Source organism: Garra rufa, chromosome 17 (genome assembly GCF_049309525.1).
Source record: "Garra rufa chromosome 17, GarRuf1.0, whole genome shotgun sequence".
Classification (NCBI taxonomy): domain Eukaryota; kingdom Metazoa; phylum Chordata; class Actinopteri; order Cypriniformes; family Cyprinidae; genus Garra; species Garra rufa.
The window spans coordinates 32,354,209-32,482,426 of record NC_133377.1 but is presented as its reverse complement, the minus strand read 5'-3'; the positions used below and the strand labels follow the sequence as shown (position 1 = coordinate 32,482,426).

At 35.9% G+C, this 128,218-nt stretch overlaps 4 protein-coding genes and 1 non-coding gene across 7 annotated transcripts; 4 read left to right on the top strand and 1 right to left on the bottom strand.

The window, feature by feature from the left end:
- The first annotated feature begins 1,862 nt into the window (after positions 1 to 1,862).
- On the top strand, positions 1,863 to 4,789 carry ndufv1 (NADH:ubiquinone oxidoreductase core subunit V1). Its single transcript, XM_073821412.1, has 6 exons — positions 1,863 to 2,085; positions 2,217 to 2,429; positions 2,510 to 2,676; positions 3,433 to 3,514; positions 3,623 to 3,768; positions 4,461 to 4,789. Exons 1-6 carry the CDS (start codon positions 1,878 to 1,880, stop codon positions 4,536 to 4,538), a joined length of 894 nt encoding a protein of 297 aa, XP_073677513.1. The 5' UTR covers positions 1,863 to 1,877; the 3' UTR covers positions 4,539 to 4,789.
- Positions 4,790 to 8,500: 3,711 nt separating this feature from the next.
- Positions 8,501 to 8,573, bottom strand: trnam-cau (transfer RNA methionine (anticodon CAU)). The gene has a single exon. It is a non-coding gene; the product is annotated as a tRNA-Met (tRNA).
- Positions 8,574 to 10,411: 1,838 nt separating this feature from the next.
- kmt2ba (lysine (K)-specific methyltransferase 2Ba) lies at positions 10,412 to 45,973 on the top strand. The gene is made up of 37 exons (XM_073821406.1): positions 10,412 to 10,938; positions 18,120 to 18,189; positions 19,069 to 20,556; positions 21,268 to 21,455; positions 22,565 to 22,672; positions 22,752 to 22,908; positions 24,278 to 24,488; positions 24,601 to 24,653; positions 24,884 to 25,132; positions 26,904 to 26,998; positions 28,816 to 29,184; positions 29,665 to 29,778; positions 29,913 to 30,059; positions 30,281 to 30,373; positions 30,569 to 30,686; positions 31,515 to 31,628; positions 31,714 to 31,901; positions 32,002 to 32,100; positions 32,529 to 32,639; positions 32,801 to 32,877; positions 33,071 to 33,151; positions 33,259 to 33,343; positions 33,420 to 33,554; positions 33,697 to 33,855; positions 33,944 to 34,061; positions 34,146 to 34,224; positions 34,766 to 34,926; positions 35,064 to 35,219; positions 36,996 to 39,381; positions 41,007 to 41,126; positions 41,206 to 41,321; positions 41,436 to 41,564; positions 41,658 to 41,910; positions 42,019 to 42,126; positions 43,816 to 43,899; positions 44,031 to 44,160; positions 44,258 to 45,973. Exons 1-37 carry the CDS (start codon positions 10,648 to 10,650, stop codon positions 44,531 to 44,533), a joined length of 8,916 nt encoding a protein of 2,971 aa, XP_073677507.1. The 5' UTR covers positions 10,412 to 10,647; the 3' UTR covers positions 44,534 to 45,973.
- A 2,697-nt stretch (positions 45,974 to 48,670) lies between these two features.
- Positions 48,671 to 55,909, top strand: LOC141289283 (uncharacterized). Of its 2 annotated transcripts, none has more exons than XM_073821409.1 (18): positions 48,671 to 48,796; positions 48,921 to 48,986; positions 49,109 to 49,250; positions 49,337 to 49,441; positions 51,078 to 51,152; positions 51,256 to 51,312; positions 51,468 to 51,551; positions 51,687 to 51,779; positions 52,443 to 52,538; positions 52,631 to 52,723; positions 52,808 to 52,894; positions 53,127 to 53,231; positions 54,173 to 54,322; positions 54,418 to 54,525; positions 54,688 to 54,780; positions 54,953 to 55,039; positions 55,224 to 55,319; positions 55,474 to 55,909. In XM_073821409.1, exons 2-18 carry the CDS (start codon positions 48,935 to 48,937, stop codon positions 55,541 to 55,543), a joined length of 1,593 nt encoding a protein of 530 aa, XP_073677510.1. In that variant the 5' UTR covers positions 48,671 to 48,796; positions 48,921 to 48,934; the 3' UTR covers positions 55,544 to 55,909. The 2 variants fall into 2 exon arrangements, with proteins under 2 accessions (XP_073677510.1, XP_073677509.1); XM_073821408.1 differs by having other exon boundaries at positions 48,673 to 48,796; positions 54,415 to 54,525.
- Positions 55,910 to 72,729: 16,820 nt separating this feature from the next.
- LOC141289284 (uncharacterized) lies at positions 72,730 to 83,330 on the top strand. Of its 2 annotated transcripts, none has more exons than XM_073821411.1 (18): positions 72,730 to 72,919; positions 73,110 to 73,248; positions 73,468 to 73,569; positions 73,731 to 73,808; positions 73,905 to 73,964; positions 74,134 to 74,217; positions 75,212 to 75,292; positions 75,482 to 75,577; positions 75,682 to 75,774; positions 75,898 to 75,981; positions 76,980 to 77,084; positions 77,380 to 77,532; positions 77,702 to 77,818; positions 78,145 to 78,237; positions 78,495 to 78,581; positions 81,158 to 81,244; positions 81,338 to 81,433; positions 81,583 to 83,330. In XM_073821411.1, exons 1-17 carry the CDS (start codon positions 72,871 to 72,873, stop codon positions 81,420 to 81,422), a joined length of 1,593 nt encoding a protein of 530 aa, XP_073677512.1. In that variant the 5' UTR covers positions 72,730 to 72,870; the 3' UTR covers positions 81,423 to 81,433; positions 81,583 to 83,330. The 2 variants fall into 2 exon arrangements, with proteins under 2 accessions (XP_073677512.1, XP_073677511.1); XM_073821410.1 differs by having other exon boundaries at positions 72,731 to 72,919; positions 81,338 to 81,465.
- Positions 83,331 to 128,218: the final 44,888 nt, after the last annotated feature.

Here is a 128,218-nt window from a genome sequence, read left to right as displayed (position 1 = left end):
CAGTTAGCCGATGCTCACGACAGGTTGTCAATGAGAGTCAACAGGGCATCGGAATAGCCATGTAAATAAATCACTGTTTTACGCCATTTACGAGGCATAAAGTAGCTCCACACTTCATTGGTAGACTTCCAAGGGCCCTGACATTTAAAACGAGACATTGAGAACTCAGAAAAAGCACCGGTAGTTTATTTACAAGAAGATTTATACAGACAGTACCTGGAAGATAAAATCCGGTCGCCGCCATCTTGAACTTAGTCACGATAAGTCGAGTGTCGAGCACCAAGGAATTCATCAGGTTATCAACGTATCAGGTTGTAGTTTCCTTCGTGCTCGACACTCGACTTATCGTGACTACATTTAAGATGGCGGCGACCGGTCTGTTCCTGGTGGAAGATGTCTGTATAAATCTTCTTGTAAATAAACTACCGGTGCTTTTTCTGAGTTCTCAATGTCTCGTTTTAAATGTCAGGGCCCTTGGAAGTCTACCAATGAAGTGTGGAGCTACTTTGTGCCTCGTAAATGGCGTAAAACAGTGATTTATTTTTACATGGCTATTCCGATGCCCTGTTGACTCTCACTGACAACCTGTTGTGAGCATCGGCTAACTGACCCCAGATTTCGGACAGCAGGACACAAACCGAGATGAGATATACAAGGTATGTTCACACTCGGTATCATGATTCAATACACTTTAGGTCAATATCACACCGGAGTTCTCCTTTAAGGCAGTGTTTCTGAACCCTGGTCCTGGGCGCCCCCCAACACTGCACATTTTGTGTGTCTCCCTAATCAAGCACAGCTGATTGCACTCATCAGCTCATTAGAAAACATCTCCAGGACCTAAAATGGGTGTGTCAGATAAGGAACACATACAAAATGTGCAGTGTTGGGGGGCGCCCAGGACCAGGGTTGAGAAACACTGCTTTAAGGCATCATAGGCTCTTTCAAAATGCAAAATTAATAAATAAAATGCTAATTAATAAATAAAAACAGTGTATCAATAATTAAATAGTAGTATTATCCTTTTGTTATATTTAACTTTTTTTTTTTATATTTCACGGTTTGTTTTTGAAAGAAATGCATACGTTTATTCAGTAAGTGATGTATTTATCTTGTCAAAAGTGACATTGTGACATGTTACAAATGATTTCTTTTTCAAATAAATGCTGTTCTTATTAACACTATTTTCTTTAAAGAATCCTAAAAAACATGTACAGTAGTTTCCACAGAAATATTGAGCAGCACAACTGCTTTCATCATTGATAATAATAACAAATGTTAACTGAGTGCCAAATATGCATATTACTTACTTATCTGGACTCCAAACTTTTGAATAGTAGTATGTTACTATTATTACACTATATATTATAAATTATTATAAATTATATATTATAAATATTTTGAAAAAAATGTATGAATCTACATTTGTTTTTATACTTTTAGTTTAGTAATAAAAATATTGTATTTAAATATTTTTTTTTATTATGTAATCGTAATTTTTTGCCATATTAGTGTTGTCAAACATTAAAGGATTGATTGTATGTCAAATCTTCCATGCAAAGTGGTAAAAAGTATAGTTTACCCAAAAATGAAAACTCTGTCATTAATTACTCACCCTCATGTTGTTCCAAACGTGTAAAACCTTCGTTCATTTTCTGAACACTTAAGATATTTTTGATGAAATCCATGGGCTTAATGACCCTGCAAGGACAGCAATGCAACTGACACATTCACAGTCCAGAAAGGTAGTAAGAACATCATGTGACATCTGTAGTTCAACTGTAATGTTATGAAGTGACGAGAATACTTTTTGTGTGCAAAGAAAACAAAAATAATGATTTATTCCAAAAAATAATTAATATTGACCTAATGTGTTTATGTGTGGTTTCCCTCAGGTGGCCATTAACGAGGCCTATGCAGCTGGGCTGATTGGCAAGAATGCATGCGGCTCGGGTTATGACTTTGACGTGTTTGTGATGCGCGGTGCGGGAGCGTACATCTGCGGTGAGGAGACTGCTCTGATTGAGTCCATCGAGGGCAAACAGGGAAAACCCCGCCTGAAACCCCCTTTTCCTGCTGACGTTGGTAAGTCAAAAATTATAATTGTGTTTCTGATGTACTGTTGATTTTCATTATAAGTAACTTTTTACAAATGTGATGTGTTTTTAATTTAATTTATTTTACTTAAAGTGACTAGCTATGTGTTCTTGTTGCAGGTGTGTTTGGCTGTCCAACAACCGTCGCCAACGTTGAGACAGTAGCTGTGGCACCAACCATTTGCCGTCGTGGCGGCACATGGTTTCTGAGTTTCGGCCGAGAGAGAAACTCTGGCACCAAGCTCTTCAACATTTCAGGCCATGTCAACAACCCCTGCACGGTGGAAGAAGAGATGTCCATTCCTCTGAAGGAGCTGATTGAAAGACATGCTGGTACACCTAATTTCATCCGTACTTGGAAATGTTTGTTCATGGTCAAGATTATTGAGCCTTAATTGATATGATCTCTGTAGGTGGTGTTCGGGGTGGCTGGGATAATCTCCTGTGTGTTATTCCTGGTGGCTCTTCCACACCGCTAATCCCACGTCATGTGTGCGACACCGTTCTCATGGATTTTGATGCCCTCATTCAGGCTCAGACTGGTCTGGGCACAGCTGCACTTATTGTCATGGATAAATCAGTAAGTTGATTTGTAAAATAACTAGGTCAGGCCATTTAAAAAGTTAAATTGGTAAACATACCCCCGGTTTCACAGACAAGGCTTAAGCCTAGTCCTAAACTAAAATGCAAGTCTGAGCTGTTTCAGCTGAAAGAAACTTGCACTGACTGATCTTGTAATATATCAGTGCCTTTGTTTTGTCTCAAGATGCACACCAGTAATGTTTTTCTAAGGCACCTTTATAAAAACTACTTAAATGTCTTAATCGAACTATGGCTTAATCCTGGCTTAGGCTAAGCCCTGTCTATGAAACCGGGCCATAATGTGTTAAAATTAGTAAACCAGGCCAGGTATGTCATTTTAAAGTGATATTATACCCAAAAATGAAAATTCTGTCATTAATTATTCACCCACATGTCGTTCCAAACCTGTAAGACTTTAGTTCAACTTTGAAACACAAATAATTTTTTTTTGATGATATCCAAGAGCTTTCTGACCCTGCATAGACAGCACCACACTACCACATTCAAGGCCCAGAAAGGTAGTAAGGACATTGTTAAAATAGTGGCATGTCAGTGGTAATTTCTCAACCAAATTGATTGTGATTCATTTAACTAATTAATCGGCACATCATGTAACCATATGGACCACTTTGAAACTATTCTTCTCCACTTTTCTTTTACTTCAAACTCCTTAGCATTTTTTAATATAGAAATATATCCGTCTGATAATTTGAGTGTTTGGCCATTTGATCACCCAAATTTTTGCCCTTCACAGACTGATGTTATCCGAGCTATTGCCCGCTTGATTGAATTCTACAAGCACGAGAGCTGTGGGCAGTGCACTCCTTGCAGAGAGGGTAAGAATTACTGCAAATTTATATGAATATATGCATTTCTCAGTATTTACATTTACAATGTTACATTACAGTGAATATTTACCAGTCTGTCTTTTGTGTGCCTCTCAGGAGTGGACTGGATGAATAAGATGATGTGGCGCTTTGTGAAAGGCGATGCACAGTCAGCAGAGATTGACATGATCTGGGAGATCAGCAAGCAGATTGAGGGCCACACCATCTGCGCTTTGGGAGACGGAGCCGCATGGCCAGTTCAGGTAAAGAATATCATTTTATGTTATTTTGAACAATTTCATTGTTTTTGTAGGTGTTTTGATTTAAAGGATTATTTTACTTCTAGAATGAAAATTCCCTGATAAGGCTGATACTCAGCCAAATGTTCAAGATGTTCATGTCTTACTTTTTTCAGTCGAAAAGAAATTAAGGTTTTTGAGGAAATCATTCCAGGACCAGTACACAGACAGTACAAGTACACAGATGAAGAACCAACCGTGTGTGACCTTTTCAACGTGATTACGTAATGTTTGATGTCAAGCTAGTGCAAGACAAGCATTTGTGCCTAAAAAGTATAGACATTTTAATTTGATTAGATAATGACCAATCGTTATGCTAGATAAGACTTTTATTTCTCGGCTGGGATAGTGTAGAGCCCTTTGAGGCTGCATTGAAACTGCAGTTTGGACCTTCAACCCGTTGGCTCCCATTGAAGTCCACTATTTTGAGAAAAATCCGGAATGTTTTCCTCAGAAACCTTCATTTCTTTTCATCTGAAGAAAGAAAGATATGAACATCTTGGATGACAAGGGGTGAGTCATTTATCAGGTAATTTTCATAGAAGTGAACTAATCCGTTAAATAGATAAATTATTTTAAAATGTATCTCCATTATTAATCTAAACAGCTGTAGATGTTTTGTCTGAAGCTTACATTTATATATTTTTTGTTTTTAGGGATTGATTCGCCACTTCCGTCCTTTAATGGAAGGCAGAATTGCAGACTTCAAACAGAAACAGCAGGCACATGCTTGAAAGCTTCATATCTGTGTCCATTCTCGGTCATTCTGTCAATTATAGTTATTTAAGCAAAACCAACCTGGTCTCGCTCACTCATGTGTAAACTGCTGGCATACTCCTTTTGTTTCTCTTACATATTTCAGGGACATTAAATAAAAGTTCTTTAAACCTTAAAATAGTATCTGTCCCACCATGGTGAGAGATTTAGCATCATACTTCTGATTGTGGATGACTTGTGACGCATTAAAAAAAGGGTGGAAACTGTTTGACTCATCACTCATTTATAATGTAGTGAGTAATGGTTATGGTTGATGTAATTATGTTAAATCCCATTACGTTTTTCTTGATAAGAAAATCTTACGACTGTATAAACCCTTATTTGTGGAAATAAAGAGCCTAGAACTGAAACAGTGATCATTAAATGTCCGAATTGTGAGAAGCAATATTTGGGCAAAAGTGAGTCTTGGTGCATCCTGGTATTCTAAAAAAACAAAACAAAAGGCAATTTAAAGTTCTGTTTTAAAACCATTGTGTTTAATCCCATATTATAATATTAATGGCATAATTATTTTTAAGCAAATCTTTCTCTATATATATCATTCACACTTTTTGACAAATGAATTTCTATTTGTTTTCCACTTATAACTATTTTATTGAGATTTTTGTGGAGGATTTCTATGCAGTCCTTGAAATTAATATATCCAAACAATTATGCTTGAGTACAAAAGTCTTGAGTACAAAATGTTTTCTAGTAGCGTTTGAACGTAGATTTTCCTGACTTTCTAAGCTAAAAATCATAGGTACTCTGAAGGGAGAAAAAGTAGAAATGATGAACCAATCAGATTGGAAAGATTAGAAAGCCATACCAAAAATCAGCCAATCAACGCCGCCGATAGCCATCGACCAACCCGCTGTTTTAGAAACATCAGATAAACGCTTTAGCTTTAGCACAACCGCAAGTTTGTTCCTTTTGATGTGTTGTCAACGGTGAGACGGTCTGTTTTTCATTATGGACATGCTATAGTATTGAATAAGTTTAGTGGGTTTGCAACGCAATTGTTCGTCCCCGCTAATATAAATAATTAGTATAATTGTTTAATGCAGCGATTTAAAGCAACGTAACGTTACTTCAAGTGAGACGTGGGTTCGAGTCTGGCAGCCGAATTTGTTAGACCCTTTTTACTGAATGTCACAAAGCCTGTCAAAAAAATAAGTTTACACAAAATTTAAGAAAAATAAACTGCGTATTAAGCCTGTTAAGCTTTTGTTTTCAGCACAATAATAAAAAAAAAAAAATCCCCCAGTGCAATATCTGGAATTTTTTTTACTTTTATTATTCTCAGAGTTTTAAATGAGGTCATTACAGAAAAGTAGTTTTTAACTGTAAATCAATAAAACAATGCTAATTACAGGCCGTTCAACAAATAGAGGGTTTGCACTTAGGTCACGATTTGGTCAGTTACCCGGATACATGGCTAAATTGGAGATACTCATATGTAAACAACAGCATTGATTGCCCTTTTACAAGTCACCCTTTTACGTAGGATTTCATTATTATTTAGTTAATAGTTATTTCTATAAAATAACAAAATCCCACAAATCAGTTTTAATTTATAGAATGTGCTTTAAACGTTAAGCTGTCTGAAAAAAAATGTGTGCTCAACTTCCATATCAATTAGGTACAGGTCCTTCTCAAAAAATTAGCATATTGTGATAAAGTTCATTATTTTCTGTAATGTACTGATAAACATTAGACTTTCATATATTTTAGATTCATTACACACAACTGAAGTAGTTCAAGCCTTTTATTGTTTTAATATTGATGATTTTGGCATACAGCTCATGAAAACCCAAAATTCCTATCTCAAAAAATTAGCATATCATGAAAAGATTCTCTAAACGAGCTATTAACCTAATCATCTGAATCAACTAATTAACTCTAAACACCTGCAAAAGATTCCTGAGGCTCTTAAAAACTCCCAGCCTGGTTCATTACTCAAAACCGCAATCATGGGTAAGACTGCCGACCTGACTGCTGTCCAGAAGGCCATCTTTGACACCCTCAAGCAAGAGGGTAAGACACAGAAAGAAATTTCTGAACGAATAGGCTGTTCCCAGAGTGCTGTATCAAGGCACCTCAGTGGGAAGTCTGTGGGAAGGAAAAAGTGTGGCGGAAAAGGCTGTACAACGAGAAGAGGTGACCGGACCCTGAGGAAGATTGTGGAGAAGGACCAATTCCAGACCTTGGGGGACCTGCGGAAGCAGTGGACTGAGTCTGGAGTAGAAACATCCAGAGCCACCGTGTACAGGCGCCAGGTCAAGCCACTTTTGAACCAGAAACAGCGGCAGAAGCGCCTGACCTGGGCTACAGAGAAGCAGCACTGGACTGTTGCTCAGTGGTCCAAAGTACTTTTTTCGGATGAAAGCAAATTTTGCATGTCATTCGAAAATCAAGGTGCCAGAGTCTGGAGGAAGACTGGGGAGAGGGAAATGCCAAAATGCCTGAAGTCCAGTGTCAAGTACCCACAGTCAGTGATGGTCTGGGGTGCCATGTCAGCTGCTGGTGTTGGTCCACTGTGTTTTATCAAGGGCAGGGTCAATGCAGCTAGCTAGCAGGAGATTTTGGAGCACTTCATGCTTCCATCTGCTGAAAAGCTTTATGGAGATGAAGATTTCATTTTTCAGCACGACCTGGCACCTACTCACAGAGCCAAAACCACTGGTAAATGGTTTACTGACCATGGTTTTACTGTGCTCAATTGGCCTGCCAACTCTCCTGACCCGAACCCCATAGAGAATCTGTGGGATAGACCCAACACTCTGGATGAGCTTAAGGCCGCTATCGAAGCATCCTGGGCCTCCATAACACCTCAGCAGTGCCACAGGCTGATTGCCTCCATGCCACGCCGCATTGAAGCAGTCATTTCTGCAAAAGGATTCCCGACCAAGTATTGAGTGCATAACTGAACATAATTATTTGAAGGTTGACTTTTTTTGTATTAAAAACACTTTTCTTTTATTGGTCGGATGAAATATGCTAATTTTTTGAGATAGGAATTTTGGGTTTTCATGAGCTGTAAGCCAAAATCATCAATATTAAAACAATAAAAGGCTTGAACTACTTCAGTTGTGTGTAATGAATCTAAAATATATGAAAGTCTAATGTTTATCAGTACATTACAGAAAATAATGAACTTTATCACAATATGCTAATTTTTTGAGAAGGACCTGTATATGAGGTTCCATTAACAATGTGAGACTGTTGTTTTTCGTTAAATGATTTAAATTTGTTGTTATCTTAACAACAGAACTATGAATTACCACCAGTATCAACACCCTGATTCCAGAGGTCACATGAGTATGTGTTTCTAAGACTGGCAATATTTTTCTTATAAAAGTGGTTTCTTTTTCATGAAGTCATGAAGCTGAGCAGATCAAATAAGAGACAAAGCAATTCTGTATGGTTTGTTAAGATAGGGCAGTATTTGGCCGAGATACAACTACTTGAAAATCTGAGGGTGCAAAAAAATCTAAATATTTAGAAAATCGTCCTTTAAACTTTTCCAAATGAAGTTCTTAGTAATGCATATTACTAATCGAAAATATATATTTTGATATATTTACGGTAGGAAATGTCCAAAATATCTTCATGGAACATGATCTTTACTTAATATCCTATTGATTTTTGGCATAAAAGAAAAAATTATCATTTTGCCCCATACAATGTATTTTTGGCTGTTTCTACAAATATACCCATGCTACTTCAGACTGGTTTTGTGGTTCAGGTTCACATGTAAAATTGGATACTTTTGGGACAGATTTAGAGTAAAAGTTTATATTCCCTGCTGTAGCTATAAATACAATATAGTGAATATATGACACACTTCAGATGTTTTCTTAACGAGTCCTGTGTCGCTGTCTTCTAATTAAGTACAGATACGCTTTGTAATTCCTTATTTGGAGTTAAAACATTGCCTTGCCCCGTGTGAGGCTCGAACTCACGACCTTCAGATTATGAGACTGACGCGCTGCCTACTGCGCCAACGAGGCTGTGACGCTGACTGGCTAAAAAACGGCTGTGAAAACAGACGTGGACCAATTAATTTTTCAAAATGTATTAATATTTCACTTCGCTGAAACGCGGTAAATGCCTGATTTGGATGACCTTGTATATGTTTTACAATAATTATTTTTTAAACTAGTGATTTGTAGTTGACGCACAAGATGCCAAATAACCGTGCAAGGTGCGGATAATTATGCTGTGGCGACCCCTAGCGGAAGCAGCCGAAACAGGGACATGTATTTTTTTGTTCATTCCTTTAATTTTACTCTACTGTTTAGCTGCTAGTGCAAATGACAAATATTTATTTAGACTTAATATTGTTCACACTCACATATAATAATATCATTCTAAAATCAAGAAAATTAAATGATTCTAGAGGTTATAATTGAATGATAACATGTCAGTAGTCAAAGAACTACAAAACAAACAATCATATTAAGCCTGCTTTATCATATACATTACTAGTCAAACGTTTTTGAACTTTTAAATGTTATTTTAAAGAAGTCTCTTCTGCTCACCAAGCCTGCATTTATTTGATCCAAAGTACAGCAAAAACAGTCCAATTTTGAAATATTTTACTATTTAAAATAACTGTTTTCTATCTGAATATATTAGATTAGATTAGATTAGATTCAATTTTATTGTCATTACACATGTACAAGTACAAGGCAACGAAATGCAGTTAGGTCTAACCAGGAGTGCAATAAGCAGCAAGTGCAGGACAAAGGTATAATTTATAGTGCACTTATAGGGAATATGTACAGGGAGAAACTATGAATAATATTTACAGATTAAGTACTGTGAGCATAATTTACAGATGATAATTAACTACAATTAGAATGTACAAATAGATTAACACAATATACATTTTGCTATTAACTATAATATAAATTGCAGGTAGATACGAACATAATATACAGGTTACTGTTTACTGAAGCTCAAATTGAATTGTTCAAATTGAATTTATTCCTGTGATTTCAAAGCTGAATTTTTAGCATCATTACTCCAGTCATGTGATTCTTCAGAAATCATTCTAATATACTGATTTTCTGCTCAAAAACATTTACTATTATTAGGCTATAATTATGTCGAAAATAACTGAGTATAATTTTTTCGGGTTTCTTTGATGTATAGAAAGTTCAGAAGAACAGCATTTATCTGAAATAGAAATCTTTTGTAACATTATGTAACATTGTAACATTAAATGTCTTTATCATCACTTTTAATAAATTTAAAGCATCCTTGCAAAATAAAAGTGTTCATTTCTAAAACTAACATATATATATATATATATATATATATATATATATATAGAGAGAGAGAGAGAGAGAGAGAGAGAGAGAGAGAGAGATCTTTGAATGTTTCTACTGATCAATAATAATAATAACAAGAGCAAATCAGCATATTACAATGATGTCTGAAGGATCATGTGACTGAAGTAATGATGCTAAAAATTCAGCTTTGAAATCACAGGAATAAATTAAATTTTAATATAATTTTTATAATATATTTAAATAGAAAACAGTTATTTTAATGAGTAAAAATATTTCAAAATTTGACTGTTTTTGCTGTACTTTGGATCAAATAAATGCAGGCTTGATGAGCAGAAATTACTTTTTAAAAAACAAATACAAATCTTACTGTTCAAAAACTTACATGTGTACATGTAAAAAACAAAAACAAATACTGTTATATATACACAAAAAACATTAGCACCAACTAGCAGCATATTTTGGTCAAATTGGGCCTCTGAATACATTGATGAGCTTCATATCTCCTTTATTATTAGCCATAAAAGGAATCAAATATGATACAAAATATAAAATATATTATGCAAACATCTAGATAACTATTATTTAATACGTCAGACTTTACAGGCATTAAACTGTTGGGTATGTATTATTTTTTAAGTATTTACAGAATGACGGCTCAATGGCACAAGGCCAACAGCAAGAAAACTCAATCTCCCATGATGCCTTGCGTTTCCTCCGCTATCTCGCGCCTTTCCATCTTGTTCCTCTCTAGAGCTCAGCGCCGTAGTTGTTGTTGTGGTATGTAATAATGGCGGCAGCAGGAGGCGGATTACCAGCCTCGGCTGTTGTAGCGACCGTAAACACCTCCGCCACCGTTCGCTGCCGTTTCCCAGGTCGGCCATGGACGTCTCGGAGCCTGCTGAAGACGGAGAAACGCTCTCATGTCGGTCGGGTGAGGGCTGAAGACAGAAAAGGGCCGAGGCCCGTCGACGTTACAACTACGCTGAGAGAGGATCCGTCACTGTCGCGCTTGCTCGGGCTGGCGGAGAAACACAGGCGCCAACGCGAGGCGGGATTCTGCTCGAGCGGGAGCGATGAGGTGAGTGAAATACAGTAACCTTACTAATTAATGCGCAGCAAGTGCATCACCAGCATGTCGCTGAGTTGCTGGTGTCAGTTCCTGCAGAGATGCAGCCACCTGATCATAGTTGCACGGTCGTGAGCTTTGCAGATTACAAAGATGGAGCATCTCTAAAGCATTTAAAGAGACGCCAGTCTTATCGTGGGCTTTTGCCGGGCTGTCGAGCTCTCATGGCGTGTGTTTAATTCGATGTTGCCGTGGCTACTAGGATTGTTTGCGGGTCAGTGACAGCGTGGTGTCCGCTGAATAGTTTTAAGCGAGTTTGAGTGAAGTTATCGTCTTTGGTTTGCTGACAGGTCTGTTTTTCGTAATAGAAAATATTGGTTGGATATCTAGTTCAAATGTTTGGGAGGCGTGGCGTACATCCGGAATATGATACAGTTATTGCTTATACATTCTGTCAGGAATCGCCTTTGTATGATTAAAACATGTCATGTTTCCAAAAAATCCTATGTACGTTTGTGCAACATCAGCTAGAAGTGTTTACACTAGTTCGTTACTTAATAGTATTCTTGTTAATCAGTTACGATGTGTTAGAAGTGTTGTTCAAGTTCATTTTAATTGTGTATAACTTTATTTTTTGAAGTGTGTCTGAGTGCTTCTGTCCACTTTTAAGTGGAGCATTTCACTTTCAGAACAAAAAATTAGAGATAATGTACTCACCCCCTTGTCATCCAAGATGTTCATGTCTTTCTTCAGTCGTAAGGAAATTATGTTTTTGAGTAAAACTATTCAGGATTTCTCTATATATAACTGACTTCTATGGTGCCCCCGAGATTGAATTTCCAAAATGCAGCTTCAAAGGGCTCTAAACGATGGCAGCCGAGGAAAGAAGGGTCTTATCTAGCAAAACAATGGGTCATTTTCTTAAAAAAAAAATTACCATTTATATACTTTTTAACCTCAAATGCTCATCTTGTCTAGCTCAGCATATAAGTTGTAAATGTTTTTAGAAAATAACCATCATTTTGCTAGATAAGACCCTTCTTCCTCAGCTGGGATTGTTTATAGCCATTTGAACCTGCATTTAAACTGCAATTTGGAGGTTCAAACTCGGGCACCATAGAAGTCCATTATATGATTCCTCAAAAAAACATAATTTCTTTACAACTGAAGAAAGACATGCACATCTTGGATGACAAGGGGGTGAGTACATTATCTGTTAATTTTTGTTCTGAAAGTGAACTACTCCTTTAATTCTCTTCATTAAGCGATTAAACCAGCAAAGCCTGACAAGAAATGGTAGTAAGAAATCTAAGAAAGTTAGCATATGTGTTTTGTATAATATTTAATACTTCAGGCTTTTATGGCTCATAGTAGAGGAGGAAAAACAAACTGAGCAAAATTAGAAATTTGGTGCAGATGTTATTTACATAGCAAAAAGTTAGATGGAATTCCGATAGCTTGGAATTTAAAGGGATAGTTCACCCAAAAATGAAAATTCTGTCATTAAGTAATCACTCTTGTGTCGTTCCAAACCTGTAAGACCTCCTTTCATCTTCGGAACACAAATTAAGATCATATTTATTGAAATATGAGAGCTTTCTGACCCTGCATAGACGGCAACAGAATGCTGTGTCGTGGTACTCTCGTGAACGCACTGACACGAAAGAGAAGGAATTGTTGTTGGAATTGTTGTTGAACGAAGGTCTTACTGGTTTGGAACGACATGAGAGTGAGTAATTAATGACAGAATTTTCATTTTTTGGGTAAACTATCCCTTTAAATTAACTTGATTTTCATAACAGTATAACTTGACAATCTCAGTATAATATATCTTAGTTAGGTGATATTCAAATGCTTATAGTTTTATGATCAAAGCTGTGTAGTTTTAATTGTAGGAGACCAAACATACACTGCAATACAGTGATAGTTTAGAGATGTACAAATGAACATTGTTTAAAAGGCAGCCTGATTTATCATATTTAATGCTTATGTCTTAACGGATTTTTTCTGAAAAATGGTCTGTGGATAGTAAAGTAAAAGTTGCTTCAGTCCAGTAAATGTTAATCTTGACATATTACTGACAGTGTATACAAATACACCATGAACTAAAGCTGGATTTGTAGTTATACTTGAAAAACTGTTTAATTAGTAAAAATGTATGAAATACCAATTAGGAGGCTGAATGCCTACTAATGTAGAAGATTGAGTACAGATTATGTTCTTTTTTGGTAATGGGCACCATCCATGCTAGATCTTTCTATATTAGAGGGTACATTTTCAGAAATTCCCTTAGCTAATACAGTGAAACTAATGCACTAAAAGCTAGAATGCAGTCTGATTCAAAGCTGAAGCAGCACAAAGCTCATGTTGATATTTGACATCACCCCTTAAAGACTGATGCAATCCGAATCTGTGGTTTGAAATTCTGAGCTGTCTGCAATCAGAGGACTATCCAGCATCATCCTTTCATGAAAGGACAGATGCACTTTATAGGGATATGAAAAACTGAACTTGATTTCGGAAGTCTGAATGCTTTTGACACATGGACAGTTGCATGTAAGTCACATTAAATGGTTTATAGCAGGAGATGCTGACATGCATTGATTTTACTCAGAGTGGACATTTATTTTTATTTTAGGTGTCTGAAAAAGGCTGATGGATCAGATTTTGGAAAAATTCTGCTCTTTCCAGTATTGCTGAGTTTACTGATGTTCTGAAGCTGTTACTACTAGAGATCGACTGATATGGGTTTTTCCCATATCCGATATATCGGTCGACCTCTAGTTACTACTTATGTGAAGTTGATGCTCTGTTGCAATCTTTCGTAAAATTAAACTATACATTTTAAAATTGTTGGCCTTGCGATTTGCTCAGTGTCCTTGTTTTCAATTTTTAAAAGCAGCATTGATAAGGAATCAGTTTCCTCCTTCTTTTGAGTTAAGAGTTCATTGTATTCTGATAAAACTGTAAGTTTCAAAACTCAAAACCTACTTCTCAGTGGTAACAAGAGCATTTATTGGTCATATGGACTATTGACATCTTTTGAATAAGTTTGAAAAGTTTTACGACAACAATGCCTTTTGCCTTTATTAGTGTTGCACCTACTGCTCTGCACATTTCTGAAAAGTCCTAGCATAAGACATGAGCATGTGGTTGTATCACTTTGTAAGGGCACATACTGAGTTAAAGGATTAGTTCATTTACATTTAGACAATTAGTAGACGCTTGTATCCAAACTAGGGGTGGGACGATACAGGTAACTCACGATTCAATTCTGTGGCGATATGTGGCCTACGATAATGATAATATCACGATTCGCAATATCTACGGTATTCAATATATTGGAAGAAATTTCATCAACGATATATCACGATATATGTGACTGAAAAAGAAAAAAATACCCATAATAAGGAAATCTTATGCATTTATTAATGCCAACATTGTGCAAAGAAATATGCATTTGCATAACTCACTGCCTCCTGGTCTTAAATGTAAACACGGTACAGCTAGACAGATAAAAGTGCATGAACATTAAAAAACAAGGTAACACTTTACAATAAGGTTCTTTACTTAACATTAGTTAACCACATTAGTTAACATGAACTTATAATGAACTGCACTTATACAGCATTTATTAATCTTTGTTAATTTCAATATTTACTAATACATTATTAAAATCTTGTTAACGTTAGTTAATGCAATGTGAACTAACATGAACTAACAATGAACAACTGTATTTTCGTTAACTAACGATAATGAACATTAGTAAATACAGTAACAAATGTATTGCTCATGGTTATTTCATGTTAGTTAGTGCATTAACTTATGTTTAATGAATGAACTTTATTGTAAAATGTTACCAAAAACAACATGAACATTAACATGTGTAAACCATAATACTGAAAGGTCAGTAGTAAGTTACTTTAAAGTGCTTTTCATTATATTCCGCCATTCTTCTCGCTTCTCTTTTTTCTGTGCTTCTCTGTTGTTAGTTAACTTGTGTTCTCCACTGGCCGCTGCTTCCGCCACTTTACCCCTATTTACTTGAACAGCGCCCCCCGCAAACAGAATGGTAGATATTGGGTAGTGACAGTGACACTGACGACAGGTAAATTAATCATTTTGTGTTGTAATTAGGGATGCTCATATTGACCGTTTAACCGTTAACCGACAGTAAGAATTTTAACCGATTATTACTATCAGTTAAACGGTTTAAAAGGGTTTTTTTCTATTTTTTTTTTTTTTTACGTTTGCTGCATGGTGAAAGAAATAATGCTATTTGTAAGTTATCTGTTTACTCACGCGCGTGTCGACACGTGCAGTGTGGCTGTACAGACATATTTCGCTTCACCTTTACTTAGTTAACAGATGTAGTATATGCAACTCAGTGGCAAGTGGCGTTATTGGGTTATCAGAGAGTGAATCCGTGAGTGAATGTATTCAAATTCTGAATGAATTATAGTCTAGAAAGTGCGCAATAGGCGCTGCCGTTACAATCACTGGAAAGCTATCACTCATCCTAGAGTAGTTCATCGCAATCTCATAAAGTTATTAAAAAGTAATAAAATAACCTTTACACTGCACAATTAATCTCTTATTTATATAATGCCAACACTTTCTTTGTTTTAATAAAAGAGTTCGCGAAAGTTTAGAAATCAGCAAAACTGAAACCGGCACTTTGGTTGGTGAGTGGATTGTAACATAGCCTCCTCTGATTGGCCACAGCGATAATCAAATCAACATACATGTCTGTGATTTGCTATTGCTGAACGCTGTAAAACACGCGCACACGCATATGACAGTGGATGGAAGTCCCGAACCGCAAATTGAAAGGGTTTTTGTGATGGTGTTTTTTTCGCGGATCTAAGAGTTAACAGGCAGCGGTCCTGCCTATCCGTACAGCATGAGGACATGTTAAAAACTAGGCACACTGAGGTATTGGCTGGCCTGCTATATTTTTATGTCCGACGAGAAGAATAAGACCGGTACAGTTCTTCAAAGCGCATAAAAGGATTTAGTGTGTTTTAGTTTTGTCATCTTAATTAGGTAGTTATTTAATTTATACATATTTAGTGTAGGCCTATTTATATTATTCTTTTTTTTTTTCATTCAGATTTTCTCTGTTCTCAGAACCGCTGCTGATGCGTGATAATTTAAGTATATGTCAATACAGTTTTTGTTGTTGCTCTGTATGCTGCTGTTTGCACGTTAAAATAAAACATTTGCTTGTATTTTTAATGTATCATCACAGATACTCGTGCATTCTATTTTTATTTTAAACTAATTTATTATTCTAATTTTATCAGTTAACGGTTAATGTTCGGATAACGAGCAGCGGTTGTCGGTCAGGAAAATTAACCGAAATGAGCATCCCTAGTTGTAATAAAATATCGTTATTGGCCATTAGTGTATCGATTATTTATTGCGACAGAGAGCACAACAATATATTGCAATATCGATTTTTTTTCCCACCCCTAATCCAAACTGACTTATATTGTTGTATTTTGTAAGCAATCAAAAACAACAAAAGAGCAATAACATGCAAGTACTATGGCAAGTCTCATTTAGCCTAATGCAGTACACATATTAAGTTCACTTCCAGAATGAAGATTTCCTGATAATTTACTCACCTCCATGTCATCCAAAGTGTTCATGTCTTTCAGTCACAAAGAAATTAGGTTTTAAGGAAATTAAGGAAAACATCCCAGGATTTTTCCTCCATATCTTCAATAGGAGCCAACAGGTTGAACATCCAAATTGCAAGTTTCAATGCAGCTTCAGTTCAAAAGGCTCCCAGCCAAGGAAGAAGGGTCTTGTCTAGCAAAATCTGTCATTTTCTTTAAAAAAAAAAATCCATACTTTTTTCTTTTCTTTTTTTAACCACAAATGCTCATCTTGCACTAGCTCTGTGATGTGCATGTGGGTCTTCATATAATACTGCAAGAAGGCCTATGCACTTTCAAATGACAAACTTTTAAATCTTAAGAATATTTAGATCATGGAAATTAAGTATCAAAATGTTAGATACCTTAAATGACTTGAATAGGAATTAACATTTCCTAACAAAAAAGTGCAAAGTAACAAGTAGCACTACTTAGCAGTCAGATGCCCGTATGCACAAGGCCATATCTGCAGATGAAACTTTTTGTAGAAGTATTTTTTAAATTTGAACTAGCACCTCATGACTACACCACATTATGTACAAGAAGCTGCAAAAGACACATGCGCTAGTGTAATGCAAAAAATTTGGTGACATTTAATTTTTATGTAAATATAGTGGGCAATATATTGCATCACCAAAAATTATGGAGGCCATGTACATATATTGTGCGATAAGTCAATATAATCGGTACGCCTACATCAGGTATGTGTTATTTCGTAATGCGTGATGTTGAGCTAGTGCAAGACTAGCATTTGTGGTTAAGTATATACATTTTTATTTTTCTTAAATGACCGATTGTTGCTCTAGCTTTATAGCTTTATTCCTCGTCTGGGATCGTGTATAGCCCTTTGAAACTACATTAAAAAAAACCTTCAACCCGTTGGCCACCATTGAAGTCCCCTATATGGGGGAAAAAAACTGGAATGCTGTCAAAAACCTTAATTTCTAAGTATCTTGGATGACATAGGAGTAAATTATCAGGAAATTTAATTCTGGAAGTAAACTTTTCCTTTAACACTGGTTAAATACAAATAAAATTGTCTTTTGCAAAAAAAAAAAAATGCAAAAGAGTTTCATGGCCTCATGGAGTTTCATTAGCACCCTAAATTATCATAGGTCAGTATAATAGCTGTATATCACAGCTGTCATTAAATCTACAGTTCACAAATGACTGTATCATTTCAGATGTATTTAAATGGAAGATTTTAATAGTTAACGCTCACACCCATGCTCACACCTATAAGCCAAGTGAGAAAAATAAGTGCTTGTGCTGTGCACAGAACTTCTAATGTAATGCATTGTCTTATATTTTAATTTAGTACAGTGATGTGCACTGTACTCTTCTGTAACAGCATTTCTCACTAAGTTACTTAGAGATGAAGCAGGGATTCTGTGTTACCTGTTTTGTTTTATGTGAAGCCTGAACTATAATATTCAAGTTCTCATGGTACCTGTTGTCTTTGGTGAATATTTGTTCTGAATAATATCAGTTTTGTGGTGTTATATTTTATCCGTCTTTCTTTCGCAGGAGGGAGACTTCACAGGCTTTAAAGTGGGTGGTCAAAGTCAATGGTCCTCACGTTCTGGACAAAGCTCCACAAGTGAGTGTTTCAGCTTTTTCCATGTCCAAGCATTTTGAAAACTGTAACAGTAATTTGGGCTTAGATATTCCCTGTGTTAGTTTTTATATTAAACAGTCTTTCAAGCCAAAACACCATTTAAGATATTTTTTGATGAAATTCAAGAGCTTTCAGTTATTCACTGGTATTTGTGGGTTAAATCATTTCTTGGTATTTGATGCTTAGCTATATAATTATGCATACATTTATGCATATTTGTACATTAAGATGTTTATCTTTAATAAAGGAATGCATTTAAAAAACACTATTAAATATGATCTTTAGCAGATGTTAAAGAGAAAACTCGTCATTTATTGTTGATCTGTTTTAATTTAATTTTTTGCAGTTTTATTTAAAGTATAATTGATTAAAAAAATAAATCTACAATAAAATTAGTGCTGGGCAATGATTAATCGCACCCAACATAAAAGTTTTTGTGTACATGATATGTGTATTTATGTGTATATGTCTTTATATAAACATAATAAATACGCACAATATATATACAACAAAAACTTATTTTGGATGCGATTAATCACAATTAATCGTTGTCTAGCACTAAATAAAATACTTTCAACACAGAGAAGGGTAAAATTTTAATTGAAATATTTTAATATCAAAGTAATTGTTTTTATCATAATTCACTAAAAGTAAAAGTGATATCAATGCATCCCTAATTAAGAATAATTAATTCAGTAAATACCAACTTGTATCCCTGTGCTGACCTTTGATGTTTTTGGTTAAAGGGATAGCCCTGATTGATTACATGCTTGACACTCTCCTACCTGTATTTCTAAGCTTATTTTGCATATTAAAATATTATGTTTATTAATATTTGTTTTATTTATCTCTTTTATAAAGGCAGTCCCCATAAACTGGCATCCACACAGGTGAAGCCACCTTTGGCACAAGATCTAAAATCATCACTATTGGAAAAACCTGATATGAAAGGCAAAAGATTTTCCAGAACTGACCAAAAATCTGTAAGGCCCAAAATGGTTATTAAAATGGCAGCCAAAAAGGTGACCAAAAAAGGAGCGGAACAGACACAAAGGCCATCTGTGGATAAAGATGGACAATTGAAACACGGCAGCTCAAGTAAGAGAAATGGCAGGGTACTCAAAAACCAGAAAGAGGGAACATGTGTCTCGTCAAAGACAGAAAATGATGAAAATGTCGATGGGGCTTTTGAAGAGGAGAAGATCACTGGAAGGTCAAAGAAGCACGGTACTGGTGCAGTAGATAGACGGACGAAGCAGGGCAAATTAGTGTGGACTTTAACACTGGTTAAAGGTAAAGAGCGAGCCTCCAGAGTTAGAGACACTCAAAATAAAAGAGCTTCAACAGAACATGCTAAGACCCACAGGAACAAGACAGAGGAATTGGCTGTTAGTGATCAAGCAGGTGCTGTATCTACAAAACCAATGGCCAAACAGAGACGGGGCAGAAGGACAGTAGTAAAAGAGGAGCCTCTTGAATCTCCTGATGCTAGTGTGTCTTTTAGCGACAGTTTGTTAAGTTCTTCCCAAAAGAAGCCTTTTGTAAGGCGACGAAGAAGCTTACTGCAAAAGGAGGTGTGCCACAAAGTACCTAAAAGACAAGGACAGGCCTCTAGCATTCCAAGAAAGAGAAAGCGACTTTCTCTAGAGACAGACTCTACCAATGTGCTGCAACCAGTGGAAGGACAGGAACAGATGCTTGGACAGATTGAGAAACCCAAGTCTGGAGGCCGAGCTGAACAGCCTAAACACTCCACCAGACCAGTTATTAGTGCTCGATCTTCTCGAGTCATCAAGATCCCGAAGAGGTTCATGGATGATGAGCGCATGTCTGCGCTCCCAGAACGAGGGTCCCCGAAGAAACCAGCTCTTATTGAGATCTCCATGGATCTCGACAAACCGAATATCGACCTCCAAACCTTTGATTCCGCAAGTAAGCTGAGGACTGCACAAGAACCTCTGATCCTAAACAACGATGAAAAAGGTGTTTCGGAAAAGGTGCAATCTCAAGGCGTCAAACCCGTGAGTTCCTCAAGGCCGTCTGGTGGTCCTCGAGGGAGGGGTAGGAGACCCGGCCAAACAGCGGATCATTATAAGATATACTGGAAGTTGAAGAAGCTCACAGCATGCCTAACAAAACGTAGGATGGAGCGGATTGCCAGTGCAAGCTCCAAGCTAACAGAAGTCGGTGCTGAGGGAGGGACCCTTGATGTGGAAGAAAAAAAGTCTGACCTCAAATTGGAGGACCTGTATTCTCCAGGAGTGGTGCCAAAAGTAGCCATACATGTTGGGGACGATTCAGATCAGACACCACTTGCATCTTTGGCGGAAGGCCCTGCTAATGAGAACGGTAGGGTTTTTACTGTTTACTGTCAGACCTTACAAGGAATGCAGCTCAAAGTGCTTTACAGATAAAAAATTACAATAAACACCAAGTACTTTATACATAAGTAAAAATATCATAATTGACTGGTTTTGTGTTTTCAACACAGACTGGTGTGTATTTGACAGTTTAAGTGCAGTAAGACATGAAAAAGCACTTGGATTAATACTCCCGTGCAGTGCGACAGCCACTTTCTGTGTGCGTGCTTCGAAAGTGTGCTCTTAGAAATCCCTATATCAGAAGTTTAAACTAATATGGTGTAAAACACATGTTTTCAGTGCGATAGACATGATTATCAAAACCAAACATATGTTTTTAGCAGAGAATCTCAGGTATGAGGTGTAAAGGCACAGTCCTATTCTGGAAAAGGGGGCAGGGAGCAGCAATTCATTTGTATTGAAAGAGACATGCACAAAATCAGCGTGTTTCTGCTTCCACTCAAAATAGGCATCTTCAAAATTGTAAATGATCTGTGGGGTATTTTGAGCTGAAACTTCACATTCTGGGGACAGCTGAGACTTATATTTCACATTGTTAAAAAAGGGCATAACGGATCTCTTTAAAGATGAAATCTACTTTATAATCTTAATAAAAACCCCAAAACAAAGTGTTTTTCAAGTGTTTTGGTCTGTTCTTTTTTCCTCCTCCTCCTAATGCTGAGGTAATTTATTCCTTCAGTAGAGACTACCAACCTTGAAGGCACCACTGAGATGACTGCACAAAATACCCAGATGATGGTAGAGCAAAGTGGAAACACCCAGAGAATGAGTATTTCTGGTGCCAATAAGCGGATGTTCCACCTGCTGAAGAGAGCCAGAGTCCAACTGATTAAAATTGACCAGCAAAAACAGCTCAAATCAGCTCAGGTCAGAATACAAACAGTGCTTTTTTGCATTTGTAGTCACTATGAATCGACAAGTTCTGACAACATTCATAAACTCAGTTTTTATTTTTAAAGACATGTTCAAGGTTTTTTTTTTTTTATTGAAAACAGTTGAACTTTTTCCATCACCCTGTTTTCATGTGAATTTTGAAGTATTGCATCAAAAATGCGTGATGGGAAAAGCCCCCCCAAAAAAATCTTATTTTGATTTGTTCATTAAGTCTTATTTGATTTTTTTTTTCTTTGACTTGTTGGATGGAAATGGTGCTTTATTCGCAAATGTTTTATGCAATAATTCACTTATGCACTTGAAATTCGCAACTTTGGATGGAAACATATCTATTTATTTTACAAAAGATTTCTCTTTCAGATAAAAGCTGTTCTTTTGAACTTTCTTTTTATCAAATAATCCTGAAGAAAATGTATCACAGTATACACAACAATATTAAGTAGCAGAACTGTTTTAACACTGATGATAATGAAATTTTAACTGTGCACCAGATCAACATATTAACATAATTTCTAAACGATCATGTGACACTGAGGAATGGAGTAAGTATGCTGAAAATTAAGCCATTGAATTGTCATCATAGGAAAAAAAAATACATTTTAAAATATATTCTAAATATTTTTACTGTAACTTTACTGTAAAAAGTCATCTAAAAAATATTTTTGATCAAATTGATGCAGCCTTGTTGAGCCTAAGAGACTGCTTTCCAAAAAAAAAAAAAAAATTCTGTGAATATATGAAAATATGAATATGTGAAGAATTGTGGGTAATTGCTCACCTTCATGTCATTGTAAACCCATAAGACCTTCATGCATCTTTGGAACACAAATTAAGATATTTTTGATAATCTTTACTCACCCTCATGTCGTTTCAAACCTCTAAAGATTTCATTAAAATATCTTAATTTGTGTTCCAAAGATGTGTTACAACTACATGAAGGCGAGTAGTTAATGTCAATTTTCATTTTTGGGTGAACTATCCCTTTAATTAGATTTGGATAAACACATATGAGTCTTTTAGATCTTGGTGAATGCCACAGTACTCTGTATAATTATGCTCATGATGGGGTTTATGCTCTGCAGCTTCTCTCTGGCTCAATGAGAGTAAGAGATGGATCAGCAGCAGTCATGCAGAGAGGCAGAAAGCGGGGGAAGAGAGTAGTCCCAGCTAACCCAGAGGGCGCTCCACAGGTATGCTTCAATACAAAATACTGCTCTGCAGCTTTTTTGCTGGATTGTGAGTTACCGTTATGCCCTTTTAACTCCATAGGAGCAATTGATCGGCGGTCCACGTATAAAGCATGTGTGTCGAGCAGCAGCAGTGGCACTGGGACAACCACGCGCCATGATTCCCGACGACATTCCAAGGCTCAGCGCCCTTCCTCTGCACGAAAGAGAGGGGATCACTGCTTCGCCTGCCGAAGAGGGTACACACCTCTACTTTCCTCATTCTGTCCGCATCCATTATAAGTGACAGTTGCTCATGGAGACATCTGGGCTCTTTTGACCTGGAAATTGTATATTTTGTTCATGTTAGTTACAGTGTATTTGTAATATGTGACCCTGAACCACAAAACCAGTCATAAGTAGCAAGGGTATATTTGTAGCAATAGCCAGCAATGCATTGTATAAATTAAAATTATCAATTTTTCTTTTATGCCAAAAATCATTAGGATATTAAGTAAAGTGTTCATGTTCCATAAAGATAATTTGTCAATTTCCTACCGTAAATATATCAAAACCTAATTTTTGATTAGTAATATGCATTGCGAAGAACTTTTAAGGCGATTTTCTCAATATTTTTAATTTTTTGCATAATCCAATACCAGATTTTCAAATAGTTGTATTTAAGCCAAATGTGTCCTATCCTAACAAACCATACAACAATGGAAAGCTTATTTATTCAGCTTTCAGACGATGTATAAATCTCATTTTCAAAAAATTGACCCTTATGACTGGTTTTGTGGACCATTGTCACATATGTGTTTACCAAGTAATTTGTTTACGATGTGCTTGGAAACATAAAATGTATGATTTATATATTTAAAAATATATTTAATGATAAATATAACAAATGCAAATTTTGTAAATACAGATATTCTATTATAAATATTTATAGTATTCTAGAAAAATATTATAAAATCTAAAAAATTTATTTAATATACAATTCCTAAAAATATCTGTCTTTTTGGACCACTTTACATTATTGCATTATTATTGTTGCCCACCTGCATAGTATGTTTAGTATTAATATTATTAGTAATTTAATTTAATATAGCTGAATGCAATAATAATGTAATTCTGCATTAAACCTTTAACTTTAACTTGATATTTTGTGTGCAGAAATGTTAGATATGCTAGTATGTAATGGCCAAAAGTTTTGTAATTACGTAAATGTGAAAATAAAATTATCCTTGAGCGTGTTGCATTCATAATGCACAACATATGCAAACTGCATTGTGGACTGTGTTTAAAACACCACCTAATGCACTACATAATGCACTACTGCACAAAAACATAAAAATAGAAACACAAAAATCCACATTTTAAGATATTTCTTTTTTACTTAATTGAAAAATTAATTGCTATTTAAAGTGCACAGTTATTGGACAATCATTGTCTGTAAGAATTGCAAAATGCAAACTTGTGGTTTTGAATCTAGGTAATGTCTCAGAAGGCAGTCCTTTATTTCTTCCTAAACCAAACCTTGACATGCCCAAAATACCCTTATTCTTATGTTAGATGCTTTCTTTTGCCTCTGTCTCCCTCTTTTCAACCTGCCCCATCTGGCTCAAGATGTTGCATCTCACTCAGAACCTGAGAGCGAAGAATCCGTTGAGCCGAAGCAGACAATTAGACGCAGGTACGAAAGCACAGCTTTTGGCTATCGGCTAAAGCGCTGCATGCGCTGCAAGGGCTGTAATCGGCTGGAGGACTGCGGGAGGTGCGTGTTCTGTCTGGACAAGCCCAAATTTGGAGGACCCAACAAGAAACGGCAGAGCTGTGTGTAAGTGACCGAGTAGCCAATGGAGTAAATCTTTCACAGCGTTTAAAGGGGTGTTTTCCTTTTTTAAAACTGTTTTAAGTATTTGATCCTATTTGTGGATTTTTTTTAACAGCCTAAAGAAGTGTGTGCTGATTGAGCGGAACAAAATGAAACGATTTAACAAAGGTACTCTACTTGCCTATTTAAAATTTATTATTTCATTATTAACCTGTCAGTTATTTGCTACTTGGGAATGCAAAATTTCAGTAAAAATATACTTATAAAGTAATTAAAATGTATGTGATTTTCAAATAGTACAGTTAAAAATATTATTTCCCAACAACATAAAAAGTGCTTGCCTTTTAGTTACATGTGCAGATTTGATCATTTTATTTGACCACCTCTCTTTGACGCAGTCCAGATGAAGCGGCGCCGGCCATCAGCGACCGCTGTCATGAACAGCAGCGAAGAAGAAAACGAGGAGGAAGGGGGAGATGATGGAGGAGGACAGGCCCAGTTCAGCCCCACTAGGAGGCAGCCCAGACGACAGGTCACTCCTCAGTCTTACAGAAAGCTGCTGGGGTACGACGACTCTGACACCGAGACACAGAGTGTGAGCTCTGAGAAGACAAAGCCCAGTGGGACCCAAAAGACTCCGTCCAGTGGTATGAATTTTATGTCACTTTAAATTATATACAGTTGAAGTCAAAAGTTTACACACACCTTGAAGAATCTGTCAAATAAGAGGAACCAACCAAAATAAGAGGAATCATACAAAAAGCATGTTATTTTTTGATTTAGTGCTGACCTGAATAAGATATTTCCACAAAAAACCCTTCAGGTCTCACAAATTCTTGGGTTTTTCAGCATTTTTGTGAACCCTTTCCAACAATGACTGTATGATTTTGGGATCCATATTTTCACGCTGAGGACAGTTGTGGATCATTCAGGTAACAACAAAGTATTAAAGGTCCCATATTGTCAAAATCGAAATTTTTTCATGATAACTGAGGTCTAGGGGCTATGTAACTACCATATGAGTTTCAAAACAGTCAATCCACAGTAAACTGCACACAGCCTGCTTAAAGTAGCTGTTCATTTTCACGAGCTGCTGTGACTTCCGTAATGATGTGACGTCCGATCTACTTAGTCACCGCCCCGAGTGCCAACCACCGTCCCACCCTCCTTTTGTCAAACCCAGACAATATCGTGTCCATAACATTGCTAAGAAACAACAACACGAAAACAAGCCGAGAAAACCCTGTTCAGTCTGTTCATGTCGAAACTACATCATTGCACAGGCTTCAGAACAACATGAATATAAGAGACCACTGGCACGTCAACTTCAGCCTCTTTCACACAGCCATTGCGGTAAATACACGGATAATGTGTCCCATAATTTGTTCCGGAGTGGTTTAATTTGGTTCATTCACAGTTGTTTTCCGGAATCTATGCATGCTTTACACACAACCCATAAAGACATGTGACGTTTGGATGTGAGATGTAATGCGACGTGTACGTTTCACTAAACTGAAACTAACCTGAACAAACTGTGCTTCAGCGCTGATAGTGCGGAGCTGGCTCTGTCTGATCTCTGCTTCATTCCACTTTGCACGTATTTTTTCGTCGTGAAGAGTCGCATGATAACGTGCATCATCACTACAACACTGCCTTTATGGTTCTGGCTTTTGTTCACACAGCGCTCGTTCCCGTAATTTTCCAGAATCAGCGCGCATTGTGAAAGGGGCTTTACTAAAGCAACAGTTGTGTAGCTTACTGCATTCGGTGTTTGAAAAAGAAAAAACATTAATGATCATTCTGAAATATCCTGTTGAGTATCAGCAGACTAGGCTCTCTCTATGGCTCTGGGCTCGGCTAAAGCATACATAACCGTAGTTATCTGTGGTTGGCCTGGCTGTGCGTCACTCAGAAAACAACAGGCCAATCAGAAGAGAGTCTCATGAATATTAATTAGATGGGCCAAAATCGACCTGTTTTTGACAGAGCTCCTAAAAAAGGAGCTGTAAAAATATATTGAGATGGATTTTGGCACTTATACCGCAAATATATATTCTTAAGGACATCAACAACTAAAATAAACCTCCAGAAATGTGTACAATATGGGACCTTTAAGAATCAAGTGTATGTAAACTATTGAATAGGGTCATTTTTATAAATTCAACTATTTTTTCCTATTGTGGACTATAAACATATTTTATGTGAAATATCTTATTCAGGTCAGTACTAAATTTAAAATAACATGCATTTTGTGTGATCCCTATTATTTTGCTAAAATAATTAACATTTTGCAGATTCTGCAAAACTTTTGACTTCAACTGTATTCACGGGACAGCTCCTTGTTTGTCTGTAGAGTTGACTTGATCATGTAGAACCAGTGTCTTTGATACCAAACCAATGCTTTGAACTTCTTTCCAGAAGTGGCTACTGCTGTAACTGCTCCTGAAGATGCAACAAAGCAGAAACGGCAAGGCCTTTACAGAGCATTTTGGGCCCAACGCAGAAATGAAAAGGTATGGTAATTTATCTTGATTTTGATGATTTCAAAATCATCAATGTCTGACAATTAATCAACCTAGAAGATATATTTTGGTCAAGGAATGCATGAGTTTGGGGTAAAATAAGTCTAATTCTAATCATTTTTTTAAAGCTCCAGGTTGGCTGTGGTTTATTTGTAGGGCTGCAAAATTGGTCAAATGTTGTTATAATCAGCAGAGAATATAAGTGGTGCACATGTGCTACCAAAATAAAAAATGTGCTGTGTAAATAGGTTTAGACCGTTCATTTGTGTATTGACATGGTTGACAGATGTTAATCACTCTGCAGTGATTAAAAACAGATTTTAGGTTTGAAAATTATGAAAATTCTTATATATTTTTTTAATTCAGAAGAAAGAAAAGTAATGAAGAAAATGTAAATATTATCATTTTATTTTTAATTGTGTATTTATTTCTAAAAGTGTATTTTTATATTTTTATTTAATACTTTTTATTTTAAAATATAATAGTATTATCACACAATTATTTTTCTTATTATTTTATTTTTTTTAAATCCTGGTAAATAAAGTGCAATAATGTTATTACTACTATTATTGATTTATTTTTATAGGTATCATTTTTGCTTTATAATGTGTTCAATGTGAGCAAACCAAATTTCCAGGTGCTCTCATGAGAACCTTACTGAAAAACGTATGTGCACTCTTGGTTATAATATAATAAAAAGTATAATATAAAAATAAATAATTTACTATTTTACTATTTTAAATCTGTATTTTATGTTATATTGTAATTCAGAATTTCACTGTAAAATAAATACTTCACATTAGTGTCTATTTTTTACGGTACTTGACAGTATTGTAGCTCATTTTTAAATGTTAAAACAATCTAGGTTTTACTATTGCACATCTATTTTTTTATTTTTTTTATTTTTATGTTTTTTATTTTCAAAAATTGGTTTAATCATGATGCCTTATTTTGATCATTCAATTAAAGTGTAACCCAACTTCTGAATCACCTCTGAAATATCATCATTTTTAATCTGCATTTGGTAAAAAAAAAAAAAAACCTGATTCATCTCATGTCTTCATCTTTTTAAACTAAAACTACTTTTACCCTGTTCCTAGATGCGGTTCTTCCTGTCTTTCCACAGCTTCAGTATAACAGAATGTCCTAATCATGTGTTACATAATGTTTCTAGCATTAAGTCATTTTTCTTTCTTTAAAGGGTTAGTTCACCCAAAAATGGAAATTAGCCCATTATTTACTCACCCGTCAGGCATCCTAGGTGTATATGACTTCCTTCTTTCAGATGAACACAATCTGAGTTATATTAAAAATTGTTTTGGCTCTCCCAAGCTTTATTATGGCATTGGGTGGGTGTTTTTCTTAATCAGTCCAAAACAAGTCCAATAAAGTGCATTCATCCATAAAAAGTGTCTCAAACATACATTGAAAACCAATGTATGTTTACAGGAGCAAAAGACGGAAAGTTTCCTAACTTTAGCAAAGAAAAAGCAGTCTCCTTTTAGCTTATATCGAAATTAAAAAAAATAAGCATCAAAGAATTACTTATAAATTGCTTATAATATTCTACCTGGTTAGGACATTGTTGGACTAGTTTATTACTCTTACCTTTGTCGTTGTGATGGTGATGGAAATGCTTCCCTCTTCTGTCTACCTTCTCATTTCTTCTCATTCTCTGTTTGGTGACGGTCTTCCTCTCGCTCACTTTTGATTCATTCTTTTTCCTGCTTGTGTTGTGCTCCCACTATAACACTGGTCCCCTCCATATTCCCCCATTCTCTTGGTGTTTTTTGACATTCACACAGGAGCCTCTTGAACCATCATCGGACCCTCCAGCACCACCCCACTACCATCCCTTCACCCCCATAGGAAGTCCCTCCATCAAGCCTCGGCGCAGGCTGCAGTTGAGACTGGAGAGGCTTCCAGCCAGTGTTGTGCAAGCAGCCATTTTGGGTCTAAAAGTCCCGCTAACTGAATGCGACGCCACAGACTCACAGAAAGTGATGTGTGAAGTGGTGGAAGAGGAGCAAGATTTTACTCATTGCTCCTCTCTTACTCATTCTCAGAGTTCAGCGGAGCACACCCCGTCCAGTGTTCTGACTCCACTGATCAATGGCTGCACCCAGAGGGGCAAGCTGTCACAGGGGGCAATGAACAAGATCCGTGTGGACTTCAAGGTCAGAGCTGAGATGTCGATGAGTTTTCTGTAAAACCAGAAGCTTTTTTTAGGTGGTTTGGTTGAATATAGATCAGGAATATGGATTATTCATTCAGAACACATAAAATAAAATTATAATTAATATGCCCACTGCTGTTTAAAAGGTTTTTAATGTTTTTTTTTTTTTTTTTTTAACAGTCTCTTGCTTCTCTAGGCTGCATTTATTTGATTAGGATCAGTAAGATTTTTAATGTTATTTAAAGAAGAATAAGAATAATATTTTTTTTTTTTAGGATTTTTTGATAAATAAAAAGTTAAAAAGAACAGAATTTATTCAATGTAGAAATCTTTTCTAACAATGTATGTCTTTACTATCACGTTTTTATCAATTTAACATCCTTGCTGAATACAAATTACTGACCCCAAACTTTAAACAGTAATGTTTGTTACAAAAAAATTTGATTTTCTATTTCTACGACATTTTTATGACTTTATGCAGGAGGACTGTCACATCCAGAATGTATGGTTGATGGGAGGATTGAGTATTCTCACTTCGGTTCCTGTCATGCCCCAGTTTGTGTGTCTGCTCTGTGCCAGCAAAGGCCAGCATGATGTAAGATCTAGCTCTCATTACATCTCTCAATGCCACTGAATCATCACCCATGCTATTTTTGTCATAAAAGCATGTCAGTTTTTATTATTTGCTTTTGCATTATTAATTTTAAGATTAATTGTTCTCTTTCCCAGATGATCTACTGTCAGATGTGCTGTGAGCCTTTTCACCATTTCTGCCTGCCACTGGACGACCGTCCGCAAGAGGAGAACAAGGAGAACTGGTGCTGTAGACGTTGCAAGTTCTGCCATGTTTGTGGCCGCAAGAGCAAGCAAGCAAAGGTGCTTTTAAATTTAGTACTATTATAGAAGAGTTATGAGAGCAAACCTACAGTTTTCACTTTGCAGAAGAGAAATGTATTGTAAATGTACATTGAAAGAGCCATGCATCTCTCTCTCTCTCTCTCTCTCTCTCTCTCTCTCTCTCTATATATATATATATATATATATATATATATAAGCAATTATGTGACAGCAGTTATGTGTTTTTCTTCCTCATTCAGCCAGTTTTGCAGTGCAAGAGATGCATGTACTGCTACCATCCATCCTGTTTAGGACCCACATATCCCAAACCTGTCAAAATGAACACCTCATGGGTGAGTTATCTCCCTGCCACAGGGTACCACATGTCATAAAGTCCTAAAATCATCATTTTGAAATTTTACCCATTTTGTCACTCAATTCAGTTTGAATCATATGTACAGTTTAGCAAGTACAGTAAGTTTTTGTTGTTGTTGTTTTTTTATATATGTTATTGGTCTGTCAATAAAGTTCACTTTGTTTCTTTGTAGATTTGTATGCTGTGTATTAGGTGTAAGAGCTGTGGTGTAACTCCGGGGAAGTCCTCAGACACATCATGGAACCATGAGCTGGACCTCTGCCCTGACTGTACCAAACTCCATAGCAAAGGTTTGTCAATGCAAATGTCTTTTCAGATAGATAGACATTCTTTTTGCTATTATTGTAATAATCCTGTGAGATTTTTGTTTGCACAAGGAGTCTGACCACAGTCAGTGCTCTACAAGAGATCTGATCTCATCATCATCCAGTCTGTCTAGAATGACATTAAGAAACAGAACAGACTAAGACAGACTAAATCCAGAAGAAATGTGGCAACATCTCCAAGATGCTTCAAGAGACCTACCTGCAAAGCTACCTAAAATACTATGAACAAGTGCACCTAGAGCAGAAGCAGCTTTAAATGCAAAGGATGATCACATGAAGTATTGATTTAATTTAGTTTATAGTAGTTAATTGATCAAATGTATTTAAGACAGTATTTTTGATAGTATCCTCATTTTACAGCATTTTCATCATGTGCCTAAATCTTTTAACAGTACTGTAGCTTTGCAGGTAGGTTTCTTGAAGCATCTTGGAGACATTGCCACAGTTCTTCTGGATTTAGTCAGTTTGTTCTGTTTCTTCATGTCATTCCAGGCAGACTGGATGAAGATGAGATCAGATCTCTGAGTGAAGCACTGGCTGTTGTCAGACTCCTTGTGCAAACAAAAATCTCCCTTTTTTTTTTTTACAATTGCAAAATGAATGTTTGAAAATGTAAACTGATATTTCCAACTGACACACTACAACAAAGATAGAAGTAACTGACTTTAAACCATTGTTAGCTGGTGAAAATTCTGGCACAGTACTGTATATGTTAGACTGTAATGTCTTGAACTCATCTAGGACTCTTTACTTTTGAGATATCATATATTTGTTGTGTGTGTGTTTTCTTAGGGAACTTCTGCACAGTGTGTCTGAAGTGCTACGAGGAACATTTGTTTGACAGCAGTATGATGCAGTGTGCCCGATGTGCTCATTGGGTCCATCCCAAATGTGAGGGGCTCACAGGTAGGATGTGTCCATTTTCAGCACCTTACTGATTCCACGCATAGTACTGTGTCTTATATTTCCTTCCTACCTTTTACTTTTGCAGATGATCTTTATGAGATCTTGTGTCGTCTACGGGGGAAGAGTCTGGTGTTCTCCTGTGCTCCCTGCAGTAAGATATTCCGCAGCGGTTGGCAGGATGTTGTTCAAGAAGTTTTGAGAAACGGTCTACAGAAGATCATGAATGGATTGAAGAGTTCTCCAGCTATCTGCCACCTCCTCATGTGTGCACAGGTGAAGTTTTCAACAGTCTATAAGTTAAAACGATTTGTCTGTCTACACTCCTGTAGCATCTTGGTTAATCAAATGTGCTTTATGTTGTGTGCCTCCACAGTGTGAGATCTGCCCAGATTTTGAGGTTGTGAAGGAACGGTCAGGCTGTTGTCTACATCCCGTAGAGCAGAAGCTGGAGAATGGCCTGTACACTTCACTGGTGAGATCTCTTATACATGTGAAACTAATTATTGACATAAAACAAAACAACATAGAAATGTTCCATGGAAACTAACATTACTATATCCTTAAAGGGATAGTTTACCCAAAAATGAAAGTTCTGTCAATTACTCGCCCTCATGTCATTCCAAATCTGTAAGACCTTTGTTCATCTTCAGAACACAAATTACGAAATTAAGATATTTGTGAAATTTGTCAAATAAATGGTCAGAAATCTCTCAATTTCATAAACGAATCACAAAAATCTTAATTTGTGTTCTGAAGATGAACTAAGGTATAGTTTGTTTAATCAGGAGAACTTAAAATTTTCAGTGTATTTAAGTTGGAAATCTGGGAGATTTTGGAGATTTGGCATCAGTTAAATGTGTATAAAACAGTAACTAAATGCAGTTTACTCTGTTCTTTCAGAAAGCATTTCATGAGAATGTGGTGGCGGTGATGGTGGAAAGGCTCAGAAAAGAAAAATATCTTCTAGAAGAGCAAAAGCCCACTGCCCATGCCAAATTGTATTATATAAAGGTAATGTGTTTTTCTGTGGGCCTACAATAGCTGCTGGTGTTCAGTTAAGCTGTTTATGAGGATTTTAATGCAATCCATATTGTATGAGTGATGTTCGCTGGCTGTAGTTCATTTTAGTGCATATTTTGCTTCTTTTTAATGTCTATGTGTTGTCTTTGCAGCTAGTAGAACAAGTTTTTAGCTGGTTTAACAGTCAAGACCCCAAAACGTGGAACTCTAATATGCAAGAATTTCCTAGGTATGAACCTTTTTTTTTTTTTTTTTTTTTTTTTTTTTTCCAAGTGATCATTCTTCCAATTGTTAAAATCAACACGTTTTTACAGCAATCAGTCTGAGACAGCTGAATAAATTTCCTCAAGAATATGCTCTATGCATTCAGTTTTTTTTCTGTTTTTGATGTCAAGGTTTATTTTGCCCCTTTTGTTTCATAGTGGCATGCTTCCTGAGGCTGTAATTCCCCCCAGCGATGAACACCGCTATGCACAATGGCTCAAAGAAAACCCTCAATCGAAATCTCAAGGTAAACACATTATTTATCTTTATGGCACAAGCTGTCATCTTATTTGTGACTTTTGGTAACTTTTTTTGTATCTTTTGTTAATTTTCCCCCTTGAACCACAGATCTGCAGAATGTGAACTCTCAGTCTTGCTTGGATGAAAGACAGTGCTCCCTCTGCCAGCATCATGGAGATGCCAAACCGAATGTAGGTTACCAGTTCTATATTCAGAGATGAGTCTAATGTTCGGCTTGCTCAAGTTGTATTGTCTTTGTATGTGTAGGATGCTGGTAGGCTGCTGTATATTGGACAGAATGAATGGGCTCATGTGAATTGCTGCATGTGGTCGGCGGAGGTGCAGGATGTCAAAGGAGCTTTGCTGCATGTCCACAGTGCTGTGGCCAGGGGCCGCTTCATGGTTGGTATAAACTAATAATTTTATGAGCTACATATTGTTCTTTATGGGTGCAGTCTTTATACCATTTTTAATCTTAATAAATAGAATATTGTCTGCTTTAGTGAACTATTAAATCTATTTATTAATCTTCCTTTTTTGCCAGCGCTGTGAGCGTTGTGGCCAGACAGGGGCGACTGTGGGCTGCTGTCTTACCTCTTGTCAGAGCAACTACCACTTTATGTGTGCTCGTGCCAGCAACTGTGTCTTCCAGTGTGATAAGAAAGTCTACTGTTACAAACACCGTGACCTCATAAACAATAAGGTGTGTATCTCTGAGTAGAAAGCTGATGTTTTACAGTTTATTGTATAATTGAAGTGTGAAGAATGTAAACAAGCTTTTCTTTTTGTAGATTGAACAAGGCAATGGGTTTGAAATTCTCAGAAGGGTCTACGTAGATTTTGATGGAATCAGTCTGCGTAGGAAGTTTCTAACAGGCTTGGAGCCAGAGTCTGTAAATGTGATGATTGGTGAGTAAACGGGGTTTTTTTTTTTCTCTGGTGGTGCCTTAAAAATAAGCGAGAGTTTAACAACAGTTTTATTTATCCATGCAGGGTCCCTACATGTACAAAAACTTGGTGTTCTGACAGAGCTGTCTGCAAGTTCTGGAAAATTGTATCCAGTTGGTTTCCAGTGAGTAATATGAAGTTTTAAATCACTGAGCTTTCACTTTACAATTAATCGATTGATTTGGTATTGTCTTTGATCAGTTGTCAAAGAATCATCTACATTTTTTTGTGATATGTGACCCTGGACCACAAAACCAGTCATAAGGGTCCATAAGCTTTCCATTAATTTATGGATTTTAGGATGGGACAATATTTGCCAGAGATACAACTATTTGAAAATCGGGAATCAGAGGGTGTAAAATAATCAAAATATTGAGAAAATCGCCTTTTAAAGTTTTCCAAATGAAGTTCTTAGCAATGCATAATACTAATCAAAAATTAAGTTTTGATATTTACGAAATGAAATTTACAAAATGTCTTGATGGAACATGATCTTTACATAATATCCTAATGATTTTTGGCATAAAAGAAAAATTAATTTTAAAACATACAAGGTTTAGCAAAAGTGTTAACAATACACTACTATCAGTTTCAGATGATACTTTAATTCTTATTCCTATATTATGAGGAGCTATAGTTGTTCACATAATTTGATGTGGTTTCAGATGTTCTAGGTGGTACTGGAGCACTGTTGACCCTCGCAGGCGTTGCCAGTACACTTGTAGGGTGACAGAGGTGCGACCTTCAACACGATGCAAAACTCCTAGCTTCATGGTGGACCAGGGAGAAAATCACACAATTGTACACAGTCCCAAAGCTCACAATGGTGTGTATATGACTGTCTGTATTCATGCATTTTTTAATATTTAAGTTAGAGCCTGTGTAGTTTTGTGCCAATATGATGTGGAATATTTGCAGTTAATGTTATTTTTAAAAAGGTGTTTTTTTGATTAATCTTTGTAGATGAGGACGGCACAGATAGCGAGTCCTTTTCACCTGGGCTGCCCCCCAGCACCCCCTCCAAGACCAAACAAGACTCAGGGGCTGGAGGTAAGACTCCTGGCTATCCACACAGCAGAAGACCAACAGGAGGAATGTCCAGACCATTACCATCCCCAGGTAAGATTGTTACATCAGTTTGAAGTTCTGTTCTGTTTGCTAATAAATAAATCAAAATATGTTAAATTTCAATGTGATTTAAGGGATTGTTCAGCCAAAAATGAAATTGTATCATTAATTACTCACCTTCATGTCATTCCAAACCCGTAAGACTTTAATCTTTAAAAAACAGATTAAGATTGAAACCTTAGAGGTGGGTATGGGTAAAGTTCAGGGTCCGAAGTTAACACTCGCCAAATGCGAGCAAATTCTCTGTTTGGCGAGTTAAATTTAAAGCGCCATCCGCCACATGGCGAGTAAATCTTTTCACCAGTAATGTTAATCAGTATCAGTCTCGCGGATCTCTGTGATGCTCCCCCGATCGGGCCAGTGCTGCCTTGTCACTAAAGTTTAATTTGCCGTGCGCAAATACAGTCTAATGGTGCGTTCACACCGAAAGCCAAGCGAATATGCGCATCGCGTCACTCGCTGTAGTTTTTCCCGTCACTAGCGCGAATAACAAGAAGGCGCGATCAACCATGGCAGAGATAAATACGATCGCTGCTTTGTACCTGTTGTGTAAGTCCTAAATACACCAGAAAGCCATAAATTTAGTTACATCACAATTATAATTCTTTAAATTATCAATTATATTTAAAGAAAAGTTATGCTGAATAAAAAGTGTATGTATAGTTATATTTGGCTTTTGGCACATTTAAAATATGTGGCTAAGAAATAAATATTAACTTTTTTTTTCTTTTTGGTGGGGCCAGTAAAAATTTTGGCAGGGCAAGTAAAAATCTAAACCACTGGCCCGGGCCACTAGAAAAATTCCTTAGCGTTGAACCCTGCTGTGACACAAAGACTGCGTCAGAAGCAGGAGGCCAGATTTCATGGACAAAGAAAACAAGTAGTCTGACTAGATCAGATAGTTCGTTAAAAACATTTCCAAGTTATAATAAAAAATATAAAATGAACAAAAAGTTGTTTTTCTTATTGATGTTTTAATTGTCACTCCTCTCTGTCCGGAGCACACAGAATAACGTGCTTTGGATATATCTGTGTTAAATCGTTCAGAATTTTGGCAGGTAAAAAATAAGCTTGGCCGGTTGACTTTTTTTTTTTTAATCCACCGGCCAACTTAATTTCGGTCCCTGGTAAAGTTATAACATATAACATATAATAAGATTCAGCATCTTTCTTGGCCCCCCGCAAGTTATTTTCGTTTTAACAGACCCCCTAAAGTGTGCGGTGAGTTTGGTGGGGGGTAATTGAGAATAAATCAGGGAAAGTCACATGAGAGGAAGAAATGCCTCCTTTGCGATATGATATATCTGGTTATGATCAGCTATGATTGGTTTATGCGATAAATCCCACTGTGTTTTCTGCTTTTGCAAATTAGTCTGAATTAACAATATAATGGTGTTAATGGGAAGACTAATTCAAAAAAGTGAGTAAACGTCTCTCACACTTACATATAACTGCTTTGTTACGTCAAAATAAGAATTAAAATTAATGAATAGGTAAAAGTGTAGTGTTAAAAAGATAAAAATATTGATTTGTTTTACAACACCTTTGCAACCTTTTTAGATTTAGTTTTGGTTACATGAAACCTCTAAAGTTCCATTAAAAAATATATATAGATGTTTTTTGTGTTTTGGAGATTAACCAAAGTCTTTTTAGTTTGGAATGACATGCGCTTGTGTAAATAATGACAGATTTTTCATTTGGGGTAAACTATCCTTTTAAGCTCAATTAAAAAAACTCATACATTGTTATCTTTAAATGCTTTCCTAGGAAATGCTGTTTCCACATCCCATCACATTCTGACCATTAGCGACCTTGATGAGACACGACGTGCAACAAGGAGACGTAGCCGAAATGCCTCTCCTCCCCCTGTGGTACATTCAGTCCCAATGGCTTTGCGATCGGGGGGTTCGGTTCACCCTAGGTCACTTTCCTTCAGTCCCCCTGTCTCACCTCTTGGTGCAACTGAGAACCTCATGAGCTCCACCCAACCTCGTCGAAGAGGGAGGCCTTCCTCTTCATCTTCCTCTAGCATCACCTCAGGACCCTCTCCACCACAAGCAGCTCTTCGAAGTCCCTCTTCCACCTCCGTTCGCCACTCCTCAAAACATCCACAGCCTTTCAAAACCACACAGAATAAAACCAACGAGATGGTTCAGGAGTTCTTTCCCTTGTCAGAGCCGGAGGAGGCTGCAAGCCACAGAACTCCCACTGCATCCGACAAGACGAATCATGAACTGCTCTCTGCGCCCTTCGATCCAGACACAGACGTGGCTGTGGCCTCGGTATTGAATGCAAAGCTTGAATTCGATGAGGCTTTGCTCAATGAAAATGTGGCTCTTGACTGCGATCCTCCAGGTGGTGAGGGAGATGCAGAAGAAGGAGCCTGCAGATTCTCCACTGGCGGGAAGGACTTATCTCCTGTGACTTCAGAGATGCAAATGGAAACCGATGAGGATGTCGCTGACCATTATCTGAATTTCTCTCGCACAGTCGTGGTCTGTGAACCTGCCAAAGAATCTGCACAGGCAGGTCTCTCTGTCCTTCCTAACTCAGGGTCCATCTCTCAGCTGGATGGAGCTGACAATGACTCAGAGAGTGATGCAGGTGAAGCCAATGCTGATGATGATACTCAGGAAGTAGAAAGTAGTTTTTGTAGTCAGGATACTGAGCCATTAAAACACACTGGTCCAAACAAGGGCAGAACCCTTGGTGACGGGCAGCTAGTTTGCTCAAGAGCACCCGATTCTGTTGATCAGAATTCTCAGCCAGAGACTCAAATGATGGACCAGATCTGTGAAGAACAAGGAATTCAGGAAATAACTTTTCAAGATGGTGGAAACATGATTGTTGATTCTGACATATCCAACGGACACGAAGAACTAAAAGCAACAACTCCCATCATTTACAAAGGCAGTGATCTTGTTACAACCCAAGAAGAAGTCTTGCTAGAAAGTGAATCAACAGAAAGCTTGCAAGAAGTGTTCTTGGATGACACAAGTGGGAATTTCATATCTGCTGTTGATGGCAGGGTTTTGGACTTGACAGAAAATACTCCTATTCCTGAGGCAGCAACCGATTCCTCACCAGTAAACAATGATGAACCTGTTTTTAAAAGAGCTTTGTCACCTGTTGAGAAACCAGCAGCTTCTGTGCCAATGGGTAGTACAAGAACAATTCACCTTGTCGCACCAGCTATACCGGCAAAAAGACGTTTCGTGACCATACGACCCGGCACCCAACCTAGAACCCTCCAGATGCCAATGCCTGTTGCCAACTCTCTGCCGCTTTCTGTGCCTGTCAGTGTTGTCACAACTTCTCCCACCATTTCTGTTGCACCGCAAGGAACCCAGCTTGCTCCCACTTCGGTTGTAATAAATGGTTTTGGAGCTCTGCCGAAGGAAGCCACTAAGGGTCGTACGATCGCCATACGCATTGCCACCCCAAAACAAGTTACTGAACAGTCTCTGCCCCAGTGTTTGCCTGGTGCAACCCCTACACCTCAGGTTCTTTTGGTCAACCGTTCGGGACAAATTCTAGTGAAAAACCCACTGACTAATACATACCAATTACCTAGTTCTAATTCTCCCTCGTACACTCAAATCAGTCAGATTGCGAAGATAATCCACAGCAGTAATGTCCTCCAGCGACCCGTCCCTAAGGTTACAGTGATACCAGTGCAGCAGATTCAGGCTAGTCTTGGCAAAACCACACCAGCGCATATTATATCATACAGCAGCAACAACGGGGCAACACCGCCAACCCAAGTGCTAATCAGGAAGATTCCTCAGAGTTTTTCTGGAACCCAATTGCACAGCGTCAGTCCGTCAGTAGAAAAAGCTAGCTCGATTTCTGAAAGTGGGCAGAAGGAGGTGGCCCAGGCGATAATTGACAAAGCTATGGCAAGTCACCGCGAAATAGCAAGTCCCACCGGCATAAGCCCTCCTCAGCTCCACGTCGAAAAACGCCTCTCTCCTGAATCAAAGGATTCATTCCCTGGGTTTCGTATTCGGACTCAACCCAACATCTTGTCCCACTCCAGACCACAAGTCAAGATCAAGAAAGTGTCTTCAGTAACTGATCGAATTGGTGTGAAAAGATGCAGGACGGACTTCTTGGACCAGATGGATACTTGTTCCCAGGATGACCACAGCAAGTACGGACAAATATTCAGTTAAATTTAGTCAGGGTGGTCTGGTTGTTGATCATTATTGTAGATTTTTTAGGGACCCAGGTTATAAGAGAGGATTTAGTGTTTTTTTTTTTTTTAGCAAGTTAACAATCTATCATCATATTGTTTTGTGCAATGAAAGATAACAGTGCTGTAAAAAGGTATTTACCGTGTAAGCCCGTTTCCGACACTGTTTTGGACACTTAAGACAATTGCGACTTTCCATCTTACAATTGTATGTTAACATCTCGCAATTAAGGCTTTTTTTTCTCAGAGTAGCAAGAAAAATCTGAATTGTGAGATGTAAAGTCGCAGATTACAAGAAAAAGTCTGACTTTTTCTCAGATTTGCAAGTTTGTCTTGCAGTTGCAAGTTTGTCTTGCAATTCTGACTTTATAACTCGCATGTCAGAATTGCGTGATATAAACTCGCAAGTCAGACTTTTGTCTCAGAATTGAGAGTTTGTATTACCCAATTCTAATAGTCAAAATTGCAAGATATGACGTTACAACTGCAAGAAAAGTTTGACTTTTTTTCTCAGAATTACGAGTTTATATTCCAGAATAGCACGTTTCTCACAATTGCAAGTTTGTCTTGAAATTCTGACAGTTTTAATTCGCAGTTGCGAATTAACTCAGAATTGTGAGAAACTAGCAGTTCTGAGAACACTTTTTTTTCTCTCAGAATTGGACTTTATAACTTACAATTGCAAGTTTATATTTCACAATTCTCAGAAAGTCAAAATTGGGAGATATAGTCGCAATTGTGAGAAGTTTGACTTTTTTTTTTCTCAGAATTGTGAGTTTATATACCAGAATTGCAAGTTTGTTTTGCCATTCTGACTTTATAACTTCCAGTTGCAAATTAAGTCAGAATTGTGATATAAATTCGCAATTCTCAGAACATTTCAGGGTTTTTCCCCCCTTAAAATTGGACATTATAACTCGGAATTTCAAGTTTATATCTCTATTTGCAAGAAAAAGTCCGAATTGCGAGTTTTTATCTCACAATTCTGAATTTATTTCTCGCAATTGTGAGTATATATCACACAATTTTGAGGACACAAGTCAGAATTGAGTTCATCTCACAATTCTGACTTTGACTCAAAATTGCAAGTTTATATCTCACAAATAAAAAAAGGCAGAATTGTGATATACAAACTCCCATTTACTAGACAAAGTCAGAATTGCGAGTTTATCTCAATTCTCTTTCCTTCTCACAATTGTGATTATATATCATGCAATTCTGGGAAAAAAATTTGAATTGCATGAAAGTCAGAATTGAGATACATTTGTGTGAAAAATATAATGAGTTATGAGTTTTCTTACAATTCTGACTTTATTTCTCACAATTGTGAATATATATTGTGAATAGATGCAATTCTAAGAAAAAAATCTGAATTGCGAGTTTGAATATCATCAGGTCTGCAACTTTTCTTTAACAAAAATACACGCTTCATGGCAGACCTGCCCTCTAAAACAAAGCCTAGTTACGACCGACTAGTCATTAACACAACTAAAAATGTCTTTTTAAACATCCAAACTGGATGCTATTAATTTCTTTCAAATATTCTCATGTAATACCAATCATGTTGTTTTGTTAATGCTTAGATCAAACCGGGTAAGGATAAAGGCTCCAAGTGTAAAGGATGTGCTCGACTTTGACAACCCTGATGTTGGATCTCTTGACAAGCCAAAGAACGATGAATACAAGGTTGCTGAAAAAGAAAGGTAAGTGGTGATGTCTTAAAATCACATTAAGCCATGTGTTACCCCCCCAAAAAACATTTCCTCTTTTCCCTCTTTCTAGGATTACTCCCACCGTGGAGCCCACTGCAGCACAGGGAAATGACAAACAAGACAGTGTTAAATCTCCATGTATGAGCTCCAAACATGGTGATTCCTCTGACTGGGCCCCCTATGCAGGTGAATATGAGATATTGTGTTACCTTAGAAACATTAGTTGTGGTTGCTAAAGCTAAATCAATGAATTTGAACTGTAACCAAGGTTTTGAAAGTTCACTACATGTGTAATTTCAGGATGGAGTTCAGATGAGGACTCTCCATCACCAGGCAGGCAGGATAAGTGTGCCAGTCAATATCTGCCCCACCTGCGCTTCCAGATTACCAGTGAGGATGGCTTTAGCGTAGAAGCCGACAGCATGGATGGTCAGTATTGGTAAACCTTGTAGTGATGCTATGAAATGAGAATGTAAGTTTGTTCCTTTTTTATGCTGTGTTTTCTTTGCTGTGTTTCTTCAGTGGCGTGGAAGGCAGTAATGGATGGTGTCCAGGAGGCACGGGTAGGCTGTCGGCTAGAGCAGTTTCCCTTAAACAGGGTAAGCGGTGCCAGGGTGTTGGGTGTCCTCCACGATGCCGTGCTCTTTCTGCTGGAGCAGCTGCAGGGTGCTTCTCTCTGCGAGAAACACCGCTTCCGTTTCCACCAGCATGAAGTACTGGAGGAAGAGCTACCAATAAACCCTAGTGGCTGTGCCCGCGCAGAGATCTATGTGCGGTAAGTGTCTGTAAACTCATGTATGCCTTTGTCATATATGACTTTGAGTTGCTTTAATTGTTCCTTTTCAAATTTGGAAATCAAGTTTGGCTTTCTTTTACCCTTCAGAAAATCTACTTTTGATATGTTCAATTTCCTGGCGTCGCAACATCGTCAGCTTCCTGAGTCTAGGCCATGTGATGATGAAGAGGATGACATTATGCTCAAGTCCAGCAGGTTAGCCGCTCGCAATATTGTTTGTGTGTGTGTGTGTGTGTGTGTGTGTGTGCGCGCCTATCAAAAGTTTGGGATCAGTAAGTTTTCAGAAAAGTTTCTTATGCTCATCAAGGCTGCGTTTATTTGATTAAAAAAAGTGAAATATTATGATGTAGAATAACATTTTTCTATTTTAATATACATTGAAATTGCATTTATTCCTGTGATCAAAGCTGAATTTTTAGCATTTCTTCAGTCTTCAGTATCACATGATTCTTCAGAAATTATTCTAATATACTGATTTATTATCAATGTTAGAAACAGTTGTGCATTTATTTAAAATAGAAATCTTTTCTAACAGTATTCACTACCCTTCAAAGTTTGGGGTCAGTAGATTTTTATTCTTTTTTTATGAAATTAATACTTTTATTCAGCAAGTATGTGTTAAATTGATAAAAAGTGATAGTAAAAACTTATATTGTTAGAAAAGATTTATCTAAGTAAATGCTGTTTTTTTTTTTTTTTTATTCATCAAAGAATCATTAAAGTGTCCTAGGCCCCCCCCCCCCCCCCCCCAAAAAAAACTGTTGCCAACATTGATAATTCTAATAATAAGTCGGTATATTAGAATGATTTCTGAAGAATCATGTGACACTTAAGACCGGAGTAATGGCTGATGAAAGTTCAGCATTCCGTCACAGTAATAAATTGTTTTAAAGTATTAAAATAGAAACCATTATTTTATATTGTAATAACATTTTGCAATATAACACTTTTTTTCTGTATTTTTGATCAAATTAATTCATCCTTGATGAGCATAAGAGACTTCTTTAAAAAAACATTACAACAATAGAATTAGAAGTTTACAATGTTAATAACGCTAAGAATTTTATAATAACACTGTTAAATGTAGTCCTCAGCAAATCTCAAAATGAATATCCTTTTTTTTTTTCCACACTAAGCATTATTTTATATATTATTTGCCTACATTTATTTTTTGGAAAAAAAAATACAGTACAAAACTAATTTTAAATCATTAAAGAAGTTCACTTCCACAGCAAAAATTTACAGATAATGTACTCACCCCCTTGTCATCCAAGATATTCATGTCTTTCTTTCTTCAGTCGTAAAGAAATAGTTTTTTGAGGAAAACATTTCAGGATTTCTCTCCATATAATGGATTTCTATGGTGGCCGCAAGTCTGAACTTACAAAATGCAGTTAAAATGCAGCTTCAAAGCACTCTAAATGATACCAGGCGAGGAAGAAGGGTCTTATCTAGCGAAACGAACGGTTATTTTATAAAAAATAAAATAAATTATTTATACAATATTTTATTAAAAATAAAAAAAATGTATACACTTTTTTACCTCAATTGCTCATCTTGTCTAACTCTGCGTGAACTCTTGAGTATTCCAGTTCATGACAGTTAGGGTATGTTGGGTATCACTGTTTTACCTTTTTTTTTTTTGTAAAGGGCGTTTGTTCTTCTTTGTATGTTCACTTTGTAAACACTGGGTCGTTACTTCTGCAGCGATGTAGGCTGATTTTGAAATTGGAGGAGAAAATTATCTGTAAATATTTGTTCTGGAAGTGCACTTCTCCTTTAATGAGCTTTTATATGAAAATAATTCACTGTTTAGGTGTTTTAAAATCAGTGCATGCTTAGTCTTAATGTTTTTTGTGACTCACCCTCTTGTTTCGATTTTAGACGAGCCACAAGCACAGAGCTGCCAATGGCTATGAGGTTCAGGCACTTAGAGAAAACCTCGAAAGAGGCTGTGGGAGTTTACAGGTAATGCTTTCTAAGAAAATTAGCTGTGTAAAATCTCTAACAACCAATGCCATGCCAATAAAAATAAAATAAACAATCTTTAAAGAGTAGAAGTAATTGGTCCAATCATGTTTTCCTAATCTCCATGACAGATCCGCTATACATGGCCGTGGTCTTTTTTGCAAGAGGAACATCGAGGCTGGAGAGATGGTGATCGAATACGCTGGGAACGTCATCCGCGCAGTTCTCACAGACAAAAGGGAGAAATACTATGACAGCAAGGTAAAAGTGATTTTCTCCCGGTGTGATGCACAGTTTTTGCTTAAAAACACATCAGTAACATTTCCTTCCTAACCCTCTGTTGTCTCTTTCCTCAAAGGGCATCGGCTGCTACATGTTTCGCATTGACGACTTTGACGTGGTGGATGCCACCATGCACGGAAACGCGGCACGATTTATAAATCACTCCTGCGATCCTAACTGTTATTCAAGAGTCATTAACGTGGAGGGCCAGAAGCACATTGTTATATTCGCCCTGCGGAAGATTTACCGCGGAGAGGAGCTCACCTATGACTACAAGTTTCCCATTGAAGATGCAAACAACAAATTGCACTGCAACTGCGGGGCCCGGCGCTGCCGACGCTTCCTGAACTAAAATCGGCATGTTTACTCTGGCACATAGGCGTGAAAAGGAGGGACATTTTGATATGGGTGACTATTTTTGAAGGAAGACACTCATTACAGGTGCTTAATGGTGCGGAGATGAATGTATTCTGAAGGAAACAGTGCAGGGTGTGTAACGTTTTGACACCACCAGCACGTCTCGATTGGTTACCTCGTGAGTTACATTTCCTCCCCCGACGTTCAATAACCCAGAAACATCCTGCACTGGATGATTTGATTCAACAATTTAAAATCGTGACCTCAAACAAATACCCTTTACTTAGCTCTTTCACCTGTCCTTATTCTACTTTGTCCCAGCATGCCTTCCAAATCTTGCCACTGGTGGCTGGTAATGCAGTAGAACTATTCTGGAAGTGTCTAGATTAGATAATGTACAGAGGTTTTCATAGTGGAGGATACCCTGAAGTTTGAAAGGGTGTGATTATTTTTGCTACTGAATGAAGAGGAGTTCCTGTTATAGGTTGTCCTCAACAGCACCTTAATAATCTTTGCTCTTCTTTTCGGAAATGTAAGCGCTGTACATATTCTCCAGAACAGGCATACTTTTTAGTCAAACCATGAACAATCTTACCGCACAACCTAGTTTGTGCGTTTCCAGAACATTGACTTTTTTTTCTTTTTTTTTTTATGAGTGCAAATGAATGCTTACAACACGCTTTTTTAAAACCAAATTTAACACCCTTGACTGCCACGTTAATTTAAGTTAGCATACCTTTGCTCTGAATGCATATAGAGGCCGTTTAAAGCATTCTGGGTCATGAACAGAGTACCATCCTTTATGAGACTTCACCCGAAGCTTAGTTTTTGACAGATTGGTTTTAGGAACCCACTGTTTTTATGTGCTTTTATATCTTGAAGCCAGTCTTTTGGGGGTCTGTTGTACTATTCTACATATTAGGATCACTTGTGCAGTGTTAAACATTTGAAGAATCCCATTCTGATCATCAGTGCACAGATATTTAAGGAAACCATACTCATGAATGGCAGGTTCAGCTTGAAAAAGCTAACACGCAGCTTGCTAATAGCCATGTGTCTTCTTTTGATACCCTTCCTCACACAGCACGTTTAGACTGACTCTCGTCTCTGTTTGGGTTGACTACCTCAGTACATCAGTGACAGCTAGTAAGTTGCAGTACAAACCGTAGTATAAAGAATGCTGGGATAATTTGGCGCTAGCTTTGATTTTATGCAACGTGACTGTAGGGGTTGTTTGTTTTATTTGTTTTTGTTTTTTTCCAGAGAATTCCCAGATCCCTCTTCCCTCATGCTTTTGTACAGAATTGAAGTGTGCTTATTATTAAAAATGAAGACTGCGGCTTTGATTCCATCACTGAACGTGATCCCACTCAGAGTGAATCTTTGTATATAGTTGTATACAAGAATTTCTAAATCTGTTAAATTTTTCTACGCACTTTTTTTTTTATTTATGATGTTCTGTATGTAATAAAGATACAAAAATATTTGAACAAAGAACAGATCTCGAAATTTGTTTTTGTTCTAAATATTAGTGCATGTGAAATCAAAATTGACCTGTTTGCTTTATTACACTTGATCTTTAAAGGACTTGATTTGACCTTTTAAAATCTTTTTGGGTATGTTTTTGGCTTAGTATTTCTAAGATTTGATTATTCAAAGAAATGTCTATTGATCATTTTTTCATATTTTTCTATCATATTTTTTATTTTTAACAGTTAAATAAGACTCTACTTTGACATGCCTTGGTAATTTTATGTTATGTTTAATATCTTTAGGGGTTCAGGCACTTACTGCTAAAACCCTATTGTAATTGTTAGAATGGTCACAGATCAGCAATCTCCATGTGAAACTGATCGTGCAGACCAAACCGTAAGTCATAGACTTGAAACTTGGAGGGATGGTAGTACTCACACCGTCTACAACATGACCCAGGCTTGCCCCAATCGGCCTGATGGGGGCGCTACAGTGACCAAAAATCGGCATTTGCAGGCTTTAGTGTCTAATGTTGATTTTTTGAAAAACCTACTTTTGGGAACTAGTCCTAGGTTTTTCACCCAATCAGAACCAAGCCAGTGCAGAAAGATTCTCTGGAGAGTTCAAAAAGTTTAACTTTCGACTCACCATTGCAAAGAGATGTCAAAACGTTCGAAAGGGGCAGGGCCACTTTTAGTAAAATGCCTATGACTCTTGAACGGAATGAGATATCTGCACTCAATCTATTTCTAAGAGGTCCCAGGACAAAAATTGTGGAGCTTGGCCACTTGGTGTTGCTATTGGAGGGAAAAAACGCAAAAACTGCAGCCATTTGTCCTTTCAACATGAAAATCACTGTGTATGGTCTTGGCCCGAAGTGCCACAAGCGTCTATAAGGTCATTTGTGTATCTCAAAAAACATGACAGCTTTTGGCCAACAAAGCTTGAGCACTGGTTAGACAAGGTTAATGGAGGCCGATCGGCCTGAATGACTGAAACTCAGTGGGCTACTGTTCGACTCATGGCCCCAAAGGTCTGAGAGAAATTTGAAAGAAATCTATATATCGCATTTTTCAAGGGCATAAACAATTGTATGTCGCATGGTTATTCGTATCATGTGATAGTACTCCTCATTTCAGACAACTTTGCCTTTAGAACCACTGCTGTCAATCAAACCGTTTAGTAAATGATGGAGATGTCAAAAACCTACTTTTGCAAAATAGTCGTAGATTTCTTGCTCAATCTGGAAAAAAAAAAACACTGCAGTACAATTCTCTGGATTTTCTAGGTTAATAATTATCAAATAATATTGAAATGTACCCTTTGGAAAGGTTATAATGGGATAGTTTAGAAAAGGGGCCTGTTCAAATTTACCCCGAATCCTATAAAACCTAAATGAAAACTCAAAACTTAGTGAGAGATTCTAAACAAGCATGCAAAGTTTTGAGGAGATCCGACAACAGCTGGCGCTTTAACGGTCGTAAACATTTAAAAAAAAATTATATTTCTATGGTAAATTACCTGTATTTGCCAAAAATGCTTTTTTAAATCCTTGATTTAGGGTGGTTACAGGCTTGCTAAGTAATGTCTTTAATGCTTTGAAGTGCTTGAGCCCTGGTAATTGCTGTTTTGATGTAATTGATGTTTTTATATGTAATTCTGAAAAGTTAAATTTTAATGTCTTTAATAATATAATACATCATGTAACATAATCGTGTTCATGCCAGGGTCAGAAATTATCTTCTCCATTAAGGGGCTTCTTTTTTCTTCTTCTTCAGGTTTTTACATTTGTGAGACATTTTTATAATCATCTTATTATATTAAAACCCATATGTTGTATTTATATCTCAAATACTTGAATTTGCCCAGTTAATTTAATCACTATTTTACACTTGTCAATAACAATAGACTGTTCAAAATTGTATCTAAATTATACATGTAAAAAAACAGGAGCTCACAATGCAGTAATATTATGACATAAATCAGTATTGTAGATTTTTGCTCTATATATTGTAATAATGATTACCAGTATTGATATAGGTAACAATACGTTTTTGTTTCATTCTGGCTTCACAGACAAACATGTCGGTCCGTGACATTAGCCAAGTCTAGCACAAGTTATCCAAAAACGTCTGTTAAAATCACTGAAGGTACAAAGTCGATGTTTTTTTTGCATCATATCTGTACAGGTCCATCATTATTAGCACTGACTAATCTAAGCACTTCTGATTGGCCAATACATTCCTAAATTCAACAGAAATGCGTTTGCTTGGTTATAAGGCTAAACGCTGCAAAAACTGTAAAAGCAATCACATTTCATTTTAATCACAACAGCTGTAATACGTTGTTTAATCATGTGGGGGCATTTTTACCCCTTTGTCTTGAATTTATGAGATATTTTTGTTCATTTTGGTGCCATTTTTTTCACAAGCCCTAGTTAATTTTCGACCCTGGTTCATGCTAATCTCATCGAAATATGTTGTAATTGAATTAATAAAAAGGATAGGCTCCTCTCTCTGTTACAAATGCCTTTTTTTGTCCAATTTTGCCTGCGGAAAGTTGATCTGAATTGACCCCATCAGTAAGCACCAATGGACATAACACTCAAATATTAACAGATAAATGTTTGTTTAGTTTTGCAATGCTACTTATCTGCCCTTCTGCCCTGCTCACTGTTGAAATGTACACACGTTTACTCTGCTGTGAACAGGTTAACATGTAATGACCCATATTTGTAAGCAACAGTCAGACAGTGAGATATTTCATATGCACACAGAATAAAAAAGTAAGTGTTTATTGCTGCTTCTGTCAATATTCACTACAAAGTAGACATTCATTGATTTTGGTTTTCTGAATCCTTAATGGAATGTGTATGTGTGTATTTAAACCTGTGTTTTCCTCTGTTTCAGGATAAAACAGAAACATGATTAAGATTTTGTCTGTCTTAAGTTTAACTGCAATTCTCTGCTGCTTTGGTATAGTAGTTTTTTCTTTTCTTTCTGGCAGTAATTTTGAATGAATTTGCTTTGTCTTTTGTGGTAACTATTACTTGTTCTGTTTCTCTAAAGCTGTTAATGATTCTTTCATTGTTTTGAAGGTGTGCAGGGTGATGAACCTTCATATGATGACTTAAAACAACAAATTTACAACTCTGGGACTGTAGTCTTTTTAGACTTTCTGGAGAAAGTCAGAAACGTTACAGAGAAATTAGTGAGAGATGATCAGTTCAGAAAATCAAGGTAAGACCAGCTTTGGATTATGTACTGCTATTAAATTGTTGGTTTAGCTGTTGCCTGAACATAACTTTTTTTCTGTGTTTTTACAGGATTTCTATCCAAGGATACATGAAAGCCTTAAGAGAGTTTGCAAAACCACGGAAAAATACTGAGAGGGATAGAGGGAGCCAGGATGATTCAGCTATATTACCACAGTAAGTCTGTCCAGAGTAATTACACTACTGCTGTATATTCATAACATCATTTATTCTGGGCTTGTCATGAACACAAATAATAAAGGTTCAAAAGTTTATATATATAGTTTTATATATATATATATATATATATATATATATATATATATATAATTTTTTTATTTTTAATGAGTCTTTTGTACTGAGCATTTGCCTAACGAAATGCCTTCGGGTGCCTTCAAAAGTCTTCTGGGTCCTCCTTTGGTTTTTCAGCATCTTCTGCATATTTGAACTGTGACTGTATGATTTTGAGATCCATCTTTTTACACTGAGAACTTTAACAGAAGGTGCAAACATTCAAGTCAAGTCACATTTATTTATAAAGCAGTATTGACAGTAATAAACATTAAAATACCAGTATTAATAAACAAAGCAATTCAATGCAGTGTTCTTCGTTTATTAAACAAATTTCAGCTGTAAGGCAGCCATTATTCAGTCATTCAACACTTAATTTAGTTCATTGTTGTTGATTCAGTTTAGTTCAATAACAATGTGAATGTTGCAAAATGCATTAGTGAACAAGTTTAAATGAATATCAGTTAATGTTCAAACATTCAAGAGTGTTCAACTCAACGTGGGGTTGTAAACCTATTAACAGATCAGTGTGAATTGTTCTTATTTTGTGTAAAGATCAGATTTTTTGCTTTTAAGAAGCTACAGAATATGTGTTACATTTATTAAGTCACATTTATTTATATAGCACTTTATAGATTCTTCATTATTTATACATATTTATTCATTACTTACACTACCAGTCATTTCTAAGATTTTTAATGTTTTTTAAAGAAGTCTCTTCTGCTCACCAATTATGCATTTATTTGATCCAAAGCAGCAAAACAGATCAAAGTTTTAGCACCATTACTCCAGTCACATGATCTTTCAGAAATCATGCTAATATTCTGATTTGCTGTTTAAGTCATAAAGGCAAATTTTTCGAAAGCTGAAATTTATGTATGATTTCTTAGGATATTTGGCTGAGATACAACTATTTGAAAATCTAGAATCTGAGGGTGCGAAAAAATCGAAATACTGAGAAAATCGCATTTAAAGTTGTTCAAATGACGTTCAATGCATGTTACTGTTCAAAGATTAAGTTTTTATACATTCACATGATCCTTCAGAAATCATGCTAATATTCTGATTTGCTGTGTAAGTCATAAAGGCGAATTTTTTCAAAAGCTGAACAAATAAGTTTTCCATTTATGTATGATTTCTTAGGATCGCATAATATTTGGCTGAGATACAACTATTTGAAAATCTAGAATCTGAGGGTGCGAAAAAATCGAAATTTTGAGAAAACCTTTAAAGTTGTTCAAATGACATTCAATGCATGTTACTATTCAGAGATTAAGTTTTTATATATTCACAGTAGGAAATGTACAAAATATCTTAATGGAACATGATCTTTGCTTAATATCCTAATGATTTTTGGCATGACAGAACAATTGATCATTTTGACCCATGCAATGTATTTTTGACTATTGCTGATATACTGGTTTTGTGGTCCAGGGTCACATTTGTTTTTTTTTTTATGTAATGGATTTTGTTTGGTGATTTAAAAAATATATATTTACAGCTTCTGTTCTTTGCTTCACAGGAGATTTTTTGCGTTAATGGCTGCTGGTACATTTGGGGCAACGATCGGGGATGTCTTTGCCAGATTTTTCTCACCGTAAGAGCTTTACTATCTTAGTCAAGACAGTAGCAGATCTCATTTACTTCTGACCAGTTCTCTGAAACCCATCACTACCTTTGAATGGGCTTTTCTTCTACAGTTATGTGAAGATTTACCGTGAGACCTTAAAAAACGAGACCATGGCGGACATCTGGAAGTAAGTATAGACAACTCTAGTGTTGCTTTGAAAGAGTGCTGGTTAAAGATATGTTTGTGAATGGAACATCATGACCTTAAAAATCCACCATCCACAATATGCACCTCTCAGAATTGCTCATAACTTGATTTATTCAAGTCACTTGTTTATTACAGAGACGTGGAGTCAAACTATCTTCCAGGAGCTCCTCCAATCTACAGTAAACCCATGCAGTTCTTCAGTCACCTTCTGGCCAAGGCGTATGACCATCAGCAATAAACTGATCAGATTTTGGAATGATTAGCATTTATAGAAGTTTTACTTAGTAATTTTATTTGACTTTTTTAAGTGCAGTGTATTAAAAGGTGACATTTTGTATTTCTGCCATCTAACAGAGTGGTGGAGTCCCAGCTGGTGAACATGCTTGAAGCTGGGGTGGATACTGTTGTGGAAATTGGAAAAATAGATTTTAACCAACTTCATGAGGAGTAAGAGCTATTTTAAAGCCATGAGCTCAAAGCAACTACAGCTGAGGTCAAAAGTTTACATACACCTTGCAGAAACTGCCAAATGTTAATTATTTGACCAAAATAAGAGGGATCATACCAAATGCATGTTGTTTTTCTTTAGTACTGACCTGAATAAGATATTTCACATAGAAGAGGTTTACATATAGTCCACAAAAGAAAATAATAATTGAATTTATAAAAAATCCCTGTTCAAAAGTTTACATACACTTGATTCTTAATATTGTGTTGTTACCTGACGATAGTTGTTAATGAGTCCCTTGTTTGTCTTGAACAGTTAAACTGCCCGACTATAATAACTATAACTAAATGAAAAAACACACAGTAGATCATTCAGGTAACAACACAGTATTAAGAATCAAGTGTATGTACCTTTTTGAACAGATTCATTTTTATAAATTAAAGTATTATTTTCTCTTGTGGACTATATGTAAACGTCTTTTATGTGAAATATCTTATTCAGGTCAGTACTAAATAAGAAATAACATGCATTTTGTGTGATCTCTCTTATTTTCGTAAACTAATTAACATTTTGCATGTTTGACCTCAACTGTATACTGAATTATTGTGCTCCAAATTCATTTCTTAAAGTGTCATTTTAACCACTTGTTTTCTCATCCAAAGAGTGCAGATGGTTATGAATCAGATTAGACAGAAAGCCTTTGAAATTTCAAGTTTGGAAAGACAAAAAGAGAAGAATGATTACCTTATATCATTAAGGTAAAAACCTTTGTTAATTGTACAAACTTGTATGTCATCTGTTGAAACGACAATGTTCTCTAAATAACCTAAATCTTTTTTCTATTTCCTAGAACTGCATCTGGGCTGATTGTTTTTTACTGGGATAAAGTTTTGGAACACACTGAAAGCCCATCGTTCCATGCAAAATACTTGGATTCTATGAAGTAAGGCTACAGTGATGCAAAAATATATTAGAATATGAAGTAAAATGAGCAATAAAGAAAATACTTGAGTTTTGTGTGTTACAGGCAATGGGCAGAGCTGTGCGAGATCAGAAACACAAGTGAAAAATATGATGTGCTTTTACACCCGGATACAAGGCGTGATTTTTTGAAGTAAGGAAGAAAGATACTCAAAATGTGCGATACTCGAAATGTCATTTAAACTAGTATATGTTTAATCCCAGTTTTTTTTTTTTTTAAATGTCAGGCTACTAAAATGATTTATGTTAGATTCTTAAACTAAATAACAGTTGAGTTGTATTGTTCAGTGTTGTTAAAGGTTTTTTTCAAGAAGTAGAGGTTTTACTCTGCTGTCTAATGTCATTTGTGCATTTTTCTTTTCTAGTTGGACTGAACGTAATTTTGATAAATTCTTTGAGGCCGCGACCCAGGAATATTACAGTCGTGGAAATGCAGCTCTTGGTTCAGACAGATTCAATCAGTCCAACTGGTAAATCTAATTTTTAAACTTTCTTAGTAGATCAGAACTGCATGGAATGAAACATCACATTATTTATGGTAAATTAATATGTAACCACATATCTAAGATTTTATTTGCGAGGTGAATAGCAGTTTATGTTTTAAAATTTGTCATGTGTTGTTTCAGATGAACATGAACATGGAGATGTGTTTCATAAAATCTGGCCGAACATAAACTAACAGTCAAAAGTTTTTGAACAGTAAAATCTTTCGTGTTTAATATTTAAAGAAGTCCCTTCTGCTCACCAAGCCTGTATTTATTTGATCTAAAGAACAGCAAAAGCTGTAACATTTTTTAACATTTATACTATTTTAATAAATGTTTTCTATTTGAATATATTTTAAAATGTAATTTATTCCTGAGATTTCAAAGATGAATTTTTTGCATCATTATTCCAGTCGCATGATGCTTCAAAAGTCATTCTAATATTCTGTTTTGCTGCTCAAAACATTTTTTTAATTATTATTAACAGTAGATTACTTTCAGGTTTCTTTAGACATCTTTTGTAACATTATATATGTCTTTATCGTCACTTTCAATCATTTAAAGCATCCTCGCTAAATAAAAGTATACATATCTATTTTCTATCTTCAATTGTTCTATTCATCAAAGAATATAAAATGTTACATATTGATCATAATAATAATAAAAAAGGTAGTAATGATGCTGAAAATTTAGCTTTGATCACGGGAAAAAAATCCATTTTAAAATATATTCAACTATAAAAGTTATATTAAATAGTAAAAATATTTTAAAATTGTACTGTTTTTGCTGTACTTTGAAACAAATAAATACAGGCTTGGTGAGTAGAAGAGACTTCTTTAAAAAACATAAAAAATCTTACAAACTGGTACTGTAACACCTAAAACATTATTAATTATTGATTAAAGGTAAAAAAAAATGTTCCACAGGGCTGTTGTCAAAGGCGCTGTCGTTTACTCACTTCCTGTATATGAAAAACTATCTGTAGTCGGCTTTGGGATTTCTGATATCAACAGATTTCTTCACCGAGTTCAACACGCAGCCCTTATTCTTGAAGGGAACGATATATCCTCTAAAAGGTAAGAAACATACAACATCCATGAGAAGCTCATATTTGTTTACTATGTAAATATTAAAATACTAAGACTTTTTGTTCTTTTTTGTCTATTAGCAGAAAAAACTTCTTAGAGAGCTTCGTTCGTTTCATTTTTGATACACTTGAACCAGTGATTAGAAATGAGAAAACCAATAGCAAAGATAACCAACTATTACTGCCTTTGCGGTAAGACAACGGAATAAAAACCTACCTGAAAATCATTTTGAACCAGTCGATTAGTCTTTTGATTAACTTTCAGTAAGGATAAGTTCTTGATATATTTGTCTAGAAGACTAGTGCTTTGTATAATGGATATATAATCCTCTTCGTATTCATTGTTTGCCATAGAGTTATTAGGACAGTGGTCCTAGATATGTGGACCAATTGTCTCGCATTGGAGCATTTTCTTTATGGTGATACTGATCTCCAGCAATCACAGAGGTAAGACATTTTATTTTATCCTTATGTTTTATAGATCCAGTGTGGTGAGTTTGGAAGTCTAGTGAACTGCCTAGTTCTGAGACACTTAGTTGGCTACAATTTAGCATGTTGATATTTGTTCATTTATGAAGAATATCTGCAAATAATCAGTCAGGAATTTTATATTTTACAGCAAATGGAATCATGCAAGGAACATCATGATTGATGAGTTATTGAAAAGTAATGCATTTACTCGAAAGCAGGTTGAAGAAGCACCACAGTAAGAGAAAAGAGCAAGTGTTTTAAGGATAATGATTTATTTGTTAATATTTGACTCTAAATCTGACAATATAAATATGACGTATGTTTTTAATTCCCATTTTTAATGTTATTAATTCAGTTTTGATTTAAATTTATGAAGTTAACTCATATACTTCTCTTTTTTTGGTTGTTTATTCATAAAGGAACTTTGTTCAAGCCATTCACTGGGTCCTGGAGAAACTGAAGAAGTATACTGATCTTGTAGATGGCTTTGATGAAAGGATTGATCCAACTGTTTTGTAAGATTATCATTTTCTACCATATCTGCATTTAAACAGAAGCCATATCGACTGTCACTTTTTGTTTTTAAACAGCTATAAATATAAGTTTATATTGCAAGTTTATATTATCATGTACAATCAATAAGCTGATTGTTGTTAATTGTTTCCTTAGAGCCTTTGAGAGGTCAATGCATCGCACAAATCTCAAGTTTCATCAAGTCTGGGACCTGCTGTTGGAGTAAACAATCTATATTTGAAGGCAATGTATAAATATAGCATAAATACACCAGCAATGTATTAACAATACTCAACTAAGATGCTGTTATTGTCTACATGTCTCTGAAGGAAAACTAGTTTAATTGCATTAGTAAATACTGAGTAAAACAAACTTCTTAGTTTTTGTTCAACTGTAATGTTTTGTTTGCACCAAAGCATAATTTGTTGCATTGTTTTTATTTGTATTACAAGTTATCCTCCAGCATTATCCTCCAGCATCCTCCTTAACACATTAATTAAAAAGCTTAATATCTTGAACTCAAGAACATGTGGATCTATTTTCATGTGTTAATACTTAATTGCAAATTAAATAAAAATGTGTTTCTGCAATGTGTGTGTCACGATACATCGTAGGAAGGACAAAAGAGAAAAGAAGTAACATAAACAGCCTTTAATCAGAGAACCACAGGGGTAAATCCACAATTAGAACTGGGGGTAAACACACATAATCTAAACAGTAGACTTGACGGGAGAAACACACGGACAGAAACCTAAATACACAGGCTAATTGGAAGAACACAGGTAAATGATAAATCAAAGTAAAAGAGAACAGGAACAAGACCAAATTAAAGCTGCAAGCAGCGATGAACGGGCCCTCGCACCCGGGCTCACCGCCGACCGGTGGCTTTAGGAAAACAGCAAACGGTGGGCAGTATGCTTTTAATACAGTAAATATAGGAGAAATATGTCATAATCATTTAAATGTGCCAAACTTGCCACTGCCAGCTGGTGGCGCTATGCCTTTAACTGATTATTGGCATGTAGATGTGTTCAGGCCAGCACTATTATCAAACATATGAAGTTTGGTGCAGATTGACCTTGGTATGTTTGAGTTAGTGAAAGATATGATATATCCTGCTGCCAACAGGTGGCGCTATGATAATATCTGTAAAATTGGCCTTTAGGTGTCTTCAGGCCAGGACTTTTACCAAACCTGTGAAGTTTGAGGCAGATCAGACATTTTATGGCTAAGTTATAACAACTTCTATGTCCATGGCGAAACAACAAACTTTGTCAGGCCGCCACGGACACACCCTTTAACGAAAACTCAAGATCTTCACAATTTAACATCTCCAAGGCCTCTAGATCAGACTGACCAAATATAATGTTGATTTCATTAAATCTCTAGAAGGAGTTTGCTATAAACCTAACCCCCTGCAAGGACTTCAGATAATGCCAACTGTGAACCAATATGCTACATTTTCCCTATATTCTGATGATGATGATAAGAACATGTAATTCATGATGATAACAAAATGTTATTATTGCTTGCTTTATGTCCACCACTTCTGCTTAAATGTCATCGTTACCTATCTGTTCAATTTGTATGTGGATATTGCTTTGCTGGTGACTCCTGTTATAAGACATCACTCTTAAGCGCTACATAACTAAGAATCAATAAGGAAAACGGTGCCCAGTTGGCACATGCATTCACAGTAACCCTCAGCCAGTTTGGATTTAAAGTTTACAGAATTGAAAGGGTTACACTTTAAAATCAACACAGAGACACATACACACACTATATAAAATGTTGCCATCCAGTTTCATTTGTTAACATTAACTATATTAGTTAACATGAACAATAATTAAATTAATTATTAATTTATTAATGTTAATTAATATTAAGCTAAAAAAAAGTATTCATATATTGTTTAAAGGTAAATTAGTATCTTTTAACATTAGTTTATGTACTGTGAATTAACATGAACATGAACACAGTTCATGTGGGCGTACAGCAATACACAATAAAGTATGAGGGGCCGTATAGGCCATAATTATTGAAAGGCCTCTTACAAACACTAGTGAAACGAAAAACATTGATAAACCTTAGTGAAATTCATTCATATGCATTACTGAAAACCTCTTACAAACACTAGTGAAACGAAAAACATTGATAAACCTTAGTGAAATTCATTCATATGCATTACTGAAAACCTCTTACAAACACTAGTGAAAACCTTGATAAACCTTAGTGAAATTCATTTATACACATAACTGAAAAACATCTTACAAACACTAGTGAAGACATTGATAAACCTTAGTGAAATTCATTCATATGCATTACTGAAAAGCCTCTTACAAACACTAGTGAAAACATTGATAAACCTTAGTGAAATTCATTTATACACATAACTGAAAAACATCTTACAAACACTAGTGAAAACATTGATAAACCTTAGTGAAATTCATTTATACACATAACTGAAAAGCCTCTTACAAACACGAGTGAAAACATTGATCAACGTTACTGAAATTCTTTCATGTGCATAACTGAAATGAGTCGAGATTTCAGTAGATGATGAGAGCTAATAGGTGCGTTCGACTTCATGCGGCGCCGAAAGAAATCGGCTGCCGCCTTGAAAAACAATGCATTCTGGTAAGATCATTTGTCCGACTTTGACCGGCGCTGCAGCCGCCTTTCGATCACGTGTGCCATCAAAGTACCGTGAGAGCAAAACGAGACCAGCCGCAGAGGTCAGGCGCTGCAGCTGCTTAAATTCGGCTGCGAAAGCCTTGATGACGACACACTTTATTCTCATTGGTCAGATTATGTGACGACAAGCACGACGTGTGCTGCGTGTTTTTTCTTAAAAAAAGTTCCTGTATGTAATCAATCTTTATATCGAATATCTGATATTCAAACAAAACATTAATGATGAAAATGAAGATTAGGCGATATGGTACGTATATATTCTTATTGTAAAAGAGTTAAAGTTTGAAAAAAAAAAAAAAAAAAACAGAGGCCGTTTTTTAATGGATGTTGTGAGAGCTCACTACACTGAATAAACTGCTTATAAAAATTGAAAAATGTCCTAGCTAACTACAAAACCAAGATACAAATAATAAGCGTCATATTGCATTACATTAAAGTAACTCACATACTTGATATGATCAACAAAAAAAGCAAAACGATTGTAGCATATAGAATAAATGATAGGGTAACTTTTTTCTTTTATTTATTTATCTTATGTAGTTTCATTTCTTCTTTTTCTTTATTCCTTTTTTTTTGTGTATGTTTGGAATACAGTCTCATCCTTTATAAGTGTCCGACTTGACGGCCGTCTCTTCACTCCTCCCCCGACTGCAAGCGGCTGCTCTCGCCAGCCGGCGGCAGGCTAGTGTAGTGCATCTCGAACGCACCTAATTTCACTTGAAAAGGAAGCTGTGTCAACACTTCCGCTTAATTTGGCGCGTCTGCTTCATGGAGGTTAGTCCAATGTCCGAAGTTTTAAAAATTTTAAAACAACATTTTATCGTTTCAAGTACTATTTCGAATGTGGGAAGACACGCACGCACGATGTTACAGACATAGATATTTATACGTAGATACCCCATTGGACCGCTCCAAGCACGTAGATGCGTCTGCCATTTTGCAGCGATCAACTTGACGTCATTCGTACCAAAGACGTCACTTCCGCTATGCTCGCCGCCATATTTGTGTCCGATATGACAACAGACACAGCGCATCTAAATGAGATTTAATGATAAATTGAAATAATAAATTACTTTTTACTACTACTTCCCACACTGTGTATTTGACTGGATTGTATGTTTAGGTATGTATGTTTTATGTTTACACAAAAAGTGTAAATTATTGTGAACGTAGTCGCTCGTTGAAGGCTTTAAGACCTTGAAGAATCCTGGTCACTACAGGGAACGGGACTCGCGCTGACGGCACTAATTCCCTCAGTCCGCGTTTAGATTTCGGCAAATTCGTTTTGGCGAATGCAAAAAAAAATGTGCTTATTGAGCATAAGCCCAACATCCAGCAAGCCAAGAAAACATAAAATATACCTGAGGGAAGACGTCTTTCACGTCTTGTGTATTCCTTAACCTGGATCTCATTGTTGAAGCACAAATTCAAGCACCAAAAGCAAGAGATTTCTTTATTTAAAATATGCATTTGTATTCATTCAAGCTATATGGCTGCAATAACATTTTAGTTTAGTTTATTACACCACTTGTGCAGCCAGTCACAATTCACAATGGTACCATTTACTCGGGACGATGGTTTGTGTGTAACTTGTGTGCCATTTTTGTATGACAAATAATTTTTAGAGTAATTGTACCTAAATAGTTTCAGCAAAACAAATTATTTTTGAGAACCTTTTTACATGTATATACTTTACTGCAGGCGTTGCAATGACGAACGCTATGTAGTACAATAGTTTAGCGTTTATTATTTAATTTTCATAAATCACTAAACACTGCATAATCTAAAACATAATCTTGCTCTTAAGCCAAATACACACTGAAACAAATAATGTATGGCATCTGGATGAATATGAATAGGTTCGCAGACCAACAGCTGTGCAGGACTGTGGCATTTCGAATATTCAGTGATTACTATGGTCAATTACATAGATCTATGGGTGAATGACGTCGAGTTGACCGCTACAATATGGCTGGCGGCTTACGCATAACGGCCCGTAGAAACAGTCGCTAATGAGGAATCTATGTATATATACATCTATGGTTACAGAGCTCGCCCCCGGCTGATCCGTCATGGCTCTGTGACCGACCGCGCAGCGAGGACGTGTTCGCTTCGATTCGCTGACAGCGCGGGGCGAACATTTAGAGTTCATGTGTTCATTTTTTTATTTATTTTTTATTATTATCATTACTACATGTAAATAGTAGTGTTACCTGCTTTGGGCTGGAAAGCTGTAAAGCACTCGTAATTTTCTTCCAGGACATTATTCATTATTTTTTCATTGTGGAAATATGGAACATACTAAAGAGTACGTAGGTGTAAACATGTTTTTGGCAGATTAAATTAAATTAAAATAAACTAACTAAATAAAAAACAATAAAGTAGCCTACAAAAATAAACACTTGGACGTGCTAAACAATGTTGGACGCTCCTCCAGAGGACTAACTTACAGTAGCCTATTACGTCTCTGCTACGTGCAGTTCTTTGCTGTGGTAGAAAAATAATAAGTAAAAGAATTGTAACAATAAATAAATACTGATTTACAGTATGTTATGTGCAATGAAAATCACGAATTACTGTGTAGTACGAAAAGAGGCTGACGCCAGCGCTATCAACTCGGTGGCGCTAGCGAAGTGAACATGTCCTCCCCGTGTGCCTGTGCTGGGAGTCGGTCACAGTCAGAGCCGCGCTTATGACAGACCAGCGCGGTGCGAGCTCTGTAACATCGTGCGGTGTCGTCCCACTTTCGAAATTGTACCTGACGATGATAAAATGTTGTTTAAAAATATTTAAAGCTTCGGACAATTTACGATTAACCTCCACGAAGCGGATGCGCCAAATTAAGCGGAAGTGTTGACACAACTTCCGTTTCAAGTGAAATTAGCTCTCTCATCCTCTACTGAAATCTTCACTTATTTCAGTTATGTGTATAAATGAATTTCACTAAGGTTTATCAATGTTTTCACTAGTGTATGTAAGAGGTTTTTCAGCAATGCGTATAAATGAATTTCACTAGGGTTTATCAATGTTTTCACTCGTGTTTGTAAGAAGTTTTCAGTAATGCATATGAATGAATTTCACTAAGGTTTATCAATGTTTTCACTAGTGTTTGTAAGAAGTTTTCAGTAATGCATATGAATGAATTTCACTAAGGTTTATCAATGTTTTCACTAGTGTTTGTAAGAAGTTTTCAGTAATGCATATGAATGAATTTCACTAAGGTTTATCAGTGTTTTCACTAGTGTTTGTAAGAAGTTTTCAGTAATGCATATGAATGAATTTCACTAAGGTTTATCAATGTTTTCACTAGTGTTTGTAAGAAGTTTTCAGTAATGCATATGAATGAATTTCACTAAGGTTTATCAATGTTTTCACTGGTGTTTGTAAGAGGTTTTCAGTAATGCATATGAATGAATTTCACTAAGGTTTATCAATGTTTTTCGTTTCACTAGTGTTTGTAAGAGGTTTTCAGTAATGCATATGAATGAATTTCACTAAGGTTTATCAATGTTTTTCGTTTCACTAGTGTTTGTAAGAGGTTTTCAGTAATGCATATGAATGAATTTCACTAAGGTTTATCAATGTTTTTCGTTTCACTAGTGTTTGTAAGAGGCCTTTCAATAATTATGGCCTATACGGCCCCTCATAATAAAGTGCCCTATAAACGCTTCATTCTTTGAAAATATCTTTAAAAATCAAGTTGAGTATTGTAATGGGGCGATATATATATATATAACTGATCTTAAAATGGTAAAATTTTCAGATGTTTTGAACAGATAACAGCAAAGTTTGTTTTGTTGACAAAGTCTGTCTTGAAACTGTTAATTAAAATTTTATATTCAATAAATAACACTATGAAAATAAATGTCTATCAATGAAGATAAACCGCTCATGCTAAAAAGTTGTATTTTTCTTAATCTTTTGCTATGTGACTGATTAGGACAAGTTCATGGTACAGTTCAGTAAAAAATAAATAAAAAAAACAACAACTGCAAAATACAAACAATGAAAGACTTAGTGACCCTTTATATTTTCTCAAAATATCAGACTCTCAAAGATCAGACATATTTATGTAGATTAAACATCAATGTGCATTTTTTCCTCAAAGATGGTCTTAAGCAAAACAGCATGTTTCACTCTCTCTCCCTCTCTCCCTTTCACCCCTCCCCCCTTCAGTCTCTCTTCTGTCACTCTGTGGTGACTGAACACAGACACTCAGGCAGAGTGACAGCAGGTTTCTGATTTCTTTTTTAAATTTTCTTTAATTCATAGAAGCTTGTATAAATTTGATATTTACAGCACTTGCTCAGAATAATAAGATCTCTGTGTGAAAAAAGTTTTAAATAGTTTGGATGCTGCACTTTAAAGATATAAAAAAATACGGTTATCTTTTTTACTATATCGTTAAAAAATCACCACGTCAACACCGTTCAAGATATCCCAACTCCGCTCGCAATTTAGCATCTTCAGAATCTTCTCTTTATGTTAAAAAAAGTTTGGTGTGAACAGCTTGTTGTTCTTAGTAGGAGTATAAATTTGTTTACAGCCTGATTTTTCCAAAAATCCACATTCAAATCAAAATAGCCGGCTTCCTGTTGGTTTTAGCTAATGAGTTTAATTTAGAAAGTTGTCCAGATTGATGAGAACAATATATGTGCAGAGTTTGGTGACTGTACGAAAAACTAACCCCCTTACTTTTGCCAAAAGATGGCGCTATAGAGTGCCTGCTCCACGCCCATTTATGACCTTTCGCCAGTGTCTAAGTATCATTAATATTGATGTGTGTGTTGAGTTTCATGAAATTCTAAGCATGTTATCTGCCTCGAAAAGACAGGAATCTAATTTTAAAGTTTGACACGTTGCCATGGCAACAGCATTTGATTTATCATCGACCCCTTTACATATTCTCATCAGCCGTGTTTTTACATTATTCTGATGAAGTTTGAAGAAAATCGAGTAAAATTAAGAGGCTGATTTCAAAGCATTTTGAAAATGACACACTTCCTGCTGCCAGTTGGTGGCGCTATAACTTTGACTCATAATAGTCACGTTTATGTAATTGGCATCATACAACGAACAAATTGGTGAAGTTTCATCAGAATCAGGCAATGTGTGCAACAGTTATTAGACACTTCCTGTTTCTCATTTCTCGCCATAACTTTGTCGCCTTGCCACGGCCAAACCATTCGAGATATCAAAAATCCCCTTGCAATTTAGCATCCCCAATATCTTGAGATCATGCTGACCGAGTTTGGTGACAATCCCATGGAAATCCTGGGAGGAGTATATCAAATTCCAGAGCATGCACTTTTTACCCAGCCCTAAATATCTCACTTCCTGTTGGGTGGAGCCTATGACATAGAGTACAAAAGTTGTTTGGCTCAGTGAGATCTATATGTGTACCGAGTTTCATATGAATACATGCAAGTATGTGTGCGCAGTACATCAAGTTTTCAAACTGTGTTCCAGGGGGCGCTGTAGAGGCCCTGAACCACGCCCGGGTCCCAGCCTCTGTGGCGTCCAGACGACGGCAGATTCCGACATGTGTGCAAATTTTCAAGAGTTTTTGAGTATGTTAAGTCTCCCAAAATAGCCCGGAAGGTGGGGAAAAAAAAAAAAAAAAGAATCCTTAGAAGAACAATAGGGCCTTCGCCCATTCTGGGCTCGGGCCCTAATAAGGGCACACAGGAACAAAAGCAGGGGCAGAAACACAACAAAACAGGTCCAAAATCCTGACATTTCGCCCCCTGGAAGGTGTGTCCTCATGCTGTAGAACGAACAAACAAAAGAGGGGATGTATAAGAACTTTGGAGAAGGTTTGGGAGGAGAAGGGATGCCTGGGAGGGGGCAGGCAAACAGAGTCCAAGGAGGAGACAACAGAGACAGGAGCCAGGTAGACAACAGGAGGAACCAGGACAGACCAGACAGAGGGAGGAGCCAGGGAAATGACAGAAGGAACCAGGGCGGACTAGATGGAGGGACTTGGAGGAGGAGAAACCAGGTGGGATCCAGGCCATAGCCAAGATGATGAATTACGGAGGAGCCGACAGAGGGAGGAGCCATGGAGGAGGAAGGACTGACGACTCCAGAGGGCCAGCCAATGGCGGTAAAGCAGGTGGTGGAGACGGAGAGTTGATGAGCCAGGGTGACTAGGAGGATTCCTAATTGTTCTTGTTGTAGCGCATGTCTTGAGTTGAAGCTCCGTCGAGTTAAACTATTATTTTCTATTTTTAAATCTAAAAACAATTCTATACATCATCATTTTGGTTTTACATAACATGTGAATATACCCCCTGTTGTGTTTTACAACAAAAACAATCGGAACGCCTTGTTATCATTAGTTTTTATTTGCTTTCCCGAGTCTGCTATTAAGTTAGCTTATAGCCCGTTTAGCATTTGCCAGCGTGGTTGCGGCTAATCTTGAATACATTGTTTATTCTCTATTCACATACATTTCAACTGTTTACTCACTGTTACTTGCTTTAATGGCGCATTTGTGTCTACCTTTGAGTGCAAGTGAAGACACGTTCGAGCTGCACGCGGTGCGGGTCGAGCTGTAAGCCGTGGAGAAGCAGATCCAGGGGTTGCTGGCCAGGCAGATTGAGTTGCAGGAGAGGAAGACTGCACTCGAATCTGCCCGGGTAAGTATACAGCGCGATACTAACACCCTCATCACCTCTACCCCGTGTGATTCTCTGCACAGGTCCGGCGCACCCAGGACGCGATCCTCCCAGATGTCGTTCACTCCGGCGCTGGGAATCCACGGACCCTGGGTGCAGCAGCAGAGGAAGACGCGAGCCAGGCCCCGGGCGAGGACCTCTCCCCCTCCGCCGCCTCCGGTCTTCGAGATCTCCACCCGGAACTGCTTTGCTCCCCTCAGCGAGACGGACGCTGTGATCGTCGGAGACTCCATCGTCCGGTACGTTCGTCTTAACTTAGGTAACGGTAAAGTGCACACTTGCTGTTTTCCAGGTGCTCGCGTTCTCGATGTTTCTTCACAGATACCTGCCATCCTGAAAAATGCACAATAAATGAACAAAAAAACATTTTTTTAATTATTTCTCTATTTGTTTCTCTGTTTCTGCCACGGGATTTCCATCCCGTGGTAACTAGGAATTACACAAGATTCAGCCTGGATTCAGAAGAAGAGATGATGCCAACCCCTCAGAGGACCGCCGATGATGCCAGCCTTGAAACAACATACAGCACTACACCATTTTGCTACAAGTTTGATTGCAACACATAATCATTACTATTAGTGTTCATCATCTGTTTTTGATTACACCATTACTTTTTTTTTTATATTTAAACCATATGTACATCGACTTAACACACAGTAGTCACTACTAATAAGCTACTAAATATACTGTAGTAGCCTACATTTTTTGTCGTTTAAAAGTGTGGCTACGCTTTGTAAAAACCGAAGACAAAGCTACCGCTGCACGCAAACTTCATCTTAGAGATCTGCAAGGGACGGGTGTTTTAGTCCTGCGCCCGCCCGCTCCAGAAGGAATATATGTTATTTCGTCCCGCAAATGCCCACATAAAAGTAACTTATACCCCCGCGGGAAGACAGGTATCTACTTCATCTATTGGCTGCATGAAACAAACCCTCCCGCTAATGTAAAGGCAAAGATGATCGGAGTAATAGTAACAAACTCGCACATGCCTAATGTATTCATTCTTGTATATCGGAGACGTACATTAGGCACGCATAAGTCCGCTGTTGATTCACAAACTATTCATGATTTCGGAGCTCTGATCCATAGTACAATCAGACCTCTACAAATGATTCAGAATGCAGCAGCACGGCTGGTCTTCAATGAGCCCACAAAGGCCCATGTCTCACCTCTCTTTATATCCCTGCACTGGCTACCGGTTACAGCACGCATCAAATTCAAGACACTGATGCTGGCATATAGGACAGCCACCGGCTCTTCACCTGCCTACCTCCATTCACTACTACACATCTACACTCCTTCCAGAAGTCTGAGATCCTCTAGTGAAAGACGCCTCATTGTACCACCACAGAGAGGCATGAAATCACTTTCCAGAACATTCTCGGTCACTGTTCCTGCCTGGTGGAACGTTCTTCCCACACCTATCCGGAATGCTGCCTCCTTAACAGTTTTCAAACGACTGCTAAAAACCCATCTTTTTCAAATCTATCTGACCCGATAGACCCAATAAAAAAAAAAAAAAAACTTTCTTGATCTTGTCTTTATAGCATGTACTCATATAACAATGCCTGATGTATGGTATTTTCGAGCACTTCCCGCTTCGATCTGACTCTTAGGATGAATCACTTGCTGTTCTCCCCAATTGTAAGTCGCTTTGGATAAAAGCGTCAGCCAAATGAATAAATGTAATGTAAATGTTAATGTAATGTAGTATTTTTGCGTGAAATTTCTAAATATTTGCATAGTTTTCAAAATGAATGTCCTGTGAGTGTTTTATAATGAATGCTTACCCATAGAGGTGGATCTTGTAAGGGTCAGTGGTGTTTATGCACATATGAGCACCAGCATAAACAGATTTAGAATGTATTTACTGTATTTTTCATTTATATATATTTATTTTATAATAAATACAAACAGTAGATATTCAGTCACCTAAGAAAGAGTACTCTGAAGTTGTGAAGAATGTCTGAATTAAATAATTTGCTTTTAATCTGTGTATGTATATAAATGTTAAAAAGTTAGAGCAGAGGGTTTTCTTTTAAATTCAAAAGTATTGCTTTAATTTAAAGTTTGTTTGAATTTTTTTTATAACATGCAGGAGAAAAATAAAAAGGCAAAACAAATGTTTTGGTTAATAAAAAAGGTTAAAAAATAAACACCTTTAGAGGAAATGTCAGGCATAGGGGGGCCTTGCAAAATTTACCTGAAAAGAAGGGGGGGCCCTGGTATAAAAAAGGTTGAGAACCCCTGTAATAAAATAATGTTGCAAGCACTGAAAATAAACATGTGTGATGTATTAATGTCTGTAGAGATTCATTCATCCAGGTAGAAGTTTCTTCTATTTTATTTAAAAATCACTGGACTTACAAACATACTTAGAAACACAAGACCTTTCAGTGTTCATCCAAACACCTTCATCAGTTGTTTGGTGCACAGGAAGTTGCTCTGGCAATTATAGATCACATGGCAGGTGTTAGTCCAATTGTGTGCCAGAGAAGATGGTGCTCCAGCAGCTTAAACAGATGTCCCCCCCTCTGCCTGTGAGTGGGAGCCAGTTGGTTTATCTGTAAAGCACCGGGGTAATGTTCTCAAAACAGCATTATATGATGAGGACAGATGATGTCTCAGTCCCCCACCTCTGTTTAAAGAAGGTCGCTCTACTTTCACATAGATAGCCTCCTTGACGCCTCTCTCAAACCATCCATCCTCTCTGTCCAAAATATGAACATCTTGATCCTTAAAACTGTGTTGCTCTTTTTGTAGGTGGGTGAAGACAGCAGATTCTTGTCCCGAAGAATTCTCCCTCCTATGCTGAGCGGCTGTTTTGTCTCCCCAATATAGAGATCTTTGATGTTGTGCTTAGAAAAAATCCTCCGGAACTTCTCTGACAACCCGGCCACATATGGAACGACGACGTGACTTCTTCTAGGTCTTTTAATCTTAGTATTTCCTGGTTTTGGGTCATTCTGTTTATTCTTTTGTGCTTTGGGGAAAGCCCATTTAGGGTAATGACACTGAGTACGTTTACATGGACAAAAATATTCCGATTTTAACGCGATTAAGTCAATACTCTGATTAAGAAGCAACCATGTAAACTGATATTTTTGATTAATTTAATCCGACTAAAGTCATAATCTGAGTAAACACAAATCGAATTAAGACAGGTGGAGTATTCCTATTTTAGTCGCATTATGGAAGACATGTACACACCTTAATCAGACTATTCCCCTTGTGTAGGACTTTTTGCCACATTTTGTGACAGGATACACACTAATGCTGCGTTCCAGGCAGGTTTTTGAGCTCGTAAATCACGTGTTCAAACCACGACTCAGGACTTTGTAGCGTTCCAGGCAAGCCACGCCAAGCATTTATTATTTTTATAGTATTAATAATTTGATTGCAACGTTATATTGTCCTAAACTCTATTTTTCCACCGTGTGCCACTAAAAACCGCACCCCTAGAGGCTTTATTGTTGTTTCTCGGGCTATGTCACGTCAGAACTCGGAACTGGGAGTACGTCGTCGATCTAGTACGAGTTCACGGGTGGGAATTCACGGGTTTGAGTGCCGTTCCAGTGCACTTTCACGGGTAGAAGTTTGGAAAAACGGGTTGTCTGGAACGCGTGTGGACGTAATGATGTGTGTCATTAATCGATCTATGTACTATAACATGTAAAACGGGATCATGAAAGGAATATTCTAAAAGCAACTCATGTAAACAGTTTAATCATATTATTGTCTTATTCAGAATAAGGTCATTAATTAGATTACTGGTGTCCATGTAAACGTAGTCATTGTTACAATGCTTTTTCTAAATGTCTCTGTTCTTTGTTCCTTGCCCCCTGGTTGATGGGAATGGTCTCCGCTCTGTGTTGTAAAGTACGGATAACTCCCAGTTTGTGCTCCAGAGGATGGTGAGATTCGAACATCAGGTACTGGTCGGTGTGGGTGGACTTTCGATAAACCTCCACTTGCAGGTCTCCTTCATCACCTAGGCATATGCCACAGTCTAGGAACGGGAGTTGATTTTTCCTCATCTCCTCTTTAGTGAACTTAATGTAATCGTCCACAGAGTTGATGTGGTCAGTGAAGGGGCCAATTTCATTGATCTTGATCTTCAGCCATGTATCGTCCATCTAAACCAGTGAGTTGGAAGGACTCCACTGTAAGTCTCCAATGCCTTCCTCTCTACTTCCTCCATATAGAGATTGGCCACAATGGGAGACACAGGGGAGCCCATAGCACAACCATGTTTCTGTCTATAAAAGACATCTTTATATTTAAAGTAGGTGGTATTCAAATCTAGATCATGTGACTCCCTTTGTGTCTATAATTGCCAGAGCTACTTCCTGTGCACCAAACAACTGATGAAGGTGTTTGGATGAACACTGAAACGTCTTGTGTTTCTAAGTATGTTTGTAAGTCCAGTGATTTTTAAATAAAATAAAACTTTTTTTAGAAGTGATATATTAATGTTTGACTTTTGTGGTTGTTGTTGTTGTCGTTGTTTTATTAAACTGGAATCAAAACAGAATCAGAATCGATAAGTGGAATCGAAATCGATAAAATTCAAACGATACCCAACCCTAGGCTCAGGCTCTCCGTCACAAGTGGGCTCAGGCTGTTGCTCCGCACAGTGGGGAGATGGTGGGCTGGGCTGACCTCTGGTTGAGAGTGGCACTGGCGAGGTCATCCTCAGTACAGATAGTGAAAAGCGATCCATTTCTCTGCAGTGTCCACTCCACAAAAGTAGTGAAATCCTCTCGAGGACCATCTTTGTACGACAGTGTCGTCCGGGTAGCTGGTTGTGCACAAGGGGCAATCTTGTATGGTCTTTGAGAGATCTGTCCCCTTGCTCCAGCAGCAGGAGGAGGAGGTATACGGGAATGATGAAGACATCCATATAGTGAACAACGGAAACAAAAACACTGAAAGAAAAACGGAAAATAAGCTGAGGGGCAAACACACAAAAAACTGACGGTTGGTCTTCTGTCACGATGCGCTGTAGGGAGGACGAAGGAGAAGCAAAGTAACATAAATAGTCTTTAATCAGAGAATCACTGAGGTAAACACACACAATCCAAACAGTTTATCATTTGGTTTCTGCGTATACCTGCACGTTCGCCTATCTAGTAAACACTATGCGTGAATCAGTGGGCAGGGCTAAGCAGGCAGTGCTGTAGAAGCTGGCACTGATCTGCAGAGACAGTGCTTATCCACACTAGTACATAAACTTGTGCATTCCACAACCTGGGGCCGGTTGCATAAACATAGCCATTATCTTAAGACTGTGTCTAAGAATGAGGCCCAATCCCAATTCTATTTTCTACCCCTTCGCCTACCCCTTGCCCCTTCCCCTTGTCCCTTGAAACAAAGTTGAAAGGGGAATGGCTAAAATATTTCCCCTAAGAAATGGGACACCACTACAACACTATTATACGTCATCATACGTTGTCGCTAGTTCCTAATGTTACGTCAGAGGACATGCGCAGATGTTTATCACAGATTTCAAGATGTCAAAAATGTTGTCATGTTGCAAAAATACAAATGTACGATGTACGCACCATTCATTCACATGTGGCCGTAAGCAAAACAAACAACGCGTTATCACATGCGCGGCAAATTGCTAATCAGTGTAGTGGTGCCGGGAGAAGTGGGTATATGCTTCATTTGTGAATTTCGTTTTGAACTTTCTATTTGAACGCATTAGTTTACTGGATTCTTGGACTAAAATGTTTACAGGGGTTCACTGGTTTAAGAAATTTCTGATCGTAAAAATCTGCTTCTTTTTATTTGTAAGGTATCGTTTTCATTATTATGTACTGATTTAAAATTACTGGTGCGGGAGACAGGGCGGGCGCAGGTGCATTAGGCGCAATCATCAAATACATTTCAAAGCAAGCCGGCGCCACGGTCCTGACTGCATCATCACTGCCTTTATTGGGTGTTTTTAGCGAATATTTACATTTATTCACATATGACTGGATGCGGTGGACTGCCATGATTTTGGCTATGCAGGACACTACTGAATAATGAGCATCAGAGGGGATTTAAAAAGTGGAAGTGTGTATACACCGTCAAGTGTATATGACATAAAAATATATTTTGTAATATCGTGCAATCAGTGCTATCTGCTAGCACACTTTAGCGATTTTTTTGCAAACGTTTATTTACAAAACAACACCATAAACACAAACACAAGATTGAAGGTAATATACATACAATAAAACACTGTCATAAAAATCCTTATTAATGGCAAAAATTACTTATATTTATGAGTCTGCTTGCTCGAGTGAGCAGCCATGTTGGAAATTTCTCTTAGCCCTTCGTTTGAAGTGAGGTCCCGAAAAATCTTCGTTTGGAGGGCTATCTAGCCCTTCCCCTTACCCCAATCCCTCCAACCAAAAGAGAAATGAGACACCCCTACCCCTTCACGTGAACGCGCCAAATGGAGGGGTAGGGCTAAGTGTAGGGGTAATTGGGATTGAGCCTAAGCCTGACCAACTAAAGTCAGTGGGAAAAGACTGTTGCATAAAATAAGTACATGGTTGTCTTTAGTAAGACAGTCTAATTTGCACTGCATTGTGAGAAAAGTAAGACGCTGAACAGCTTAAACAAAATTGCCGACAGTGGGCACTCATCGCAGTTTTCCTTTGCTGAAAATATTTGCATATTGGAGGAATACAATGCTGCAAAATTGATTTTAATGAACAAATTTAGCGATTACAATGCAAACAATAAAAAACACAAGGCTTGGTCCCCAATAACGGATGCTACAATTTCTTGAAGTTTCAGGCCTCAGCTGCTTCTCCAAGTCAAATGCTAATTGTTGAATTGCATGTCTTGGAAATCTCAGTTTTTCAAACTGTTCCTTTTCAGAAAGAACTTCCAGTGGATTTGATCGGTCTTTGAAAAACCTTTCTCTTCTTATTGCATGTTCATAAACCCAAAGATTAAAATTTGCCATAGCACAAGACAAACAAAGTCTACGCTGTTTAAAAATCTGTCACAGCTGACATTTGGTTTCCATGGCAACATAGATTGTAAGGAAAAGTTAGCCATGGGGTAATCAGTCTAACATTTTGGTCTTAAATTAGACCAGTCTAAGATTTTATGCAACTGGCTTACAAAGTAAAGACCCGTCTTAAAGAAAAAAAATTAGATGACTAACTTGTAAGACCAGTCTAAAACAATTTTGTGCAACCGACCCCTGCTGTTGTTTTGGCAGATTGGCTTCAATAAAAGCTGTTTTTAGACTAATGAGAAGCTTTTGAGTTCTGAAACTTACAGGATGTTTTTATAGTACAATGACCTCTTATATGTCAAAAGATCAAGGGAATTTTGGTTTCTCAGTTGGTGACCTCTTTATAACTACATTTTTAGTCTGAGCAGCTTTATGCATAAGGTCCCTGATTTTCAACATTTTTTGTTCTAATGTGTTACTGGCCATAAAAAGTGATGTTGACTGAAGAAATATTGACCTGGACAAAAACATCCACACACCATGGACTTTCACACTGATCTACATTACTGCCAAAGCACATTGAACTCATGGCCTACATTCTATTTAATATTGACAGATTGCATTTCTTGCACAAAACTCACTTTAGATTTACCATTAAGTTTTACTAACCTAGGTGGTCACCTTTCTTTTGCTTTTGTGTGTTTTAAAGAAAAAACACACCAGAAACCAGACTTCTTTTGCCCAACTGGACAGCATATTTACACTGTCGGAATCATCTCCTTTATAGTGCACAGTAACATCATGCCAGTAACAGTACAGAAAATACTAATTCTGTGAGTGGCCGATTTCTGCCATAGCTTAAGCATCAATTTATTGTGTGGGGTGAGACTTTTCAGATTCTAGAGAGCATTTGATTGGATAGTAAGTTTTGATTAATCCATATTGGCGGAAGTTAATTACTGTAAATTTTGAATGCTTATATCTCGAAAATTCAAATGTTGTCATAGCTATGATTTCATGGGGACTAAGATTTCACCTATGTTGTAAGAGCAGGCAGATTGCAAGGTATATTCAGTAGGTGTGTGCACACAGATGAAAGTTCATATCAATAGAGATAAAGTTTAGTCCAGCTTTTGACTTCTGATGTTTAAGCCAACAGTGAATATATTGTGATTTCTTTACATTATTAAGTTTTTTTTCTGAGAAAGAAACAACATGATTAAGTCACTAGCTGTCTTAATCTTAGCTGCTCTGCTCTTTAAAGGTAAGCTAATGCTTATATTCTTATATACCTAGATTCATTGTTACCTGGCAGCTCTCTTAAATGAGTGATAATATTAATCTCACAATGGTTATTTAAATGTGATATTAAAATATGTACAATGGTTGGATAAGATCATTGAATATCACGCTAATTATATTTTAGTTGATTCTGATTTATTTTTTTTATACAGGCATTGACAGCGTCAGCCTAACAGAAGAAGATTATGAAATGACAGACAAGCTCTTCACATTTGGAGCTCAAGCATTTCTGAAATACTTGGACAATTTAAAAGATTTGGTTGATAAAGGAAATAACATCAAGAAAACAGGGTAAACCAGAGATATATAATGTTAACATGGACCGTGCAAATTGTAGAACAACACCAGCATGTTTTCTAAGTTAATGGACAAATTCATTTAACCCTAAAATACACAACACAATGCAATGCTTAATTCAAAATACTGGCAAAACACCTGTAAAAATATAAACTTGTGGGCCATATTTCTTTGATTTTTTTTGGAATGAGGTTTGTTTTCTGTATTGTACAGTACTGCTATGCAAGACTTGTGGATTTCTGTGAAGAAGATGATTGAGAAGATCAGTGCTGAGGAAGGAGTTAAGGGACATGATAAGTTCATTGTGGCACTGCGGTGAGTACTTCATCCACTGGATACAAAAGCTGTTCTGCACTTTATAATTATAAACTGAACCTAAATGAATATTTAAAAACTGAATAAAGCTGAACTCCTGTCATATATTTTTTCTTCTTCTGAGCAATTTCAAACCTTTTTTCCCTATGTGTGTTTAACAGCATTTTTCACAGACTGCGTGAACTTTACATAGAGGAGCTTGATCGACTGTTAGACCCACTTATCTATGACAATCTGCGGTATGAAAGAAACATCTTTATTGAAACATCTTATATGATATGATGTCTCATTCCACAAGCACATGACTGATTAATGTGTTCTCTGGTCTCTTACAGAGTATCACTTGGCTCGTATAAAGGGATCTTCAAAAACGAGACAGTGGTGGACCTCTGGAAGTAAGCTTTTTATTTTTTTACTGAATCTGCAAGGTGACTGAAAAAATTGCTTTGGAATTGTGTAAATGCACCCATTGAACAGTTCAAATCCACCACCTCAGATAATCTTCTCAAGATCTATTTGAAATAATAACTAAAACACATAGTTCATCAGTTTTGTTTAATGCAGATATGTGGAGTCACGCTACCTTCCAGGAGCTCCACCAATCGACAGCGATCCCCTGGGATTCCTTGCTCACCTTTTGTCCAAAATGTATGACTACATTGTTTCTTACAAACTGTCAAACTGTTTCTCTTCCATTGTAAAATAATGAAATAATATATATTTGAAAAAAAAAAAAAAAGCCTTACAGTTTTAAGCTGGTAATTTATAGAATGGTGTTGTAAACATATTGTTCTAATTTTTAATTGATATCCGTTTTTTGTATCAGTCAAAGTTAAGGTGAAGACATTTATAAGTCTTATATATACAATTGAAGTCAAAAGTTTACATACACCTTGCAGAATCTGCAAAATGTTAATCATTTTACCAAAATGCCAAAAATAAGAGGTTATTTTTTTTATTTAGTACTGACCTGAATAAATAAAATAAAAAGGAAATATAAAAGAGGTTTACATATAGTCCAAAAGAGAAAATAATAGCTGAGTTTATAAAAATGACCCTGTTCAAATGTTTACATACACTTGATTCTTAATGCGCAGTCCACAGTTTTTTTGTTTAGTGATAGTTGTTCATGAGTCCTCTGTTTGTCATGAAAAATTAAACTGCCCGCAGTTCTTCAGAAAAATCCAGGTTTTTAGCATTTTTGTGTATTTGAACCTTTTCCAGCAATGACTTATGATTTTGAGATCCATCTTTTCACAGTGAGGACAACTGAGGGACTCATATGCAACTATTACAGAGAGTTCAAAATAGGTTAAATTTGCCCTGATCTTCACTATCACTAAAACAAACAAACAAACAAATAAACAAACAGCCGTGGATCATTCAGGTAACAACACAATATTAAGAATCAAGTGTATGTAAACTATTTCTCTTGTGGATCATATGCAAACATCTTTAATGTGAAATATCTTATTCAGGTCAGTACTAAATTAAAAAAACATGCATTTTGTATGAGCCCTCTTATTTTGGTAAAATAATTAACATTTTGCAGATTCTGTAAGGTGTATGTAAACTTTTGACTTTAGCTGTATAAAGCAAATTAGTTTTCATGTTGACTAAAAAAAAATGTGATATACAACAGGGTGGCACAGCCACAGGTGGTTAAAGTCCTAAAAGTTGCTGCGGAAGTTGGGAAGATAGACATCGATCAACTTTTTGACGAGTAAGATCTGTTTTGTCATGCATTATTGTGATAAAGCACACCAAATCAATAACACGTATTCAATGCATTTAAGTTGATTCTTTCATGCACCTTACTAAAAAGACCCTGTTGAGTAAAATGATGATGAAAAAATAAGTGACAAATCTAGATTTTTTTACAGTCTCTCATTAAGTTCTCAATTACATTTAGAGTACAAAAGGCTGTGCATCTGGTCAGAGAGAAGGCCATGGAAATGTCTGCCTTAGAAAGGCAGAATGAGAAGGATGAGTTTCTAATAACATTGAGGTAAGGATATACACAAAGGGAATTATTTTCTATACTGTTAAGCTGTATGTTTGTTGATCGACTGTAAAGTGTGATCTGCAATAAATGGACTGCATATTTCATAGAACTGCATCTGGTGTTCTTGCATTTTATTGGGATGAACTATTGGAATACACTGAGAGCCAGCCATTCCATAACAAGTATTTAGCGGCTGTAAGGTCAGACTATGATCATAATAGTTACCTGATAAGTGTTAAATAAATGTGACATGTTACATGTTTAAAAATATAAAAGAGTTGATGCAATATAATTAACTAAGTTTTGCATTGTTTGTTTTGCAGGAGATTGAATGAGTTGAGAGTGTTGAAAGATACTGAAAGATATCATATGATTACTAGCCCAGAGACAGGACTTCAAGCTTGGACGTAAGAACATTTCAACACTTGTAGAAATAATTCACTCAAAAATTAAATGTGCTAAAATGTACTGACCATCAGCACATCCATGATATAGATGAGTTTGTTCATCATTAGAACAGATTTGTAGAAATTTAGCATTACATCACTTGCTCACCATTGGATCCTCTGTGGTGAATGGGTGCCGTCATAATGAGAGTTCAAACAGCTTATAAAAACATCCCAGTAATCCACCTGATTCCATCAATTAATGTCATCAGAATTGAACACCTGTGCGTTTATTAAAAACAAATCCATGTTGATGGGATTTTTAACTTTAAACCATTGCTTCTAGTGTAATGCCAGTCTATAATCCATAATAATGCTTCCTCCGGCAAAAAAACTTCCCCTTTTTGTCCTTTCACATCAAAATCCACCAATATATTTGTTTAAAACTGTTTTGACCTGTTTTTGCTTGTAAACGGTGCTTGATCTGTACATATTTCTCTCCTGATTCAGATAAGACTTTAATATTATAGATAGAGGTCTTGTATTTTATCCAGGAATTAATGTTTTGAAGCTAAATATGTTTAACTTTCCACTTTACAAGATGTTAACTGATGGACTGGGGTCGTATGGATTACTTGTGGATTATTGTGATGTTTTTATTCGATGTTTGGACTCTTTTTCTGACGGCACCCATTCACTGCAGAGGATCCATTGTTGAGCAAGTGATGTAAAGCTAAATTTCTTTAAATCTGATGATGAAAATACTACATTTCTTCAAATGTTCTGATGAACTCGTATACATCTTTGATGGCTTGAGGGTTGAGTACTTTTGCACCAAATGATCATTTTTGGTCATTGATTGCTTTAAAGCAAAGGATTTCAGAAATTTGGGTTGAGTTTATGAGTGTTGCTCTTCGTGCAAATATCATCACAGTTGAACCAAGAACCATATCAAAGCAAAGGCATGTTTGCTATTTTGTAATAACTATGCCTGAACTGAACTCCTTTTCCTCATCTAGTTGGGCAGATGACCGTTTTGGTGATCTTTTTGACAATGCAGCCCTAGAATATGATCGCTGGGGTAATGGGATTTTTGGAGATGAGAGATTCAATCAGTCCAGCTGGTTAGTATGACAGTACTTTTAATTCAGTGCACACTGTGCTTAGTAAATGACTGTGAATTAATAACTTTGTATGACTAATAATTAACTGAGACCACAGACCCCAAGACATAATTTAAATAAGTATGCATGGATTAAAATCCATTAATCATTCATAATGCTGTTATGCTTTTTGTGCGAGTATAAAAGCTTAAGCTGTGCCTTATGAATGTATTGCATTCCAGTTTAGTCTGTTTGAACAGCCTTTGAATATAGATGCATAAATGTATATCCATTCACTCTGCTCTTTGTTTCACAGGGCCATTATGAAGATGGCGACAGTATACCCTCTTCCAATTTATGAAAAATTGTCTGAAAATGGCCTTGGGATGCCTGAAGTTAATGATTTCTTTATTGACACCGAAGGCACTCTCACTGAATTAGTAGGCGAGGACATCTTGTCTAATTTGAAGTAAGAACTTGGCCTGTTAAATCAATCTGGGCACTTTAAATATGTTATAGATGCCATAATACAACATTTGAGCATTTTACCTGTACAATGACGAAAAATGTATAGATTATGTGGTGATAATTATTGTTTGATCGCTAATGCAATAATTGTCTTTTCTGTTGTCTTCCAGGGGTGTGCTTTATGAAATGTGGGATATTTTTAGTAATGAAATTTTGCATGTCTCCATAAACAAGAAAAACCAAATAATACCAAATGTGGGATATGAGGACCCTCTGCGACATCTACAGTAAGACAAAAAGCACCAATGTTTAAAATTAATATTTTTACTCACCCTCAGGCCATCCAAGATGTACATGAGTTTGTTTCTTTATCAAACAGATTTGGAGAAATGTAACATTACATCACTTGCTCACCAATGGATCCTCTGTAGTGAATGGGTGCCGTCAGAGTCCAAACAACTGATAAAAACATTCACTGCAGAGGATCCATTGGTGAGCAAATGATGTTATGCTAAATTTCTCCAAATCTGTTCAGATGCCAAATTAACTTATGAAGAATTTGTTCTAATATAAAACTAATCTAAACCACTTTATCTGTTAATGTTCGCGACAGCAAAATCAAAGCAACATGCTTTGACATCTGGGACAGAGTTCTCTCTGAGATCAACAGAAATATTAATAATGACGGACTCGAACAATCAGCAAGGTGAAGTGTAATTATTTTGTGCTCAATAGGCACAGTCCTAAATGTTTAATCTTAATTTTAACATTTTCAAACAAAACATTTTAATTTGTAATGTTATGACAATGCAGCAAGCTATTTTTCTTTGTTTTTAAATGTGCAGATATTGAAAATTTTACAACAACACCTGTGAACAATTAACCACAGTCTATGCTATAATAAAGAGAGCTATTAGTTGAATAAAAATCAAACTAATTAGATTTTTTCCTCACATTTCGTAGGCACTGGGGTGAAGTAAAGAGCATTTTCATTAAAGAGTTAATTGACAGTGGAAAATTAACTCAAGAGAAGCTTGATGCAGCACAAAAGTAAGGAAGAAGTCTTGGAATAAAGAGATGGACAGCTGCACATTTACATTACCAGTCAAAAGTTTTTAAGGAAGTCTCTTCTGCTCACCAGGCCTGCATTTATTTGAAAGTACAGTCGAGGCCAAAAGTTTTGAGAATTACATAAATATTGGAAAATGGAAAAGTTGCTGCTTAAGTTTTTATAATAGCAATTTGCATATACTCCAGAATGTTATGAAGAGTGATCAGATGAATTGCATAGTCCTTCTTTGCCATGAAAATTTTAAAACTTAATCCCGAAAAAAACTTTCCACTGCATTTCATTGCTGTCATTAAAGGACCTGCTGAGATCATTTCGGTTATCGTCTTGTTAACTCAGGTGAGAATGTTGACGAGCACAAGGCTGGAGATCATTATGTCAGGCTGATTGGGTTAGAATGGCAGACTTGACATGTTAAAAGGAGGGTGATGCTTGAAACCATTTTTCTTCCATTGTTAACCATGGTGACCTGCAAAGAAACGTGTGCAGCTATCATTGCGTTGCATAAAAATGGCTTCACAGGCAAGGATATTGTGGCTACTAAGATTGCACCTAAATCAACAATTTATAGGATCATCAAGAACTTCAAGGAAAGAGGTTCAATTCTTGTTAAGAAGGCTTCAGGGCGTCCAAAAAAGTCCAGCAAGTGCCAGGATTGTCTCCTAAAGAGGATTCAGCTGCGGGATCGGAGTGCCATGAATGGCAGCAGGCAGGTGTGAGCGCATCTGCACGCACAGTGAGGCCAAGACTTTTGGAAGATGGCCTGGTGTCAAGAAGGTCAGCAAAGAAGCCACTTCTCTCCAAAAAAAAAAAACATCAGGGACAGATTGATCTTCTGCAAAAAGTATGGCGAATGGACTGCTGAGGACTGGGGCAAAGTCATATTCTCCGATTGTTTGGGGCATCTGGAAAAAGGCTTGTCCGGAGAAGAAAAGGTGAGTGCTACCATCAGTCCTGTGTCATGCCAACAGTAAAGCATCCTGAGACCATTCATGTGTGGGGTTGCTTCTCATCCAAGGGAGTGGGCTCACTCACAATTTTGCCCAAAAACACAGCCATGAATTAAGAATGGTACCAAAACACCCTCCAACAGCAACTTCTTCCAACAATCCAACAACAGTTTGGTGAAGAACAATGCATTTTCCAGCACGATGGAGCACCATGCCATAAGGTAACAGTGATAACTAAGTGGCTCGGGGACCAAAACATTGAAATTTTGGGTCCGTGGCCTGGAAACTCACCAGATCTTAATCCCATTGAGAACTTGTGGTCAATCCTCAAGAAGCGGGTGGACAAACAAAAACCCACAAACTCCAAGAAGTGATTATGAAAGAATGGGTTGCTATCAGTCTGGATTTGGCCCAGAAGTTGATTGAGAGCATGCCCAGTCGAATTGCAGAGGTCCTGAAAAAGCATGGCCAACACTACAAATACTGACTCTTTGCATAAACATCACAGAAACAACTGAAACAAAGATCTAAAAGCAGTTTTGCAGCAAACTTTGTGAAAACTAATATTTGTGTCATTCTCAAAACGTTTGGCCACGACTGTACAGCAAAAACAGTAAAAGTCTGAAATATTTTATATTTATTCCTGTGATTTTTAGCATCATTAATCCAGTCACAGAATCCTTCATAAATCATTGTAATATTATGATTTTGCTATTATTTTTTTCTTCTTTGATGAATAGAAAGTTAAGAACAGCATTTATCTGAAATAGATACAGTGAGGGAAATAATTATTTGAGCCCTTGCTGATTTTGTATGTTTGCCCACTGACAAAGAATTGATCAGTCTATAATTTTAATGGCAGGTTTATTTGAACAGTGAGAGACAGAATAACAACCAAAAAAAAAAAAAAATCTGAAAACACATTTCAAAAAAGTTGATGAAAGATTAATTGATTTGCATTTTAATGAGTGAAATAAGTATTTGACCCCTTTGCAAAACATGGCTCAGCAAAACCCTTTTTGTAGTTGGCCACCAGGTTTGCACACATCTGTATGCAAGCCTGTTACCAATTGATTTTGTCCCACTCTTCTTAATAAAATTATACTGACTCCAAACTTTTGAATGATATGTTACAAAAGCTTTTATTTCAGATAAATGCCGATCTATGGATCTATTCATCAAAGAATCCTGAAAAATGTACTCAACTGTTTTAATTATTGATAATAATAGTAATAAAAATGTTTCTTGAACAGCAAATCAGCATATTAGAATGATTTCTGAAGGATCATGTGACACTTAAGATTGGAGTAATGATGCTAAATATTCAGCCTTTTAAATAGAAAGCTGTTTTTTTAAATAATAAAAATATTTCACAATATTACTGCTTTTGCTGTATAATAAATCAAATAAACGCAAGCTTGGTAAGCAGAAGACTTCTTTAAAAAACAGTTCAAAAACTTTTGACTGATAGTGTAGAAGAAATGCCTATATGCAATATACTTCTTACTTTAGACCTTATAAATGTCTGTCAATTATATTAATATTGTTATTACAAATATGCTTACTAACTAAATAACATGTTTACTGTTTTCTTTATGATTGTAAAGAACGTTTAATAGTGTCACACAAATGGTTTTTGACAAGTATGTAAAAATCATCGACGGTCTGGAGGAAAGGATCAGTGCTTCCACTAAGTAAGAACTTATGCTTCAATTTAAAACAAATAGAATTAAAAATAGAATTTAAGGTTGAGATTAATTGCTAACATTTTCATTTTGCTCTTTCAGAACTCTTAGCAAATTGATGCTCAAGACTTTTTCTGCCACAAATACTGTCCTGGTTAATAGTCTGGCCCTTCTGCTGTCTGATTAATTTCTCTCAAGGCAGGTCATTCTGTGACCTCTGAATAATCCTTGTGCGTGTTCCTCATCTCTTCCTAGTATATTTGCCATTATTCAATTACTGAAGATGTTTGACTGGAATGCTAATAGTGACAACCCTTCCTTACCTATTTTTGTTTTTAATTCGTCAGGAGTTTTCTGATGCTTCCTGTCAATTATGCTGGCCGTCCTGATCAACTCTAAACTGTGGGCCTCTTTTTCCATTGTGAAGATCATCTAATGCTGGTTCCTAAACAAGATTTTGATTGGCTTGTGCACCCAAAATTAAAAATTGCTGAACATTTATGCACCCTCAGGCCATCCATGATGTAGACGAGTTTGTTTCTTTATCCAAACAGATTTGAAGAAATATATCATTACATCACTTGCTCACCAGTGGATCAGCTGGAGTGAATGGGTGCCGTCGGAATGAGAGTCCAAACAGCTGATAAAAACATCACAATAATCCACAAGCAATCAACATGACTCCAGTCAATCAATTAACGTATTTTTAGTAAGAAATGAATCCCTCATTAAAGGGGTCATTGGATGCAAAAATAACTTTTACATGTTGTTTGGATATTAATGTGTGTTGGCAGTTTGTGTACACAACCACCAATGATAAAAATCCACCCAGTGGTATTTTTTTAATCGTTAAAAGTAATATCCCCTTTTTAAAATCAGGTCATTCTCGGCTTCTTGTCGCTGTGACGAAACACAGTTGATTGACATGAGCGTCTTACCTTAGACCCGCCCTCACCGAGCTGAAACAGTCTGAAAATGATTGCCATTGTGTCGACTTAGGTGCAGGGGAAGACTCTAATTGAGCGATTGAGGTGTTCTGTTGTTGGATGTAATAATAAACATAGCAGTCGTCATTTACTCCCGACATCTAAGCCACTTAAGAGGCAGAGGACGTTACTTTTGTTTTTAAATGAAAGCGCCGATCCCGATCTACATATGCATCTATGTTCATGTGAATCATTCCTGATTCACAGCAGAAGTGAATATAAGGGTTTTTTATGCATCTTTGCAAATGGCCTTTCTTAATATTGTGCTTGTTGGCAACTTTCGCCGATAAACACGGCTAAAGTAAACATTACAGCTGCTAATCCCACAGCAGAGAGGGGCGGGGTGAGCAGAGCTCATTTGCATTTAAAGGTGCCCATGCAATAAAATGAGCTGATATTTTGCAGAAAAGGGTGAAAGGGTAAAAGGGTGTGGTTTTTTTTACACTGCTATTGAGAATTTTTAACCAAAGTATATTATAGACAAAGTATATCATTAAGACCCTAAAGAATCATATGAACTTGTGGAAAATGGGCATCCGATGACCCCTTTAAGGTGTTTTAACTTTAAACTGTTGCTTCTGGCCAAAATATGAGTCCATAATCCATAATAACACTTCTTCCAGTAAAAAAAATGCCATCACCTGTTGTTGTCTCTCACATCAGTCCACTAAACATATCTGTTTTGATATGGTGCTTGATCTGTGCATATTTCTCTCTTGATTCATATGAGAGCAGTAATATGGATGTTGACATTAACAGGTCTTAATGATAGATTTATTTAACACAAACACATTTTGCTTCACAAGACATCCATTTATGGACTGGAGTTGTGTTGATTATATGTGGATTATTGTGACATTTTTATCAGCAGTTTGGACTCTCATTCTGACGGCACCCATTCACTGCAGCAAATGATGTAATGTTAAATTTCTCTGAATCTGATCCGATCGAGAAACAATCTTGGATGGCCTGAGGGTGAGTAGCCTACATTATCAGTAATTTTTAATTTTTAGGTAAATCTTTTTGACAATGCTGGATACATATCACTTATACTGTCTGTATTGCTAACCAGATTATATATTAAAATATTAAACAATATTTGAAAATAACATCTGATCTGGTTTATATAATTTTATGACTTTCATGTATTTATTTCTAAATGAGAAATAGTGTAATATGAATTAATATGAAGTTCTAGTCTACCAAAGAAAAGATGGTGGCATAAGATGGCAGCAGTGAGTTGGAGAAAGTGTGTCTAACATCTGTTCGTGGGTCTGACAAGTCAGCAAAAAAGGAAAAAGGCAACATGCATCAATACTTGACTGCCCTTGGTTGTACTTTGAGGTTGCATTTAATCTTTTTGCTTGTACTTAAAGGTTTTCATCCATTAAAAGTGGCCTTAAAAGGAACGTTATATACATCTACATTTATATACAGTAATGTTAATTGTTGTAATTCCCCAAACATAAATTATCCAACTCGAACATCTCAAATGAAACTGCATTAACATGTTTTATTAAGTAATATGTTGACTACTATAGCGAAACAGACATTCAGCCAATTCATTTTGTGTTCTAGTTATTTTACAAGCCACCGTCAACCAGCAGAGGGCGCTGAAAATCTGCTCACACCACCTGCATTGAGTGGACACCAACCAGAACCACTTTCTTTCTTGGCCGCCATGATAGATATGGTTTCATTTTGATGTTGGCTTCAGATCTGTGTGGCTGTTTTTCTGAGTATAATTTCAGACACTTTGAAGCGCCTGAGCAGCAGAGGCAGTCTGTCTGGACCAGAGTCTTTCTATTGCATCAGCTCACCTCTGTTTGCAGTACTGTCACTGTGACTGATTTGTTCGGAGACCAAGGGGGAAGTAGAAGAGCTGAGAAAATGAGCAGAAAGGCAACAAAAGATAGATGTACAAGCATTTTGAAATGAAAAAATGAAGCTTTATCAGCATGTGTGCACCTGGCCGCTTCTCGTGGAGAAGCCAAAAGAGTTTTAATACAGTATTTGAGTGGAACTCGTAATATATTGCTGTTGTCAGTGAGAGTTTTGTAGCTGTATTATGCTGTAGTGGTTAACTTAATGAACAAGTAACTAGAAGGTTAGTGGTTTGATCCTCACAAGGACTAAGCAATGAGCCATCATTATTGAGCTCTTGCGTAAGACGCTCAAAGGGAGAGCTGAGCCAACATTGAAAATTCTTTCATTATTTATGGAAACATGTCTTTCTTTTTATCCACACATTCGAGAAAAGACAACAAAACAGTGCATTTTGAAACCTTGAGGCCTTATAATTTCACATATAAAATACAGTAAGGAGTAGGTTTTATATGGTTTAAGTATGAGAAGAAGCAAATAGCCTTAGCAAGCACCCAATTAGCAGGAACACATATTCCTGCTTAGTTTAAACACAAAAGGACATAACAGGACCTGTTATGTGTGGTTTAGCAGTTGTTTATTTATTTTTTTATCTACAGTGAATTAGAGGACACTAATTGCAGGGATGATTCCCTTGGAGCAGCTTGAGGTTAAGTGTCTTGCTGAAGGGCACAGTGGTGTTGCAGCAGGGTTGTTATCTCAGTAACGTTGTCCCTGGCTTAAATATTAGGTTGCTCTAACCTTAAATGAAGGTTCATTGTGGCCTTTATAAATATTAGACCTCAACAAATGGTATTTATTTACATTGTTAGAATCGTAATTGTCTTGATATTGTAATGCTTACTATGCTAATTGGCTAGTCAGATATTTTCATTAACATTCTTTTAATTGAACATTAGGATTGTTTGAATTAGCTGCTTGTTTGTGTTTGCACATTATAGAGTCAATCTGTGCATTAGTTGTGCAGACTCTTTCGTTAACTGTAGGTGGCGACAAGTTACTGTCTTTATGAGCGAGTCATTCAATAATTCATTCAAACGATCTTCAGTCGTAAGAAAATTGTTTTTTGAGGAAAACATTTAAGGATTTCTCTCTAAATAATGGACTTCTATGGTGCCCCCGAATTTGAACTTCCAAAATGCAGTTTCAATGGGCTCTAAACGATCACAGCCGAGGAAAGAGGGGTTTTGTCTAGCGAAATGATCGATTACTTTCTAAAATAAATGACATTTTATATACTTTTTAACCTCAAATGCTTGTCTTGTCTAGCTCTGTGTGTACAGAGATTAAAAAGTATATAAATTGTAAATGTTTTTTAGAAAATAACTGTTCGTTTTGCTAGATGAGACCCTTCTTCCTCGGCTGTGATCATTTAGAGCCCTTTTAAGTCCATTATATGGAGAGAAATCCTGAAATCTTTTCCTCAAAAAACATTATTTCTTTACGACTGAAGAAAGAAAGACATGAACATCTTGGATGACAAGGGGGTGAGTACATTATCCGTAAATTATTGTTCTGAAAGTGAACTACTCCTTTAACAGTTCAAAAAGGATTTAGTCAGAAACAACTGAATCTTGAATCATTTACTTAGAGGCAGACTGTAAAAAATACTGTGTATTTTTAGTGTTTTTCTTTAGAAAAATGTACTTTACAACATTCCAAAGCATAATATTAGGCTATACTTTTTACTGCACTGCGTTTCATTTGAAATATAATTTAATACTTAATTAGGCTACATTAGAAATCTTTCTTACTTTGACTCAAGTAAAAGTAATTCAAAGATTTACTTGAGTACAAGAAAGTACTACATTTTCAATTTATTTAATGTAATGGTAAAACAAACAACTTTTATTTATGAAATGTTGTGCAGTTTTCCAAAGAAAAACACTCTGTTAAACTGCAGATACTTTTTTAAATTTACTTGAGTAAAGTAAAAATACTTCACTACTGTCTGACTCTGCATTTACTCAGTGAATTTATTCAGGAACGATTCATTCAGGAACAAAAACAGTCTTCTGTGCCTGCTTTGGAGACCCTGAAACCATGAAAAAAACGAATCTTTCAAGAACGAAAACGTTTTGCCAAACGAGTCATTGAATCATTTTTTCAACAGTTCAAAAAGCATTCAGTCAGAAACGACTGAATCTTGAATCTTTTACGCAATCGATTCATTCATGAACCGATTCATTCAGGAACAAAAACCGTCTGTGCCTCCTTTGGAGACTCGGAAACGTCCAAAAAACAAAAACGACCTGGGAATATTATGTCTTAAATGTAAGTTAACTGTTACTCAGTATTATATGCTCTTTGCTTTGTGTAATATTAGCTTTTTTGTGTGATTAACTTCGACTTTGCTGGCGACGACGACTGACTTTCGAAAAGTGCACTTTTTACATATACATACTAGTTTTATTTCGGTCATATCTTATGTTAACATGGCGGGAAAAGAGTAGCATACTATTTTAGATACTGTCTTTATGAGAGTCACTGTATCCTTGTGGAGAAACTGCAATATGGTGTTTAAAACGTAAGTTACTCAGGAATTAATTTCTTTTTGCTGTATAATGAACTATAATTAACACCCGTCGTGGTTTTCTAATCGTCTTAAGTCTGTTTAATATCTCACTGACAGTTACTCTCAAGTTAGATTTGTAGACTTGATCATCAAATACGATAACTCGGTTAGCATACTTTTTAAAATACCTTGATCTTGATATTATACACGTAAATAAGCTCAAGCTCATGTTCATGTTCAAGTTAAATTTTTGATGAAACTTTTTATCGTTTATTTCTTATGTTAGGATACTGCATCGTTTTCAGCAAATGTGGAATGAAAGCAATAATATGTCTCTTTTAAACAGGTTGTTATTCAAATAATGATTTGCCCATTATACTAGAATAGATAATTAAGTGAAAATGTGTTATATATACAGTCAAACCAAAAATTATTCAGACAACAGGTATAATTTTTTATATTTTTTTTTACTAGTGGGTGCAGGACACTATAGTTCATTTATGTAAGTGAGGATAGCAAAATAAAGTAAACTGTGACATATAACATTAAAAAAATTCTTCATACAGTGGACTACCAGTAAAATTTATAAAACTTTTGGACCAAAAATTATTCAGACACTTTGACCTGACCATGTTTTACTTCAGTGTTTTTTCTTTAATTGCTAAAGCGACCTTTTTATACCACAAAATTAAGCATTGCTTGGTTATTAAAGTATTAGTAGTTGTGTAAATATTGTCATACAAACAGTCTGAATATTTGGTTGATTGTAATCCATTACTTATTTTTCTATCAAAGTTGTCCGACATTATCAAGATGAATTAGTTTTTGTCATATTTTATTACCATTTTCTAAACTATAATGAATAAACTGATAATATGAGAAATGTTGAAGGTGTCTGAATAAATTTTGGTTTGACTGTATATTTCAATAGCCAAGATGGGCTTTTTCTTGTCTATTTGACATCTCATATTTTCTCCAGTGACACTTACTTTTGGTTTCACTCTGTGTTTTTGTGGTTAGTCTTGCCAACATTGTGAAATCACTTTTAATTACATAGCTGTAGGTTGTTTAAAACAAGGTGTTAACATTTGAAATGCCGAAAAACGTAATACCCAAAACTTAAAAGCATTAATATATTGTTGCAGGCAGCACCAAAAACACACCACTGTTGAAGTTTGAACCAGAAATATTTTTGCTTCACAAAATCAATTGTGACCCTGGACCACAAAACCTGTCGTAAGTAGCATGGGTGTATTTGTAGAAAACAATACATTGTATGGGTCAAAACTGTTGATTTTTCTTTTATGCTAAAAAATCATTAGGATATTAAGTAAAGATCATGTTCCATTAAGATATTTTATGAATAAATAATATGCATTGCTAAGAACTTCATTTGGACAACTTTAAAGGTGATTTTCTCAATAATTGTATTGTTTAGCACCTTCAGATTCCAGATTTTCAAATAGGTGTATCCTAACAAACCATACATCAATGGAAAGCTTATTTATTTATTCATAATGTACCATTATGACTAGTTTTGTGGTCCAGGGTCACAGTTGCGTTAAATAAATATATAAATAAGAATATTTAATAATTGCATTGCATGGTTATTGTAGGCGAAGACTGGTTGTCTAAAATTATATGACAAAACCACCCATTAACATGTCTAAATGTGGTCAATTCAATTAGACGTTGATATATTATTATGTTATATACATTTTTTTAATAGTTTATTTGTATATTTTCTATTTCATTTTAATAGTTTTAGTAATTTTATTGTGTGTTTTGTATTAGGTTTTTATTTTTATATGTCGGATGCGATTTTGAGCGCGATTTGGCGTAGCTTGTCAGTGATTTACGTCTCTGTGTATTAATTGCCAGCTGAATGCACGTGATGGAGATTTACTACTAATCAAAGTACCGGCTTCATTGACTAAACGCGCTTCACAACATCGTGCGATTAAACGTGCAGCCCTACTATCAATACTTTGTTGAGCAATTACCAAGCAATGCTTAATTTTGTTCAGTCTGTGGTGTAAAACGTTCACATTAGCAAAAGAAAAAACACTTAAGCAAAACATGATGGGGTCAAAGTGTCTGAATAATTTTTGGTCCCAAATTTTGATACATTTTACTGGTAGCTCACTGTATGAAGAATTTTAGGGTATAATATGTCAAAGTTCATTTTATTTTGCTGTCCTGCACCCACTAGTAAAAAAATATCAAAAATGATATCTGGTGTCTGAATAATTGTTGATTTGACTGTCTGTTTTCTTTTCTTTTATTTCAGTTCATGTTTCATTTTAAGTATCAACATTTTAATAATAAATAAGTAGGTTTTAATAATAAGTTAATTTGTTTTAAACTGACAAATCAGTCATCATCTACTTTCATGTTGCTCTCATAACTTTATTATTATCGAAAATGTGTTTTCCATACAGTGAAAATGCATGCTGAACAAGTTGCCATTTATTTAGAGAAGACTTGCACTTGCATAGAGAGTTACTATGCTATTACAAAGTGTTTCCTTTTGCTCATACTATCTTATCTCGCCTATAGGGTTTCAAGTGAGCCCGGACTGCGACTGGTGGCCCCTCGAAGACAATAGATGCCCCTGTTCAAACTGCTTCCAAGAATCAATGTTTTGCGCAGCTCACTGTAATTTCTTAGAATCAAAGTCAGTGAACACATGTATGTGCACGGGGTTTCTTCCTCTCGTTTTCTCTCCGTCTAACACACTAGCACACACACTCTCTCTCCGCACGGAGTCTGTTCGTGTAAACCTTCTCCCCTTCCCCCCACGTCTCTCTCCCTTTCTGTCCCCCTCGTCCTCCCCTCCCTCTCACTCTCACTTACAGCCTGCGAGCACTATTTCAAGCCTCCATCAGAAGGAGCGAAGGAGAGCGAGTCACAGAGGTCGGGGGGGAGGGGCCCGCAGACAGGATTTGGAGTTCAAGTGCATGTGGAGAAAATGACCTGGAAGACAGCGAGAATGGGAAAGCGCAGACTGGAATATCCTCTGTTTGCCAAGGCACAGATTTTAGCCCTGGAATGACGAAGGTGAGATTGAAAAAAAAAAAACCATGCACAGTCTCCAAAGAGCAAATGAAAGAAAATCGAACGCCGGGAGATGAAAACCGAGGACAAGAAAATGTATTCCGGCCCCCTCCCCTGAACTCTCGGCTACGGCTCACTCCTCCTTCTTCCCTCCCTCCCGTGAACCCCTTAGCCTCTCTTTTCTATCTGTCATTGCCTCTCTGTCATTCTCTCTCCCCTCCCACCTCCTCATGCGGTCGCTCGCGTACACATGCGCCCTTACGATCTCGCTCTCTTTTCCTCTCTCTCCGCCGGCTGCAGTGCTTCTCTTCTCATCCTCGCAGCCTGGCAGCTTCATCCGTGTTCCTCCCTCCTGGACTGAGAAACACGCGCAGCTTTCCTAATGGTCCCCCCACCCCTCTGCGTGCCTCCCTAAAAAAACCAGTCCCCTTCAACAGCTCCTCTTCCTACTTGTCTCGGTGCCTGATCACCATCCGCTCTCCTTTGCACTTCACTTACATTCATCATTTTTTCTTTTTTCGTTCAATCATTTTCCAGCCCTATCCCACAGATTCTCGCATTCATAATGTGAAAGCAGTTCAGAGTGCTGAATGAACAGTAGGAAATGGGATGTTTGGGAGGAAGAGAAGTCACTGGGATAGCGGAGAGGAGGAAGGACCCGGAGCGACGAGAGAAAGAGCCAAACGTGGGATCAACGAAACCGCGGGAAAAGAAGGCGGAACGACCAGACTGGTACTCTTGTCTTTCTGTTTTAACCCTTCTAGTCACCATCCTTCTTTATCCATCTCTATCTTTTTCTTGTTCACTTTTTGAAGGCACTTTCTTTTTTGTCTCCTGCATTTTAATCTCGCAAAGCAGTTGCTCACTCTGAATTGTCTTGTTTTACATTTTGCGAGGAACATATCAGTGATGTGCAGCGTTCAGGCATTGGCGGAGGACAGAATCGAAGCATGTGTTGAAAACAGCCGATTATTCTTTCTTCATTCCTTCACTTTTTCTTGTCTAATGCTTGTGCTGCACAAATTGCATTTGTAGTTTGCATGCTATTTTGTCTGTGAGTGATTCTGCGTGTGCATGTGTGTGTCGTGAGCGCGTGTGTGTGTATGTCACCATGCGTGCTTGAACATGCAGGAGGGCGAACTGTGCTTGGAATTGTGGGGGTCGCTCTCTTTCCCTGGTTCTGTGTTGCACGCCGTTCCCAGTTTGCCCCTAACTTCCTCTGTCCATCATCCTTTCATCCGGGAACCCCCACAACTGTCCATCCATCCGGTCGTCCGCTAGCTCAGGGGAATCAGAGACAATGGCCACAGATCTCAGGCCTGCCGTAGTTGACTTGTACATTTCGCACTTGGCGAAAAAGCGCGCTGGGTCTTTGAGTTTGGAAAAGTAACCATTCTTGTTGCAATATATCGTCGGAAGCGATAACAGACGGCGAGCGGTAAAGTGCACATCTCATCCAGGGGTTTTGCTCGGTGCATCGAGGCATTAAATCAGAGATGTTGTTGTTGAAACGCACAAAAGCCAAATGCTCCAAAAGGCTCTGGCTGTGTGTGTGTGTATGTCGTGATGTTTGAATCTCTGGATGAGATTTTTGTGGGTTGTTGTGGTATCTCTCCACATTTTTGTACAGAGGGAGTGTCTGTGGTTTAGATCATGCTCCGCTGTCTGCGTTTGGTCCTCAGTGCACCTGGATCTGGTAGGTGTAATGTTTGTTTGTATGTGGGTGAGTATTGTAAGTGGGTTGTAATGAACATAAGTGTGTGTTTGTGGTTTTCATGGTTTCACGGTTGTTCTCCTGAAGCAATTTTAATTGGAAACTAAAAGGATAGAATTATTCACCTTCATGTCTTCACCTTCACTCTTCTTTTTCTTTGGAACACAAATTAAGAAGTTTCATAGAAAATGTAGGTGAACATTGTATGGACTTCAAAATATTTTCTTTTTCTTTTCCACAGTTTTGGAATGACGTGAGGTGAGTAAATGTTGACAGAATTTTCAGTTTTGGCTCTCTTTAGTTTTAGCGTAGTGTTTATCTAAGAATATTTGGCATTCTGTGTGTTGTATGTTTGAACAATTTAGGATTTATGGTAATGTGGATTTCTTAACTAACATCAATGATACTTAATTCACTAAAGGTGTGTTTGTAAAATGAATTGAAACAGTATCTTATGTGCTTAATTTGTAGAGTGCTGTAGTATTTTGTTGAATTATATAACAAAAACCATTACTGTTGTTCACATTAAAAGTAGAGTGTTTATACACTACCAGAAAGCACAAAAGATTTGTAATGCTTTTTTAAAAAAAGTCTCTCTTGCTCACCATGCCTGCATTTATTTGATTCAAGTTGATATATTTTTTTCTATTTAAAATAACTGTTTTCTATTTTAATATATTTAAAAATGTAATTTATTCCTGTGATCAAAGCTACATTTTCACTTCAGTCTTTAGTGTCACATGATCCTTCAGAAATCATTTTAATATGCTGATTTGCTGTTCAAGAAACATTTTTATTATTATAATTAATATTTAAAACAGTTGAGTACATTTTTCAGAATTCTTTGAAGAATAGAAAGATCCGTAGATCAGCATTTATCTGATATAAAAAGCTTTTGTAATATTATACACTATACTATTCAAAAGTTTTGGATTTTTTTGGAAAATAAGTTAAAGAAATTAATACTTTTATTTAGCACGGATGCTTCAAATTGATCAAAAGAGATGATTTATAATGTAACAAAATGATTTATGTAAGATAAATGCTGTTCCTTTGAACTTTCTATTCATCAAAGAAAAAATCCTACTCGTCTGTTTTCAACATAATAATAATACTAAATGTTTTTTGAGCAGCAAATCAGAATACTAGAATGAATTCTAAAGGATCATGTGACTTGGAGTAGTGATGCTAAAAATTCAGCTTTGAAATCACAGAAATAAATTATATTTTAAAATGTATTCAAATAGAAAACATAGTAAATAGTAAATTGCTGTACTCTAGATCAAATAAATGCAGCCTTGTTTAAAAACATTTCAAAATATAATTTTATAATATTAATATGTTTTTTCTGTGTCAAAAAAAAAAGTACTAAATACATTAGGATTTTAATTGCACATACAAAGATTGGGCTTAATAAGTCTGACACCACTTGGAAGATTCACACGTTGGGATTCAACATCTAATGCAAATCTGAAAATTAATGGAAAGTTTTAGGATTTTATTAACTATTTAACTATTTAGGATCAAAAATTATATAAATATAATTTATATTTGAAAATGTAAAAATAACTCAAAATGCAAATTTTTCAATTCTTTTCACTTAAATTATGCTGATTATGTAATTGTGACTTTTGAACCCCGAGGACATTTTAGACTGGCTTAACGTGTAATAACACAGCTTAATATTAGATAATTCATCTGATTGTGTCCCATTTTAACATGTTTATACTTGGCTTTCATATTTCATATCGGGGTGTCATGGGTGAAGAAAAAAATGTATAAAGAGGATGATGTTTCAGTAATGTGGTCTGAATGTTGTGTTTGCTGCTCGTTGTTCCTGTTTAAGTATTTAGTTTGTAGCGTTCATATTCATAACGTCTGATCTAACAAAGAGCTTGTTGTTGATATTCATTAATCTGCCGCAATATAAAATCCATTATCTTCAGAAAAGCATCCTGATGGTGGTTTTGCCGTCTGCTGTCTGTGATTGGTCGCTTGCCATGGCCTGTTGGTGGATGGCGTGCATCTGTGCCGTGACCCTAGCCTGACCCTGTTAGCACTCAAGGGGACAGAGGGAAGAAAGAAATCGGGGCGAGAGGAGTCGAGGGTGGGGGGTGAATTTGATGACTCTTTGATATCAAAATTTGGATGAGGAAAGTGTCTGGTCTGGCACGAGACAGACAGAGGCGGAGGAAAAATACGCACGGGCGCTCTGCGGCGACACGCTCCGTTTGATACCGAGCCATCGATGGCCCTCAAGGGGACTTTCCGGAAAATAACGCCATTGATTTCAACATCAGACGAGAGATGAAGTGAGAGAAAAGAGCAAAGGAGAGATGATGCCATGGTGTCAGGGTCTCTGGTGTTATGAAATATTACTCATACCGCCTGTCTGTTATGTAACGTTACATAACCCAGGCTTCCGTGGTAACTCTGTTATTGGAGCTCAACTTGTGATCAGGAGGATATTTGAAACTTATGGATTTGGGGCTGAAGAAGTCTTTGGTGTATAATTTAGGAAATGCGTGTAATCACAGTCATTGTAACTATGCAGCAGACCTTCTTTTGATTCGGCTCAGCAGGAACGACACGACATGCATTTACTTGTATTAAAAAGTCCCTTTGTTGCTAAAATAACAGTAGGCTTCAAAATATATTAAGACTTTTCAAACAGTTATTGAAATCCAACATGCAATTAAACAATCCAGTTGTGAATTTTATTATTTCAGAAAATCAACCGCAAGGATCTTTCTCCTCAAATTCTTCAAGTTGTACAGAATGCTAAATATTTGCTTACATTTTTTTTATATACAGTCAAACCAAAATTTATTCAGACACCTTCAACATTTCTTACATTATCACGGTTACTCACTATAATTTAGAAAATGGTAATAAAATATGACAAGAACAGATTCATCTTGATAATGTCAGATGGCATTGATAGAAAGATATTTAATGGACTGCAATCAACCCTTAGTATGACAATATTTGCATGACTATCAATACTTTGTTGACCAAATACCAAACAATGCTTAGTTTTGTTCAATCTGTGGTGTAAAATGTTTGCATTAGCAATAGAAGAAAAAATACTTAGGCAAAACATGGTCAGGTCAAAGTGTCTGTATAAATTTTACTGGTAGTCCACTGTATGAAGAATTTTTGGGTATGATATGTCTAGGGATGGGAATTGATAAGATTTTTACGATTCCAATTCCATTTTCGATTCTGCTTAACGATTCGATTCTTTATCGATTACCTTATCGATTCTCATCTGGAAGAAAAGGGACAACAAATTGTTGATTAGCATAGTTAAACTGTCTCTGTTTGGGGCTTTGTACTTAGGGCTGAGAATCTTTGTCATCTCCCTAGAAAATATATAATGGGAATGAATGAGTCCTGCAGCTTTATTAGCCGAGGACATGCTAACGTTGTTGCTGCTGCTGCCGCTGCTGGGTTGAGAACTGTTAGTCCGGAGCGGATCGAAAACGCAACATTCTTTTATTGTTATTGCATGCTGCGTGCGCAAATGTTTTAGCATGTTAGTGGTATTTCCTCCCTTTGAGGAAATATCTACGCTGCGAGTATTGCAAGTTGCCCTATTTTCATCTTTTTTGGTGAAATACTACCAGACTTTTGAGCGTTTGTTCCGCTTAGGCGCCAGTGCTTATTGACTGAGCGTAAGCTACGCAATGCGCGTGATGACGTCATTCGTGCCCACTGGAATCGTTATTGGAATCGTTTGCAAATTTTGCAAACGATTCGATGGAATTGAAACACTGGGAACCGGTTCTCAACAAGAACCGGTTTTCGATTCCCATCCCTAGATATGTCACAGTTTACTTTATTTTGCTATCCTCACCTACATAAATGAACTATAGTGTCCTGCACCCACTTGTATAAAAATATAAAAAAGTATATCTGGTGTCTAAATAATTTTTGGTTTGCCTGTGTATATATATATATATGTTTCAAAATCCTTCAACTATTTTGAACCACTGATTTTTACTGTGGTCTGAAGATTTTTCTTTTATCACACTGATGCAATTTCTTCCATTTAACTATAGATCTATAAACATCTTCTTCGTTTTTTGTGTAACTCATATTTTGAATCTCTTATAGTGTTGCAGACCATGTGGCCTTGTTTCAGGCTCATCAGTCTTGCAAAGTTGTCATCGTGGAATGTTTCCCATGGTTTTCTGTAACAGAACAGTGTGTAAATTAGCATCAGCCTTGTCCCTAATATCGAGGTCAGAAACTTCATCACTCTTACCCATGTTTGTTCATGTCAGAACCCTGTGGGTATTGCATATCAACTGTGTATAGAAACTGCAATGCTTCTTCTAAAACATTCATAATTCAGTGCATCTTGGGACACTGAATAGCCATTCAGTTTAGTATTCAGTTTTATATATGCTTTTACAGATTTTTTTTATAATACTTTCCTGAAGTATCTTAGCCGTGAAAATTAAAAAGAAGAGACTACTTCAGAATTCAATTTCAGTGAGAGTTGCATAGGGTCTGGAGACCTGGCGCAATCTCGTTATAGATGAGCTATAAAGAAAACATTAAATGATGTACTATTTCTAATATTGTTTGTTATTTTGAATATTGTCACAAATAGATTTTTTAGGGCTGGGGAAAAACTGTTGATTTCTTAATTTTAGTTCGATTCTCATTTTTACGAAATTTCAGTTCCTAAATTCCAAGAATCGATTAGTCTAACTTGTTTTCAGTTAATGAACAGAACATTATAGCGCACCTCCCATCCAATAAATTGCAATAAACTTTGTGCTTTGTTACTTTTGATATGAAACAAAGTCTCAGGTTTCAAATTCTGTCCATTTTACTACAATATTCAAACAGTCAATGCCGTTTTGGTGCTGTTTGAAGATCACTGTAGTGCCTCAGTTCAAGAAAAGTGGCCACACGTAAACTGATTATCGTCTCTGATTTAATACCAGTTACACACCAAAATAAACATGAATGAACGTCCGAAGGTATGCTAAAAGAAAGAGTACAACTTATCAAAATCTGTATCCTGTCTCATGAAATCGCTCAGTCTGTGTTTCATCCATGCAAAGACGTTAATATAACAGCTTGTAAACAATATGTGACCCTGGTCCACAAAACCAGTCATAAGGGTTTGTTTGAAATTGTGATACATACATGACCTGAAGTGAATGTTAGGATAGGACAATATTTGGCCGAGATACAACCATTTGAAAATCTGGAATCTGAGGGTGCAAAAACATCTAAATATTGAGAAAATCGTTGAGAAACCTAATGAAGTTCTTAGCAATTCATATTACTAATCAAAAATTACGTTTTGATGTATTGACGGTAGAAAATGTTCAAAATATCTTCATGGAACATGATCTTTTCTTAATATCCTAATGATTTTTATCATAAAAGAAAAATTCATGATTTTGACCCATACAGTGTATTGTTGGCTATTGCTACAAATATGCTGCTTATGACTGGCTTTGTGATCCATGGTCACATTTATTTTGAATAAATTCATCAAATGTTAATGACCGCCACCATTCAAATAGTAGTAGAAATATAATTCTGTAATTTAAAGTTAACTTTTAGTTTAGTTTTATAAGTTTAACCTTCAATATTATAGTAATAGAGTGCCAACTGACTTATATATATTATATGTATATTTTACAGCATTAGTTGAGAGATTTGTTTTCCTTGAGAAAAATTTGCCATGTACTGTACCTGATATATATCCAAAATAGTCAGTATTGAATTGAGTCTAATCGTAATTAAAATTAGAATCAAATCAAATCATGAAATTTGTGTTGAAACCCAGCCCTATGATTTTCAGCATTTTAAATAGATTAATAACTATTAAAAAATCATATTTCAAAATCAATGCATTTGCATTGGTAGGATTTTTAATTGCAAGATGCATTAAGAAAAGGCATGAATCATTACTCCCCTAGTAGTTTTAGAATTGAGTATCGTCCTGACATTGAGATTGTATGAAATTAAAAGAGCAGAAGTGTGATATATTTGATAAAAATATTGATATATTTTTTAATAGTCTCTTTAATAGTCTGCAACAAGTATGTTAGAGTACTCTCTGGTGCAATCAAAACATTACTTAGTTTGAGCTTGCCACCAATGCCAATAAAGCAACGTTTTTTTATTTACATTCACAATATTCAGTATAACATTTCTTTTCTTATCTAGTCGCAACTACCTTATCCAAATTATTTTCCATGTCCACTTGAGGCTGTGGAACATTCCATTGTCTCTGTCTTTCTCTCCCACTCCTTGTTTTATACTCCCTCCCTCGATTCTCTCCATCTCATGTATTTCTCATTCATAATGGATGAAATTCAACCACATACCATACTGTAATGGATTGCATACACCTCAGGATATCCCCAGACACTGGACTGTTCTGGATTTTTCCATTAAGAGAGATAGATGAAACATGTGAAAGTGAAATATCTCTTGAGGAACTTACACTTACTCTTGACCTGATACCATAGGAAATGCTTTGCTGCTTAGAAAGAATGAAGTGTGAATATTTCAGCAACAAACGTTCAACATATTTCATATGTATCATTATTTCTCTAGCGGTCTCAACATAACCACAATACCACAATATAACAAAGCATGGGAGAAAATGTAATGAGGCACATTTTGAAAATCAGCAATGCATTTTTTTTTTTAAATATATAAGGGGCCATTTGGCATTAATGACTGCTAGATACATACCTAGTTACATCTAGTAGGCAAATATCTATATTGTATACCAGTATGGTTAACAATGTAATGCAGGAATTGTGTACTAAGTCAGTGAGTCTGATCCAGCATTTTAGTTTCTGATAGAGTTCTGATAGTTTTCAGAAGCTTGTTGCAATAGTTCTAGTATTAGAAATATTAGAAAATGCTGTTACACTGTTTTGAAAATTGATTATTAGCACCAATTAGCACAGTTAGAGAGTTAGTCTGTTTGTGAATAAACAAGCAATGGTTGGTTGCATTCTGTAGGACTTCTGCAAAATTTAAATGTGTTGAAAAATACAATTAGTCAGACATTTATTTCTTACTTATTCAGACATTTAATGAGCAGATGGATAATGATGACTTGTCTGATTTTGTGTGCTGAACTCAACCTGTCTTTGTTTGAAGTATTGAATTAACAGCAGGGCCCTATGATTTCTGCGATGCGGAAAATGCAGACAGAAATGCGGAATCCAAAAAGTCATAAAAATGGAATTTTCTGCATAATGTGGAATGTCACGGAATTTGCCAAATTTTGGATGGATAAATCAAGATTACGCCAGTACACGTCAATCAAAACGCAATATAGACTAGTTGGAAAGTGAATATTACATAGCCACAAAATACTGTTTAAATATGAATCCTGCATGTTTTGCGCATCTCTTTGTGAATGAATAGATGCACGGTTTTGTGTACTACATACATACTGAAGTGTGCGTTATGATTTCAGCCTCTGCCACCTTAATATATGTGTACCTAAACATATAAACATAATTTCTAGAACTGCTCTGAAAGTCAGTTTCTTTTGAGTATGAACAGAAACATACCCGTTAAAATACAAGTACAGTTTAACTTGAAAAAACTGTGACAGAAATATAATTACTTAATATAACGACAGTACTACTTCTACTACTAATAAAATTATTATTAAAAGCTTATTTTTTAAGAAATATTGACCAGAATAAATATTTACTAGAAAAATTTAAATACAATAATTTAAATAAATAATATATATATATATATATATATATATATATATATATATATATATATATATATATATATATATATATATTAGTGGTGGGCATAGATTATTTTTTTTAATCTAGATTAATCTAGATTAAATCTTGAAATTAATCTAGATTAATCTAGATTAAAATGGCTAATTTGAATTCTTCTGAAGGCATTCAGAATATGTGTGCTACCCAAATAATGACTAAAAGTAAGTCTTTGAGAACGGGTTTCTCAAGCCAGGTGGCGCATTAGACCAGGCGCTCATCTCCTGTTTCCAAAATGCATCACAAACTGCTTGACAATTGCATTTACAACACAATTAACTATACAAACTTGTGTAACCAAGTACTTCTGCGCAAAAGGCTGTACGACGTGCGCGTTCCAGTAAAATATACAGGCGCGCGGGTATGGATAGCCTATCTGCGTGCATCTTCCAATAAACTGCGTTGCTTTTAGAAGCGTCAATTCAGTTGTTGCATATAGTTTAATGTCTTTATTTCGGGATTATCAAAGTAAATTATAACTCAAACTTGAGATTTTACTGGGGCACAGCAGATTTTCACTGGGGCATTTTCTAGCAACGCACGCACCTGCCCTGAAGCGGCTTCATAACTGCATCCATGTCTGCGCGTCTCATTTGATGTGGTAATTTCACAGAAGTTGAAGACTCGTTCTCGCCCCCTACATTGCAATTCAACTAGATATACGTCATCCGCGCTAAAATATCAAGGTGAAAGTCATGATATCTTGCGTAGTTTAGACCCAGCTCCCAACCCAACTTTGAGAATAGATTAACGGCGATATTTTTTTTATCGCGCGATATGAGTCTCACGTTAACGCAGCACGTTAACGCCGATAACGGCCCACCACTAATATATATATATATATATATTAGGGCCGGGACTTTAACGCGTTAATTCAGATTAATTAATTACACAAAAATAACGCGTTAATTTTTTTTAACGCATTTTAATCGCACTTAGTTTTGCACCGCGGAACGTTTCTCACTTGATGAGATTCGGCGGACCGATTATAATGGAGCACCAACTATCGTTCTCTGGTTCAGACAAGCTGCGTCTGTCCTAAATAGTATTGTATGTCCCAAATCGTAGTATGTTTAAAAAAGTATTCCAAAGATTCACGGATGGTCTACTACTTAACGATCAATGCACACTCTAACGGCTAATATTGCCCACTGCGCCGTGAACGAGGATTCGATTAGAACTACAAACACGCATAAAAAGTGTTAAAAAACTACAAACATGGAGGATATGCGCGACCAACGGACAGGTAGAGAAAGGGGTTTGAGTGATAAATAATCAGTGTGTAACCTGATAAAAAATATTTTTTAAATGTTATCCGCGTTATATTCCATGTGCAGCAACATTTATAATGATAGGTTTGGTCATTAACGTTTAAATGCATAATTAAGCAAACACAAGAGCAGAGTTCTCGGCATGAAAGACTCGTTAAAGAACGTGCCTCTTAATTTCTCTCTAATACGGTAGGAAATTAAATTAAACGAAATGTAGATAATGTTAACTGTGATGATTGACAGGGCAGTTTAAACAGTCACAGGATTCAGGTAACTAAGCAACAGAGCGTCCCTTAAAGAAGCAGTTATGACCAAGTAGTCTCAAAGCTTGCCTACTATTCTGCTACATACTCAAGTATGTCCTTTTCTTCACAAAAAGAGTACATACTTATAGGGCATAGTATAAGTAGGTGAATTGGGACGCAGCAAAACAAACCACAGTGAACATGGACAAAAAAGCTGATGGGACCGCTTTGGTTGGCCCTGTGGATGGGAAATTTTGTTATAAAAAACCAATGGATGGAAGCATCGATAAGAGCATGGTTGTGTGCAAGCTATGCAACAAGGAATTCGCATCTCACTGTAGCACATCGAGCCTATTTCTACACTTAATGGCAATATTGCACTGGTCTGTTGGACTTGGTTGAACAAAAATAAACAATATTTTGTTGCTTAAGCTTATGTATTCAGTCATTATTCAATGGTATAATTAAAAATCCATATAAAAAAACTTACTTCTCACTGTTCTCAGGTCAAATATTTATATGCGATTAAAATGCGATTAATTTCGATTAATTAATTACAAAGCCTCTAATTAATTAGATTAAATTTTTTAATCGAGTCCCGGCCCTATATATATATATATATATATATATATATATATATATATATATATATATAATTAATTAATTAGAGAGGCTTTTGGTTATTAAAAAAATTTATTGAAATCATTCAAATGGAATTCTGTAAAAAAATAAATAATTAAAAAGTTTAATAATTTCAATTAATTAGACATGCTTTTTAATTATTTTTAAATGTAACCATTAAAACAGAGTCTAGAACATTTTAATTGTAAAAAATGGAAAAAAAAATTATTCATTTTTTTTTCCTAATATTGTATGTTATTTTGGATATTGTCACAAATTATCAGATTTTTTTATAGAACTGGGTAAAACAATGATTTCTCGATTTTAATCGATTCTCATTTTTATGAATTGAAATTAATTCTTAAATCCCAAGAATTGATAGTCTGGCCTGTTTGTTGTTAATGAACAGAACATTACAGCGCACCTCTCATTCAATAAATTGCAATAAGCTTTGTGCTTTGTTACTTTTGAAACGAAACAAAGTCTCAGATTTCAAATTCTGTCCATTTTATTACAATATTCAAACAATAAGTGTTGTTTTACAACTGTTAAATAAAATGCAAATATATTTTTTAATAAAATCAGTTCAATAGAGATGCTTTTAATTATTAACATTTATTTAAACCCCTAAAATGGAATCCAGAAAATTAATGGAATTCTGTAAAAAAAAAAAAAAAAAAAAAAAAACTGAATTTAAGGGAAAAAAGAAAAATTATAGGGCCTTTTAATAAATTGCTTTTAAATTGTGTAAGTTTCATGTTTTTTGATTATTTTTTAATTTAAAAATGGAATCTAGAAAAATTAAAATGGAATAAATGGTATTTGGAAAAAAACAAAGCGGAATTTGGGAGAAAATAAAGTGGATTTCACAGGGCCCTAGTTAGCAGCTATATGTGAACTTGTGTAGATATAGTAGCGGTACAACAACAACAACAACAACAAAAAAAATGAAATATTTTTCAAAATATCTTCTTTTGTGTTCTGCAGAAAAATGAAGGTCATACAGGTTCAGATCTACATGAGGATGAAAGAATGATAATAAGCAGTACTTAGAATAATCAGGAAAACTTAGGATAATCAGGAACAAAACTTCATTATTAGTTTCTCTGGAACTCTGGTTGAACAAAATACTGAAGAAGAGAATTGGTCGTGTCAATTTATCAACTTCCACATTTCTCAGAATCTTGGACTTGACAGTTGCTTGCATCATGAAATTTCTTTAGAATAGATCCTTGAGGAAAATATGCAGTTTGTGTTCCAAAAAGGAAGCAGAGGTAGCAGAGGAGCCTGATGTCAGTGTCAGAAATTGGTAGATACTTTGACATCTCAATTCCCACATAGCCACAGGATACATTTTGAGCTCGGTAGCACTCGACCAGCATGCAGGAGGATGAATTCCTCAAGAAAGATTAAAACAAAACCCTATGGGGAATTATGTCATTTGAGGTCTGCAGTGCTTGTCTGAGCTTGAAAGGAACCCAAGGAGAACACAGGTACATCAGTGGTACTTTAACTTAGACAAAGCTAATCTCTTATGCACTGGACAGAGAATCCAAGAATTGTTACTTTGCATAAGTCTGTGAGACGTCATTGCAATGTTAGTTACTATCAGCAGATGGTCATGCACTTCAGTGCCAATGTAAATGTGGTTGCAAAACTGCAATTGGAGTTTGGGAAGAAATGATGATGTTTTGAGAGCATTTTTGCAAAGATCCCATAATTCATCTTTCACTTATGTGTTCATATCGTCTTTATATCGTGCATCTCAACGCTGTGTCGGAAGGCCGTGCATAGCTCTTCATTCACACACACACACACACACACACACACACACACACACACACACACACACACACACACACACACACACACATGTTTGTTTTTGTGAATTGTGGGGACATTCCATAGACGTAATGGTTTTTATACTGTACAAACGATATTTGCTATCACCCTACACCTTCCCTACACCTAAACCTAGCCCTCACAGGAGACTGTGCATATCTTTACATTCTCAAAAAAACGTATTCTGTATGATTTATAAGCCTTTTGAAAAGTGGGGACATGGGCAATGTCCTCATAAGTCACCCTCTCCTTGTAATACCTATGTCATACCCATGTTATTACACAAATTTGTGTCCTGATATGTCACAAAAACAAACACACACACACACACACACACACACACATGCTTAGTGCAAACTCACAGTGGCGTGTGATTCAGCCAGATGTCTCAATTAGCTGAATGATACGATTTCCAGTCAGTAGCATAAAACAATGCATTTGGAAAACATGGGCTGAAAATTAAAGGGCTGTTTACCAGTTTAAAGTATCAGGTTCATTGTTCCCGCTAATTTGATCGGGAGGCATTTTTGAAAAACACTGAATATGCATCTTTAGTGAAGGGAAGGCACATCGAAATGTATCTTTGTTGTGTAATCTTACCGTCATTCAAAACTGAAGCACTAAATCTGCATTAATGAGGGAACAACTTGGCAAACTGTCTAACACAAACACAATAATGTAGATCTGATGAATATAATGCATATAATGATAAACAAATGTGTTTTTGTACTTTAAATTGACATTATAGAGTGAATAAGCTATTTTACAACCAGAGAAAAACACTTTGGTACATTTTAGGTTTCTAAGCTAAAATATGCTTGCACTGGAAGTTTGGAGCTGAAATCAGCACTTATTTTATTAAATGCCCTCAACCTGATTTACATATTAGCTTACATTTGCTTCTTCACACTTCAAGATGTTATTAGCAGCTTACAGGCTTTTAATTGATTGCCAAGTTAAAGAATGTGAATGTTATTTTCATAATATAATATTATATAGCCTACACTACCAGTCAAAAGTTTTTGTTTTTTAAAAGATCTAATGCTCACCAAGCCTGCATTTATTTGATCCAAAGTACAGCAAAACCAGTACAATTTTGAATTTAGAAAATAGCATTGGAGCATTGTTTTCTATTTGAATATATTTTAAGATCAGTCTTCAGTGTCACATGATCCTTGAGAAATCATTCTAATATGCTGATTTTCTGTTCAATAAACATTTTTTTAAATAATTATTACTATCAATATTTAAAACAGTTGAGTACATTTTCAGGATTCTTTGGAGAATAAAAAGTTCCAAAAATCTGAATTTATTTGAAAGAAAAAGCTTTTGTAACATTATATACCATATTCCAAAATATACCATGGAGTCACTGTAATTATTTTTTTTTGGGGGGGGGGTGATAGAAAATAATACTTTTATTTAGCAAGGATGCTTTAAATGATAAAGATTTTGTTACAAAAGATTTTAATTCCAGATAAATGCTGTTCTTTTGAACTTTCTATTTATGAAAGAAACCTGAAAAAATTCTACTCAGCAAATCAGAATATTATAATGACTTCTGAAGGATCATGTGACTGGAGTAATGCTGCTAAAATTCAGCTTTGAAATCACAAGAATAAATTACATTTTTAAATATATTTAAATAGAAAACAGTTGTTTTAAATAGTAAAAATATTTCAAAATATTACTGTTTTTGCTGTACTTTGGATCAAATAAATGCAGGCTTGGTGAGCAGACGAGACTTCTTTAAAAACATGAAAAATCTTACTGTTCAAAAACTTTTGACTGGTAATATAATATAATATAATGTTGTTAGCATTAATTAACTACATTAGTTAAGATGAACTGAAATTGAAAAAAGGCTTTAAAAGCATATATTAATCTAACGTCAGTTAATGTTAATTTCAGCATGTACTTTTAATAAAATGTTTTACATAACATGAACTAAAAATTAACAGTTTAATGTGATTAATTTGAGCAAAGATTAAGAAATACTACTGCTCATTACTAGTTAATGTTAGTTAATGCATTAATTAGTAAATTGTTACCAACTAACCAATATACAGTATGATTTATTTTGCTATTGTTTCCATTAAGAGCAATTTCTGTTATAATGCAGGCAAATTCTTCAATAAACATCTGCCAGAGAAGAATCCATAGAACCTTTCAAATGCAGAAAAGGTTTTTTAGATTTTTAAATTGGTCTTCAAAATGCTTCTTTTGTTCACTGAAAGATTCTTTGGGGAACCAAAAATGGTTCTATGGCATCACTGCAGAAACACCCCTTTGGAGCTTTTATTTTTAAGAGTGCAGTGTCCAAATGTGTTTGTGAGAACAGCTTTGGGATATTATTGTCTGCGTTTTCTATTGTCTGCATGTTTTTGAGTTGTCATGACATTGAGAATATCACTGTTAGAGGCAATGACATTTTACTGTGTAGGAAGGATCTGATGATTGGAGCTGATAGTGTGTCTAATATACTGCACTTTGTATCTGGCGGGGGGTAGCAGCGGTCTGCCTGAACATACGTTTCTTTGGAGAAGCAGTAATTATGGAAGTACAGTTGTGGTGTAAGGGTTAACATCTGCGGCTCGCTGGAATGTGTCCACATGTTGTGTGTGTGTGTGTGTGTGTGTGTGTGTTGGAATGTTTCCAGGTTGATGCAGAGAATTCCCTGGCAAAGTCGTACCTTTGACGCGACCCTATCTTTTTCGTTAGATATCGTGCTTCCTTTTTACATTTTTGACTTTAGTTTTTTTCCTCTATTGTCCTCACATGTCACTGTCTTCCTGCTCGCTTTTTCCCCTCCCCCCCTTTCCTCTCTCTTTCCCTCACCAGCCTCCTGCGTTACCCCATGTGTTCTCTCTCTGTCTGTCTCTCTCGCTCTCTATTTATTTCGCACATGAATTTCAAACCCTGAGGTGCTGGGGGGTTGGGTGTGAGCGATTGCGAGACAAGGAGAGAGACTGTATTTGCGTGAACGAGTCCTCTATATGCATGCGTAGAGTATGAGGATCCTAATGCGGATACGTCAGTATGTTCATCTACATGCAAACGTGTGTGTGTGTCTCGTGAGAGACAGAGACAGTGTCTGTTATCGGTGCATTAGAGTGCCTGGTACTGTTGGCCGTGTCTGATGTGTAGCTCTCGTTCTCAAAGGGCTGCAGTATTTGGGCCGCACATCTGTCTCTGAAGATTTGATTGGCCGGTTTCGTGTAACAGTGCAAAGGGGAGCTGGCGTTCTGTCGTGGCCGTTTCATTAACTCTTTTTGTTAATGTGCAGTGAAAGAGATTGTTCAGCCAAAAATTCAAATTCTGTCATCATTTACTCATTCCAAACCTGTATGACTTTCTTTCTTCTGTGACAGAAGAGTATTTGAAAGAATGTTGGTTTTTTTTTTCAAAGTCAATCATACAGGTTTGGAATGAACAAGAGGGTGAGTAAATAATAAGAGTTTTCATTTTTGGCTGAGGTATTCCTTTAACAACCCAACCCAACCCCACACAACACACTTCTCATATTCATTTTGTGTAAACACTCTCCGAAGTTGTATTGATCTGAGTGGCTAAACAGACCCTCAAGAAAGCTGTGGAACTTTCATAGAAATTCATTTCAAGCGGTAGAGATGAGACAGTCTGCTTTCAACCCAAAAGACATAATTTAAGTTTCTTTTTCTGATGTCAGATAGATCTATCTATCTATCTATCTATTTATCTATCTATCTATCTATCTATCTATCTATCTATCTATCTATCTATCTATCTATCTATCTATCTATCTATCTATCTATCTATCTAATCTGTCTATCTGTCTGTCTGTCTGTTCTGTCTGTTCTGTCCATCTGTTCATCTGTCCTTTCATTCATTCATCCATCCATCCAAAAACCTCGACTATTATTTTGAATAGGTTTGCAAAATTCAAAAACATTTTCAAAGATGGAAACTTTCCGTGAAAATTAATGGAAATATATATGCATATATGGGAATTAATGGGAATAAACTGTAAATTTGCACAATATGTATAGCCTATATAAAAGGGAATTTAAATGTAGTTGGAAAAAAAACATCTTGATCTTGAACAATCGGATTCAATACAAATGTGACCCTGGACCACAAAACCAGTTGTAAGGGTAAATGTTTGAATAAATAAGCTTTCCATGGGTTGTTAAGATAGGACAATTTTTGACTGAGATACAACTATTTGAAACTCTGGAATCTGAGGGTGCAAAAAAATCAAAATACTGAGAAAATTGTCTTTAAATTTGTCTCTTAGCAATGCATATTACTAATTAAAAATCAAGATTTGATATATTTACAGTAGGAAATTTACGAAATATTGATAATTTTGACCCATTCATATTTTTTTATAGTTTAAGTAAAGAGGTGATTTTTACTTTCAAATAATTCAAAATCAAAGATGACATTTAAAAAAAAAAATTTCAAATTAATTCACATAAATTTCCATTAAGTAGGTTATATATTTTTGGGCTTGTTAAATATGTTGTTAAATATGTATGTCTGATCGTATGTGTTAATAAATCATGTGTTTTTAATTAAGATGCAAAATAATTTTTGATAAATTAGAGAATAGCTGGCCCACTTTACCTGAAAAGATATTTTCTGGAGTACATGGCCTCAAAATGTTTTTTGGTATATATTTTGCAAATCTCACTTCATATAAATTGTATTCAAATGTAAATAGTATAGCTGGACCTTAAAGTTAACAAAAGTAATAAAGAAAAGAAAAAAACATCTAAGTTACATGTTTTGCAAAAAGTGGCCCACTTTACCTGAGTTCACCGTATTAAATACCCCAATTTTCAAATTAATTCACTTAAATTCCCATTAAGTTTACAGTTTTAAATATTTCCAAAATTCCCCAGCTTAAAGCATTAGTTCACTTTCTAGAACAAAAATTTACAGATAATGTACTCACCCCCTTGTCATCCAAAATGTTCATGTCTTTCTTTCTTTAGTCGTAAAGAGAGTTTTTTTGAGGAAAACATTTCAGGATTTCTCTCCATATAGTGGATATGGATGGTGTCGCCAAGTTTGAACTTCCAAAATGCAGGGTCTTATCCGGCGAAACAATCGGTTATTTTGGAAACAAATTAACAATTTATATACTTTTAACCTTAAATGCTCGTCTTGTCTCATCTCTGCGATGTGCATGTGCAGTCCGTGTAATCCGGGTCAATACAGTTAGGGTATGTCGAAAAACTCCCATCTCATTTTTGTCTTCAATTTAAAAATTGTCATACAATGCTGTTTTACCTTTTTTGTAAAGGGCATATTGTGAGCGGGTGAACGAAACAGAAACAGCAGACGAGCTGAATGAGAATGTAAATTCACTCTCTGACAGCAGGTGGCACTTTTGGAACAGCGGCAATACAGCGTTACCGCTGCAAACAAAGCAGCACTGCGCATTTAAATGTGTCATACAGATGTAAGATGAAAAGAAAATACCTTAAATCTTTAATTTTTCTGAAGTCAGTCAGTTCTTCTTAGAGATACATTCATATAAACCAATCAGTATCATCTGCAGTGATATACTTACTGGTACGTATTTTGCGACTCGCAGAAACGTTCCCACAGGTACGTTTTCGTCATGGCACCAGGTTAAACTGATGTCTTTGATTCAGATTTGGGATGCTTAATTTTAATGCTGTGATGATACTGATTCAATTTCACTATTTGGTTTTGAAATTTACTTTTGAGGCTTGTGACTGAATGGCTTGAATGTACATTTAATGGACCTTGAGTTGATATATGAGTCAGATCTTTATATCACCCTTTTTTTCTCTCTCTCTACTTTTTTTTCCTTTCAGATCGCAGTTCTTATTCAGCTGGAAGAAATGCCAGTTACATAAAGTAAGTGAAGTGCATGATCAAGACGAAGAAAAGAACCTATAGTGAACACATTTTCATTATAATTATTTTTAATTAATGCTTTTAATGAATCTACCAATTAGATTGCTGTTTACAATACTATCTATCAACTATGTGGAATACTGTTTTCATGACTGTGTATCAAGAGATGTTGAAGTGGGGAATTGTACGCTGTAAACATGTTGACTGTATGTGCATGAGTTGTTTTGCACTTTATTGATAACACAGGTTAGGTGTTGAGGTCAAGTATACACTACATTGCAGCTATAATTTGTAACATGTAGTGGATTCAAAACAGTTGATACCACACAGTACAGCAGTCTAAAAGAGATAGTAGGGATGAACTGTAACTCCAATGCACAAAACCTTAAAAATGCCATAGAAATAAGACACATAGACCAAGAAGATTAATTAAGTGTAAGTATAATTAAGTTCGGTTCAGGCTGCTAAATCTGCCGTCACTATAAACTTGTCCTTTTCTTGTCTCCCTCTTCGCCCTGCATTGTTCTCTCTCTCTCTCTCTCTCTCTCTCTCTCTTTCGCCCTCCGCTGCATGAGTCACTCCTTTAACTGAATGTTGATTGCAAAATAGTTCAATTACTATAGATTTCCAGCCCTTCATCCTTTTCTGCCTCCCTCCTTTAATGTCCTCTTACACACACGCACACACACACACACACACACACACACACATACACACATCTCGCTGTATCACTTAGTGCAGCGAGAAAATAAATAATTATATTATTGCTTGATATGTGACCATTTGAGCGATCCATTCATTCTAAGTTCATGGGAAAATACATACAATGTACCTCAGAGAAATTGCCTCAGATAGTGACTTGCGTTAAGCTAAATTGCGACTTATAGAGATGTGTTTTATGGCTGACTGTGTGATGACATGAACAAGGCTGAAATCATGTTTAAGAGTCTGTGGTGATCTTCTCAAACAGATGAGGTGGTTTTGCTAAGTGATGGGTGTAAAAGAGAAAGGGAGGGGAGCAGATGTGGATTCGCGCTTTGTGGTTTTATGAGGATTTCACCATATATAGACCATAATTTAAGACCTTTTGCTGTTAAATTCCCATTGTGAGAAATACTTTTATTCATCAAGGATGCCTACAATTGATTAAATTAATTGTTGCAAAAGATTTCTATTTCAAAGAAATGCTGTTCTTTTGAACTTTCTATTCATCAAAGAATCTTGAAAAAAGTATCTTGGTTTTAACAAAAATATTAAGCTGCACAATGGCTGAAGAGAGGACTGAAGAAATCATCTTTAATAAAAAAATTAATCTGGAAGATGACTAGTCATAGCATTGCAAGAGTCATCGTTTCTACAAAAATAATAAGCAGCATAACTGATAAAAATAAGAATGCAAATTTAAAAACACTACCAGTCAAAAGGATTTTTTATGTTTTTTAACAAAGTCTTTTCTGCTCAAGACTGCATTTATTTGATCCAAAGGACAGCAAAAACAGTAAATTTGTTAATATTTTTACTATTTAAAATAACTGTTTTTTCAGGATTCTGTGATAAATATAAAGATCCAAAGATCCAAATTTATCTGAAATAAAAAGCTATAAAGAGTCAGTATATATATTTTTTTGTTGTTGTTTTTTTTGGGAAAGAAATTATAGAACGTAATACTTTAAATTAAAAGCATGCTTTAAATGGATCAAAAGTGATGATAAAGACATTTATAATGTTACAAAAGATTTCAGTTTCATATAAATTCTGTTCTTCTGAACTTTCCTTTCCTCAAAGTAGAACAATTCTACTCAGCTGTGTTTAACATAATAACAATCAACGTTTAAAGCAGCAAATCAGAATATTAGAATGATTTCTGAAGGATCATGTGACTGGAGTAATGATGCTAAAATTCAGCTTTGAAATCACAGGAATAAATTGCATTTTAAAATATATCGAAGTAGAAAGCAGTTATTTTAAATAGTAAAAATATTTCAAAATTGTACTGTTTTTTAAATAAATACAGGCTTGGTGAGCAGAAGAGACTTAAAAAAAAATTTAAAATCTTACTGGTAGTGTATATTCAAATAGAAAACTGCTGTTTTAAATTGTAATAATATTTTACAATATTACTATTTTTACTCTGTTTTTTAAATCAAATAAATGCACCCTTGGTGAGCATAAAAGACTTTTAAACATGTAAAAAATCCTACTATATAAAGAATTTAGTGAAGGAAAAAAATAGTTGAAATCTATCTTTGTGTTAAGCATAATGTACACAGTCTTTACAAAAAATAAGAATGTTTAATTGCCAAAATACTATAGTCACTATAGCAAAATATTACAAAATTCATTGTAATATGAATATAGGCTGGCAATTCAGTATTGTTATATCATGTTAGATGGTATTGCCACCTGATCCAATGGTGCTGCCACTGTATTCGTTTTTTATGGATATGCTTAACTGTACTAATGATAACTGTTGTTACTAGGGCATTTTTGTGGAAAATTATGGTTACCATGGTGAATTCTTTTAAGGATGAGACCAAAGAGAATAACCAGCTCAGATCCTGGCATCTCCTTCACCAACCTTTTTGGAGAATTAAATGTATTAGAAAAATGACAAATTTAGATTGTCGTTTATATGAAATACCACATTTTAGCTCCTAAATACTTGTAAAGCAGACTTTCAAAATGAATCAAATTCAAAGGTCTAGTCTAAATGTTCTTTACGTTGCATTAGTGCATTAGTGAGGCTCTTTGTACGTTTTTTCCCTAACTCCCGTTTTCTCTCGCCCTGTGTCAGTCTTTCTCTCCTTCATCCCCTTTTATCCATCACTCGACTCAATATTGATCTGAATTCATTTGTTTCTTATTGATTTAGTTCTCCGCCCTCTGCCGCATTGTGCAAGCACAAGGACACACAGACTGCTCAGACCACTGCCAGCACACACTCAGCCTTTGCACGCCATAAACCAGTCACTTCTTTAGTGTGCATCACTCAAACTCAATACAAAAGACATAAAAGGTTTTTATTATTAATTACAATCATTCCTTAACATACTTTTTCATTCAAAAAGAAGCACTGTTTAGGAGTGTACAGAGTTTGAAGACACACAGACACACACACTCGCTCTAGGTCCTTCCATCAGGCTGTGTAATGATGTAGACTGGAGGCGCAGATGCCATATTGATCACTGTCCTGAAAGAATGAATTGAGGACCTGACAAGTGACACAATTAAAGCCGCAGTCCCTCGAAAACCTCTGAAGAGCTTCTTTTATATATATAAAACAAGCTCTGCGTTTTTAAAAAGAAGATTTTTTTGGTGCCATTTGTAAGATAGAAACAGAATGTTATTTTGAGGTATGTGTCAGTGGTGTTTTCTATATAATACAGTATTACAAATAAAATACAATAAATATCGCAAAATATATGAAGTCAATACAATACCAGTCAAAAGTTTTTAACAATAATATTTTTAATGTCTCTTCTGCTCATCAAGCCTGCATTTATTTTATCCACAATACAGCAAAAGCAGTAATATTGTGAAATATTTTTTACTATTTAAAATAACTGTTTTCCATTTGAATATATTTTAAAATGTAATTTATTCCTGTGTTTAAAGCTGAATTTTTAGCATCATGGCTCCAGTCACATGATCCTACAGAAATGAAGAGCAGCATTTATCTGAAATAGAAATCTTTTCTAATATTCTAAATGCCTTTATTATCACTTTTGATCAATTTAAAGCAATTATATATAAATTGACTCCAAGCTTTTGAATGGTACATTGTATAATGTTACAATTTTTTTTACATTTTATTTTAGATAAATGCTGATCTTTGGATCTTTCTATGGATCTTAAAATGTACTTAAAATATTGACTCCAAGCTTTTGAATGGTACATTGTATAATGTTAAAATTTTTTTTATTTTTTTTTATTTTAGATAAATGCTGATCTTTGGATCTTTCTATGGATCTTAAAATGTACTCAACTGTTTTAAATATTGCTAATAATAAAAATGTTTCTTGAACAGCATATTATATCACAATATTAGAATGATTTCTGAAGGATCATGTGACACTGAAGACTGAAGTAATGATGCTGAAAATTTAGCTTTGATCACAGGAATAAATTACATCTTAAAATATATTTAAATAGAAAACAGTTCTTTTAAATAGTAAAAATATTTTAAAATTTGACTATTTTTGCTGTACTTTGGATCAAATAAATGCAGGCTTGGTGAGCAGAAGAGACTTCTTTACAAAACATTAAAAATCTTTCTGTTCAAAAACTTTTGACTGGTAGTGTACATATAAAAAGAAAAACAAACAAAAAAAAGTTAGTGTAGTGTAAAATAATTGTATTTTTATTTAATACAACCTTTTTTATATTTTTTTAATATAGTAGTATTATCACACTTTGGAAAATGATCTAAATTAAGTTCAAGAGCACAATTACTATTATTGATTTATTTTTTATAGTTATATAAAAAATGCAGTGTGAGCAAAAAAACAAACAAATCTCCAGGTGCTTTCATGAGAACCAGACTGAAAAACTTATGTGTAGCCCTGTCTATAATTTTCAAATGTACATATTTGAAACGTCATGGAAATGTTGAAGTATCTAAATAGCATGGTGCATGAATATGGTGATCATGTAGCACCATGGTGTAAATAAAAGTAACATAATGCAATTACTTGAGACCTAGAAATTTGAATGGGGAAAAAATGTAGTAGTACTGCTCAAGATTAATCTGTAAAAATGTATGTAGAGAATACTCAAGTTTATATATGTAGTTATAATGCTCTATACATTCCTCCACATGAATTTCATAAAAACATTTTTTAATACTCAAAAACTGGTCGTGACCTTTTAACACATTACATCACTCATGACATTGACTCTTTTCAGCAGTGTTTTCAATATGTTTTCAAGGTACAAAAAGACATACATACATCTTAATGAATTCTTCTTGTCAGGGTCACCTTTAGCTTGCTTACTGTGGGGGTTTTAAGTTAAATTTGTGAAGCTACTTTAAAAGTATTTTGTCTTATGATATGTGCTTTAGAATTAAATCACAGATAATCTTTTGGCATTTTCATATTTTGCTAGTCTTTTTTCTGTAGTTTTATTCATGTAGCCAAGATTTTTTTGGCAATATGTCATCCTACTATTCAGATATACCCAAGACTGAATTTATTAGTGTGTGTTGTTTAGTTTAAGAATGAATAGTGTTTGTGTAGCATATAGGCATTTTTATTAATTCAGGACAAGTGCAGCTCTTAACCTAAACACTTTTTCATCAACAGACGTGGTCCTCAGTTCAAATTTCTGCTTGCCGATTATGTCTCTCTACAATAGTCGAGAAGCACTTCTATACAATGGAAGTGTTACCTGACAATGTGCACTGATAATAGCATCTAAAGTAAATCCTGCTGAATAGAATGTCCACAATAAGTGAACATTGATGAACATTTCAGACAGACAGATAGATCGATCTGAGGCTATAATGTGTCTTTTCAGAACTCCTTGTCATTTTATTGCCTTTTAGAGAAGCAAATTCTGTTAAGACATGACAAATGTCATTAAAAGTCTACTGCGTTACTCTATGTGTTGACGTAATTTCAACTGAATCGCGTCACCGTGTGTCACTCCCGGATAATTGAAAATGGGCAAAGAGGCAGGACGTGGGTGGAGCTGGTTGCTGGCAATCCACCCTTTCACATTAGTGTGCACGCCCTTAATTATGCAGAACTTTAAGGCTTAATATAACTTAAACGGATGAGTTATAAAAAAAATTCACCCCCCTCACAGTTGACATGAAGGGCAAAATTAGCTATATAGACCAAAACCACCTTTTGTACCAAGCTGTAAACATATTTTTTCTGCTGTAAAGTTGGCCATTTTAACACGTCTATGGGATTGACTCCCTTTTGGAGCCAGTCTTTAGAGGCCAGTTGATGAATTGCAGTTTAAGTCACTTCCTTGTTGGTTTCAGTAAAAAGAGCGGGAGGTCCCATCCCCTTTGTTTAAATAGCCAATAGCGTTGCATTTATATCACAGCTTGAGCCAGAACCATTGAGCTCAGTAAAGCCGCATTTAACACCGTATGACAGCCACAATCTCATCCATATTGCTATGAAGTATACCATCCTGTGTAGAATTAAAAAAGTCTGATATGTTCTGAGGTCTGCACCGACTTGAACATATGATCTACTCCGTGCTATCGTTATTCTGCCCCAATGGAAAGCATATTTACACTGTCTGAATCATTCCCTATTCCCTATATAGTTAATTCACCACAGAAAATACTAATTCTGTGAACAAGTGAGCGATTTCAGACGCAGATTCAGTGTCTATTTATAGTGTAGGGGGTGGATTCTAGAGGGCATTTGATTTTACAGAAAGTTTGATGAGACGCTGAAGTGTCATCAAAATCATTGATCCATATTGGTGGAAGTTAGAGACTGTAAGTTTTGAATGATTATATCTTGTAAATGTGAATTTTGTCATTGTTTTGGAGCACACTAAGGTTATAGATAACCTTAAGGCTAACATATTTATACTAAAAAACTAAAAACTTTAAAGGGTTAGTTCACCCAAAAATGAAAATCAGCCCATTATTTACTCACCCTCACAAGTCATCCAAGGTGTATATGACTTTCTTCTTTCAGACAAATCCAATCCAAATGTCCTGGCTCTTTCAAGCTTTATTATGGCAATGGGTGTTTCTCTTCAACAAACCAAAACAAGTCCAATAAAGAGCATCTATTCATAATAAACAAAGGCCTCCTGTAGCGAATCGATGTGATCTTGTAAGAAAAAATTCCATATTTAAAACATAATAATCACTTTATTCTAGCTTGCGCTCACTGTTGTACACAGAAGCAGCTCTGGGTGGATGACATAGGATGTCTGTGTCGCGCACGTGTCGCTCAGAAGTGACGAACGTGGACGCGCAAGTGGAGAGATTAAAACAACAGTCAGTACAAAATGAGGATTTGTGAAGAAGAATGTCAGAGGATTGTGATACAAGCCAAGAGGAGAGGTTTTCCTTTGCTTAAGTAAGGAAACTCTGCTTCCATTTATCCTGTAAACAAACGTTGGTTTTCACGTGATTCACAGGTGCATTCGCAATGCTGACATCCTACGTCATCCGCCCGGAATGGGTTCCATGTGAAACAGTGAGCACGAGCTAGATTAAAGTGATTATTAAGTTTTGAATATGAATATTTTTCACACAAAAATGCATTAATTCACTATAGGTGGCCTTTATTTACCACCCAGAGCCTTGTGAGGCACTTTCTATTATGGATAGATGCACTTTATTGGACTTGTTTTGACCTGTTGAAGAGAAACACCCGCCTATCGCCATGATAAAGCGTAAAAGAGCCAGGATGTTTTTAATATAGCTCTGATTGGATTCGTCTGAAAGAACGAAGTCATATACACCTAGGATGGCTTGAGGGTGAGTAAATAATTGGATTATTTTTGGGTGAATTAACCCTTTGATTTTGATTTCATGGAGACTTTAAAGTTTTGTGTAAAGCAAAAAACTTGTAGCCAAGTCCTTCTCCTGTAAATCTTTGAATACAGATATTCATTAATAGTTCATGTCTTTTCTGATGGCAGGTATGCTGTAGGAAGTATTCTATGTCATTTCTTCCCCAAGACTGGAATGATGAAAAGAATTTCAGCATGTACGGTAAGAATGAAAATCACCTCTCAGTCATACGTTGTAACTGAAGGGAATTTCAAACATTTCATGTTTCTTTAATGATTTAAATATTGGAGAGATGAATCCTGTGAAAACACAAAATGCTGGGCGCTGGGTGATGAATCAATAATGATAATTATCGTGATGCAATTTTCCTTGATAAAACGATAAATGTTCGATATAATGTTTATGCAACATATATTCAGCGAAGAATGCAAATGACTTGATGATTTAAGCCAAATTAAACAGTGCTGACTAATAGGAGAAACACTGCGCAACGATACAGTCCGAAGGCTTTTCAGTTTACAAATTGCTATCATTTAACATAGATTTACTGTGTTAACACTAACTGCACCATGGTATTGTGGGAGAAATGTGGGATATTTATATAGTGTTTTATTATATTATTAATGTAGACATGTATTAAATGTGTTAAAGGAGAGATATAAGAGATATGTGTTAAAGGATAATATAATTACAGTATTTTTTGTGATTAAAGCTAAGCTTTTGTGCATTTATACTAAATGTAGCCAATTTAGACTACTGTTTTTCATACAAATACCTAGGAACCATATAGTTACATTTTTACCATGGTATTAAGGTGCTGTATGTGTGGTTTTAGCTGTGGTTATTATGATCTAAATATATGCTACTATGGCAGACCAATGCTTAATTTCTAATAAAACTCAAACAGTCCTGGACCACAAAACCAGTCATAAGGGTCCATTTTTTCTTATGGTTTGTTATGATAGGACAACATTTGACAGGGATACAACTATTTGAAAATCTGGAATCTGAGGGTGCAAAAAAATCAAAATACTGAGAAAAATCACAATGTTGTCTGAATAAAGTTCTTAGCAAGCATATTACTATTCAAAAATTGAAGTTTGATATATTTACGGTTGAAACATTTACAAAATAACACCATGGAACATGATGTTTACTTAATATTCTATTGTTACAAATATACCTGTGCTACTTAAGACTGGTTTTGTGGTCCAGTGTCACATATTATTATTAATATTATCAGGCAACACAAACCTATTTCATAATTTGAAACAATACCACCCGTTAGAACATGCAGAAGCAAAGAAATTAATTTTTCTATTAAGATATTTATTTTGTTAAAGAAAAAATGACTGGAAAGTGTAAAGGATTGAAAAAATGCGAAGTGTTTGTCATGTTCTGACAATAAAGAGCAGTTTAAAACCATAATTAACGATCCAGTTTCTACAGCTTTCACTTAGCAGCAAAAATCTGCATTTAAACTGGAAAGAAATACAAATTTGACATTTATTGTGATAATTATCCATATCAATTGATCATGACAATTTTTTTTGGCCATATCACCCATCCCTAGAAAAAACAATTTTGCATAAAGAAAGTGAAGCATATTTTAGGGAAAATATTTTCATGATAATTAAACACCCTCTCCCAAATTTTTAGGATGTTTGAGACATTTTTTTCTATACACTCTCAAAAATAAAGGTTCTTTTTGGCATCAATGGTTCTATGAAGAACCTTGAATATCCATGGAACCTTTCAAATGTAGAAAAGGTTCTTTGGATTTTTAAAATGTTCTTCAAAATTGTTATTTTAGGAACTGTTCACTGAAAGGTTCTTTTGGGAACCAAAAATGGTTCTTCTATGGCATCACTGCAAAAAACAACCTTTTGGAACCTTTATTTTTAAGAGTGTAATTCCCATTATTCTCAATAATGACACTTCCAATTACTCTAATACACATTTATTGCAGAAATTAAAGGCAATTTTTGACATTTAAATGAATGAAAAAGTATAATTATGCAAATTATCTAAATTTCTATGCAATCTTTTTTTTCTGTTGATTTTGGTGTAAATTATGACCTGTTTCTGACATGCACCGCATGCAAATCTGTCTGCGCTTTGACAAAAACAGAACACTCCCAATGTCGATGTCACATTTTCACCTAGTTATGGAATTTATAAACATTTTTCGGCATCATTTTAATCTCAGCAAAACCGTTGTTTAAATGCTTATTTACCCAATTACACATGTAATTTACAGTTATGCTCACAAACAAACCGAACGCATTATAGATCCACATCCAGACGCACACAGCTGGCACGGCACTTAGCTGCCACTGACAACACTGCCCTGGCAACCGATGGGCACGTCGCCAAGCCAGCAAGTTGCCAAGCAGCGAGTTCCCATAGCAACCTGCCATTCGCTGGCTTTTTGAATAAGGTATCGGCAGACAGACACACAGGCTTATGGGGAGGGAGATGGGTTTGGGTGAGGTGGAGAGTAGAGGAAGAGTGACAGATGAAATAAAAGGAAAAAAAGAGATGGAAAAAGAGTTTGTTAACTGAACTCCAAACGTATGTGATAAACTTTTCATCTTTTTCTCATTCAGTTACACTTTTTTTTTTTTTTTTTTTAATTCAAAACAAATATGCGTTAAATCAGTGTTTCTAAATTTGGAAACATTTCAAAACTCCTAAACATTTGTTCCAGCGTCGTGACTGTGTGGTCTCATAATTAAGATCATGACAAGTGTGTGACCTTCTGTCCCAATGATTCGTGCTGGCAAAGACACACACGCATACACATGCAGGTTGGCAAAAGCTGGCACTGGCACCACCGTGCCGCATTCGCACGTGATTGGACTGTGAATGTGGCAGTGAGAGAAAGAAAAAGAAAGAGGGAGGAAGATAGGGTGGAGCCGTGCCAGAGACGGAAGGACAAAAGTCTTTATAGATATTAAACCGCAAAAGTGACCTAAACTACAGCAACCTTAAGAGCAGGAGGCACAAATCCATAGGCCGAGTTGTCAACGGTTTGGTTTGTAGTTCAGTAAAATAAATGCGTTTGGCTGTGAAAAGGACAGGGAGTGCGAAAGGAGCTGAATAGACCACGCAGTTAATGTTTGGACCGCATTCACGTCTCACCCTGGAGATCTCTGTCATTGTCAGATGAACAGAGCTGTCCAACATATGTGTCTGCATTTGTCTGGGTCTCTTGTCTGCGAGAGGAACAGTGTGAACGTTAACTGTTTCCTGTTAAACGAATGCTTCGCTCAGAAATCGTAATAATCTGATCATCTTCCCCTCCAGTGAGCTGTTAACTGCTGTGAACGGATCATTGAGTGACTTGAACTCAAAAACCGCATCAGTTGATGTGTCCAACTAATGATTTAAATGTTTGAGAGATGATTCCTGTGGGAAAAAAAAATATATGTGACCCTGGACCACAAAACTAAAAAAAACTTAAGTAGCACAGGTATATTTGTAGCAATAGCTAAAAATAGATTGTATGGGTCAAAATTATTTTTCTTTTATGCCAAAAATCATTAGGATATTAAGTAAAGATCATGCTCCATGATATATTTTGTAAATTTCCTACTGTAAATATATCAAAACTTAATTTTCGATTAGTTATATGCTTTGCTAAGAACTTTATTTGGACAACTTTAAAGCCAATTTTCTCAATATTTAGATATTTTGTACCCTTAGATTCCATATTTTCTAATAGTTGTATCTCTGTCAAATACGGCCCTATCCCAACAAACCATACATCAATAGAAAACTTCTGCATTATGTATAAATCTCAATTTCATGAAATGTACCCTTAGGACTGGTTTTGTGGTCCAGGGTCACATATTTCACCCTGAAATCAGTGGAAAAACAAGTTTGCATACAGAAAATTAAGCCTATTTTATTTTTATGCACCCCCCTTCCAATTTTTGGGGAATGACTTCTAAATTTAGTTTTTCTTAATAGTGCTATTTTTATACTACGTTTTTATTCATTCATTCTAAAAATGTAGAATTCGATCATTCTAAATTTTTATTGCATAAATTAAAGTACCACAAATACTACTATGATATATTAACTTTACAATTTAGGTAAAATATATTTTATTCTAAAATATTGTAATTTTATTGATTTATTGATTGAGTCATTCACTGGTAACACTTTACAATAAGGTGTCATTTGTTAACATTAGTTAATGTATTAACTAACATGAACAAACAGTGAACAATACATTTATTACACAATTCATTAATCTTTGTCAATGCTGTTAACACAAAAATATAGTTGTTCATTGTTTGTTCATGTTAGTTCACTGTGCATTAACTTATGTTAAAGGGATCATCGGATGCAAAACTCACTTTTAAATGTGTGTTGGTAGTTTGTGTACACAACCACCCTATTATGATAAAAATCCACCCAGTGGTATTTTTTTAATCTTTATAAATAATATCTCCTTTTTCAAATCAAGCCATTCTCAGCTTCTTGTCTGTGTGATGTCACACCGACCAAGACTGCTTCCACAATACTTGATTGACACAGCTATCTTACCTTAGACCCGCCCTGAGTGACCTGTGAACTGTCCACCATTGTGTCGAGCAATTGAGGTGTTTTGTTGTTGGTTGTAATAATGAACATAGCAGTCGTCCCACGGCAGAGATGGCTGGAGTGAGCAGAGCTCATTAGCATTTAAAGAGAAATGCAACAAAACGGTTCACTGTAAAAAGGACTGATTTTGACAAGGTTAAAAGGGTCTTGTTTTACACTACCACTGAGAAATCATATTAACTTGTGGAAAATGGGCATCCAATGACCCCTTTAACAAACAGCTTGTGATTTTAATTATGCAATAGTAAATGCTGAAATTAACATTAACTAAGATTAATAAATGCTGTAGTACTACTGTTCATTCTTAGTTCATGTTAACTAATGTAGTTAACTAATGGACCCCACTGTAAAGTGTTACCCATTCATTAATTTTTGCTTTAAATTTTAAGAAAATAATGTCACTGTACAAAAACGTCTTAATGATCCTAAAAATATGCTTCAATTTTATGAATAATTATCTATTCAAGATATCAATCTTATTATCTATTCATGTCTCTGATTTTGGACATGGTTTTGTGAGATTTACCCTTGTGTCTTTGCATTGACAAAGAATCGTATCAGTTTGATTCACAACAAATCCTTTAGTTTTGTGAATTGGATCAACCAGTTCATTGAGAAGATTCCAATTGATCCGTTCATGAAACAGCTCATTTGCTTTATTTTTTATTTTTTTGCCTAATTGCAGTGGCTCGGTACGTTGGAGAAAATAATTTCGTTGGATGTAAGTTCAATGACAATAAATATTCTGATTCTGATTCTGCTTGATGTCAGTTTATTTATAGAAGCTCATTTTTAGTAATTGATCCTTCACAAACAGCTTGATTGAGAGGTGATCTGACCAATCATAATGTCGAATCCGCCATTTTGTCAGACAAACAAATCAGACAGGAGAGTAGAGTAACCTTGGTGGACTTAAACTTGACGTATTTTGACATATTTTCGCAGTTGAAATAAAATACGTTCTGATGTTCATTCATGTTTTTTTCATGCTTTAAGTAAAGAAGAAAATACTAACGGTTCATGTGTCGATTGATCTAATAAGGCAATACAGTGATCTGTCATGACACCTTAAAGGGCCACAAAGCAGTATTTATTGTTTGAATTTCTTAAAGGTCCCATATTGTACACATTTCTGGAGGTTTATTTTAGTTGTTGATGTCCTTAAGAATATATATTTGCGGTATAAGTGCCAAAATCCATCTCAATATATTTTTACAGCTCCTTTTTTAGGAGCTCTGTCAAAAACAGGTCGATTTTGGCCCATCTAATTAATATTCATGAGCCTCTCTTCTGATTGGCCTGTTGTTTTCTGAGTGACGCACAGCCAGGCCAATCACAGGTGACTACGGTCATGTATGCTTTAGCCGAGCCCAGAGCCATAGAGAGAGCCTAGCCTGCTGATACTCAACAGGATATTTCAGAATGATCATTAATGTTTTTTCTTTTTCAAACACCGAATGCAGTAAGCTACATAACTGTTGCTTTAGTAAAGCCCCTTTCACAATGCGCGCTGATTCTGGAAAATTACGGGAACGAGCGCTGTGTGAACAAAAGCCATAAAGGCAGTGTTGTAGTGATGATGCACGTTATCATGCGACTCTTCATGACAAAAAATACGTGCAAAGTGGAATGAAGCAGCGATCGGGCAGAGCCAGCTCCGCATTATCAGCGCTGAAGCAGAGTGTCGTCAGGTTAGTTTCAGTTTAGTGAAACGTACGCGTCACATTACATCTCACATCCAAACGTCACATGTCTTTATGGGTTGTGTGTAAAGCACGCACAGATTCCAGAAAACAACTGTGAATGAACCAAATCAAACAACTCCGGAACAAATCATGGGACACATTATCCGTGTATTTACCGCAATCGCTGTGTGAAAGAGGCTGAAGTTGACGTGCCAGTGGTCTCTTATATTCACGTTGTTCTGAACAGGGTTTTCTCGACTTGTTTTCGTGTTGTTGTTGCTTAGCAATGTTATGGACACGATATTGTCTGGGTTTGACAAAAGGAGGGTGGGACGGTGGTTGGCGCTCGGGGCGGTGACTGAGTAGATCGGACGTCACATCGTTACGGAAGTCACAGCGGCTCGTGAAAATGAACAGCTACTTTAAGCAGGCTGTGTGCAGTTTACTGTGGATTGACTGTTTTGAAACTCATATGGTAGTTACATAGCCCCTAGACCTCAGTTATCATGAAAAAAGCCAGGAAATTTCAATTTTGATAATATGGGACCTTTAAAAAATGACAACATTTTAAAGCTAAGACCTTGTTTCATACCAGAAGTAACCTGCTCTGTCTTGTCTGTTAACGTGTTGTCAGTTTCCTCTTTTCTCAGTGATGCAGTGGTGGACAGTAACAAAGTATTTTTTACTTCGTTACTGCACTTAAGTACATTTTTCAACTCTACTGGAGTAGTTTTGTTTTGAGTAACTGTTAATTTTACTTCACTACATTCCAACGCATAAGAGCGTACTTTTTACTCCACTACACTTGATAAAACATTGTTACTTCTTATGTTTAAATGAAGAAATCATCACATGGTTCGAGACGCAAAAGCGGTGTCCTATTTATGAACAAACTGATTCTTTTCAATGAATCAGTTCGCAAATCGCACCAAACGATTCATTCGCGAGTTGGACTGATCTGATTGCAAACCAAACATTAAATAAATAACACATATTTAAATTAGATTTTATATTGAGAAAAACCCAGGTATTTTGAGTAGTAGGATTATACAAAATAGATAATGTAAAATTAAATTATTTAAGTAGCCTATATAAAATTACAATACAAACATTCATCGAGCAGTACTTTTTACTTAAAGGGAGTAGTTCACTTTAAGAAAAAAAAAATTCAGATAATGCACTCACCCCCTTGTCATCCAAGATGTTCATGTCTTTCTTCAGTCGTAAAGAAATGGTGTTTTTTGAGGAAAACATTTCAGAATTTCATCACCATATAATGGACTTCAATGGTGCCCCCAAGTTTGAACTTCCAAAATGCAGTTTAAATGCAGCTTCAAAGTGCTCTAAATGTTCCCAGCCAAGGAAGAAGGGTCTTACCTAGTGAAACGATGGGTTATTTTCTAAAAACATTTACAATTTAAATACTTTTTAATCTCAAACGCTCGTCTTGCCGAGCTATACAAGACGAGCATTTGAGGTTAAAAAAGTATATAAACTGTATTTTTTTTTTTTTTTTTTTTTTAGAAAAGAACCTATTGTTTTGGTAAATAAGACCCTTCTTTCTTCAGCTGTGATCGTTTAGAGCTCATTGAAGCTGCATTTAAACTGCATTGTTGCAGTATGTTTTACTCAAAAAACATAATTTCCTTACGACTGAAGAAAGAAAGACATGAACATCTTGGATGACAAGGGGGTGAGTACATTATCTTTAAATTTTTGTTCTGAAAGTGAATGATTTAAGTCAAGTACCTAAATCATGTACTTTTGTACTTTCACTCGAGTAAGATTGTAAAGGACTACTTCTTACTTTTACTGGAGTAATCTGTGCTTTTACTCAAGTACTTGACTTGTGTACTTCATCCACCACCACTTCGTCACTGTGTGAGAACATAATGTTTATTGTGAGAGCGGCATTCTTTGTTGGACATGGCAACGGTAACTAAAGAGGGTGGGTCAGTTGCTTGTAGAATTTAATGCATTCTTTTTTTGTTTTGCACAGACTGAATATCATAAGCAATTGAAAACATGGTCATATTTCACCCAAAAATCTGAGGGGCGAAAAATATTTTGCACAGACTGAATGTCATAAGCTTTTGGAACATCATGCGGGTGAGTAAATACTGGCATTTTATTCAATTTTGGGTGGGCTGTAATTTAAATTAAAGGCTGGCGGATGCCAAGGATCTGATAATTGTTTGCAGATAAACAAACTTTTGAGGTAACAAATGCCAGAATGAAAATCTTCATTGTAGAGATGAGCAAAAAATAGATTGGATCCATTTTCCAGGGATTCAGACACAGAAGTTCAAAACAAAGCAGATGAAGGGCATTTTTCCTTGTTTGAGCTGCATATGAAATTGATTGAAGTCACCTCGTTAAGCTTGAGCAATCTTCAAGTACTTCAAACGCCCCAAAATCAGACTTTCTTATCGGTTGCTTTCGGTAGTGCAATAAGTACGACCTTCGAACAACAGCGCTATTCATGATGGCTTGATCGGTCTGGGTTTTTTTCAGTATTTCATATTTTAATATATGAAAAACTGTCTTGAAAAACATGTCAGTCTCTTGACATGTCAAGTCTCTTGAATTGTATGTTCCAGCTCTTAGAAAGTCTCCATAGATTGATTTGCTGTCTCGTGTGTGCTTTCAGCAACATTCGAGGATTCATGCATGGAATGAATGTAAGAATTTGAATGTAAAAACAAGATTGATGGCTATTATTAAATAATGGTTTTGTCACTTGACATAACATTCCATGTTCACAAAAACACTCTTTTATGACATGGTTTTGAAAATGCAGATTTTCCTGGCTTCAAGGCTGTGGCTCTTATGAAAAGGATAAAGATGTATATGTATGGACATAAGAAAAGAATACATTCCCTTAATGCACTTTTTAAAGGGTTACTTTGTCCAAAAATGAAAATTTAGACATTAATTACTCACCCTTGTGTCATTTTAAAACTCATAAGGTTTTCATTCATCTTCAAAACACAAATGAAGATATTTTTAATTATACCTGAGAGATTTCTGTCCCTTAATTGAAAGTCCATTCAAGAAAAGTTATAAAGAGATCATAAAATAAATATATGTGACCCTGGACCACAAAACCAGTCATAAGGTTAAATTTGACAAAACTGAGATGTATACATCATATGAAAGCTCAATAGATAAGCTTTCTATTGATGTATGGTTTGTTAGAATAGGACAATATTTGGCCGAGATACATCTATTTGAAAATCTGGAATCTGAGGGTGCAAAAAATCAGAATATTGAGAAAATCACCTTTAAAGTTGTCCAAATTAAGTTCTTAACAATGCATATTACTAATCAAAAATTACATTTTGATATATTTACAGTAGGAATTTGACAAAATCTTCATGGAACATGATCTTTACTTAATTTCCTAATGATTTTTGGCATAAAAAAAAAAAAAACAATTATTTTGACCCATACAACGTATTTTTGGCTATTGCTACAAATATACCCCAGCGACTTAAGACTGGTTTTGTAGTCCAGGGTCACATATATGAATAGAACAGTTTAATACAAGTCTTCTACAAGATTTAGTTTAGGCTTTTATTCACATATATACATTGCTTAGTGCACATACATAGCGCTCATCAAATTTGGTTAACAAAAGCTCAGTTGTACTTGCCTGACATGCGAGAACAAACCTCAGTGGTTCTTGCACGTCAAGAAGTGTCCATTTACTTTATTTCATAAGCGATTATATCTCTTTAGTAGACCTGAAGTAAACCACTTGATCCATATGGTTTATTTTACCCTGTATTTCTGAACTTTTAAAGCGTCTGAGTTTTGCTTTCTTTCAGTGGAAGGACAGACATCTCTGAAGTTTCATAAAAATATCTTTGTGTTCAAAGATGAACAAAAGTCTTACGTTTTGAAACTACATAATGGTGCATAAATGATGACAGAATTTTCATTTTTGAACTAAATCAGATATCCAAAAGTATTTCAGTCTGATTTCTGTGTCGAATATCTCTCGGAAGGAATTGTGTGTAACAGTAATATCATTTTTCACAAGTGGATGATGTGTTGCTTTACATAGGTTGTCCAGTAGGGGAAGACATTCCCCATGAAATCTATTGACACCTGATTGTGAGAGTCTTTAGAAATCGAACCGTGAGTTTGTGCACTGCAGGCTGAGGTAGTTGGTTGTATGGTTTTGCATCATAATCAGCCTGGAGTTAACTGTACAACCTTCTAGCTTTCCCTGCGGTGTCACCATTACGCCGAGGTGAGTATGAATGACCATCAGCTGCATATAGACAAGCATTTCAAACATTTTTGCCTTAAAATTGAGCTGCAAGGTTAAAACGAAACATATGGCCTGAATCAGCACGGAAGCACCTTCACTGTTGTTGTTTTTATAGTTTCAGTGTTTGTTGCGCTATCATTAACAGGCTGTTAGTCGCCCCTGTCTGCCATATGGACAGTTTGGGTGAGTGCCCAAATACCCCCATCCACAAGAGGGCTCCAACAAATCAGTCAAGTCTAGGAAATTCCTAATTAAAAACAAGAAGGTGGATATAACAGATTGAAGTTAAATATATACAAGAGAATAATTGCCTTTTGTGTAGTTAATAGGGTTGTTCAACCTCAAGCAGTAGAGAATGGGGCTAGCAGCGTCAAGTCATTGGATCGATTCCCAGGAATGCATGTACTGATGAAATGTACCTTTTTACATTGTGTTGGATTACTTTCAGAATTGCATTAAGAAAACTTTTTGAATTCCAGTGATTCCTGAAGCAAACAGGATGTAGAATTTGAAACATTTGAAAATAATCAGTGTTTCAAATGCTACTTATACACGTTTAATTTTTTCATTATGTTTAATATATTAATTTTATTATTAATTGTAAAAGCACTTAATGAATTTTTAATTTTTAATTAAGTTAAGTATTGTTTTGATCAAATATTTTTACAAAACAGTTAATTTTTCTGAACACAATACAGTGGATATTTTGTCAAAATTAAATGATAAGTTTTTGATATTATTGTAATTATTGATAAGTATTGTGTTCAGAAAAATTAACTGTTTTGTAAAAATATTTGATCAAAACAATACTTAACTTAATTAAAAATTAAAAATTCATTAAGTGCTTTTACAATTAATAATAAAATGAATAAACAGCTTGGAAAGTACTATCAGAATAAACAAATGTGTTCTACATGTTTGTAAAGACACAAGTTAGCATGTTTAAATTAGCTGGACAAAGTAATATAATATTTTCGCCACTGAATATCAAATTATAAAAGATATTTGCGATTTTTCTCGCAATTGCAAGTTCATGCTTTTTATCTTTTAATTCTGAGTTTTTTTCTCAGAATTGCGTGATATAAATGTGCAATTC

What these genes read in the sequence shown, in the direction of transcription:
- LOC141289284 (XM_073821411.1), top strand. Translation starts at nt 72,871, where the DNA reads ATGATTAAGTCACTAGCTGTCTTAATCTTAGCTGCTCTGCTCTTTAAA. An exon ending in AGATTCAATCAGTCCAGCTG is followed by an intron (nt 77,085 to 77,379) that starts GTTAGTATGACA and finishes TTTGTTTCACAG; the next exon opens with GGCCATTATGAAGATGGCGA. An exon ending in GGACTCGAACAATCAGCAAG is followed by an intron (nt 78,238 to 78,494) that starts GTGAAGTGTAAT and finishes CACATTTCGTAG; the next exon opens with GCACTGGGGTGAAGTAAAGA.
- kmt2ba (XM_073821406.1), top strand. Translation starts at nt 10,648, where the DNA reads ATGGCGGCAGCAGGAGGCGGATTACCAGCCTCGGCTGTTGTAGCGACC. An exon ending in AATGAAACGATTTAACAAAG is followed by an intron (nt 24,654 to 24,883) that starts GTACTCTACTTG and finishes TCTTTGACGCAG; the next exon opens with TCCAGATGAAGCGGCGCCGG. An exon ending in GTGACCTCATAAACAATAAG is followed by an intron (nt 33,856 to 33,943) that starts GTGTGTATCTCT and finishes TTCTTTTTGTAG; the next exon opens with ATTGAACAAGGCAATGGGTT.
- ndufv1 (XM_073821412.1), top strand. Translation starts at nt 1,878, where the DNA reads ATGTGTGGTTTCCCTCAGGTGGCCATTAACGAGGCCTATGCAGCTGGG. An exon ending in CCCTTTTCCTGCTGACGTTG is followed by an intron (nt 2,086 to 2,216) that starts GTAAGTCAAAAA and finishes TTCTTGTTGCAG; the next exon opens with GTGTGTTTGGCTGTCCAACA. An exon ending in TTATTGTCATGGATAAATCA is followed by an intron (nt 2,677 to 3,432) that starts GTAAGTTGATTT and finishes TGCCCTTCACAG; the next exon opens with ACTGATGTTATCCGAGCTAT.
- LOC141289283 (XM_073821408.1), top strand. Translation starts at nt 48,935, where the DNA reads ATGATTAAGATTTTGTCTGTCTTAAGTTTAACTGCAATTCTCTGCTGC. An exon ending in GATCAGTTCAGAAAATCAAG is followed by an intron (nt 49,251 to 49,336) that starts GTAAGACCAGCT and finishes GTGTTTTTACAG; the next exon opens with GATTTCTATCCAAGGATACA. An exon ending in GATCTCCAGCAATCACAGAG is followed by an intron (nt 54,781 to 54,952) that starts GTAAGACATTTT and finishes TATATTTTACAG; the next exon opens with CAAATGGAATCATGCAAGGA.